The 144,179-nt window shown below is 38.5% G+C and overlaps 2 protein-coding genes across 6 annotated transcripts; both read right to left on the minus strand.

Annotated features, from left to right (window-relative positions):
* Positions 1-754: 754 nt before the first annotated feature.
* Positions 755-13,683, minus strand: SPMIP5 (sperm microtubule inner protein 5). 5 transcript variants are annotated; one of them, XM_072623562.1, is made up of 10 exons: positions 13,413-13,683; positions 10,487-10,567; positions 7,682-7,903; positions 2,903-3,089; positions 2,334-2,410; positions 2,086-2,193; positions 1,836-1,943; positions 1,586-1,693; positions 1,341-1,442; positions 755-1,193 (listed from the first exon to the last, which is right to left on the minus strand). In XM_072623562.1, exons 2-10 carry the CDS (start codon positions 10,560-10,562, stop codon positions 1,117-1,119), a joined length of 1,065 nt encoding a protein of 354 aa, XP_072479663.1. In that variant the 5' UTR covers positions 10,563-10,567; positions 13,413-13,683; the 3' UTR covers positions 755-1,116. The 5 variants fall into 5 exon arrangements, with proteins under 5 accessions (XP_072479663.1, XP_072479654.1, XP_072479679.1 ...); XM_072623553.1 differs by having other exon boundaries at positions 1,002-1,193; positions 1,335-1,442; XM_072623578.1 differs by lacking the exon at positions 2,086-2,193 and having other exon boundaries at positions 1,002-1,193; positions 1,335-1,442.
* Positions 13,684-21,107: 7,424 nt separating this feature from the next.
* On the minus strand, positions 21,108-120,728 carry HSPA12A (heat shock protein family A (Hsp70) member 12A). The gene is made up of 12 exons (XM_072623592.1): positions 119,560-120,728; positions 61,096-61,181; positions 58,482-58,609; positions 55,190-55,376; positions 53,010-53,114; positions 50,448-50,564; positions 35,579-35,750; positions 31,912-31,998; positions 31,198-31,302; positions 29,339-29,597; positions 27,627-27,730; positions 21,108-25,385 (listed from the first exon to the last, which is right to left on the minus strand). The coding sequence occupies exons 1-12, from the start codon at positions 119,597-119,599 to the stop codon at positions 24,748-24,750; spliced, it is 2,028 nt and encodes a 675-aa protein (XP_072479693.1). The 5' UTR covers positions 119,600-120,728; the 3' UTR covers positions 21,108-24,747.
* Between the last annotated feature and the right edge of the window lie 23,451 nt (positions 120,729-144,179).

A 144,179-nucleotide genomic window follows, 5' to 3' on the forward strand; every position in this document is an offset into this window, starting at 1 on the left:
ACTAACTTTGATAGACTTATCTCTCCTTAGAAATGCAAGGATCCAAGACAATTCCAAAAGACTCATGATGGAAAATGTTATCCACATCCGGAAAAAGAAATATGGAGTCTGAACGCAGATTAAAGCACATTATTTGCTCTCTCTTTTCTTTTCCTTTTTTTTGTATTTCTTCTTTCTTGTGCTTTTTCCCATTGGTTCTAATTCTTCTTTACAACATGACTAATGTGAAAATAGATTCAATATGAATGTATATGTGGAGTCTATATCAAATTATACACTGTCTTGGGGTGGAGAAGGGGAGAGATGGGGAGAAAATTTGGAACTCTAAATCTTATGTAAGTGAATGTTGAAAACTAAAAATAAATAAATTTTTTTGAAAAAGAAAGTTATTATCCCAAATAACAAATTTGAAATGAAACTAATTCAATGGCAGAACATGATATACAAAGTCAAGGCTCTAGGATACTATTCTATACTTTCCATTGGTTTATAGATTTTAGAACTACAAGGGACATAATCTGACCCAGGCCTATGTCTTCAAACTGGTAAAGTTTATTTTACAAATATATCAAGAAAGGTCCCAAGAGAAGTAATGATTTATCCAAAATCATATAGTAAATTAGTGACAGCCCTAGGACTAGGATGTAGGTCTTGTGTTTCACAGCGTAAAGCTTCTTCCACTGTACCTTGTTTTCTATGGCTTTAAACTGGTCATGACAAAGGCAAGGAACCTGAGGGAGAGGCCTGTCACTCGTTACACAGAGAAATGACATTTTTATTTCCAACACAATAAAAGATCAGAGTTAATCTATATAGTAGTCGCTCATCATAGCGTCCCCATGGAATGCTTATGGCCAATGACTTATTGTGCAGTCAGCAGGTGCTTGGATTCTTGTGGAATAGCTGGTGGACAATTGTGACTGTATCCTGGATACTTAAGTGTGGTGTGAAGTCCAGGAAGCCAGGTTTCAAGCAGACAGGGCTTTTGAGTACATGTGTGTTTCAATGGCTGAAGCTGCTTAAGCCAAGAGCAACATAGGAGTTCCATGTGTCCTATCCCCCTGCACAGCTGGTGCAGGGTAGTGGTTCAAGGTATTTCCTAGGTCTGCAGGGTCCTCAATAATGTTCTTGACAGGCAGAGAATGAAGAAGCTCCACTATCACCTCCACAAGGTCTCCTAGTGGAATCTTCATCTGTAAAATGAAGAGTTGTTAGTTTGGAGTTCAGTGATAAACACTGTGTACAGCCTCTGATGTTAGACTAGAAGCCAGCTAATCAGAATGTCAATGGAAAACAGAGGTTCAACCTCTGTAAAGCAAGAGAGGATACTTAACATTCACATTTTGTTTTAAATCCTGGAGAAAACTCAGGAGGCACATGGACAGTGTTAAATGGCTTCACTCCATTGTCACATCCACAAGGTCTTCTAGTGGAATCTTCATCTGTAAAATGAAGAGTTGTTAGTTTGGACTTCAATGGTGAACATTGTGTACAGCTCTGATGTTAGACTTAGAAGTCAGCTAATGAGAGTGTCAATGGAAAACAGAGGTTCAGCCTGGTTTGTAAAGCAAGAGAGGATACTTACATTCATATTTTGTTTTAAATCCTGGAGAAAAATCAGGAGGCACATGGACAGTGTTAAATGGCTTCACTCCACTGTCACATCCACAAGGTCTTCTAGTGGAATCTTCACCTGTAAAATGAAGAGTTGTTAGTTTGGAGTTCAATGATGAAGACTGTGTACAGCTCTGATGTTAGACTAGAAGCCAGCTAATGAGAATGTCAGTGGAAAACAGAGGTTCAACCTGGTTTGTAAAGCAAGAGTGGATACTTACGTTCATACTTTGTTTTAAATCCTGGAGAAAACTCAGGAGGCACATGGACAGTGTTAAATGGCTTCACTCCACTGTCACATTCACAAGGTCTTCTAGTGGAATCTTCATCTGTAAAATGAAGAGTTGTTAGTTTGGAGTTCAATGATGAACATTGTGTACAGCTCTGATGTTAGGCGAGAAGCCAGCTAACAAGAATGTCAGTGGAAAACAGGGGTTCAGCCTGGTTTGTAAAGCAAGAGCGGATACTTACGTTCATATTTTGTTTTAAATCCTGGAGAAAACTCAGGAGGCACATGGACAGTGTTAAATGGCTTCACTCCACTGTCACATCCACAAGGTCTTCTAGTGGAATCTTCATCTGTAAAATGAAGAGTTGTTAGTTTGGAGTTCAATGATGAACATTGTGTACAGCTCTGATGTTAGGCTAGAAGCCAGCTAATGAGAATGTCAGTGGAAAACAGGTTCAACCTGGTTTGTAAAGCAAGAGAGGATACTTACACTCATGTTTTGGTTTAAATCCTGGACAAAACTCAGGAGGTACACGGATAGTGTTAAATGGCTTATCTTCCATCAGGCTGTAGTTGAAATAAAAACCACAATATTGGTTCAGAATATGCCCAGAGAGCTTCCCTATCTTACTCATGGCCAATTTAAGATCTTCCTCCTTCTGAATTGTGGTTTTTTTGTACATCTTCTGTGGACACAACTAGAAGCCATTTCAGTCTCTCCCTGTCTCTTCTCCAGCTGAGCTAGGGCTAGAGTCCTACCCCCAGCTTGCTAGATATCCCCCTCTTTTGCCTCTAAGGACAGTTGATTCTGCAATCAATCCCTCTTCTCTTCACAAGGAACAATGAAGTCCCAGTCATACTGCCCAGGAACAAGGGGATATCTTACTACTGTCTGGAGTTATCCTCTAAGATGCTGGGTATTGACTGCAAAGAGTAAAGCATATACACCTCTGTAGCAGATTAGTATATAGACACATGTGGAATATGAGCAAATTACTTTGGATTTCAAATGTTTCCTCCTGTTGTAAACCACGGCTAACTTCTTCAGGTGAGTCTTACCTCTGATATCGTTTAAGTGAACCTTTCTTGTGCAGTTCCGTGATATTTAGGAAATCTTCATAGCTCTGTTTTGCCATCACATGATAACGCACAGCACAGCCAAGTTCTGTCACCCTGGCTCTTGGCACATAACCAGCCCAGCCAGGAATGGGGGGCTCCTGTAAAGGTTTCTTTTTATGATCAGCTTCTGCAAAGGGATTCAAAGGAATACTCATAGTTAGCCAGCACTCAAGCACCCTCTTAACTTGTTCAGGATCCAAAAGTTCAAGTTGATAGTCATGAAGGGCCTAAGCCAGAAGTGCTCCAAAAGGGCTTTTCAATTACAATAAAAATGCTTCAGAAGCTACTCAGAAAAATTTTTACATATATTCAATAGGAGTCATATAGAAGAGCAGGAAATCTGCCATATGAAAATCAACTAATCAATCAATCAGCTGGTATTTATTAGGCAGTTATTATGTGCCAGCAAATGTGCTAGGACTTACTGACAGGAAGAAAACAGTTCATGTTCTCAAGGACTTCACATTTTATCTGAGAGGCAACATTTACAACATTATAGGCAAGATGCATGTAAATAAATAGAAGCAAGTGCCATGATGGAAAAAGCCTTGACTTTGGAGGCTGATACCTGGGCTCCAGTCCTGCTTCTGTCACTTATTTCTTGTGTGATTTTGGACAAATCACTTCATCTCTCTCTAGCTTTCACTTTCAGATGACGTATGTGTGTGTTTGGGGGGGACTTACACAGTCTCTAACTCACTTGTCCTTTTTACTTATAGATCCACGATCCTAGAATTATCCAGTACAGACAGCTCTCAGACCCCATATAGGTAAGTTTCCCTAAGTATATATGTACATAGGCTTTTCCTAACCCAGAATGTCTAGTCCCCTATCAGTAACGTAAAAATGTCCCATGAATCAGGCTCCTACTTCCTTACCCACCACTCCCAAAATTTATTTAACCCATAACACCCCTGAAATAGAATAGTTAAAATATTATTTCAACTCTGTAAAATCACAATGTATAACATCATTATCATGGGAAAACATTATCTGAGAAAAATCATCCCTTCTTCTGTCCTCCTAGCAGCAACAGGGACAATGGCATCTGTGTCAGAAGGCAGTTGCTCCAATGGGAAAAGATAAAGAAAAGGGAAGAGGATGGGAGACCTTTTCAGGTATCAATGCATATTTAATTCTACACATTTATGTAAGAGTGGCCTCTCTCTCTGGGTCTAGTCATTCCTTATGTCCTGCATTGGGAAATAATAGAAGGTAGCTTTCAAGTAGCCTCTTCATGTCCAGCCTGGGTGAAATTGGAAGACAGTCTTAAAAAAAAGTTTTACATGTAGATATCCATCTCCATCTCTCTCTCTCTCTCTCTCTCTCTCTCTCTCTCTCTCTCTCTCTCTCTCTCTCTCTCTCTCTCTCCATATACATATACATGCACACATACATATACAACTATATATGTATGTACATACATATATACATATATTTTATATATACATATACATTTTATATTTTATGTGTGTGTGTGTATATATATATATGTACTACACACTATATCTACATATTTTACTGAACCTGTGATTCAACGGGAGCTCATGGTAAGCAACTTTATCTACATATTATTGCTCTACAAGCCACTATACCACACTCTCTTCTTACTACAGAAATAGAACAAAAATGTGAATGAGAATTCACTTTACTTGTACAAGTTCGTTGCTTTCAAATTGAGTAACTCGAAGCAGAAGTTGCTTGTACAAAGCCTTTCTTAAATTTTTAAGTTAGATAAACCAACAGTTACGCTCAATCTGGTTTCTTTTCATCTTCTGAAAACTAATTGTTCCCCCAAAAAGCTATTATGTGTCTGTCATGTTCAAGGCATTTTAACACATCTTGGGAGAGATAGATGAGATAGAGCTCCTGCCCTCAAGCAGTTTACAATTTAGAAAGTGAAATAAACCACTAACACAAATAACTACAATATGAAATGAAGTTACAATTCTCTTAATGCTAGTCATGGCATGCTTTTGCCATGGTCGGGCCATATCAGTATAATAAAAGTGATTATACTACCTACTTTAATTTACACATTTGATATGCCAATCAAACTAGAGATTTGACAGAGAAGAATTAAGACAAATTACAATGAAATTCATTTGGAGGAAACCAAAAGGCAAGAGTTTATGTGAAAATAAGGGAGGAGGGGATGTGAGTGTGAAAAGATCCCAAATTGTAATATAACACACCAATCCAACAGATAATTGGGCAAAGGATATGAACAATTTTTAATAAAAGAAATGCAAATTTTCAAGGACCACATAAACAAGTGGTCCAGAAGAAATGCACATTTGGCAACTTACAAATTTTACTAACCAAATTGCCAAAGATGGAAAAAGACAGAAATAAGCTAATGGTGGAGGGATTACAGCCAAACAAGCATATCCATCCAGCATTAATGGAACTATGAATAGATCCAATTATTCTGGAAATCAATTTTGGATTATGAAAAAAATCTACCAAACTGTTTGTATCCTTTGATCACATTATTAAGCATATATCCCAAAGAAATAAATTACCCCAAATTCTCATATATACCAAAGTATTCATAGAGCTTTCTTCATAGCAGCAAAAAACTGGAGACAAAGTGAGTGTGTCAATGGGAAAGGTTGAACAAATTATCGTGTATGAATGTAATAGAATTTTATTCTGCTATAAAAATTATAAAAAGCACAAAAACATGAAGACTTGTATGAACTGACTTGGGGAACGACAGAATGATGAAAATGATACACAGAAAGGCTACAATAATGGAAATGAATGCTAAAAAAAGTCAGAATTTAATCATATGCTTTCAGCTGGAAGAATCATATCAGGCTTCATTCAGGACATAGTATTAGCATTGGGCCTTGAAGAGTGGGAAAGATGTCAATAAACTAATGGAAATATTTTCCATCAATGTTCTGGGACATCTATCCCACTCTCTCTCTATACCCACCTTTGACTTTATGGTTTACAAAGCACTTTATTTATAGTAGCTCTTTGAAGAGGAAAATAGAGATAGTGTTCTCTTCATTTTGCAAATGGGACTCAGAAAAGTGGTTTATCCAAGATTCATATAGTTAGTAAATGTCTGATCTGGAGACACAAATTTGGTTTTCCCAATCAGATTCTCTTTCTGTGAGACCAGCGGTTCTCAAAGTGTGGCCTGCAAACCGCTGGGGGTCCCTGTGACTCTTTCAGCAGGTCTTTGGAGTCAAAACTATTTTCATAATAATACTAAGATATTTTAATTTCTAATACAGTTAATATTGATAGCAATAAGCTACAAATACATCAGGTGACTCCTCAATAATCTTTAAGAATGTATAGTTTTTTAAATATTTAAGAATTTTAAAATCATATTAAAAACAAAAATATTAAACGTCATATTTAATGAAAAGCCTGGGAATTGCAGAACTAGACAATGAAACCTCCCAGTGCTTGGCTATATCTCCTATTTTACCTCTTACAAGGAGTCTACACTTTTACTTCATCAAATGAGCTAATAATGCATTAAAAATCTTTGCAAACCTTAAAGTGATATAAAAAATGTGAAAAGTTTTTAACATTATTTGTCTCCCTTCAAAAGAATCCACTCTCAAGTCTCATTACTCTGCTTACTCTATCTGAGCCCTTAACTGCTGGAGAATGTGTTTCCATTCCATTTTGCAAGTTTCCAATTTTCTAAGTCCTTTAAAAGATCAGAGGTGAGATTCTAGGTAACACAGTAATTGCTCAGTCATGCCAGACTCTTCGTGACCCCATTTTGGGTTTTCTTGGCAAAGATACTGGAATGGTTTGTCACTTCCTTCTCCAGATCATCTTACAGGTGATGAAACTGAGGCAAACAGGGTTAAGTGACTTTCCTAGTCTCTGAGGTCATATTTGAACTCAGGAGGATGAGGTTATTTCCATTACAAACTTGAAGGTAGACTTTGTGTTTTACTTACCTGGTATAACCTGTAGCAACTAAAAATCTGAAATAGAAGTTGAATAAACATTGGTTGATTTGAAACATCATCACCTGTTGGAATTTAGTAGGGACTATGGGGAATCATCTAATCCTACCCCTTTATTTTACAGATGTGTTTCTGGGTCCTTATAACTTAGGCCCAGAGAAGTTAACGTAAAATGACTGGTACAAGGTCACATAGCAAGTTAGTGATAAAACTGGCCCTAGAACCCAGCTCTCCTAACTCTTGATCTAAATGCCTTCTCTTTCCCATTAAATCCCACTGCCAGAGACCTCTCTCAGTTGAAATGCATTGTCCTCCCGGTTTAAAAAACCTAGCTTTTCACACTTTATATTGACAAGTACATTTTCTGCTTTTATTCAGGAAGGTTTTCATTTAGAGAAAAGAAGGGACTAAACATTTTTATAGCACCTACTATGTGCCAAGTACTTTTACAAACATCTCATTTGATCCTCACAACAACCTTCCAAGACAGGTTCTATTACGATCCTCATTTTACGGTTAAGCAAACTGAGGTAGACAGAAGTTAAATGATTGTCCAAGGTCACACAGCTAGTAAGTGCCTGAGACTGGATTTTAACTCGTCTTCCAGACTCCAGCACCAGTTGCTTTATCCACTTCACCACCTAGCATCTGTTTACTCAGAAGTCCTTCATTTCCTCATGAACCTCCATTAACTCACTGCTCTAGTGGTTTCTTGCTGCCGATTCTGTTTCTAGGACTAAGTGATAGCAAAGTTCGTTGAAAAACTGAGTACCTATGTGAGTTGGGTGATTGCGGAGGTAGTAATCATGTATCATCCTTAAAACCGTTTCCTTGGAAGAGATTTCTTTTAGTTTGTCAGCAGTGGCCACGTGGTATCTCAATGCCTCCAACTGATTTTTGTATTTCTGAGTCGTGTCTCTGAATTTTTTGATACAGTAACTGGTGTCCCTGTTGTAGGAAGAACCCACTCTGTTGAGCCGGAGAGGGATATAACCTGCGGAAACCAAATAAATGTAATTCAGCATTTAACTTAAAAGGAGTGGACAGAAGGTCACCAATAACTCTACTTCATTCCCAACAACATCTGGAATTTTTCACATGGTCAAAAGAACTGTTAGATTTTGCACTATAAATGTTAACACCCAGCAATGTGTTTTCAGCAGCTATATACCCTCCCCCAAGGGCTAGGGAAAAAAATGACCTTGGAGGAAGGGTGGGAGGGGAAGTCCCCTTCTGACAAAGATGATGACAGTGATATTCTTTTAGAGTCCATCTCCTGATGTCAACCTTAACAGCAAATGGGGGAACATTTAATGTGACAAAATAATCATTCTGAGCAGTCACTGAAATTATTCATGTTTTTAGAGAGAATGCTTATTTTCTTTTGACACTTCCAAAACACAATGTTGGATCTTTCTTTTTGGCCTGTTTGGAAATTGCAGTCTTTTTAAAGCTAAGACCAAATACATAAAAAAGGTAAATGGGTTATATGTGAGAAACACCCCCTGACCAATTTTTTGCCATTTCCCTCAAAATAACATGTAATCATTAAAATTAGCGTGGGTAAAACAGAATTATTTATTGAGGCTTGATGAATTCTAAACACTATAATATTGTCACAGTAAAACAATATTTTTATAAAACGGTAGATGTATGTGGAAAGACACGTTAAGAATATAATTTAAAGCTAAAGAAAGATATGCTTTAGTTGAAGACACTATTTTGACCTTTTTACCTAAATAGAACTAGACTTCAGATGACCCACCCCCACAACACAAAAGACAGACATACACGCAGAAACCCTCACACACATACAATGCACAATATCTTTGAAATAATGGTGAACTTTTGGGTTATTTTATCAATGCTTATATTTGCCTCCCTTTCTCCTTTTCCAGGTAACAATTTCCTCTAATGACAGAAAGGCAGAGCAGTGTGCAAAAAAAAAGAATACTGGCTTTAGAATAAGGAGACTTAGATCCTGAATTTTGGCTCTTGCCATTTAATAAAACAGATGGCTGGAGGAAAGCCTCATCCCTTCTCTGATCCTCAATTTTCTCATGCAGAAAATGGAAATTTGCTTAATCTACTTCTCCAGACTGTTTTGAGAAAAGTATTTTGCACATTGTTGATAAAAGGAAGCTATCATTATGAGCTATCATTAGATGGCTCAGTGGATAGAGTACTGGACATGGAATCAGGAAGGCTCATCTTTCTGAGTTCAAATCTGGCCTCAGACATTTAATAGCTGAGTGACCCTGGGTAAGTCACTTTACTCTGTTTGCCTTAGCTTCCTCTTCTGTAAAATGAGCTGGAGAAGCAAATGGCAAACTACTCTAGCATCTTTGCCAAGAAAACCACAAATGTGGCCATAAAGAGTCAAACATAACCAACATGACTAAACTACACCACAAATTGTTATGTGAGGTGCTGGAGGAGTAGCAAACATTTATTAAGCATCTCCTATGTACATGCAGCAAGAAGACCCTGTGATAGACTCTGGGTACAAAGACAAATAAGACATACCAACCCCAACGCCCCCTCCCCCTGCTCCCTGGCCCTTGGAGAGTTTCCAGTTAATCTAGCTTAAGTAGTATTTTTAATGCTATACCAATGAGATAATAATTGTAAAGCAATTAGCACATGATCCCTGGGCACACAGTAAACACTATATAAATGCTAGCTATTAGCTATTATTTTTAATCACCACCAAATTCTGTCTTGATTGGTATGTAGGTGTGCACAGAACTAAAAATCTGCCAGTAGAAAAGGCATGAAATTGGATGACTACAATCTATCCTGTGTTACTGGTGGTATTTATATCGGCCTGTCCTCCACAAAATTCATTTTTTATGAATGTTGGAGCAAGTTATGAAGTAAGCTGGATAATTTTTATGATGCAGAAAGATTTGGGGCAAAGTCATCAGTTGGGAATGGAGCAACTCTCAGAAAAACCAACTTCATGTATCCAAAAAGTCTTTGTTGCTATCTGTTAGAAAAAAGATATTATCAAATTTTTGTTCTCTGTTTCTCTCATTTGGAGGCAATTATTAGCCATTGGTGAATAGAAGAAGCACCAGTAACCCAGTGATTCCAGAGTAGTGTATTCCTCCTACCTCCAGCAAGGGAGATGCCACTCATCTGTACTTTGATAAATTCTAGGGGCTTGCCTGAGGCACAATAAGGAGGTTAAATAAATTACTGAGTCACACAGCTAGTAAGTGCTAGAAGCAGAGGTAAGACTTGAACCCAAATCTTTTTCACTCCAAGCCCAGCACTGTACACTGTCATGCTGACTCTATAACTGGCAGTTACTATAAGGCAGAAAAAATATCCCAGTATATTTGTGGAATATATATACATACATATACATACATACATATATATACATACATACATATATATATATACATATATATATATACATATATATATACATATAGTGGAAAGGGACCCTGGAGGTAATGCACTCAAAATCCTGCCCAAAGATGAATATGATCAAATATCTTCCTAATTATACATTTTAAGTCCTTTCCTTATAACAAAATCATAATTGTCAAAGGAATCTATCACTTACCTCCATATCCTGGTGTAATCGGAAGTTTTCTCATAAAGACTGGTGATTGGTCCATGTTTTCTTGAAATGGCTCCATGTTTTCTTGAAATGAATTAAATCAACAATGAACATGATCACTTACTGTCTATGGGGCCCTGATAGGGTCCACAAAGATTAAACAGGCATGACTGGTACTCGTGAATCTGGCCCTCTAACAATCAAGGCTATTTATGTCCACAAAAATCAGGAAATAACAATCTTAAGGTACAGAATTAATTGTAGATTAAACTGCTGGCTTCTCTTAGGAAGCAAATTTAATGAAAACTTCACTTTAAAGTAACTTAATTAATAAACTCATTTCCTTGGCATGATTCAAAACATACATGGGAACCATAACGTACAAATTAAAATAGCCGAGCTCTACAAGGCTACAGGGAACATAAAAGTAGATTGTCATTGTGTCCTATTGGCTCACAGTACATCACCTTGGTGCCCCTTACCTTGCTTTCTTCAAGAGGGTGGGAAAACTGGGCTTTTAATAATTTTAATGCACAGCCCATCCGTTTCTTGTTAAGTTAGCAGCCCTAGAATAACCATAGTAATAATTTGCACTTTTTGTAGTGCCTTACTGTCCTCTCCCAAAGGTCTCATATATGTTATCTTATTTCAACCTCACACCACAGCTTTGAGAGATAGGTAGTAGAAATTTTGTTATCCCCATTTTACAGATGGGGAAACTTAACAGCAAAGTAGATAGTAAAGAAACATTCATAGATGGGAACCTTAACACAGAACATCTGAATAGGAGTCAGGAGATCAGGGTTCTAAGCCCTAGCTCCACCACTGAGCTCATATGTGATTTCAGATAAACTTCTTTCTCTGTTCCTCTTTTCTGCTGTACAGATTTAGAGGACTGAGCAAGCTAAAGCCCCTTTTAGTTCTAATATTCTATGATTTTATAGGGATTTATGATTGTGTGCCACTGGGGATCTAGAAATAACAGTCAGTGAGGGACATAAATCTGGGGATGGGGGGATCCTAACTGGCTGACAAGCATCTTCCCAAGTGGGGCAAATTCCCAACTACCTACATGGGTTGTTGCCTTAATATAAGATTAATCTGGTGACCTTCCCCAAAAGTAGAGTGTTATGTATATTAGTGGAGTACATCAAGATGACTGGAGCTACATACATTTCTATTTTTATCATTGTATCTACATGACGTCCAGTTAAAATGAACGTCTATAGCAGTCAGGGGGAGGGGGAGGGGAGAAAGATGATCAAAGGATAATAAAGAAATCATTCCAAATATGAGAGGAACGCCCACAATAAGACTGTGTTTATCCTTTCTTTTTCTGGTTACACCACGGATGTGAGCAACTGCCAGAGTAGCAACTCTCTTCAATGATGCAGATGAGCAACATGTATTTAATTTACAGTCTTTTAGAGATGACTGAGGGCACTGGAAAGTTAAGTGATTCTCCCGTGGTCATATAACCAGCAGAACTTGAACCCAGGCTTTCCTGATTCCAAGGCTGATCCTTTGTCCACTATCTTAGACTGTCATGAAGCTTCTCTGAGAAATTTTTTTTCTTCGTTGGTGGAGTGGAGCAGGTCCTCTATGGCCAATGAATAAAAATGTACTTGGGGTAAAATTATTCAGTTGTGCTGATTATGATACTGAAGTTTTCTGATTATAAATACTGTTTAATACTGTTTTGAGCACCATCTGATGGGCTCTACATCCACAACACAACTGAACTGCTTGTATTTCTTATCTGCATGGTCATGGCTTTCCCAAAGCTAACCCCAATTAACTTAGAGGTCTCCCTCTAAGCACATTTATTATTACAGAAAAAGTTAATGAGATCGTGAATGCAAGTGCTTTGCAAAGAGTGAAGGGGCTAAATCATCATAGGGAAATACTTGGATTCATTAGAATTATACACTATCATAATTGAAACTCAGAAGTGATCTGATTGAAAGCCCTACTGAAGGATGAATTCTCAGGAGGGTAGTAGTCATATTCAGCCTCCACCTGAAAACAGCCAGCAACTAAGCTATCTCTCCATTACGCTGCTCTTCATCTCTGAGTCTCCACTTCCTTCTCCAAGGACATCCCTGTCCCCTCCCCAAACCTTGCAAAGAAAGCATCTATTTGAACTTGAAGGGACTTAGGAATCAATTTTTTCATTTTATAGATGGAGGCAATGTTGTACAACTGTCCAGAGTCTGAGAATTTGAACCCAATCCTGATACTGCTTGAATTACGAATTTCCCACATCACTTATCCTCTACAGACTTCAGTTTCCTCATCTATAAAATGATGGGACTACTGTACCAACCAGATGGCTTCTAGGGGTCCTTCCCAGCTCTTAATCTAATATCCTATGACACCGATGTGAAAAAAGAGGAATTAGCTTGGCCAGTATCCAAGAGCATGCAGCATTCATTCAAATGCTTTCCCAAGTCCTTTCCCAAAAAAGAAAACTCCCTGGCTTCAAGGTCTGGTTCCCACACTTATCAGCTGTGTGACCTTGGGCAAAAAATCTCACCTCTCTAAGACTTTTTTTCCTCACCTGTAAAATAAGTATGCATATCATCTTTCCTACTTAACTCAAAAGAATGTTTTGAGAGTCAAACGAGTTAATGGATGTGAGAACACAAAGCCTCTATTGTTATACATCCTCTTAAGCAAGGTCAGGAATGCATGGACACTTTCCCCCACGTGTGCATTCTCTAAGACGGAAAGACTCTGGCAAACCTCTACTAGAGAGAGCGAGGCTAAGAGGATGGGGGTCGGGGGAAAGAGAGGGTGGGGTAAGGACGGAGACGGGGTATCGGAGGGCATCCTAAGGCAGCACAGACTGGGAAGGTGAAGGCTCAGAGGTCCCAGGGAAGGGAGGGAAAAGGGTGCAGGACAGGGGTGGTGGGGGAGGCTCACCCACCGGGCTCCCGGAGCTAGCAGTAACTAGCTGCCGCGCTGGAGTAGACGTGGCGCTGCTCCTCGGACCGGGCCAGGGCCCGCAGAGTGATCCTACAGACAGGCCCCGCCCCTCACTCCATGCCCCTCCCCAACATTGTGCGTTCATGCGCCCTTAGCTCCGTCACTCACTGCTGCTGGAGCTGGTGCTGGGGCAGCCCCTCCGCACTCCTGCGCTGGCTGGAGTCACCGGGTCCTGTGTCCTCCCCCAAGGTTGGAAATTCCAGTCTAGGTTCCTGGATGGGATTCGGAAAAAGGACAGTCAGTCCTCCACCATCATCACCTTGACAATCACCAGGCCAGGTGGAGCTCACTGGCTGTCTTGGGACTGGGTTGGATGCTATGCATGCTTGGTTTGTAGGGTCGAGCAACAACTGCCAGACAAAGGTAAAGTGAAGCGAGTCTGAAGCCCTGGTCCATTGGGTTTAGAATATAGAGTTCTGTTTAATACCCAGCTCTTGAACAAAGAAAAGGTTGCAATCTTTGGAATGAGTAGGGTTGGAATGGGTGCACTAAACACAGCCTTGGGCTCACAGGTTTTGGGTTCAAATGCTGCTGTTGCTGCCACTAATAATAGTTGGCTAGCATTTATCACAGCACTTTAACGTTTGCCAATCGTTTAACATATTACCTCATTACAATCCTACAAGGCATATTGTGTTGCTGTCATTATTTTACAGATGAGGAAACTGAATTTGAAAGAGGTTGACTTAGTCAACAGCTAAGGAAATGTTTAAGGAAAGATTTGAACTTAGATCTTCCTTGGACCAATCAACTAACCTAACGGTGTTTCAATATTCAAATTTGAAAAAAAAAAAGTATGAGATTTCAGTTCTAAAATTACGAACTTTTAAGAGTGAGCTGTCAGCGTGAAATGAGATGGCATAAAAGTTGGTGGAATAATCAGTCAACTAGTATTTATTAATCCTTATGTGCTAGGCGCTGGGAATGCAATGAAACAATCCAATAAAAGCAACTCATTTATGTGTTGTTTCGAAGTTTGTTTCTCCCACACGTTTTGGTTCACGCAGAAGATGCAAGGGAGAGAGAGGAGAGGCATATTCTTTGGACTACGTTTCCCAGAAGGCGGTATATCTGAAACCCTTCTCAGAGAAAAGGCCAAGTGAAGACTGATTGGTAGGGAACCTTTGATAGGCGGGAAGTTTAAAAAACAATTGAAGGATCAAAAGGAAACTTATGACTAGGTATTGATATTCTCTTGGAACTCCAAAGTCTGGGTCTAGAGAGGCTCCAGCAATTCATTAAGCCTGACTCTTGTATCACGGACCCTTTTGACCATCTGGCGAGGCTTATGAATGTAGAATAATGTCTTTAAATGTATCGCATAAAATACACAGAATTACAAAAGGAAACCAAAGATTAATGAAAATAAAGATGCATACCTGACCCCTACCCCAAACAAGTTCACAGATGACTGAAACTCCTACCCTAGGGTATTTTAAAACTGGAATGTATGAGTTCCCAAGTGACCACTAAAGTCCCTTTCCCATTATGTTGGGGTTGGAGGATTAGTGGGAATAAGAAGTAGGGAGGAAATTAGATGATAACTCCCTACAACATATAGTTAGTTGTACCCATTTATGTCTAATTTTTTTCATTATTTATATTGATTTTATGTGCACTCTGATGAATCCCAGTTCCATTTAACCACTAAGAGTTTGATTAGCTTTTACAAAGAAATATTTACTTCAAAGGTATAATCAAAATATACAAACTTACTCCCCCAACAAGTATGATTCAAGTTCATAGTTTAGTTCAGTTCTAATAGAGCACAGTCCCAAATTCCAAGTCAAAAACCCATCTCAGGGTGGAGTTCCAGGCACCTTGGTTTCTCCGGGCTTCTCTGCCAGGCTGACTGGCTGCAACATCTTGCCTGGAATCCTGGCTGCCAAGTCTTATCTGAAAGTGAAAAGAATATATGAAATAGAATAGAAACAGAAACACCCCCAAGTCAAGGGGCCTAAAAGGAGAGAGCAGGGGCAGTACCCTTCCCCTCTTTCTCCTCTACACTTTCCTTGTTCAGTTATGACCCTGCAGTGTGTGAAATCTTCAGCCTCTGGACAAAGCGGAAAGAGAAACTGTCTCAGTCTGGCAGGATTTAGAGACACAGCCTATGAGGGTGATCAAAGCAGGATACTCTACCATTGTGGTAGGAGAATGCATAGAAGCAGGGTGGTCGACTACGTGGGCATACTCCAAGGTTCCACCGTCCTATTACATTTTGATAATCAGACTGTTAGAGAGATTTAATGTAAAGTTATTTCCTCATTCAACAGCTTTCCTTCTTTTTCTACCTTCATTGATTTGGCTCCCACAAAAGCTTTTAAACTGATATGCTCAAAATTATAAGTTGCATTTTTATGATCATTTCTGTATCTTATTTGGTTAAAAATTCTCCTCGTAGCTATAACTGAAAATGGTGTTTAATCTTACTCTTCAAATTTTTTGATGTTGTGGTCTTTAATATTTATATGTTTATTTATCATTTAGTTTATTTGCTGAGTCTCAGAGTTTTCTAAGTAAATCAACGTACCAGCAAATAGAGTAGTTTTGTCTCTGATGATTTTTATGTCTTTAATTTCTTTCTCTTAATATTATTTGCAATATTTCTGGCACTGTCAGATACCAGTGAGTAAGGAGCATCCTTTATTTACTCCTGTATTTACTGGAGTTGATTTACAGTTTACTGGCATGTTGACTATAAGATTCTGATCTAAACCAAATTTCTACCAAATTGCTTGTCTATTTTCGCAGTAGTTCTAATCAAACTGGAAATCTCTTCCCCAAGTATTTTATGTTCTTAGGTTTATTAGACTCTTTGAGCTCAATTACATTTGATTCTTTCTTATTTATCCTACTGGTCTGCTTTTGTATTTTTAAATAGTAACAAATGCTTTTATTGATTACTGCTTTATAGTATAATTTGATATGAATTAACTATTCATCCTTCGTCCCTATTTAAAAATTTTTATTTCCCTGAGATTTGAAACCACTAGATTCTTAAATAGATTCTTAACCCATTCTGTGTCATGGACCCTTTTAGAAATCTGCTGAAACTTTATGGACCCTTTTTCAGGAAAAAATGTTTTTAAATGCATAAAATACATAGGATGGCAATGGAGACTAATTATGTTGAAATATAATTATAAGATATTTTTAAAAATCAAGTTCATAGACTCCATGTTAAGAATCACTGTTAAAGACCTTTTTGTTCTTCCATCTGAATTTTGTTTCACATGTTTCTTCTATATTACTTTGTTCATTTCTATAAAATAAATTGGCAAAAACACTAAATATGTAAGTTAATTTAGAAAGTATCGCCATTTTTGTTATATTGCCACAGCTCAAACATGAATAAATGTCTTTCCAATTTGCCATTCCTTATTTCTTTAAAGTGTTTTATGTGTCTTTACTGTTATAACTTCTGAATGTACTTTAGTAATTTGCCTCCAAAATATTTTATGCATCCTGAGTTAAAGTGGAATGCCTTCCTCATTTCCTCTTAAATTTTGATATTATATGAGATGCTTTGATTTTTTAAATTTGTATTCTATTACTTTGCTAAAGCTATTAATGGTATCATTTAAGCTTATTTGCTAATTCTATTTTCTAAATAAACCAACATGTTATCAACAAATAGGAATTGTTTTGTCTCTTTGATGATGTTATGCCTTTAATTTCTTTCCCTTACCTTATTATTATTTCTAGTATTCCTGGAAAAATGTCAAATAATAGTGAGTAAAGGACATCCTTGATTTGCTCCTATATTTACCAGGAAAACTTCTAGTGTTTTTCCCACAGCAAATAATGTTAACTTTTGGCTGTAGACATAAACTTTTAATTGTATCTTAAAATGACCCTTCTGTGGTTATACTTTGTAAAGATTTAGAATTAAGAAGTTTTATAATTTGTTGAAAGTTTTATTGATATGATGTTGCTGCTTTGGGTGTTTTTGTTTTTTTAATATGATTATGTTAACTGTTTTCCTAATTTTGAACCATCCCTTGTATAAATCCAACTTAGAGTAAATCATTTTTGGACATATTACTGTAGTCTTTTTGCTAGGATTTGTTTTATTTCATTAGTGATACATTGCTATATCAAAATTTAAATTGCTTACTCCAGTAGACTGAACTGAACTTTTATAGTAATAACATACAATAGAATTCATCTGTAAGACATATGGAAAGGTTTCAGGGAATTGCAGATGGGTGGATGGAAAGGCCCAGGGAGTCTTAGAAACCAATGGGATTCTGTCAATAACAGTACATATTCTCTAGGATTTCTAGAGCCTCCATCACTTTTCAAAGACTTAGGGAAAAAATAATTGGTGACATAAATGGAGTGAAGGTATTGGAGTGTCTAAATGATCTCATCACAGGATCGAAGATAACAGAGCTACAAAGGATTTTGGAGTCCATCTTTTCCAACCTCTGCATTTCACACATGAGTAAACTGAGGTTAAGTAGCTTGTTCAAGGTTACTTGGATAGTAAGTATGAGGTAGAATTTGAACTCAGTTCCTATAGCTCTGCTATACTACCCATATGGGGTTGCAACCCACAGTTTAAGAAGCTCTGAAGGGGCTATGAGTGGAAAAAGTTTAAGAAGCCCTACCAGATAACATTCTTTATACTGTAGCATGCCACTACTCATATTTGGAAAGACATTGGAAGAATATGAGGGTACTGAAAGTATTAGAGTGCCAAGAAGCCATTGGTCAGAAGCTCCCAATTACAAAGTACCAGTTCTGCTGAAAGATATCTCTGAGGACATCTAGGACAGTCTTCTCCTTTTTCAGATGAGGAAACTGAGGCCAAAAAAGTCTAAATGATTTGCCCAAGTTCATGAAGGTGGTGAGTAAAAGACCAAGGGTTAAATCCAGGTCCTCTGATCCAAATCTGATGGATTTTTTCACTATATCATCTAACCCTAATGAATATACAAAGATGGACACACAAATATGGATATACTGGAATATTATGTTCAGTAAAAAAAAAATGTGATCCATTCAAAGAAAACTGGAAAAATTGGTATGAACTGATGCAGAGTGAAATATTGGACCTTATAATGTAATGTACCTCCTATTTCCCAGCAGAGAGGTATGGGACTGAGTGCAGAAAAACCTTTGACAAACATTGTCTAACACAATCAGTAACTGTTATTTTTGCCCAGCTATTTTTCTTAGTTCCTTGGAAAAGTTCAGTTCTCCAGGGAAGAGGCATATCTACAAATGGTGTGATTTAAAAATAGACACTAATAAAACATTTTTTAAAAAGATACATACCAATTCTGAAAGACTTGGTCAAATTCACAGGTCATGGAGTTTCTCCACAGGGAGTGAGTACTAACCCTGAGAAGATAGACATCCTTTTTACCTGTTAATTGTTTTTTTGTGAACCAGACTTTCTTTCCCCTAGAGGATTTACTGGCTATTATTAGCGGAGACATGTGCCCTCATTGCTAAGTCTCTCAGTAAATTCACTTCTATGTATATTGTTGGGAAGAAATTAAAGCAGAATGTTAAAGAATGGGCAATCTGGCTTAGATTTGCACAAACCACTTAGTAATTATTGGGATGTAAAGAGGAAGTTTTGGTGGTATATATTGATACCAAGCTAAAGGTCTCAGGTACAATTTTAACACAAGAGTGATCATCACCAAGAAACTTATTGTTGACCAAGAAGAAGATTTGTTAAGAGTGAGTCTCATTACCCACCCATAAATTGGAGTCCCTGGCTTGAGTTATCATTGATAATTGATTTTTAATGATAATTAATAGGTATGGAGTTATTTGGATCATCAAAAATTCACTGACATTTTAGCAAGTACTAAATTATGTGCTACCAGTCAAAGCTGGATAGTGACATTGGTCAGTTAAATGCTCAGAGTGTATAGCTGGCCAGGAAATGCCTACATAGTCATATACTATATTCCAATAATCCTATATGTCTGAATCCATGCTAATTCCCATGTTTTGACATGTAGGGAACTGGGTGGTTAGTAATGAAGATAGTACTCTCTCTCTCTCCACACATGTATATGCATGTATATACACATATAAATATAACATAAACATGCATACATATACATATATGCATACATATACACATGCATATACATGTATGTATGTATATGTATTAAAGTGTGTGCATGTGTATATATTATATATATATGTATAATGCGTATGTATTTATTTATTTATAGTCTTACCAATAGTAGAACTTGTTCTGAGGTAGTTTGGGGGAGGAGAGTTTCACTGCCATGGTGCCATGATGCCCTCTTGAGTCTTAAGCCTGTGATCTACTAAGACTTCAGAACTTTTTCATGGGCACAGTTATCCAGCCACAATTTTTGAAGTTCAGTTTTAGAACTCAAAGTGTAGAACTTTATATTTATTTTTTAAATCAAATTACACCTTATCTGATTCAGCCCCATAATTTCCACCTATCTAGATTTTTTTGGACCCAAACTGTTGTCCGATATGTTAACTCTGTCTCCAAGCTTCGTGTCAATGGATAATTTATCAATCTTGCCATCTATGCCGTCTTTTAAGTGATTGATAAAAATGCATATTGCCAAAGCATGAGTCTCTAACACTCCACTAGACCTCTCTACCCAAGGTAATATTGATCCATTAATAATGACTCTGCTTGGGTCTGGTCATTCAACCAGTTCCAAATCCACCTGTATTTTTTGCCTAACCCACATCTCTCCATGAGAAACTTTCTTATTGGAATGTAAGTTCCACATATTCAAGGCCATGACCCCAGTCTATATTTTTTTTCTTCTCCTCTTGTATAGTAAATGAAAGGAGGACTAATTTTGTATACAAAGAAGTATCATTCTCTTTCACATCTCATTCTAAGTACTTTTTTTCCCCAGAAGGAAGATTGGACAGATGTATCCAATCTTCAACTCTTTTCTTATAAACAAGACAATCATAGAGCTAAAGCTGGAGGGGAACTTAAGAAGTCATCGAGTCAACCCTTTTCATTTTACAAATGAGGAAAGTGAGGCTGGGGGTTAAGTCATTTGTCCAGAGTCACATTACAGTAAATAACTGAGACAGAATTTGAACTCAGTTCTTGCTAACTCCAAGTCCAGCACTCCCACCCACTGTATCATCTTGCTGTTTCCTTAAATTAAGAAAAACCTTTATTGAATCGTTGTCTATCTTGAATGCGGTAGCATAAATTGTGAAGTCCATTCTGTATTGCTCTAAAAACTTAAAATCTATGATGTCAAAAAAAAACCAACCCAAACCCAGTCATATTCTAAAACTCCTGTTTTCTAGGCAATATGGTCTGGAAGGGCAAGCTCGTTGGTAACGATTTCAAACGGCTGTGTGGCACAATGGATACAGTATTGAACCTTTAATCATGAAGACCTAAGTTTGAATCCTGCCTCAGACACTTAACAGCTGTGTGACCCTGGACAGGTCACTTAACCTCAGTTTCCTCTTCTGTAAAAGGAGGACAATAATAGCACTTACCTCTCAGGGTGATTGTAAAAATAAAATATTTATAAAGCATTTTGCAAACTATATAAATGCTACTTATTATTAATGTTATTATTATTAGTTTGATTTTGGAACCCCGGGAGACCAACAATAAATACACATTTGGGGACGTACAAAATCAAGAGCTTTACTTTGCTTTATTAAACACCTGTGAAGACATAGGAGTTTGCAGATACAATCCTGACAAGTTGTGAGCTGCTGCCAAGTGAGATTCACATTTCCCTTGTGCAGAGAGGTGAAAGATCACAATGACTGATATTTTATTATATTGTTTAGTACTTCAAGCAGGTGAGTAGTCTAACATTATGCTCAACAACTCTTTCTACCAGCCGTCTGCTTGAGCCACTTTTAGCATGAATATACAGTGCATTATAGCCACTAAGTCTTTGCAGCATGAAGTCCAACGTTCCCATATAAACATCATTGACTCCAGTTTATATTGATATATACCATTCCTTGACATATTGACAATAAGCAGCCTCATCTGGACCTGGACCCTTAACAGCTAAACTTGACCTAAACAGTGAAGGGATAGGGTCTATTTTGTAGTCTTTTCTCAGTACTCTGCAAAGTTCACTTGAACATTTTATGCCAACTTCCACTCAAGTTGAAATGTATCTTATTATTTCCTATCGGTATTATTTGTTTACTCATTCAACGACATTTATTCATGCTTGATGTGTGCGGAGTGGGGAAGTTGCAAAGAAAATTCTACAGCCCCTGCCTTCAAGATACTTATGTTTTAATTACCCAGATGACAGTGGGGGGGAGGGAGACAATTCAGTAAAGTGGGTCAAGAAGACACATCTTTTTCAAAACTTTCTATAAGATCAGAGCATGTATCATTAAAGTAGAGTGATCTAGTTCTAGGAAGTTTCAATATGATTTTTTTAAAAAGCTACTAGATATATGAGACTTCTTAATGATTTTGTCTAATTGGGCTGCATTTCCAGAGTCCAGTAGAATTTCCGGCCCCATTCAATCACATTTGCCCACACTACAATTCATGGGGTTTGTGATCTAGTCTACCTGGCTTACAGAGACATATCTTGAATGCAAGGTAGGAGAATATTGACAATAGGAAAAGGAGAAAGGTCTGGATAGAGGGAAAGTTCTTTCAAAGGCAATCTTACTTTCAAATAATTTACTCACTTTAAAATGAAGAAAAGATAGAGTAATTCACCCTTCTTTCCTTTCCTTTAAATGCTGACACACTGAAAATGCCACCTGTATGGACTGAATTTTTACTTTTTCTCCCAGTGAGCCGGAGCTTCAAGAATCATCAAAGTTTCCCATGGGAAACAAGAAGTTGAAAAATCAGCCTTATTTTATATGTAAAGTCAGACTGCCAACAGACATTAGAATGTTAAACTTTCAAGTATGTGACAGAAGTAATCATCTGTGATTAGCTTTCATTTTTTAAAAGCAAATAGTGAAGGGTTTGAAAGAACGCAGACAGCTGCTGTCTCTGACCCGGGTGCTGATGGCAATTCATTCACAACAACGTTTAGCCCTAGCCATCTGCCTCCATTCCTTTGGTCAGCCTTCCTTCCATAAATATTGCATTGCTTGCTGTTTCTAAAAGCCTGTCATTAACTAGAATGATTGAAATGATATCAGTAACAATTCGGAGTGGAATGCATTCAACAAAAGGCAAAGAGCATTTTTTATACAAGAAAGAAGCCTTGTAGAAATAAAGATTCTGTACATTATTCAAATATTATATGTACATAAAATTATATTGTTTATGACTAAATTGCAAAGTCTTCCTTATTTGTAAACTCTGGTTGGTAACACCAAAGAAAAACCTGTAATATTTAGCTTTTTAAGCATAGCAGGCGGCAAGAAGTAGAATACTAAAAAGCATACCTCTGTAATTGTACAAGAAATCTGTATGCCAAGTTATGTGACTAGCATTCTTTATTAATTCCTAGTATTTAATGCTTCATATTCTATGATGGGAATCTACAAAGACATGTTAAAGTGAAAACAAGGGCAAAATGTAAAATGTCCAGTGAAATTTTGAAGTGTCAGTTAGAAGATCTATTAGCCATGATAATGCATTTGGAGTTCCAACTTGCATTTAAATAAAAGTTTCTATTCATTCATGAAACCCCCAGTAGCTTTAAAGCTTAACAAATTTCATCAGGTAGAAAATACAGCTTTGAAAAGTCAGATGAATTGTGAGCCAGGTTCATACAATCAATCATTTTGGAGGTTTGGTCTTGGATTTTGCATGAGGGTGCCTTTGGAGAAATCATGAAGGAACATGTTAACTTTTTTTAAAAATCATAAATCAGTATCTACAAGGCAGACAGGTACCAAACTGTCATGCATCTTTGTCCCTAATTCTTGTCCTTCTGTGTTCCTTACTGTGTGTACTGAGACTAAGGTAAGGTGGAAAGTCAGACAAGGCAGAGGTATGGTCCCAGCAAGTCTTCATGAGTCACAACCTTTTTATTTTTTTAAAAAATCTGCATCTAAGAGCTTTTATCCTCTGCAGAAAAAGAGACCCAGGGGCCTATTTGATAAAGCACCTTTGTTTTCAGTCCACCATTTAATCCATCATGTATTTATTTGGAAAAGCCCCTTCAGTAAAGTAGAAAAACATTTTGAACTAAAGAATTTGATGACACATTTCAAAGAAAGGCTTCAGTTTTTACACTCCACTCACTATGCACTGATTTTATTCCTTCTCTAAATGGGAAAGGAATGGCCAATGCTATTTCGTAGCGAAGTTTGACCCAAGAAATTTTTTTTTTAATCAAGTATTACAAACTTCAGATGTGCTAGGCTTAATTAATCCTGCGAAATATCATAGGCATCTTCTACTGAAATTAATTAGGGCTCTAATATGACAACATCAACATTTGACTTGCAAATGTCAAAAGTGCCAGTAGCTCATTTGTGTCATCTCTGAATTATGTTTGGGCAGATCAGCAGCTTGATTCATTTGTATAAAAGTAGCATTTTCTACTGAATTATCATAGGGCTTAACATCAGATCTCCCTCTACCTATGCTATTATTACTGGATTAGCAGAGCCCACAATATACAGATTGTTAAATTAAAGATTTTTTTGTTCACTTGAAATTTAAAATCTTGTGTTGAACCTGGAAAATCAGTGCACAGTAGACAGTCTTCTCTTACTGGATATGAAACACTCCAGGCTTCCAATTAAGCACCACTTGAAAAATATGATGACAAAGAAAGAGAATACCTACAGATTTGAAGTTCTTTTTATACTGACCTTCAAATTTTTTTTAAAAAATCACAAATATTTATGATAAAAGAAGTCAAAGAGTGTCCCTTGGGCTCTGGGATCTCGTTAAATCTAAAAATACTGTAATAAAAGTGCTTTAGTTCTGCTTAACTGAGATCTGTTAAAGACAAACCAATGCTGCAAAAAAAAAAAAATTCTTTTTCATTGTCTGAAGGAGTGTTTGACCACTTCTGTGTACTTGAGAACCAGCTGCCCTTCTCTGACTATCCCTGAATCTGTTCATTTCCATAGATCATACTTTATTTCTGACAATTTTATGGTGTCAGAATCCTTACTAAAACATATCTCTACCCACCCCTCCAAATCCCCAGTGTTTCTAGGTTCTATCTGTTCTCATCAATCCTGCTGAAATTCAAGTGGGTGTGATGGCAAGTGTGAAAAGAAAAGGAGGGAGCCCTCAAAACCAAAGCATTGCAGGGAAGTGAGTTGAGGTAGGGGAGGGACGAATGGGAGATGGGAGGGATGGAAGATGAGGGTTAGTAATTTAAGAAATCTATCCCAACTTTGACACTCTTAGAGGTGGGAATATCAATGGCCATGGCTTTGATCTCAGTGTCCCCAAACTGCATGAATGTTTGGATCTCCCTCCGAGTGGGCACTGGGGTATCATTGGTCCCAGTGAGATCCAGACGGAGGGTGCCACACTTCTTCACTCCTGGATCTGTGATGAAGTTGACGTTGTCTTGTTCAGCACTGTAGATGTTGATTATGATGAGCATCTGGGAGGGCTTGGCAGGGGTGTAGCTACGCTTCACTGTTTCTCCCAGGGCAACAGACTGGTCTGCTGAAATGAACTTATCGAAGACATCGGTGCACCACCGTGTGCCATCTTTGACCAGCAACTTGTCTGGTGGGTGCTTCCCTTCCACATACCGGTTCAGGACTCCCACCCCATAGGTCAGAGGTGAGCGTCGAACCTTAATGACAGCAGGGTCCAGCCCGAAGAGGACTGCTCCTTTAAGGATGGTGAGACCCACGTCCTGAGGAATAATGATTCGGCACTTGTTCCCAAAGGCAGATTGCACGGCCTGCTGCAGGAGAGGGGCCTCTGCAAAGCCACCCACCAGGAAGAGAAATTTGACATCTGTCACCTCTGGCTTCTCAAACAGGTCCCCTGAAAGGGAAAAACCACAGCATGTTTGTTCAAGGACAGACAACATCCTCATGGTGAAATATACCAGGTGGTCCACCTGAATATTGGGAGACTTTATCTCATAAAACAGAAGACACTTGTAGCAGTTATTAAAACACACGTACACACACACTCATTAGAGTTAGGGAAAAGTCTCGTCTACAAAATAATTTAAGAAATAAGCTCGGACTTCAGAAAAGAGATGATGAAATGTGCTATATCTTTCCGAGAGAAACGTGATGGATTCAAGGGAAAGAACGAGACATGCATTTTTGAAGATGACAAATGTGCAGGGTTTTTTTTGTTTGACTCTATGTTTGTTAACAAGGACTGTGTTTATTTTTTTTTACTTTGGAGGAAGAGGGTGCTAGTGATAGTTTTGCAAAAGAAGAAAAAAAAAGAAACAGGTTATTGAAGAGTTTTTGAAAATTCACTCAATCAATATTAAGTGCCTAATATGGGAAAGGCACAGTGCTAAGCAGTTGGGGATCCAAAAAGAGACAACAGATAGCCCCTGCCCTCTGGGAGCTTACAAACTAACAGGAGAAACAACATGCAAACAAGTATAGGGGTAGCAAGCTATCTACAGGACAAATACAAAATAATTAACAGAGAGAAGGCACTAGGATTAAGAGGGGTTGGGGAAGGCTTCCTGCAGAAGGTGAGAGTTTAGTTGGGACTTGAAGGAAGGTAGAGAGAACTGAAAGAAAGAAGACAAACCAGACAGCTCTGAAAGTAACATGTTAAAAAAAAGTAGCATAGAATTATATACTTTAAAATATATATATATATATATATACACACACACATATATATACATAATAGTTCTCTGAAGTTTCATATATAATCTTCTGCTCTACTTTGTATATGGAAATGATCTTTTTTTTTAAGTGTTTGTTACAACTGGGAATACCTCAAATTTGAAAAAAAAAAGAAATATGGTCAAAGTCTTTATTGTCTGTTGTATAAAGTTCAGACTCCTCTGTTAGGCGTTCAAGGCTCCCCCCAATCTTCACCTTTCCAGCTAGGTGGCAAAGTGGACAGAGGGCCAGGCCTCCAGGCACAAAGACCTGAGTTCAATTCCAGCTTCAGATACTTACTAACTGTGAGGCCCTAGGCAAATCACTTAAACCCTGTTTGCCTCACTTTCTTTCACTATAAAGTGGTATAATAATAGCATCTAGCTCTCAGGGTGGTTGGGAAGCTCAAATGAGATAATATTTGTAAAGCTGTCAGTACAGTGTCTGGTACACAGTAGGTGCTTAATAAATGCGTGTTCCCTTCTTCCCTCCCCCCATGCCAATAAAATTGCAAGTCTATTCCCTGTGGATGGCCAGAGGATACAAAAGAGGGGGGGAAAATGAAACCATCTTTACCCTTAAGGACTTCACAATCTAGTAAGAGAATGAGACAGGTATACAAATCTAATCTGAGTTAAAAGATCATTAACTTCCCAGGAGAGGTACGCTGAATATTGTGGTCTGAGAGATCTGAGGAAGATCTTGTGGGAATCAAGGAAGGCATGGAAGAAACTGGGGTTGGAAGAAGGGTGAAGGGAAAGAGTGCCTGTTTTTCTCTCTTTATCACGACTTCTCTTTCTAATAGATTACAGGGACCTAATAATAGATCACATGTTCCTAGTACTTCAAAGACTGCCATTTTTTTTTTTACTTAAAATAGACTTGCCTATGATCACATGTTCTGCAAGGTTCTGACGTGGGATTTGAACAAAGGTTTCCAAATTTGTTACATGCCATTCCCTTTCACACCTTCTACAATTCAGTCAAACTCACCCTTCTGCCACTCCTCACATGAATTATTGCATCTCTTGCGTCTTTGTCTTTGTATAGACTTCCCCACATGTTAAATACATACCCTCTCCTCATTTCTGCCTCTTAGAATTCCTATCCAACTTTAAATCACTTCTTTAAACCTTATTTAAAGCCCTTTAAATACCATTCTTTAAAGCTCAAGTGCCATCCCTATAAAGGCCTTTCCTTATCCATCTGCTAATAAGGTTCTTAATCCGAACTCCAGTCTTTCTCAGCTTGAGTTCAGCATTCTATCCATTGCAACATTCTGCCTCACACTACACTCTGAATCTCCCAAAGATCTTATGTGGTGCTTATCTCTAACTGGGTTGGTTGTTTTTAACGGACAGGGCAAAAACCAGTCTATTGCCAACAGGGTTGAATAACTGAGTTTCTACTATTTGTTACTTACGGAGATGATCGATGATATTGTCAATTGTTGGCTTAAAAAGGGCATTCATTGCATCTGGGCTCATCCTTAGCATTCCCTGGGACGACCATTTCACAAAGTCTACACTGTAGCAATATCATACAGAACAAGAATGAAATCAGAAATGCGTATACAATATATAATAATTTACATTGCTATAACATATTCTGTACATTATCTGGAAGTACACAACTCTACAGCACAAGGATATGTGCATACATATGTGTATATATGTAATATGTACATATATGCATGTGGGTATTTATATATATATGTGTGTGTGTGTGTGTATGTATATATATATATACATATATATATATATACACATACAAATGCATCACCCAAAAGATCTTTTTATGGAATAACTAACTCAATTTATGAAGATATTTTCCTTCATTTCCTTCTTAATCAAGGTACTATATGATAAAACAAAACTAGGCACCATACCTGTCTCATAGTTCAAAGGAATCAACTACATTGAATTCCTTGCCACACTCAAGCAAAGTATCCTTGCTAACCTATTCCTGAGTCTCATGACATTAGGAATATTCCCAGATTTCCCAAGCCTGTCTTTTCTCTTATTCTTCTTAACTAAACTTGTAATTGGGAGTTCCACACAGAAACCCAGTACAGGTCACCAACAATTACTTTGAGAAAAGAATATAAAGGTTTCTCAGACATAGCTTGGGGGAAACAGAATCAAATACAAGACATGTTCCAGTCAGTGGGAAATGTATTTACCATCACCCTGCATAAAGCTAATGAACAGACTACCTATTGATAATACCTTTCATTTCTATAACTAAGAATTGTAAAATACGTCCCTAACAACCATAACTACTCTGTGAGGTGGGTAGTCTATCTACCATTGGATCAGCAAATGAGAGCCTTGAAGAATCACAGATTTGAGAGATGGATAGGACTTCAACAGCCATCTAGGTTAACCCATACATGAAAGGAATCCTGATTTAAACATATGGCAGACTGTATGGTAATATAGCCTCTGCTTGAAGGCCCTCAAGGAAGGGGGAGCATAGCACCTCTTAAGGTAGCTTATTCTATTTTTAGACAGCTCTAATTGTTAGGACATTTTCCCTGATATCAAGCCTAAAAGGTCTTCTTGCAATTTCCACTCACTGTTTCTGATTTTGCCCTTAAGGGTCTATCAAATTTATAAATCAGAGAGCAAGTCTAGAAACAACAGAGTGAAATCTGGCTTGCCTGTTCCTTTTCAGTTAGGTTTTTAAAAATCAAGGCAAGTTCACTTTGCTTCAATGGACCCCTTCTCCTCTATCCCTCCACCTGCCCATTATTAATATACTCAGAAATCTCTAGGAAATAGAAGCTCTTGCAAACGTCTTGCAGGTTGTTGGGGGTAAAGCTGCCTGAATTTTCTTCTGGAAACAGTGGTTTCCTGCCCTTGGGGAAGCCTCGGTCCAGCAAGAACATAGTTCAGCTTAAGAAGAATAATGTAGCCAAATCAGACAGGAGATAGGAGGTAACAGCTGACCATCATTCTCCAGTACCTCTTTGCTTTTCCCATTCCCTGACTTACACATTCAAACTAAGCAGCTTATCTCCATTTCCACCATATTCTTCTGAGTCTGCAGCAGGCTATTCCCCATCTCATTTTCCTGTCTAAAGCACCAGACAACTAACTTACTCATCTGTCTAGAATGGACTGATTTACTTACTTGCTTTTTCTCAAGGCATGTTCCACGCTGTGACCTCGAAACTTCTTATAGTAGTCAATGAAGGAGAAAGGCAGATTGATATTTAGGGGATTGGTTCTGTCAGGGGCAGCAGCCCGTTTGCGGGACTCAAAAGCAATCATTAGATCTACCCAGGCCGCTGGACGTTTAATTTTAAATTGTTCGATAAAATCTTCTCCAAATATTTTACACAGAAGTTTTTCAAATTCATAATCTACTCCCAAGGAACCATAAGGTCCACCTAAGTAAAAAAATAAAATAAAATGCCCATGCAGAGATTAGTTACCAAACAGTAAGCACAGTAGACCTTTTGGCTCAGCACTTCTCAATCAGAGACAGGACCGTCAAGGTGTTGCTCTAGAGCATTATGATCAACGGGACTTTGGATGGGTAAGCAGTTCTATCTTTGCTTCATTTTTTAAACAAACAAAACTAGAAGTCGCTTTAGTAAGAAAGTTACAATAACATCTTTTAGCTCTTAAGATGGTCTCTGAGATCTCTTTCAACTCTAAAATTCTGAGACTATGATTTTTAAAAATCAGGGGTAATTTTTTAATATTCTCATTCAATGGAGAGGAAGTGCTGCAGTGCCTCTAAACTTAAAAAACATATTTTGATTAGTATATTTCAATATAATTAGTTTCCTTTGTAAAACTAGGTATTTTATTTTCTGCATTTAAAAATATTATTCTGAAAATGGCTCCAGACTTCACCAGTCTGCTCAATGAGGTTATCTCTCTCTCTGTCTCTCTGTCTCTCTCTTTCCCTTTCTCTCTCTCTCTCTCTCTCTCTCTCTCTCTCTCTCTCTCTCTCTCTCTCTCTCTCTCTCTCTCTCTCTCTCTCACACACACACACACACACACACACACACACACACACACACACACACACACAGCTAAGAACTCCTTTTTCGTGGGAATTTTTTCCCTCAAAATAATTCTCATTGACTTTAGTAATTTACTTAAATTGTAGATCCATGATGCACTGACTTAAATAAATATCAAATCAATGACATCTTAAGTTGTTAAAAAAGTAATCAGTTATAAAAGGCCATGTAATTTCAATAACACTTTCTTCTCAGAAAAAAAAAATTCTTTTTTTAAAATCTGGAAAAACCATAAGACTTCAGTTAGACCCAGAACAATATTTAAATGTACAAATTACTAAAAATCGCTCTCCACATAGAGGCAGGTTATAGAGTGGGCCCCAGATTAACTATCAATGTTTAAGCATAGTGAGGGTGTGATTAACTTTACCTTAGGCAGGTTATTTACCTGCTAGGGTCCTTCCAGTTCTATAATCCTATGATTCTATACCACTGCCATCCTAGAGTTTGGTCCTTGGTTGGCATACATGCTGAGAGATGACCATTATTTAGAGGAGAAAGCGTTGCAGTGAGAATGCTGCGATATTTGAAAGTCTAAAATGACTCCAGAGAAATCCAAATTCCAAGTTACAGAGAGGTTCCAGTATATATTTTACTCTAGCAATATCTTTAGAATAATAGATTTTATAGGACTTAAAACTAAATGAGACCTAGTAGATGATATTGCCTAACCTTTTCATTCATAAATGGTGAGACTGAGGCCCCCTGATGAGAAATGTCCAGCTCCAGTTCATGTAACTAGTAACTGACAATTACCTTTTCTAAATGGGCATTAGTAATTCCTGCTGGCAATGAGTCCAATCTCACATGTTGACACTCAAATAAATATGAATCTCCTATTAATGACACATCTGAAAATAAGCTTATTTAAAATGCTAGATGGCATTCTAATCCTAAGAGAGTCAAAACTGCAAATGGAGTTTAGAAGATCATCTGCTATGGAGTAATCACTTACCTGTTGACTTGTACAGTTCTTTAAGGTGTCCCTCAGGTAATCTGATCTGATGGACAGTGAGGTCCACTGTACCTCCTCCACTGTCCACAACCACATACCTGTCACCTGTTACAAAAAGAAATGGTCACTTTTCACATGAGTGTCCCCATCAGAACATACTTGGAAGCCCCACTGAAGGGAGATGAGCTTGGCACTCTAGCAGAAATTCACGAATATTCATGATGAGCAACAAGGGGTTGCATAGTTAGTAGCTCACACTTAAGATTATTCATGATTAGAGTGTTTTCAACAATATCTACCAAATGATAGGAGTTGAAACATGGAAAGAAAAGGATAAGAAAAATGATAAGAATGTAGCATTATTATTAGGCAGAGGCATATGCAACTTGCATACACATTGAGGAAATTTGTCACTATGTTAATGCTGCTGAAATGTTTAGTGCTCGATGACATGAAAGCCCTGTCCTGAGACTATGGTGCTCTGGATCCTATCTGAAGAAATTCAGGTCTGTTGCAAAATCCTCTTAACATCTTGGATTGTTTTGTTCTTATAGCATGCAGTCATACCCTCCTCCCTTACCTCCCCAGAAAGGACAATCTATCATCTCAAGATATTTTGATTTTTTTTTGTATAAATGCAAAACAAAGTCATGGGAATGCATTTTTTGCTAGGAGCAGCAAACCAGTAAAGTAAAGGACATTCAAGGACTCTACCTTCCTCCAATTCAGACCAGATCTCTCCTATGACATTTTCCACCAAAAAGGTCCGACTCTGCCGATTACGACGTACGTGTTCCTTAGCTAGTGGTCAACAGAAAGAAAATGACTAAGTATGAGAAGACATGAAAAAGCGGACAGAGTTCTCTACACTAAGCATAGTAGTACAAGAAAGTTTAGAGATGTAACATTTTAAGTAAATGTTTGGTCAAAATGGCTAAATAAACACAAGAGAATTATAAAATCAGTTCCTTTTAGATAAAGCATTATTCCCTTCAGTCTTATGCCATTTATCAGCTTGTAATTAAAGTCTTCATCCTTGCTAAAAAGGTTTACAGAAATTCCTTTCTGCATGTTTGGTTAGGGTTTTTTGAGACACTGAAAAATGGTTATTTTCCTGGCGTTATTGTACTAAGTAAATCCAGGATAACACTGTCTGTGAACTAGCCCTGCTGTGCCCTCAATTAGGTAACTTCACCTCAAGGGGTTATGTCTGGTGGAAGTAATAAGGGATGGTTTTCCAAGTCTAGCTCTGGAATGAAATAAAGTGCCACATTGTCTCCTGGCCGCGTTCCTGAAACTGATGAAGCCAATGCATATTCCCTTTAACCGCTAGGTGGCACATTTGATACCTGACCAGGCCTAGGATTTGCTTTTCAGTGAAAATTCAAAGGCAAGGCTCAAAGCTTAACACTAGTTTAGCTGTTGGGTTATAAATTATAATAACTCCTTATATTTTCATAGCAGTGCTTCCCTCCCTATTGTTATCTCTGGCAAACTCCAGGAAACTCATGAGGCAGGTAAGGGTAAACATGGCATTCCTCACCTTCTAGATGGAACTAGAGAGTTGGTGATTTATCAATGGCCATAGAGTTGATTAGTGACCAGGCCCAGAACAGGACCCAGGCATCCTGATTATCCATCCAGTGCTTTTTCACTTTACCAAACTGCCTTGGGATCAAGCTTAACCGTGCATTTAAATCTGAACAAGACAAGCATAATTAGATATTATCTGCTACAACTGGTTTTGTTCTGTCATTTTCAATACTATCTGACTCTTCATGACCCCATTTGGGATTTTCTTGGCAAAGATACTGGAGCAGTTGACTATTTCCTTCTTCAGCTCATTGTACAGATGAGGAAACAGAGGCAAACAGGGTTAAGTGACTTGTCCAGGGTCACACAGCTAATAAGTGCCTGAGGCCAGATTTGAACTCAAGAAGATGAGTCTTCCTGACTCCAGGTCCCCTACTCTATCCACAATGCTATTTACTGCAATATCTAAGGCTAATTTGTATTCATAGAACCTCACATTTAGAGCTGAAAGGGATCTGAAAGGTCATGAAGTCCAACTGGTTCAGTTTATAAAGAAGGAAACCAAGATTCAAATAAACCTGGTTTTAACAGGATCCTCATACACAGGGGCAGACACAAGCGGATCCTTAAGTTTCAGGTCATCTTAATCTCTGCTTACATGTTTACAATATAGTGTTGTTGTGATATAAGGCAATTTGATTTCTAGGGAAAATATTACTATGTGAAAATAAACAATAAAAAATGCCTTTCAGACTCTTAGATGTCACTTACTGGGCCATGAATGTCTCCTGTTTGAAGATGATATACATGAAAAGATACTTTGAACTAACATGGTTATTCCAAAATTTAACATACCACTAGGCATAGAAATGGAATATAATAAGTACAAAATGATACTGAAAAATAAACAGAAGACAGAGCTCTCAAAGCACACATTATCTGCTACTTTATGGATTTATTTTCAGAAGCGTTGCATCAAAATTACCTTGATGGAGAACAAATTTATGCTGGAGAAGAACCTGCTAAAATGACTATCTAATAAATCAGCAGTGTTATTTCTTTCTAAAATTTTTTAAAAATGTGATATCATGAATATCCAAGATGTTCATGTATGTTATTTTGACAATGCATTGCAGTTTGTCTAAAAGGTATTCATTCCTCCTCATATTTAAAGAAGGAGGCTTCTGGAAAGGGGGTATCCTTCCCTGTCATTACTAAACTCTAAACCAGGATCTCTCACCTAATCAGACACTTATCTTGATTCATTCTAGCTAAATTATGTTTCAACATCATATAAATCTCAAGATGCTTATATGTGTGTTGTTAAAAATCTAGAATCATCCAGCTAAAATTTGATGTTCACAATGGGGGAAAATGTTACCAATATTTAAAAATTAAATGCACTTATATGTGCTGTGACATTTTTTCATAATGTTAGACATCCGATAGAAAATGAAGATGGAGGTAGGACAGATGCAGCTACTTCTTTGAAAAAGAATAGGAATACACTAGAATAGATTATTTTAGGCCAACTTGGCTGAAGGAAAACAGATATTGCCACTTAATTCTCCACCAGAGACATCTATCTATCTATCTATCTATCTATCTATCTATCTATCTATCTGTCTGTCTGTCTGTCTGTCTGTCTGTCTGTCTCTGTCTGTCTGTCTGTCTATCTACCTATCTATATATCTCTATATCTCTATATATAAATACACACACACACACACACACACACGCACACAGACATACGCACACATTCTTTTGCTTGAAACAAAATCCAGAGTCCTTAGGGAGACTCAGTGGAGCACGGTCAGCCAAGGAAATAAGGCCCAGAGGTTGTGCATGGAAACTATTCACAAACCATCAGCTTTAACTTCTCTCCTTTCTTCCTCTGGCCTTTATGAATGCAGCCTGGGATGAAATTGTAGCTTTTAACACAGGCTTAGTTCTCTCCAATGCATGAGAGGGACTTCCAAGGTGGGCTCAGGGAGTGTCCTCCTTCACTCTATGTTTTCATTTGAAAATTAAGACTTTGTGTAGACAAAGTCATTCATTCCCCTGAATCTTTTCAAGTGGTTCTTCCATCCACACCAGCTACTCTTAGGAAAGAGACCAAAGAGGAAAGAAACTTCATCAAGCTCTGTAGTCCCCAAGAACCCTTGATGAAGGGAAAAGAGGCTTGGGGGATGCAAAACAAGCCTCTGATTGACATGAATGAAGGTAACCATTAAAAAAGAATGGTTCATTTCAAATACGGTTCCACATTCTGCATAACTGTACACCTTTCCATCTATTAAAAAGAAAACTTGTTGGATTGGGTTTTTCCTTCCAGTTTAACTAGATTTTCCAATAATGCATGTAATCAGCTAACAATACACAAAATAGTTCCAGTGAGTGAGTCAGATATAAGTAAATAGTCCTAATAGATGAATTAAAAACAAGCAAGTTATGTTAGATTATGAATCAGTTAATAGACAGGATTAATAGTCAAGTGTAATGTAGACCTAAGAACTCTCATGGCACTCTGAAGTAAGGGTTCAGAGAACATTCCTTTCCATTTGTCTGTTCTAATAAGAATCACTTTGGAAAGTGCTGAAAATGAGCCTTTTCTTGGCTCATTTTGTCCCTCCAAGGGTCTGAGTGGGGAAAAAAAGCAAAGGATCAAAGCAGATCCAGGTTGACCTCTTGAGAAATTGCTCCTTGTTCTAATGGAATATCTTGGTTTCAAGAAGCTTTTGATGGATTAACAAATAAAAACAAACAAGGGCAGAAAAAGGCAGAGAGAGAAAGGAAGAGAGCACCAGAGGAGAGAGAGAGGGAGAGGAAGAGACAGAGAGAGAGGTACCCTGTGCAAACCCAGCTCCTACAGTGTCACTGGAGGTGTAACCATTGACAGCTGACTTGCTGCCCAGGTCTATCATCTGGTGAAGGCGAAGTTTCCTGCAGTAGATAGACGCTGCCTCCGGCTCCAAGGCGATTATCAACTGTTCTGGGTTTTCCGGGGTGGCCATCCCTGCCTGGAAAAAAACAGCCAATTAAGGACATCTGTGGAAACCAACTCCACTGTTCATCTTTGGGATTGACACTGACTTTGGAGGAGAGGGGGAATACTGCATGCTTTTCCCCCAAGCTCATTTCTTTGGAAATTTCTTAAAAAGCCTCCACAGTGCAGATTCAGGATCCAGAATTCCGATGGTACTGAAGTCAGGGTCCTTTGCCAGGTTGTACTGGAAGAACATTGGACAGATATGTACTACATAGACCTTTTCTGTTCCTTCTTTCATTGGAGTTTACACAGGGAGTGCAACAAGTTTTGTGTGGGACATCCTTGTGTTCTTTTAATCTACAAATTTTAAAGAGTCCCAAGTAGGGCAAGAAGGAAATTTATAAATGCAAATGGAGTCAACAAATAGATAAATAATTTCTTTACTTTAATGATTTTTGAAAACACATACAGGATCATAACTTTGTAGCAGCAAGAGCCTTAGAGGAGATACAGTTCAATTTCCTAACCTTCCTAATAGCAAGCATTTTTATAGCACTTTAAGGTTTACAAAGTACTTTACAAATATTATTTTATCTTCACAATGGCCCTAGAAAATGTGTGCTAGTATTTTTATCACCCCCATTTTATAGATGAGGAAACTAAAGCAGAAATTAAGTGACTTGCCCAGGATCACACAGCTACTAAGTGTATGCGCTAGGATCTGAACTCAGGTTATGTGTGACCCCAGATCTGGTGCTCTATCCACTGTACCACCCAGCTGCCTGTAGGATATGAAGAAACTGAGGCCCAGGGAGGTTAATAAGCTTGCCCAAAGTAATCTAGATACTAAGCACAGTGGGGAACCAAAGGTAGACCATTCATTTCCAACAAATTCTGAAGGCACAATCTTCATTCTTTTGTTTCAATGGAATCTTATCTGTCTTGAATATTTTGCCTGGAAAAAAAGGAATGTGGGGGTTTATCAATTGAATCTTGGGGATTTTTTTTTCATTTAGATATTCTTATTGTACTGGATTTTGACCCGTCATCTCCAGAGCTTCAATGGAAGAGAGTATCCGACTTTTCCATGCCAGTCATGAGATATGACCACGAGCTCCATGGAGAAGAAGCACATCTGAAATATCACAATTATTTGAAGATCCTGATGGAGAATGACTGGATGGAAGGATGGAATAAGCATTTATAAAGTATATAACAGGCATTGTGCCAAGTTCTTTACAAATGTTACTCTCATTTGATCCTCACAACAACCCTGAACTTAAAGGGAACAGTTCATAATTACCCTGTTTGAGTAGAGGTATTTTCAATTAAAGATTTTTTTCCTCCTTGATCACATAGTCAAGCAATTAGTTCCTTTTCACATTCTGTTCTCTTTGGCACTCAGACTAAGGACCTTCTGCCTGAAATGCATTTCACTTTTTCTACTTTACTTTGTAAGAATTATTAAGAGTCATCTGTCAGTTTTAAAGCAAATGGAGGAGCTTCGAGGATCATCCATAGCCTCTCTCTCTCTCCCTCCCTCTCTCTCTCTCTCTCTCTCTCTCTCCCTCCCTCTCTCTCTCTCTCTCTCTCTCTCTCTCTCTCATTCTCTCCCTCCCTCCTCTGTGAGTGCCCAAACATAGACCAAAGCTTTCTAATTAATGCTGTTACCAGAATTAACTTGGTTGAAAGCCTGTTGGTGAGCAGAAAAATGGATTGGGTCAGTCATTTGTTTGTTTTCATTGTTGACATCATCCTAAACTGCTTCCATTCATGCCATTCCAACTTCTAAGAAAAGGACCTGAGCATGATCAAGTTCTGTATCAAGAAAGTAAAGTTTAGTGGCTCTTTTTCATAGACGACAAACAGAAGTAAAATTCCTATAAACTATTTGAAGCTCAAAAGGAGAAACTTAATTCTATGTTTTCCTTCATGTGAGTTCAAATTTCTAAGACACCTACATAAATGGAAATCAAAGAGAAAGACACTGAGAAGTCACTTCATATAAAAATACTCCTGTCCCACAAGAAAGAATGCCTAGAATTACAGATGTTAAATATGCATGTCTCTTATGTGTGTGTATATATGTCTGTGTATGTGTGTGTTTATTGTGTGGAGATCATCTGGTCCATTCTTCTGCCTTCATTTGCTATAGAAAATCAAGTTAAACAAGCGTCTCTTTAAAAATTCTATTTTATATCTCAGTAGCAAGTTCCAGGGTTTATTTGTAGAGTTTTTTGAATCTGAAGGTTCTACTTTCTGTTCAATCTATATTTTCCAATCAGTGAAGGGCTAAAATATGGTGTACCTAGAGAATTCAGGGACAAAGCCCCAAAATGTGTCAACATCCTACAGGGAATCAATTTCAGAAACATTCTCAAAGCTGTGTGAATGACCACGTGCCGAAGTAACCCACTCAAAGAGATGGTTTATAAACAGGTTGCTCTTGAGATGCTGAGCGTTGTTGATGAGTTGCTTGGTCAACTTTGAGTCTATGTGACTTTTACCCATGGCATTTCCTTGGCAAAGATACTGGAGTGGTTTGCCATTTCCTTCTCCAGTGTGCCTCCATTTCACAGATGAGGATCTGAGGCAAATAGGATTTAAGTGACTTGCCCAGGGTCACACAGCAAATAAGTGTCTGAGGCCAGATTTGAATTCAGGTCTCCCTGACTACAGGCTCAGTGCGCTATCTACTGTACCACCAAGCCACCCTAAAGAGAAAGGTTGAGACATGGCATGTTCCAAATACTAGTATGTAAGTAATGAGTGCGTGACAAGCTGTAATCCTCATAATTATAAGATACTATTATCATGATCTAAGGGTGATACAGTCTAGAAAACAGAGGCACAGAGTCAGAATTTGCCTATGTCACCTATGTCACAATTTGCCTATGCCCTCAGAGAGAGGGTATGCTCATTTTAATGTCTAGTACCAGTTGTATAGGAAAAAAAAATCCTAAAACAGAAAAGAAAACTTCATTGTCATAATTTTGGTTGATGGGAATATTCCCTAGGTACATCTAACTCCATTTGCACTAATTCTATGATCAATAAGCAATTTTTCGATTCATAATTTAATTACCTAAATGTGTCTACTAATGCAGAGAGCTTGCTATGTAAAAATGATGAGGGCTACTTACCTCGTCAGGTATATCATGCATTATAAACTAAGTACAAACCAGGCATTGTGGTTTATAAACCAGTTTCTTTGGAGTTTGTTCATGAATATGAATTGGTTCTCCAACACCTGATCATCCCTGAGTGAACTAATAAAACATAATTTCTGAATCCACAGCAACTTGTTGTTGTTTAATCATTCAGTTCTATCTGACTCTTTCTAACCTTGTACCATGGTATGCCAATACTATCCACGTGGTTTTCTTGGTATAGATACTGGAGTGGTTTGTCATTTCCTTCTCCAGTAGATTAAGGCAAATGGAAGCTAAGTGACTTGCCCAAGGTCATACAGTCAGTAAATGTCTGAGGTCAGATTTGAACTCGGGTTTTCCTGACTCCAGAACTAGCACTCTCTCTACTGAGTCACCTAGCTGCCCCCCCAAAGCTGAAGACCCACCTGAGGTACAGAAACCCCATGAGACTCAGATTAAACAGACTGCTACTATCACTCTCAGCTTCTCTTTTTTTAACTGCAGCACAGTTATTGCATTATAATTAGACCTTCTCTCTTCTGTACAGTTTTCTTCAACAGCGATGGAAACTAGTCTCCTTGTATCACAGCCCTTCTTATATTTTAGCTATCTCTTAAGATTATAGAAGGTCTATTCATGAAATCTTCCCTCTTACATCCCAAACTTTCCATCCTTTAAATGACTATTTTTCAAAATGTCTTCAAGTATCCTAGAGCACTGAAATTTTAAAAACTGATTCCACAGATCCACATGTGGATGTCTTATCTATTTTAGGACAAAAATTTTCATGCCAGAAAAGTAACGTCTCCATGATTACTGAATATTCATAGGGTATCTGGCATTACCCTTGAGTGAAAGGGCATAAAATTCAAAATCACAGAGTTAAGAGGGGGAAAAAAAATCTAGATTTTTAGATATTGGGATAAATCAGTCCACCTTAGATACCTGGGTATAATAACGCCAGGGTTGTCTCTCCCTTATGCTCAATGTTTTGTTTTTGAGTCATTTCAGTCATGCCTGACTGCTTGTGATGCCTTTTGGGGTCTTCTTGGCAAAGATAGTGGAGTGGTTTGCCACTCCAGCTCCAAGCTCATTTTACCGATGAGGAAAGTGAGGCAAACAAGGTTAAGTGACTTGCCCAGGATCACACACCTAGCAAGAGCCTGAGGCCAGATTTGAACTCAGAAAAAGGAGTCTTCCTGATTTCAAGCCCAGTGCCGCATGCTACCTAGCTGCCCACTCAACATTTTACTCCAGCCTAAATGGTTTGACTCTTACTCCCTGGGAAGACAAAAAATCTCCTGCATCCTCGTATAAATTAACTGCAATCCCGAAGTACACAAGGCCGTGAAACAGTTCAAATAAAAAACATAAAGAATGGTGTCACTATTATCCAGACAAGGATTATAGATGAGACAGGGCCCAGAAGCACATGACAGATACTTAGTAAACTGACAATGGGAACAGCTGGGTGTTGAGAAGGAGTTGATGAAACTGGAAAATCTCTGTAACCAAGGCTGGGGAGAACAGTAAAACCTAACATAAATTCTCTCTGAGGCATTATTAGCAATGATAAAGTTCTTCACTTTGAAAGTCAAGAAGATCACTAATTAGGCTTTCTCCTTCACCTTCCTCCTTCCTCCTGCTGCCCCATTCCTCCCTCCTTACCCCCTTCCTCACCACGACCAGCAGAAGAAGATCGTGGTGTGGTGAGTGGAAACAGTCTAGATTTAGAGTTCCAGGGCTTGCCTTGGAAGCCCATGCTATTTATTACTTTGGTGCCTTTGGGCAAAGTCACTTCTCTCTGGGACACAGTTTTCTCTTTTATAAAATGAAAATTTTGGACTAGCTCTAAATCCATAATCTGTTATAACTCCAAGCTCAAAGTTCTCTTTATTGATTGGATCTTATTAAGTGCTTAGCACAGTGTTTGGTATACAGCAGGCACTTAATATTTATTAACTAACTAACTAACACAACCAAATAAGCATTTCTGAAAGATAATAGCTTCTAACATACAAGTGATGGACTCAGGATACAAAATAACATGAACCTTTTCAGATAATACCAGTGCAGGAATTTGTTTTGACTATGCATATATTTTACAAAGGTTTCTTTCTTTCTTTCTTTCTTTTTGGAATTAGAGGAGGGGAGGTGGAGGGAGGAAAAAAATAAATGTTTGTTAATTTAAGAAAGAAAAATAGAAGAAAAATTACATTAAAAATTTTTTAATAAAGAGATCGGAGTAGCAGATGGGTAAGGAAAAAAAACCATTTAAGTTACTTTACAAATACAGACTATTACATTAATGTTAGATAACCAGAAGTGAACATCCATCACCTGGATTTCCTTTTAGAAAACAGAGAGCTGATAGAATAAACAGCGCTCTTCTGCTCCCTCTACAATTAATGTGAATCATGCTCTCAGTGTAAGAGTTCTGCACTAGGAAGTGATCTGCTAGTGGAATCAGAGGTCCTGGGTTTGAATCCTGGTTTGAAAGCCACGTATAACCTAAGGACTATAGTCAAGTCACTTAATTTCCTTGGTCCTCACGTTTTTTATGTGTAAAATTAAATTGAAGGGGAGGGGGAGGGGGAAGGGAGTTGTACTCAGAGGCAGCCAGATGGCCCGGTGGTTAGATAGAGCCCTGTGCCTAAAGTCAAGAAGACCTGAATTGAAATTCAGCCTCAAACACTTACTAATTGTGTAACCATAAACAAACCACTTAACCTCAGACTATCTCATTTTCCTCCACTGTAAATAGCAACTAATTCACTAGGTTGTTGTAAGGATCAAATGATGTGATATTTGTAAAGCCCTTAGCACTGTGCCCAAAATGGTGTTTACAGTTATTCATTCTGTGTGACCCCATTTGAACTTTTCTTGGCAAAAATAATGGAGTGGTTTGCCATTTCCTTCTCCAGTTCATTTTACAGATGAGGAAACTGAAGCAAACAAAATCAAATGACATGCCCAGGGTCACATAGCCAGTAAGTACCTGAGGCCAGATTTGAACTTAGGAAAATGAGTCTTCTTAACTCCAGCACTCTATCCACTGTGCCACCCAGCTGCCCCTGACTGGAATACAGTAGGTGCTTAATAAATGCTTATTCCCTTCCATTTCGCCACTCTCTTCCTTTCAGCTCTAGACTTAGGATGTATGATCTCCTTTCTGTGCTTTAAGCAGTCAGTTTTCTCTTCTCATCAGTGTTTGTTTATTACTCCAGACTGCTCCCAGCCAGCAGCCAGCATACCACCATCTCTGACATACAAACTATGATTCTTATTATTCCTTCTTTATGCTATTAAAAGACCCTCCCCCAGTATTAACTTCCTCAAAAAGACACATTAAGTCTTTGAAAATAGACGACTAACAGACACCAAGCTCAGCACAAAAGAATATGGATTACCCTTGAGACTCTACAACATCCTAGAATGATAAACCTATCAAAGAGGTTAACAGCCAACGTTTCTAGGAGAAATGGAGTAAAAACAAATCGAGGCAAAATGTGCTTGGAGAGTGACCCCCCCACTAGCAAGTTTCCTGTCTTCATTTGTTTGTTCAATTAGAGGTGCTGGAGAAGGATGGTAACGGTAACTGGCAGACCACAACCTGACAACCCTAAGTGTGAGATACAGAATAATATCATACAGTGAGATGAAAATATATCGTTGCTAGAGACCAAGATCCGCATGTGGAAAACAAAAATAACATTTAGGAAATGAGTCTCTTGGAGGGAAAAACAAAACAAAATAAGACATCAGGTCAACGAATAGCTGCAAATGAACTCAACTATGCCTTGAGTTACATGTTAACTGAAATGATAAGCAGGAAACTCAAAGTTTCGATTGGTGAAAAATTTGTGACACAAACTATCAGCCTCCTCTCCCCGCTGCAGTCTAAGTAAAACAAACAAACAAATGAAAATGAACAGAGTTCAAACCAGCCATGAAAATTCACACACCACCAGATTCAGTAGGGGGAAAAAGGATTTGCCTTAAAAGGTTGGAGCAACTCCCTAAAAAGTCTGTGTGATCAGTATATATCCCTTCTCCAACAATGCCTTCCTCCACTGAGAGAGCAGAGACTGGCAAATTTCAGTAAAAAATTCACAACAGTGGTGGATCGTTTCAGCCAGAAACAGCTACTTAGTTCCTGATGTGTGAAAGAGGGTCAAACTTTTTAAGAACCACAAACAGCCAAGATAAAAAAACACAACAAAGTATGTCCCATCACTGCCTGGCCAGTTGAAACATCTGCATATGCTCAGGGGGACAACATGGGAAATGTTTTACAAACTGAATGAAGTGTAAGAAAGGATGTTTTGTTGTCGGAGGTGGAGGGGTTGTGTGATCATAGATTTAGAGCTAGAAGGAAACAGAGACGAGAGAGACTGGATGATTTGCCAAGGTGAAATAGTAGTAAGCACATCTAGTAAGCGTCCCAGGCAGGATCGGAACTCAGGTCTTCCTGACTCCAAACCCAGCGTTCTACACCCCCTAGTAACAATGGAAGACTGCTGTCTGAGTGAGGAATGCTAACGCTTCTTCTCAAACCTTAAAATATACTAGAGGAGAAAGGAAGAGGAAAAAAAAGAAGAAAAAAGAGAAGAGTTTTCCCTTTTTAACTCTTAATTAGGTTCCTCCCTTTCCTTTCTTCCCTTTGGCATTTCCTGTTATTAGTGGGGGTTTTTTGGGGGGAGGGATAAAAGGGCTTCAGGATAGCAAAGTACATTTCTAGGGCACCTTCAGATATAACAAAGTGTTCTGCTCACCATGGCCCAGTGATTTAAAAGAAACTGAATCCCCTAAGATAAAATGAAATGCCCATGGCCACAGAGCTGGGATTTTGGAGTTGGGATTCATACCTGGAACTTCTGACTCGAGGTTTCATCTTCTTTTGACTATACCAACCTGCCTCTAGTCAGAGCTCATATTTATGTAATATTTTGAGATTCACAAAGTATTTTCTCCCTGCATTTCCACATGCATTAAGTAATCCAAGTTGTATTTTCTCCATTGTCTAAGGACTCAAAGAAAAGGAGGAAGTACAAGACCATCAATTGGTCCTAAAATACAGATTCCATTAAGTGTTCCATTGAAAAACACAATGTGAGGAAAAGTGTACTGCTTCAGGATAAACACTCATACATTTTCATCAGCTCCACAGAGGTCTTAAAATGACCATGACGTCTATGGAGCAGTATTCCAAGACCTGACGCAGAAATATCCAGTTGTCTATTTGATTCAAACTGGTGTCACTTTGGTGGATGTTACTCATTGTTGCTGTGTTGTGGTTGTTTTTATTCACTGCCACTCTGCAAATCCTAAGCCCTTTTTCTGCTGAACCTAAGAACTCCACAGAGATGACCTAGTGACTCTGCAAACAGAAGGTGTCCGAACCAAAAATGTGCTGCCACATGTTTGACTCCTTCAGAAATCTGGGGCAGCAAAAAGTGACACCTTAGTAGTTTTTTAAAGTTTTTTGCTGTTATTGTTGATATTCATGAATTCCAATTTGGGAAGGAGTAATAGTGGGGAAGTGACATTTCAAGAAAGGCAAGGGAATGTTTATAAAAACTGATCCACTCTCTTCTCTACTTTTCTGAGACCTGCAAATTGCCACAGAGTTGCCAGTAAATCAATGATGGTTAATGCGTCTATAGCAGAGGAAGAAAAACAACCCGGCCAGCCAGCCAAGGTTAAGTGTTAGGCTGGCATGTCTTCGAGCTATAAAAAAAGACTGCATTAGCACAAATTCTGTTCTCCCAGTGTGTTAATTTTTTTTCCTCTGCAGCTAATTCAAAAAAGGAAGGCTGATGTAAAACATGTCTGTATGGTAGATGAGATCACTGTACAAAGAGGAATCACTAATCCCCGTTCTCTACAACGTCACGCGTTGAAAAGGAGACAAACAGCTAGGGATTATCTGCACATTCTGCAATTGACTGGACTCACATGTAGAAAGTGTTTTAGGTCACAATGCTAATTTTTTTTTCTTTTACTGGAGATATGTCTTGAGGGCATAATGGGAGCTGCCTCCCAGTTTTAAGTCTTTAAGGGCCCTAAATGATGATTTGTTTTTCTCTTTTCCTTCTAGGTTCCTATACTACAAAAAATATACTGTAGTATATGTAAGAAGAAATATTCTTGAAGGGGCTGGAGAATCCTGATGAGTCTTTAGATTATAACAGATACAGAATTAATTCATTTCATATTTGGGCACTTCACCTCAGAGATTTTCCAAAGACTAATGGAATCTACAGCAGGTAAAGACTGAATCCATCCAACTTGATCTAGATATGGCTAGGCCTAGAACCCACATTCTGGATCAGTGACAGAGGGCGGTCTAACATTGGGTGAGCTGCTTTTCCTCTCTATATTTGGTTTTCCTTGATCTGTAAAGTAAGGGCATTAGGCTAGATGTTTCTAAGGTTTAAAGCATAAGAGTCATTTCATAAATTATTTTGCTTACATGACAGAAAAGGGCTGGGGGAATGAACAATTTCCAGATCCCACACTCAGTTTAAGGACATTTCTTTGGCACTGAAGTCAGGTAGAGGTGATGCTTTAAAGGCAGCACACTAGAAGAATCATCTGTTCCAAAGCAGAATGTTCTAGTAAGGACTTGCTGTCTTTAAAATGAAGAACTTCATTTGGCCAGTACAGAAAATAGCCTCTTATGGCCAAGTGTTCATAGTAACAGGGAATCTAAAAGCTCAGTCGACACCAAGGTCAGCCTGTACCTAACCAAGAATTCTAACAAGTGATGGGTTTTCGCCTTTTCTTGAAGACCTCCAGTGAAGGGAAACTCCTTCCTTCCCAAGGTAGCTTATACCACTTTTTGACAGCTCTAATTTTTAGAGGTTTTTCTTTCTCCTTACATCAGCCTAAATCTGCAGCTTTTGCCCAGTTGTTCTTAGAATAAGCCCTGTGAGTTTTTCATGTGTTCGTTCTTCAAAGACTTGAGTATACAGATCACATCCATCCCACACTTCCTCAGTTCCAGGCTAATAAGCCCCATACCCTTCAACTGCTGATGAAATAGCATGTTCTTCAGTACCCTTGTCCTCCTGGTCATCATCTTCTGGCCATCCTCCAGCCTTTCTAGGCCTGTTTTAAAATGTGATGTCCAGAATGGTACGCTGTACTTCTGATCTCCATTTATGCATGACCAGGGCAGAATATAGCAATTCTATTATCTGTCTTGTTCTGGATCCTATCTCTAATGCAGCCTATATTGGCTTACTATCTCATAATGTGTACAAAGAGTGACACCACGTCTCATTTCCATTTTTCTGGATTTCTGAAGTTGATTCTTGGAACCTAAGTATAGTACTATATTACTTTAAAATTTCAACTTATTCAAATCAAACCATCATTCTAGCCTGCTACTAACTTCATGGGGAAGACCCTCAGAGTTCCTAGTCAGAACAGAAATTAATGCTATTCACATTCATTCTGGGACGACAAAACCCAAATTATAACCAGGAGAGGCTTGGGCTAGGACTTATTACTGGCCAATCAGTGAGAGCCAGAATGATTTGGGTTTAAGACATACTCAAGTAGCTCCATTTGAATCCCAATGGGCCTTACCAAAGCCTGATTTTTCCAGAGCCCTATTTCAAGAAATCCACTCTCCTTTGGGCAGGGCACCCACATGTAAGTGCATGATTTCCCATGTGGACAGAGGAAGGAAGGAAGGAAGGAAGGAAGGAAGGAAGGAAGGAAGGAAGGAAGGAAGGAAGGAAGGAAGGAAGGAAGGAAAGAAGGAAGGAAGGAAGGAAGGAAGGTACAAGCACTGCCAACTGAAACTGGCCAGCTAGGTCCCCAGTGGGGCAGCTATCACTACTCACAAATTGTTATTTGTCCTTAATTTTCAGATACCCAATGACATTAGGAAGGTGATTATTTTAACTTGCAAGATAACTGGATTTAAGTGAGGCACAGCTGTGCAAAGTCACCAGCCTCACTCTCTCCTCCAGAGTCATCTGGGTCCAATGACAAGATATAGATCAGGACAACTGAAGAGCTTGGCCTTTTTAAACTAAAGTCTTTCCCAGGTCTCAGTTTATCTGAGGTAGCACCTATTCAGTAATTAAGGCTAAATAAGAAATAAGATGGCCTCTTTTACCTAGTCAAAAAAAAAAAAATCAATCTGAGAGGGGAAGACCCTCCGGGTTTCTGGACAGAACAGAAACAATTGCTATTTACATTTACTCTGAGCCAACAAAGCCCAAATAATGACCAACTGAGGGATGCTTGGGCCTCCCAGATTGATTTTTTTTTTTTGAGTAGATAAGAGTGTCTTTTGCTTCATTCTTGCCTAGCCTTAATCACCGAATGGACACTGCCTCAGACAAACTGAGACCTGGGAAGGCCCTTAGCTTAAAAAAGCCAAGGTCTCCTACTCCATCTGGGGCCACCTCCAATTTTCCTGATCTATATCTTGCCATTGGACCCAGATGGCTCCAGAGAAGATAGTGAGGCTGGTGACTTTGCACAACCCTGCCTCACTTAAATGCAATTCACTTGTTAGTCATGACATCATCTTCCCAATGACACTGATCCTTTTCAAGAACAGAAGACAAACAACTTTTGGTATCCAGACTCTCATATCCAGACTGTCAGTAATAATCCCTCACATTTTGTGTCATCTATAAACCTGACAAGCAAGTCATCTCTTACTTTTTTCAAGTCATTTACTAAAAAATATTTAACAATGCAGCGCCAGACACTTTGAGCATTTCACCAGAGGTGTCCTTCTAAGGTGACCTTGAACTACTGATGAGCACTCTTTGGGGTTTGGTCATTCAGTCACATCCAAATTCCCCCTAGCCATCTTATCATATTATCTTTGCATCTCATCCATATGCATAGCATGCAAGATGTATCACTGATTCATGATGAGCCACTCACCCTTAGAAAGGACTGGGTCCAGGTCTGTCTTTTTGCTCATTCAGTTAAATATTTCACCTATTCTTATACAATAAATGAAAGAGACACTAATTTTGCTAAGAGAGAAGTGGCATTCACTTTTATATCACTCTTGATATACTTTTCCAGAAGGCATACTGGTGGGATGTAAGTCTAATCTAATCCACAAAGAAACAAAAACAAAAACAAAACAGTTTTTTTGGAGCTTTTTCCCATTCTTGAATCAAAACAGACATTTACTTATCCGTCCATCTCCACAGAGCAGAATAACTGAATAGCACTTGCTTATGATTCTACTGTGCATACTGGCAACAATTCACACTGCTTGGAATCCAGTTGAAAAAAGACATGTTGAGGAAGCATTTTGAATCAAGGGAGTGTTTATTAAATTTGTCTATAATATTTGATTTTGTTCTTCAGAAATTATATCCCACTTGCATATAAAAGATGCAAATTGCTTTGAGCAGGAGGTCTTAATCTGGGATTTAGAATTTTAAAAAATATTTTTGATAAATGTTTTTCAATTCAATTGGTTTCCCTTGGAATCATATGTATTTTACTTCATATAGTCAAAAACAGGTCCATAGCAGTCCATAGACTTCACCAGACTGCCAAAGGTGTCCAAAATAACCAAAAAGGTTAAGAACCCCAGCCTTAGAGAGATCTTGATACCAGTTTGTTTTTCTCTCTGTCATGGCATTCTCACTAGGGCTACCACATCTGGGAGGCTCTGTCAGTTTCCTTCCAGATGCTTCCATTGTGTTTGGTTTCCTGTTTCTGTTCACTTTAGACCCCACAAAACACCCTCTGAAGCCCTCTCTGTAGGAGAGAATGTACTTTTCCAGGACAACTGTCCAGAGATAACTTAGTGGGAAAAACAGTCACTTACCCATCTGGTCTTGTCTAATTCACCAGGGCTAAAAACGGGAAACGACAATTTTTACTGGCTAAAGTGTATAGTTGCCTCATAAGCTGGAAAATGAAAGTCAGAAACATGACTTTTGTTTCCTGAGATTTCTACTCTCGCTTTCTCAGATAGCTATTTCCTGATTATCCCAGTTCCTCAACCACTGCTATTTCACATACCAGGAAAGTTTCGCTGGGCTCAAGATCTCAAATTGCTACGACAATGGGAGGACTGGAGTTAACAAAGAAGGGGCAATATCATTCATTCAAAAGCATGCCCAGAATCTAACATTCTGAGCTATATAATGAAATTTAAGAGTATTTTAAAAACCAGACATTTTTTATCCTAACCTTCAACTGACCACATTAATAATATTATGATAATAAAAGAATATTATTAATACCGAGAATACTCTCCCTTCTTACTTCTGCCTCCTAAATTCCTTCAAGTCCCGGGTGAAATTCCATCCTCTATGGGAAAGCTTTCCTGATCACCCTTTTTTCCAGGGTTTTCCTTCTGCTGATTATTTCCAATTCATCCTATATATATCTTGTTTGTGACAGATGTTTGTTTGCGTGTTGTCTCCTCCATTAAAATGTGAGTTCCTTGAGAGCAGGGACTATTTTTTACTTTTCTTTGTATCCTCAACACTTAGCATAGTTCCTGGCACATAGTAGGTGTTAATAAATGTTCACTGACTGACTGACATCCTATGCTAGATGCATTAGCATCTCCCACATCAATCTTATTTAGACTACTTTTGCCCTTTTGCTTTTGTCCTTATCCTTAGATCTCACCATCTAGATGTTACTATTTCACTAGTCTTTCTCATAACTGGAACCCATCTCATCAGCCTGATACAGAAATTCTCAAACTCTCATTGCAGAATTGTGTTCCCAAAGCATCTATGGTGAAACATGACCAAGATGATTGATATAGCTAAAAATAAAAATGAAAATAAAAATAGTCATGCACAACAAAAACATTTAACTAAGTACGATTTCTTTTCTGTTATGCCTGATGGTCCAATTGTTAACCTTCTCACATCACTGAAAGTAGCCCAGAAGACACTCAATTCTCCTTTTTCCTTAAGAAAAAAAAATGAATGTTGAGTGAAAGGAGCAGAACCAGGAGAACTTTGTGCACAGCAACTACCACAGTGTGTGAGAGTTTTTTCTGGTAGACTTGGAACTTCATTGCAATGCAAGGACTTAAAAAAATTCCCAATGGTCTTTTAAGGCAAAATGCCTTCCACATCCAGAGAAAGAACTATGGAATTCAATTGCATTTTGTAGCTGATTGTTTTCTTTTGTATTACGTTTTGGTTTGTTATATGATTTCTTCCATTCATTTTAATCCTTCTATACAACATGACTATGATAAAAATGTATTTAATAGGAAATTATGTGTAGAACCTATGTAAAATTGCATGCTGTCTCAGGCAGGGAGGGGGGAAGGAGAAGGGAGGAAGGAGAAAAAAATCTATGTTATATGATAGTGATTGTAGAACACTGAAAATAAATAAAATTAATAAAAAAGAAATATGAAGGAAAAAAGAAAAGAAAAAAAGATTCAGTGCAATGGTCTTTGAAGACTTCTAGATGTCAGAAGGTGATATATTGTGTTTTAGGGTCCTACTCTGGGAAAATGCTATAATCACTGACTATAATGACACCATTTCCCAGGTCTGACTTTTCTTTGTCCCTTCCTCCTTCTCACCCTACTATCTTACCTGGTAGGCAGCTTGTCTCATGAACTGCTTGGCAGGCTGTTTCCAAATAGCAGGCACTGTGATGACCCATCTGACATCAGAATTTTCAAACTCAGAGCCCGCTTGATCACTCAGCTCCTAAACCAAAAGGAAACAGTAATATAAAAATGAATAAAAGTCTGCTCTCAAAAATATTTTTCTTTTGACTGTTATAATCTGAGCTGTCTTGCTATGTGGATTCATGTTGGGTTTGTTTCTCAGCCTAGTCTGAATCCGTTGCACCAAAGTCTGATGGTGAGATTTCTTTTTTTTTTTTTTTTTTTTTTGCAGTATGGGACTCAGCAAGGTTAAATTTCATGCCATTCAACAATATGCCAAGAAGATTTCCTGACAGAAATGAGAAAGACAGGGCTCGGGGGCGGGAGAAGAGGGAGGAGATGGTTAAACAAAGAAAAAAAATAGACTTTTCTAGATACCTTCACAGCATGACCCAGGTGCCATCTCCCACATCAAGTCTATTCTGATCTCCATGTTAATAGCACTTTCTCCCTCTTGAAATGATCTAGTATATATTTTGTATTTTCTTCCTTGTGTATTTCCCCAATACATTGCAAACTCCATGACATTAGGAATATTTTGGTTTTATTTTTTTCTTCCCACAGTTTATCACAGTGCCTTATACATGTTTTTGCCATTGAACTGAACTTAAGGTTAAAATTAGGATAATTAAGATGGTCTGGTCATCCATTTGCGTGAATGACAGAGATCCAAAAGCATCCACCGTGTTGATAAAAATCCTCATGTTGGTCAATTCATGCTGGTCAGTTTCATCAAAAGCTATGGCCACAATGGTTCTTGGATGTGTTTTGTTGCCATTTATGTAGACAAACTAATATTAAATCTAAACACATTAACTTATCCCCAGTCAAACTTGTGGTCAGCTTCTAGTTGCTATGTAGTACATTTCAAATGATTAATGAGCTGGCAAAATATTTATTTTGCTGACAAGTATGTCATATTACACACTAGTTTGAATAGTAATCTTGTACTTGATCCACCATTCCACTGAATTAATTTACTTAAAATGCTTGGCATTCACCATTCCTTCCCCCTAAAAAAACATTTTGGATATGGCTGCATTGGGCCAACATTCATGTGTAGTTAAGTTCTTTGTTTTGCAAAATTTTTCTTTTTTAAAGCCTGTCCAGTGTTTTGAAATCAGGTGAAACATGTGACATGTTTTAGGACTGGGTCCAAGAAAAATGGTATTACCTTATGTGCTATATAAAACTCTAGTTAAACATGAAGAGTTTACAGTTGTGAAGAACTTTTTTTTCTTAAGTTTCAAGAAAAGCTGTTTAGAAATGCCTTTTGTTGGTGTTTTGTGATCATTCAGATGTTATATAATTTGGAAAAAATCTTGATTGAGCAATTATGAGGCTTATTATCAAATTATCAGTCATAATTTGGGCTATAATTTTCTACACAGAAAACATAAATCTTATATTTTCTGGGTTTTTTTTTTTAATTTTGACTTCATTTATTCCATCTGGACATTGTAAATGCTGACCCAAGCCTATGTTGGTTACTGTACAATCATCCTTTGAGCTAATGAATACCTTTGTTTCTAAATGTTTAGTCATGCCAAACATAGCCTGCCCTCTTGTTGGTCAACTAACTTCTCTGGGCTTAAAGTCCCTTAACTTTAAAATGACAGAGGTAGGCTAGATGATTCCAGATAGTCCTTTCTGCCATTTCCAATTCTAGGTCCTATGATCCTATGATTAATACGAAATTCCAGACAAACTAGACTGTTTCTTTGAATATCCCATAAGTTTTCTCACCTCCATATTTTTGTTCATACTATTCCTTCAGCCCAGCATAAGACATGCTCTCTATCCAAATCCTAGCTATCTTTGAAGGCCTAGTCCAAATATCCACAAAGTCTTCCATAATCAACCCAATGAGGAATGATACAACCCTCATGAAATATTTTTTTACATTATTGTTATTTGTGTGTGTGCCTTAACTCCTCTACTGGACTATAAGTTGCTTAAAGAAGGGACATGTCTGATTTATTTTCATATTCCTGCATAACTCTTAGCACAGGGTCTTGTATAGCAGCTACCCCAAATGTTTCTTGGATTAATGCAGTCTTTAAAGTATATTTCTCCATTCTATCTCCTGTCCTTCTCTCATCTCCTTGGTTTTCAAGCCTCCTACCACTCCTTTGTATACCACAGCAATTCTCTCTGTTAGGATAAATCATCAAAAGATCTGAAATTCATGCATCAATCACTTCCATCAATTCTTAGAGGGAAAGGAAGTAGGTTGAGGTAGTTACATTCCTCTTGGAATTTTAGCAAAATGATTCACAATGAATAAAGCCCTTAATCTTAACATAAGGGAAAACACTTCGAACTGATTGGAACATTTCAGCATTCTAAATTGGCATAGAGTTCTTACAAAAGATTACATGATTAATCTCAAGAACAGCTACTTCTAATCTTTAACTTATTTCAGGCCAGCATGTACTTTCCTCACAAATACACGGTGATAGACTGAACTAGCCGTCAGTCCTACCTTCAATGCTTGTTCCTTAAAGTACTGCAGGGCATAAGCAAAGATTTCAAGTGCTTTGATTTTCTTCCCATTTGCTGCTGTCAGATCTGTCTCCATGGTGAGATTCTAGAAAAAGAGAAGCACTATTTATTAAAAGAAGGACATAAAGGAAATATCTGCCTTTTGAGTCTTGCAAAATTTATTCTACATGATAGAAACCTCTAAATTTAAAGAAAATGAGATGAGGGAATTCAGGCTACGTTTTCTTTTTTTCTCTCTCTCCCGCCTCCCACCCCTGTCTTGAGGGAATAGATCAAAGCTCCAATATTTATCTTCATTATTTTCCAAAAAAGTGACTCTTCTTCAAACTGTGGCTTGGGAGGCTTTTGTAGCCCCCTATTTCTGGTGGCTTTTGCTGATTTGGACATGCCTCTTCTGATTATTTGTCTATTTTTTGCAGGTATGTGAAAAAGATAATATAGAGGATTCATATTTCCAATAGGGATTGGATTCTCTGACCTTTGAGTCCCCTCACCACTTTAAGATTCATAATTCTATGACCTAAGTCCATGATGGATGAGTAGGAAGAGTGTCTAAGAAAAGGCACCAAAGAAGGCAATAAAAAATGACATCTTCAAGCAGCAATAGTAACATTTTAACAACAACAAAAAATCTACACGATAGAGTTATATGCCTTCCAGTTACATGCCATTTTAAAATGTGACTGCACATGCAATCTTCACACTTAATACAACTTGATTCAGCTCTTGGGAAAATCCCAGGGAGTGAGGGGTGGAGACTGGATGGGGAGAACAATAATCCTTAATGATGCAAATATGCTAGTGTGTGCCTTCTGTATGGACATCAGATTTCCATTCAAACTGAGTGACAACTTCAGAAACTGAAAAAAAAAAAAGCAGTTATTTTAAGGCTTGAAGCTGTGTAATTTGTTGAGAACCTAGGGGTAAAAGTAGCATCACTTTCCCTGCCAGAGCACTAGAGCAACAGGAAGCATTATTAAGTCATAGGAAGCTTTGTTGGCATGTAAAAGGCTTTGTATCAAATGATGGGGGTAGATAATGGTCATGAAAAAATGATGGTGAAATTCCTTGGAGGACAGGAGTGGAGTGAAACAAAAGAAAGCAGAAATCCCACTTAACAAATGGACCTGTTATGGCTGATAAAATCAGCAGGGATTCATGATTGATTTGAGCTTTCTAATTAATGTTTGCCATTTATGTTTGAAAGAACCTTCAATGACTGGCATCCCACATGGGCTAGAGTGTTACACATTATACTCTGATGTATGTGTAGGATCATATCATCACCTCCTACGCTGACCTGAAATAGTTCACTTCCTGCTCACTTGAGTCTTTGTGTTTTTAGAACCGCCATTCTCAACTTTGTCTGGGGTGGGAGGGAATGAGACTGTGATGTCCTCTCACTGACTGAATTCCCTGACACCCAGAGAAATTCACTTTTCTGGGAAGAGCAGGATGGGGGTCTTAGAAGTTAACAAGTTCCATTCCCTCTTTTAAAAATGAAGAAACTGAGGTCCAGAGAGTTGAAAAGACTTATCCAAAGTCACACAAGTAGTTCAGCAATAGTGCTGGATTCAACTCAGGACTCTGAAACCAAACTATCCTAAATGACTTATTCCTTCGATTGCCTATTGCCACTGTTTTCACAATTCTCACCACCTTGATGTATACACCTGAAAGTGCTAATGATATTATTTAAGATCAAACAAAGACTTAGGTGTTCAAGGGTGCTTAGAGAGCATCTATCTGTCATCATTCATTACTCAGTCCAGATCCACTCAACATTAGAATTAATGACCTATGCTCACCATTTCCATTTCTGTTCAAATAATCAAACCATTGGCTCATCTCACTGAGTTTTGGGCCTTCCAATTTGCAATTTGTTGTCCTATGGAATCCAGGCACTTAGTCATATAATCCACTGCTTGTCGTCTTTTTCACATGACCCACCCAACATCTTCTCCCACAATAAATTTCCTTGGTTGAACACAATACATTTATTTGAAATTCAAGTGAATGAAGATTAAATTGGAGGTGAGCATTTTTTTCTTCTGTGTTGCTCTTTAAGAAAACAAGATTCACTATGGGTTGAGAACTACTGTTCTTCGTGTTCATTAACTATTATAAATTCTAGTGCATGGAAGAGCTACTATTACTTACACCAGTGGTATGGAGTTTCATCTTGAATTTTTCCAAGTAAAGCCACTGCTTGGCCTCATTTGGGTCGAGATCATGGTAAAAATCTCTGGCTGCATAACCAAAACTATGAAATTTCCTTTCCGGAGTCAATAAGATGGTGGTTGGTGTCTTCTGATTAGATACACCAGGATCTCCACCTTCCCACCGTCTAGGAAATAAAGGAAGATATATTTTAAGCATTTGGTTGTCACCTTAATATCTTTCATCCCATAAGTCCATAGCCTTTGCATTAGAGGAGACTTCAGAAGTCCTCTAATCCAAATCATACCTGAACAAAAATCTCTCTTCATAACACCTAAGGAAGTGTTAATCCTTCCCTTTTGCTTAAAGATCTCTACTGAGTGGAACACAACTTTCTTCTGAGGAAGTCCATACTACCTTTTGAAAGCTTAGTTCTTGGGAAATATTTACTTACATTGAGCCTAAAATTGCCATTCTGTACTTCTTATCTCTTATTACTAGTTAGGTCCTCTCACACCACATAAAACAAGTCTAATCCTTTTTTTTCTTCACTATAACTATCGAATACTTTAATATAACTATCACATTCCCTGCAAGACATCTCTCCTCCAGGCTATATACCCCCAGTTTCTTCAAGTGATTTCCACATTGCTTGACAAACATTTGTTGAAACTGAACAGATCCTTTTAGAAATGATGATAAACAGACATCATTCGTTGTAGTCTATCCAAAGCCCACAACTTATTAAAACAGCTTTCTGTGAATGACTCAAGACAAAAAATCTTTTTTAGCTTTAGAGGTTAAAATGGTAATTTGCCATTTAGCTTATGTGCTGGTATGAGTGGCAGGGTGCATTTGACTGAAGCATTGTACATCTGTGATACAATACAATGCACTGTGGTATGGGAGACTGTTGGCTTTTCTTATGCTGTTACCATAAATTATTTGGCTCTCGATATGAAAGCATATGTGTTTCCTCAAATGGAAGATAATTAGGAAACAACCCAGAGAAAATGCATGAGACCAGGTTGAAAGAGCAAAACACGGGAAAAGGTAAACTCTGTTTGGACCATCATTGCTTTTTTTTTTTTTTTTGACAAGGGCCAGCTGTAGATCAACAACAATCTGCCTCCATTTTCTCTCTGCCTTCCCATCTACAATTCTTTCCCTACCCTAATTTTCCTAAAGCACTTTGTCTGGCTCTCTTCTCCGACCCTTAACATCCTGGCTTTTATTTAACTTATCTCTGTGTGAGAGACATTCCCCACGCAATCAGCAAAGTTCACTAAGATCAGGGACTATGCCATTTTTAGAGCCTAGCACTGACTACCTAGTGAATGCTTAATAAATGCTTATTAAATAAAATGTGTGCAAATGACTTTTCTTGTTGCTCTTTTTTTGTTGTTTTTCTCCATTAACAAACATTACATCCATTCTCATCATTTTTGCATGAACTGAATACTAGCTGCCCAAAATGGTACTGAAGTCTTGCTATTAACTTTATTATTTAATGTTGATTATATAAATATTTTTTGTTGAAATTAAATTCAGTAATGGATTTGTCTCCAAGGATAATGGACCTAGAAAAATCACATTGTGGAGCCAAAAATGGCCAAGAAGATGTTTTAGAGATTTTCTTCCTAAAACAATTTATGTTGTTTCCTCTCTGCCTCTTGGTATCCTGTCCTCTGCTGTTAGTCTATCCTATGAAAATAACACTTAAAAAACCCCAATAAATGCTACCTGGAAAATGAAAAATATTTATCCCAGTTTTAATAGAAACTGACTTAAACAGAACTCCCACACATACACACCCCACCAACACACTTTCTGGTTTTCTACCCATGTTGTCAATAACAGACAGCAGAACAAAGAGAACATTTATTTCGCTGACTTGGCTGTGTTTTCTTAGTTAGCAATAGGGCATCACTTGTTATGATAAGGTTCCTCTTCCAAGCAGGATTTTCACTTTTTATTGGCAATTATATATAACTGCCATTTATTTCTTTAAAATGCCAAGCATTTTGTGTGCATTATCTCATTTGAACTTCACAATGATTGAATGATGTAGTGTGAAGAAAGGAAGAAAACAAGTGCTTATTAAGTATGGATCTCCATTTTACAGAAACTGAAGCCCAGAGAGGTTAAGGTCACTGGCTAATAAATCTCTGCTGTGGTATTAGAACCCAGGTCTTCTGGTCTCCAAATCCAATGTTCCATCCAAAATTTCACCTTGGAAAGTGCCATTTTGTAATCTAGATGACATATACTATCATACTGAATTGCATTCAATTTTATAAAGAAAAAATATGAGTCAACAGCAAAAAAATGTAGAATTTGAGATAATGTTCATTTTATTAATATTTCTAAAATTCCATTTAGGAAGACATGGGTTGAAAAGTAGTGTTGCTTATGCATAGAGATTTAAGCTTGGAGCAAGGAAGACTGTGTTTCAACACTTGCCACAGACATGTACAGGCTGCATGACCTGGGACAGATGTGGCATTTAACCTTTCAGTGTTCTAGGTAAATCTCTCAGAGTACAATGCAACACAGAGAGGCTATTGACCTACACTGACCAAGGGAATTTCCTCACCTGGGAGTTCCCTATACCAGTGTAACCACAGGGCTAGTCCCCATCCCTACAGTTAAGTGATAGAACCAGGGATCTCAAGAGGGATATAAGAAAGATATAAAAGAGTCATCTTATCCATAGCTAATGAACATATGCCTATACCTAGCACTTTATTACAGCAGCAGCGGCAGCAGCATGTACATAGTGAGATGTGTGTGTATATGTGTGTGTGTGTGTCTCCCTATCTACATCTATATCTAGATCTCTTGTATCTCCAGGGCTTAGCACAGTGTCTGACACATAGTGAACAATTAATAAATGCTTCTTTCTTTCATTCCTTTACATTAAACCAACCTGTAACTCTTGCACTTCTTTCTCCTCTCATGCAGCTGATTCTATTTTCTATTCTGACAAATCAGTCCGAGGAGGAGATGGGAGGGCAGTGATGGTTACACGCTTTAGTTTAACTAAGTTAAAACCAGAACACATTTCAATGATGATAGACTTTTTCTTTCATTTTCAATCCAAGGTCAATCTATTGTTTCTCTTACTTTCATGCATCTATTTAATATCTCAACCCATCTACCAACTGGCCACCATAAGCTGCCTTTTGTAGACACTCAGGGTCATTAGAAATGTCTTTTGAATTACGTTAAGTGACCTGTCATTATCCTGTCACTCTAGAAAGGTGTGACAAGGCTGCCCCAAAGTTCGTACCTCATGACATGAATGCATTCTGGCTCCTTTGTGAAGCTGTAGGCATAGCCACTAGATGTGGTGCCAAAATCAATAGCAACGACCACGAGAAATGACTGCTGTTCCGAGACGTCTGCGTCCGAGTCATTCTGAAAAGAAAGACAGTGAGAGGCCACTAGGCTGTGGGAGGCTGTTTGCTACATGCTCTGGCTTTCTTAAAGCCTGCCCCAAGAACACTACATACAAAGAGAGATCAAGATGGGTCAGCAAAGCATAATTCCCAATAAGTATTCTTACTAACCCCACACCACAGGTAGTGGCCCAGCCTAATGGATTGTAAGTGTGAGTCAAATATAAAGTTTAAGAGGGCCACCCAAAGAATAGTAAATGAGGATACTTTGCCAGACTTAATTAAGAGAGCTGGCTTTCTGGCTTATTGTAATTAAAAGCTCCACTTAAGTATGGCTAATTATTGAAATGCTTGAAACAAGAATTGATTCACAAAGAGTTTTTAATTTCCTCTTTTATGCATATTTTTATTTGTACAGACACTTCCTCTTTTACCTGCCAGATTCTTATTTAAATCTATAGAGGGCAGAATCCAAGGTATGGAAACTATTATATTCTATATAGTACTTCTGTACAGTACTTTATAATTCCTAGTGTATGCATGTGTGCATGTGTATGTGCACATATACATACATATAAACATACACACATATACATATATAATTCCTAGTATATATGTATATACACACAATACATATATGTGCATATATGAATGCATATACATGTGTGCTTACACACACATGCATATCTGTGAAGATATACATGTATATGTATATTACTGTATGTGTGTGCATATGCACATGTATATAAGCATGTATTATATGCATATACTTGGGGTGTGTGACATGTATGCCTTGTGTGTTATGTGTACATGTATATATGTACATACAGAATATGTATCGTGTATATACATGCTTATACTATACATATGTGTGTGCCTATATATGTGTGTATATACCCATGTGTTTATACCCATGTATCATCTCTACTATACATATTAGTTAAATGTGGACATTAATGCCAGCTTATCTGACAGGAACAATATGTAGTATGCATGCATGTACTTGTATACACACATGTATGTCTATATACATATGTAGACACATGTGTGCACACACATTCTCTATATTGATCTTGTAAGCAGGCTGGCATTAATGTCCCTATTTGACAAATTAGGAAGCTAAGGTATAGGTTGAGTTGTTAAGACACTAATACATTGAATGATAAAGCTAAGACTGAACCCCACTGTTTCCAGTCATTATCCAAAGCTTTTAAGGATAACCTATAGTTGAAAGAGGAAAAGACTGAATATGGTCAAAATAAATATGTTCTTGTCCAAGCTCTGCCACTGACTAGCTGTGCAACCCTAGTCAAAATCTTTTCACTTTTCTGCACCTCAGTTTCCTTTTTGGTAAACTTAGGGAATTGGACCACAGGTTGCTGAAAGTCCCTTCCATTTTTGTTCCTAGCATAAAAAAATCCTATCCTTTTCTTAGGTGTTTAATACCATGAATATCCATGCAAATCTTTCCTTTTTGTCTGTCTCTCACATGTCTACAAACCCTTAGAAAAAAAGGGTTTAGTTGAGACAATTTAGCTTGCCTATTACAGCAGGGAGAATTCAGAAGACACAATTTGCCATCACTCTCATGAAAAACAGACTACTGAATTTAATCCACTAGCAACATGTTTTGACTGTGATATAATCTCTCCTATTTTCCCCCAACACATTCAATTAACTGCAATTGACAAAGTCAAATAAGACAGAATGTTTAACAACCGGCTATCTGGTAGATATCTTTTGTTAATTGCCCAAGGACACTGCTGAATGTTGGACAGGGATCCTAAGAAGGCTTTGTAATACAACTGACACATTTTTGCTCACATCTTTTACTAATTTCTATTTTACTTACAGCAAACAGAGCTGACTTTGGAACCAAGAGTTCAAGCCCTGCTCCTAAAAAGTACTGTGACTCCTTAGCCCTGGGCAGGCCACTTAACTTCTTAGTGATCCAGGCAACTACCTAAGACTCTTAAATTGCAAAAAAAGGTGCCAATCTGCATTGGTAGAGGGAATTTCTTCACCTGGGAGTTTCCTCTACCAATGAAATTATAGGGCCAGTTTCTATTTTAATCCTAGCTGGCCAAATAAATGTGAGCAAGAGGAGCAAAATTGGAAAAGTCATCTTTGAGGGCTTCAGGTCAGTGGCATTTATGATTTTTTTTTTTTAAATCAGGTAGTGAGGGGTCAGGGACACCTTGTAAATACCTAAAAGACATAGGGTATTCATGTACACAAATTATTTGTAACACACCATATCCTCTCCCTCAAAAGAAGAAAAATTATTAGGTGCCAATATCTTAGAATTACAAAGTCATAATGTTTTACATTTTTGAAGGATCCTAGAATTCATTTAGTCCAATCCCTTTATATTACAAATGAGGAGACTAAATCCTAGAGAAGTGACATCCCAAGTCATCTCAGTATGGCTCCATCCACTTATCCAGTGAAGAAAGATACAGAAAAGAATAATTTAATAAGATCAAGAAAGAACACATTTCTTACCACAATATGGGAAGGAGACAGTGGTGTTATTCCTGTATCTCCCAAACTTCTTGCAGGAGATGAGTATGCTGATGTGGGGGTTGTTTCTGAAAAAGACGATTAACCCTCTTTAGAAATAGCATTTATTGATCCAGATGGCTACATGGGAGAATTGGTGGCTCACTGTGAAAGTTCATGGTTTGGTTTTCTAAATCTAACCCCTGAATCTATTATATAAAACAACTTAAAAGTGGTCAACTTCTCCATAAAGAGCTCTAGTAATGGGGAATGTACAAATACCTCCCAAGGCAGTTCATTCCATTTTTTGGACAGCCCTAATTTAAAATCTGCCTCAATGTAAAGTTGACCCATTGTTCCAAGTTCTGTTCTCTTGTATCAAGCAGAAATATAAATCTCCCCAACAAGACACTTCAGGTATTTTAAGATAGTGATCTGCCCGTAAGTGTTCTCTTATCTATACTAAACATCTTTTTCTAGATCCTTCAATTTATTCTCTTAAAGACATGGTTTTGAACCCCTTCACCACTGTGAAGTACTGCAGGTATTATCACCCTTCCTAAAATGAGATGCCTAGAATAGAACAATACTCCAGACAAGGTCAGATCAGATTAGGCTTTGGGTTGGATTTCTATTCATGATGCCCAAGATCAAATTAGCTTTTTTTTGTATGTTTGTTCTTGGCAACTGAGGGGAAATGACTCGCCCAGGGTCACACAGCTAGTAGTTCTGAGGATGGATTTGAACTCAGGTCCTCCTAACTCCAGGGCCAGTGCTCTATCCACTGCATCACCTAGCTGCTCCTCAAATGAGCTTTTAAATTGCCGTGTTTCATCACATGACTCATATTGTGTCTGCCACCTGCTAAAATTCCGAGGTCTTTTCCACATGAAAAAATGCGAAAGATATCTAAATAACATTTCTTATTCTGCACTTGTAAAGTAAAGAACATTACATTTATATTTAACTGAATTATTCCATCCTGAAAGCTTAATCAACAGCATATTAATAACAGTCCATAATATTTCTTTTTCCCATGATGTTATATTTGATATTAAAAAAAACAAACTCAACATCCCTTTCCTTAAAATAGCCACCAATCCTCTTACAAACATATGTTATAAATTAATTTTTTTGGATTTTAAATAACCGACTCTTGTCATTGTTGATGCAGAATGCGTGCCAGGATCCTTCTAATTCCACCTCAATATTCACTGAGGAGAGGAAGTTGGTTGTGAGCTGTAATTCCCAAGAGTAACTCTCTCCCATAGCGTCTTCACTAGCCCTTCTTTATAATCTTGAATTAGCCCAGAAAGGTAATTTGACCCCAAATGGTTAACTCCACCCCCTCATACATATTTTCTAATGGTTTTCTGAGATTCAAAAACCCACAGCAGACAGACCCAGCAGGAAGGAAGTATACTTATGCTAATAGTTTAAAATTAGAGTTTGGAAGTTCCCAGGGACACAGGGCCATAACAAAAGATACAAGATCAAACAACACTACTTTCAATAGCAAGGCGGCAGCTACCCTCATTTTGACAATTACACAGTAGCAAATTGCAATTTTTCTGCCGTTGGTGTTTACTCTAAAACTTTCCCAGAACTCAATTCTTTTTTGGTTTTTCTAGGACTCCATATACAAGGAGAACACACATTTCCATGAACAGGGCTGTTTTGGGTTAGATCCTGCTGGGAAGTTCAAAAAGTGTCATTTGTGTCCAAGGAAAGAATACTTTGACACCACATAATGCTGAGAATGCCCTGGAAGCAAAAGATTATGCCAGAATCTAGAAGAAAAAAGTAAAATAACAACAACAACAGAAATCCTTTCTTTTTGCTACAGGCAGCATTGAGGTAGGCTGAGAGGGGAGAACAGTACTTGGCCTCTCAGATGGGGGAAAATAGGCATTTTGCTAAAAGCAATTTAACAAAATACTTCTTGATAAAGGAAACAAAAGTGTTTGAATCACCAAAGAAACCCCACGTCTCCCTCCAGAAATGCACCCAAATTAATCAGGTTTCCAAATGGATTAGAGAACTTTACTGCCCCTTTTTAAAAGGATCTTTTAAAAATGATTCTTTAAATTAAGCCTGGAGGGTTCTACAACTTTTCCTGCAGAGTAGATGAGGAAATGAGGGAGAAGAGTGATAAAACAGAGAATGTGAAAAGCATTGATAGATACATAATGAATCATAAAGAATGTGTATTATCTCAAATGGGACATATCATATCATTGTCACTTTCCATGGCTATAGCTTTTTGCCTCCTGGAGAGGGCTCCATTCCAGTTTTAGTTTAGGGCCGGGTACAGGACCATATAATGAATAATAAGAGATAAAAATGAACTTCATTGGAGAGAAGACATTTCCAGTTCTTATTCTGAGTGGCTCTCACTGCCTTCACTCTGGAAAGCGAATGACACAAAGGGATTGATGTAGCAGCCGGGAAGAAAGTTTGCTCACTGTATCTTTCATCTCTCAAAGAGCAAACCTGATTTCCAAAGTCAGGAAGAAAATTCATTGGAAAAATGCCTTGCTGTCCAAGGTAGCTGACCAGATGGTCCTTACACCTGCTGAGGATAAGAGAGAGCAAAGCCAGGAAAACCCAAAACCTAGTGAGAAAGATGCCATCCAAATACTCAGTGTACCTCTCAATTCACCTGCTGCAAGGAAGGATGGAGGTCATTTGTCCAGATTTGCACAGAAGGGTCTAAGGGAAAACCAAGTGACTAATTGCCCAGAAAATTGGGGATTGGCAATTAGCAAACAAGCTATTATCAGGCTGCAAGCCATCCACCCTACTGTCTGCTTCCTTCTAATTATCTTTTCACTCTATCCTTCACGGAAGGTCATGGCACTGACTGATAAGCAGCATATGTTTTAAAAGATGATGCATGAATATCTTCTTTCCCTGATGAGAGGTTGTATACTTCTTGAGGGCAGGGACTATATCCAATACTTTTTTGTATTCTTGTCCCACAATGCATAACACTTTACTGAAGACTAAAGTGGTGTTGGTAAATTTCTGACTGATGGATTGACTATTCAGTCAGGACTGGAAGGACTTCGTGAAATTCCTTCAATGACAAATACAAAGGACTTGGGGAAATATCTGGAATGGGTTTTTTTTTTTTTTTTTAAAAATGTGATTGTCATAGTTTCCCTTATTACAGGGAGTTGGTACATAAAAATGTAATTTATAGATATTAAATTGGCTTCATTTGCTGATTTTTGATGGATGATTGATGGATGAAAAACAGAAAATCTATATGGTGTGTTTGTCATGTGTATGCATAGTACATAAATTATGGCTAAAATCTACAGTTGTCAATCTGTGGAGCAGAAAGGAACAAGGAGGATATTTCATAAATTATGACTCTGTACTCCTATTGTTAAACTTAATCATTTATTAATTTACTACCCTATGCTTTGATTAGAAATATCAGAATAAAAGTGTTGGTTTAGTTGGTATCCCCACTAAGAAGTGACAGATGTGTAAAAAATTCAATCAAAATATATTTTCAATTTATTCACAGTCTAGAGGCTATTAATCTCTTGCTTGAAATTTAAAACAATAATAGCTGACATTTTATATCCATACCTTATTTCATTTGGTCCTTTCTATAACTCTGTGAGTTGGATATTATTAATCAATTAATCAAAAAGCATTATTAAGTGCCTGTGCCAGGCATTATGCTAGACTCTGGGATCCAAATGTATCCAAATAGACAAACCCTACTCCCAAGAAGCTTATTACCTACATTTAACATGTGAAGGCACTGAGCCTTAGAGAGTTTAACTGGCTTGCCCATGGTGACACAGCAAGTAGATGTCAGAGGTGGATCTGAACTAGGCTTTCCTATCTTCCAGTCCAGCCCCTTTTCATCATGCCATATTAACTCTGAAAATCACTAGTAGTGGTATAGTTGAAAGAGTCTTGGAGTAAGGAAAGACATGCCTGGAGGCGATCTTGCCTTTAACACTTTTCAGCTGTGTGACCATGGACACTTGACCTCCCAGAGCATCTCTAATTGCCTTATTTGAGAAAATCAAATGAGATAATGAATAAATCAACAAGAATTTAATAAGCTTTTACTATGTTCCATGAACACTAGAAAGGAGTCTACATTCTAATGGATACATTGTGTACCCAAAAGGGCACAAGCAAGATATATGCAGAATAGATAGATGGAAGATAATCTCAATTTAGGGGATCTGAAAAGCCTTCTGCAGAAGATGATGTTTGACCTGAGTCCTAAAGAAAGCAAGGGATTCTAAAAGACAAGACCACAGCATTACAGGCATAGGGGGAGGGCAGCCAGTGGAGAGGCATGGAGATGGGAGATGAAGCACCATGTAAAAGAAATAGTAAATAAGCCAGTATGACTGAATCAGAATATGTATAGAGGAAAGGAAGGTCTAAAAATATTGGAAAGATTGAAGGAACCAGGTTGTGAAAAGTTTTTAAATGTCAAACAAAAGAATTTGTACTGGATCCTAGAAGTAATGATGAGCCATTAGAGTTTGCTGAGGGGGTGGGTATGATGTGGTCAAACCTAAAATTGAGGAAAATCATCTTATAAAGGATACAATAAAGCATAATATGCTATTTATTATTAATGACGGAAATATAAACAAAACCATAATTAATTAATTTTCTAACTGTTCTCTCCTCCCACACATGTGTACCTCATGTTGCACATGTATTATTAAAGTGTATATACAATTTTTGAAGATGAGAACAGAAGGATGTTATGATTACCTTAGATTATAATAGTATATTCTATTCCAACAATGTTGTATTTCCATACTTGTAACAATTTTTCCCCAGAAAACGGTTATACCCCCTCCCAATGCCCACTGCTATCAGCTGATATCCTATATCCATCCTTCAGGTCTGGCTAAGATGTCACCTACTCTGTGAAGCTTTCTCTAATTCTTCACGATGGAAATAATCTCTCCTTCATCTGAGCTCATAATACTTTGTTTTATGCACTGCTATTTATTTGATCCTGGAGGTAAGAGGGAGTCACTGCTGTTTATTGAATACAGGATTACTCAAATGACAATGTGGGCATAAGCAGATGGTGGCACATGACGAAAAAGGAACTATGTGGAAGCCATACAAAGAATGGGATCAAATAAGAATACAATTAGATAAAAAGAGAGGTCGGTCATGGAATGAGAGTGAGAGAAAACCAAGAGATAGACTTCATGCTACATGTGCCGGACACATCTTAAGTGAGCAACAAATGTTCTCTCTCTGTCTCTTTCTCTGTCTCTGGGTCTCTGTCTCCCTGTTTCTGTTCCTCTCTCTTTCTCTCTGTGTCTCTAAATCAAACCTGGTGGCAATCTGCCATCTACATGGTTGGAAATAATCCCTACATTTTAAAGAAAAAAAATTTGATTTTGATTTAAAATTTTTATTTTCAGTTTCAAATTCTCTCCCTCCTGTCACATCCTTCCCACCCACTGAGAAGGCAAGAAATACAATATCCATTATACATATGAAGTCGTGAAAAACACATTTTCACATCAGCCATGTTCTGGAGGTGGAGGGATGTGGAAAGAAGCAAGAAAAATAAAGGGAAAAAATATGCTTCAATCTATACTCTGAGACCATGAGTTCTCTATCTGGAGGTGGAGAGTATTTTACAGAAATTCCTTTGGAATCTTGATAGTCATTATATTGGTCACAGTTGAAGACTATCTACAGTGATGAGATCAGACTTCTTGAAGTATTGGAACATGTATAGTTCCAATTGCCCTCCACTAGAATATAACATCCTTGAGGTCAAGAATTCTTTTAAAATTATCTAACTCCTTCACCTCCTAGGATAGTGCTCTGAACATAATATCTTCTAACAGATTCTTACTTAATAAATGAGATCTATATGTTGATATGGAAGCAACCCATAATTTAGAGGGAGAATTTTAAGGCCCAGATATAATTATGATTTAATGACTACAAAACACATATTAAATTTTTTCCCCTTCTAGACATTATCTGAAAAATATCTGAAATTTCTAAAGCTAGACTACTTAAGATAGCTTATTTTCTTATGTTCCTCTTGAGTTTCTTCTTTGAAAATATATTGGATGAAGGGCATAATATGTAGGTTAGAATTAACACTTTTTTTCTAAAAGGGAAAATAAAAAATGTTTTATTATCCGGGAAGAGTATTCATATCTTATTGAACTAATTTGATCATTACCATAAGCTGAACTTGCATTTCGTTATTAATTTATAGGGTTTTAAAATCAGTCTAGTTGGAGAAGGGAGCAAATGGAAATTTTATTGGCATGAACTAAGAGAAGACTCTTCTAAATGCACAGAAGAGGGAGACTATAAAATAATTGTTCTCCAGATGTTAAACACTAATACGTGGCATGGTCATTTCTTATTCTGTAAAAGTACAGCTCCAAGAGTGAGGCCAGGGGTCAGTGACAACATTAAGCCCTTCCTTACACTGTCCATCATTCTTTGACTATTGATCGTTCTTGCTAAGAGTTCCAGTAATGGGTATCAGTGAAAATGAACCAACCACAGCCTTGTGGTTCCCAAAGGGAACAGTCGTACTGAGTCACCATGACCTCACTTAACCTCTCTAGATCTTAGTTTCATCATCTATAAAATGAGGAGTTTGCCTTAGATGGCCAGTTCTAAATCTATGATCCTATAGGGGAGAGGGGAGAATTTTTTGGAAGAATAAAATTTCTCATTAATATTTCAATGAGATGAAAATAGTTCTACTATCATCCCTTTCAGTTTCCTATCTCCAGACTTGATTAGGAGGCAAATTCTTGAGTACTGTAAGCACATGTATATTAGGCATCTATTGTCAGATAGAAGGAAAAGTGTTTCTACCTCACTAATACCCCTGGTTCTGAAAGTCACTTCTCATCAGTTTAGTTCAACTCGGCAAATATTTCCAAAGTATCCACCATGTACAGAACACTGAGCTAAGTACCGAATGACACAAGTATCTGTCTCCATTCATTGAAGAAATATTCATTTATAGCCCTACTATGTACACGGAACTGGGGTAACAAAGACAGGCGTGAAATACTTCCTGAATACAAGGAAACTTGTATTCTTCTGGAAGGGAGGGGAACATATGGAGCATATAATAAGCCATAACAGAAAATAATAAATGATGAGTACATTAAGTAAGTACAAACAAAATATTTTGTAAAACTCATAGCCAAAAAAAGGAGGCAAGGGAAGGTATTAACTATGTTACCTTGATGAGGAGAACATCTGTGTACATGATAGAGTCCAAATAGGAACTGTGCCCATTTGTAGAAAAAAAGTCTCCAACCCAAATGTGGAGAACAGTTGAAGACAAGTCTGAAAACAGTCAAAATGCCAGATCCCTTGGAGCAGTATTCATGGATTCCAACAACATTTCAAGCCTCCAAATATTCCTTGGCCAAATTAGCATAGGCTTCGTATACGTTCATGTAGGCAGCATTTTGGGTAGAGATATTTAAAAAGAAAAATAATCCTGTGACAATGATAATATTTTTATGCTCATCATAATCAGCCCAGGTCTTCTTTCATCAACAAGGAATAGAGGGGCTCTCTTGAAGTCACAAAAGAATGCCAAACCAATGTCAATGAGGGCATATGCCATTGCTTAATATCAAAGTCCATCTGCTATGCTCCTGTTCAGCTTCTTAGAGAAAAGGAATGCTTACTACGTCTATTATCATTTTAAGGATGAAAGGAATCCTGACTTTTCTCCCTTCTATGTGATTTGCCACAATTTCCAACTCTTTCAATGAAAGAGAAATATCAATTAAGCAGCATTTATAGAGGATTTTTACAATCTCCCCATACTCACTAGGAGAACACTGTACCCGGTAACAGAAATATTATAAGAATGATTAACTATGAAACAATTAACTACTCTGATTAATGATCTGAGAGTGTTCCAAAGGACTCATGATGAAAAATGCTATCCCCCTCCCAAGAGAGAATTGATGATCTCTGAGCACAGATTGGTGCATTTTTTTTTTACTTGATTTTTTTGTGTTGTGTATGTGTTTTCCTTTGCAACTTGACTAATGTGGAAACATATTTTGCATGACTTCACACATATAATAGTGCTTGCCTTCTCAATGGGTGGGTGAGGGGCAGGAAGGAGGGACATAATTTGGAAATTAAAAATTTTTTAAATGAACATGAAAATGTTTTACATGTAATTTAGAAATTTATATGTATAATATGTATATATACATACATAATACATACATACATGCACATATATATATGTATATATATTCAAACAAATCTTCTACTCCTAAATCCTCATCTCATTATTAATGTTGGGAAAATACCTAAAACCTGATGTCAGATTTCACCCTGTGACCTTTTGTTCTAGATGAGCACTTGTTCTCATCCTTCCTAAAAGCAAACAGAATGTGTTCTTGCACAAGGCCACAGGTTTCTAGCTATCAAAGTTTTTATTTTAATCACTTTGGACCAAGCTCAGCCTACTTAGTTATGGGTAACTGTTGGATGGAATGCAAATCTGACCCATCAGTGAGCTGAAGTCTCATAATAAAATATGGTAGCTGCAGTGAAACAATTTTGGAAATAAGTCCTTGCCCCTTCCCCACCCCATGACCCCATGCCTGGAATGCACTCCCTCCTTATCTGTCTCACAGGATGAATCTCTTCATTTAAGACAGAGCTCAATCACCCTCATGGTAAGAAGCCTTTCCTGATCCCCCCTAAATAATAATGCTCTCCCTTTCACATTATCTTCTATTTAACTACTTTGTATATATTTATTCCCTTTATATTTCAGCTGTATATATACATATATATGTATATATATGCTTGTATAAAATATATATATTTAAAATATATAAAATACATATATGTGTATATTTTATACATACATATAAAACATTATCTCTCCCACTGGAATGCAAGGTCCTTAAGATTGTTTCTTTTTCTTTTTTCTTTTTGTATTTGGATCCCAGCATAAAACACAGTGTCTGGTAACCAGTATGACTTTAACAAATATCTGGTGAACTAACTGATATTGTTTGCTCTTCAATAACAATTCATAGCAAAGGAGAAGACTCCTTAGAGTCATCATGAACTTCTCTTCTCACTCTTCCTCACCCCACAGAGGCAATCAGTTGTCAAGTTTGTTGATTCTCCCTCCACAATATCTTTCATATCCATTCCCTCTTCTCTACTCACAGAGCCACAACTTCAGTTCAGGATCTCCTCACTCCTTGCCTGGACTGTTGTGATAGCCTCCCATAGGACCTCCACATCTCAAGCCTATCCTCCTTCTAAGCCATCCTCCCCACAGACACTAATGTGATTGGAAGCAAGGAAATCAGCTGAAAGAAGGGCAAACCACATGTAAGAACCCAAAAGAAAATGGAGCTATGAAGCAGATGTCCAAAGGTTCATAGGATCCTAGATTTGGAGCTAGAAGTACCCTTAGAATTCACTGAGTCTAATCCCTTCCTTCCATTTGTAGTTGAGGAAACTGTGATGCAGAGACGTTAAATGATTTTTCCTAAAACTCAGGCATGATCACGCCACTCCCTGCTCAAATAAATTTCAGTGACTCCCTATGGCCTCCAGAAGCAAATACAAAATGTTCTGTTTAGCATTCAAAACCCTTCATAATATAGCCTCCTGCTACCTTTCCAGTCTCCTTATGATACCTTATTACTCGACACATGCTCTTCAATTCAATGACACTGACCTCCTGGCTGTTCCAAGAACCAGACATTCCAGATCTTGGCTCTCAGTATTCTCCCTTGTCTGGAACACTCTGCCTACTCTGCTCTGACCACTGACCTCCCTGGCTTTTTTCAAGTCCAAACTAAAATCCATCTTCCATAGCTTCTCTTGATTCCAGTGCCTTTCCTCTGTTAAATATTTCCTATTTTTCCTGTACATGGCTTGCGATAGAGGGTGGCTAGATGACTCAGGGGATAGCGTACGAGGCCCAGAGTCAGGAAGATTCATCTTCTTGAGTTCAAATCTGTATGACCCTAGACAAATCACTTAACCCTGTTTGCCTCAGTTTCTTTATCTGTAAAATGAGCTGGAGAAGGCAATGGCAAACTATTCTAGTATCTCTAACAAAAAATCCCAAGGTGGGGGGGGGGTGTCACAAAGAGTTGCACATGACTGAAAATGACTGAACACATTGCTTGCTTGTATGTTATTTGTTTGCATGTTGTCTATCCATTAGATTGTTAGTTCCTTGAGGACAGGAGCTGTCTTTGCCTCTTTCTATATTCCCATTGCTTAACAAAGTGCCTGGCACATAATAAGTGTTTAATAAATGTTTACTGATCAATTGACTGGCTTATGGTTACACAACTAGTATCTTCACAAAGGATAACTTGTCCTGTCAGACCCTTTGTGGGACACCTTTATAAAACAGGCATAAAACTGCACAGATTCTTCCTCCAGCCAAGATGTTACAAATGTTAAATGAAATAAAGCATGTGATGGCGCTCTGAAAAAGCACAGTGTTATACAAACATCAGGGATTATTTTCTTTCCCTGTTGATGGTAGACTGAGCCCATTGAAAGTGCAAAGTGAATTCTGAATGTTATATTCCTGCAGTCCACATTAGGGGAGGACATAAGAAGATGGCACTGTGATCTCTACCAATCATCAACCATTTACTAATCACCAACTACATGCCAGGCACTAGACTAGGGTACAAACACAAATAACAAGATAATGCCCCTTCTCAAGGCCTTTGTATTCTATTAGAGGAGGCAACACATAAATATCTAAGTATATACAGAATAAACACAAGAGAGGTAGGAGGTAGGCATTTGGGAGGTGGTGCAATGAGAACCGGACCTAGAGTCCAGAAGACTCCTCTTCCTGAGTTCAAATCTGGCCTCAGACTGTAGCTGTGTGACCCTGGGCAAGTCAATTAATCCTGTTTGCCTCAGCTTCCTCATCTGTAAAATGAGCCGGAGAAGGAAATGGCAAACTACTTTGCCAGGAAAACCCCAAATGGGTTCACAGAGTCAGAAATGACTGAAAATGACTGAACAAACAACACATTCAGTCCAGCTGTCTCCATCACATCAGTCTGTGTGGCCAAAAGGGTGCTGATAAGGCACCAGAGGGTGTTCTGTAGCCTGTCTCTCTGCCAGACCACCCTCAGTCACCTTCTATTTCATTTGTTTCTTCACCCCTGTCTGGCTGGAGGACTCTACCTCCATGGTATCATTTCTATCCATTCCCTTCTCTCTCTTCACCTTTGCCTGAACTATTTCAATAGCCTCCTGAGGGATCCCTCTGCCTCAAAGCTCTGCCTCTGCACAGTACAGTAAAAGGAGTGATGAACTTGGAGTCCGAGGACCTCAGACTGAATCTCTTCTCTACCGCTCACCACCCGTGTGACCTATTCATATTCACTTAATTTCTTGGCACATCAGTTTCCTTATAAAATGAGGAGGTTGGACCAGAAGGCTTCTAAAGTCCTTCAAGCTGTTGATCTATAATTTAAAGGGAAGGGAATAACCATCTATATTATGCCTACAGTATGCCAGTCACTGTGCTAATATTATCTCATTTTATTCTCATAACAACCCTGGGATGCAGATGCTGTCATTATCCTGAATTTACAGTTAAGAAAACTGAGGCAAATAGAATCAAGTGACTTGGCCAGGTTCACACAGCTAGTAAGTATCTGAAGCCAAATTTTAATTCAGGTCCTTCTGACTCTAAGTCCAGAACTGTATCTACTGAACCATTAGCTGCCTCTGTCTTAAGTCACTCTCCTGCTCAATAAACTTCAGTAGCTACTTGTGTTCATCCTTTGCTGCCAAAGACCATGCCATCAGAGAAATGATGACATGACTTGCACTTGACTTTGTTTTGAGTGAGGTAGGGCTGTGCAGGTCACCAACCTCACTTTCTCCTCCAGGGCCATCTGGATCCAGTGACCAGATATTCATCAGCATGACTGGAGATGGCCCAGGATGCAATGGGAGACCTTGGTCCCTTTAGGCCTCACTTAAGGTGAGGTAATGCCAATTCGATGAATAAGGCTGTTGCTCCTTATTATCTCTAAGACTGAATCCAAACTCCTCTGTTTGACATTTAAACACCTCTGGAACCTGGCTCCACACAATTTCACTTTCCAGCCTTCTTCTGCTTGTGTTTGTACATTCTTTGATCCAATCAAACTATACTCTTGCCATCCTTTGCACATAACTTTGCAAAGGCTGCACTCCATGGTTGAAATGCACTCCCTCCTCACCTCTGCATCTTGAAGAAGTCTTTAAAGGTCATTTGATGCAAGCCCCTATCTAATGTTGGAATCCCCTCTACAATCCTATCCAATCTCTGCTGGAGCATATCTAGTGATGGGAAGTTCTCTTGGTCACAGTACATTCCATTCTGCTATAAAAAAAATCCTGGTTTTTATTAAGTTCTTTCTTATCTTGATCTGAGAGAAGGCTTCTCTCTTCTCTACTCAAAAGGACACGTTAATCATGCTCCTTGTAACAGACTGGGCCTGACTCAGGCTGGTACCCTGGTAGTTTGAGTCCAAAACTGGGACAAAATGAGACATTTGTATTGCACCTCATAGTTAACAAAGGAGTTTAGTTAGCCCTCGCAGGGGAAGGATACTCAGCACAGGGAAGAGTTATTCACCCAAGATTAAGCAGTGACTCAGTTGAGCACAGTTTCTCAGTTTTGTTCATCCCACTGGTCTCAGCTTGAAACCTCAGAGTGGGACTCCAGTCAGTGCTGTGACTATTCTGTATACAGGTAACCAAGAAACTACATGAAGGCCCCAACTTTTATTCTCCTGAGCTAATCAAATCTCAAATGCAGGGTTAATACTTTTTAAGAAAGAAATAAACGAACTTTCATGGGATGGGGGTGAGGATAGGAATGACAATAGTTTAAACTATTTCTTTCACTCATACCCCTACAAGCCTCCAAAGGATACAACTTTCTTGTTTGAAAGTCATCACTTCATAAATCCAAGGAAAATAAATCTGACTCATGTTCTGAAAACTGGGGCACCTTTAGCAAAAGCTATGGCTCTTTTCCAAAACACACAGAAGTGGCCTCATCCATGGCCAAGGGTCAGCAAATGCATTTACTCTGAAACTTGGTTTCCTGAATTTTTAAAATTGAAAATAAAATTTCCCCCAGTCAGAAACTTGGCATACCAAGGCTTTCATGAAAAAAAAAATTTTGGAGATGGAAATCTCATCAGTAGAATGAAGTTTGAAAGTTTGCATCCTGCCTTGATTTCTTTGATGTGATGTAATTTTTTCAAAGAAAAGGAAATTTAGAAGCCATGACATTTTCCTAGGAACTCTTCTGATGGTTCGTTTCATGTTTATCTGGAGTTAGCATTCATTCTGCCTACATGGTTTTGCAAATTAAGAACCTTTTGAGAAAAAAAATACAAAATCAGCAAAATTGTTTTTTTCTAATAAAAGATTCCATGCTTATTCTAGGCTCCATAGCAAATTATTTCAATGATTCCTAATTTTTATTATGAATATTCTGTTCACATTTCCTTATTAATAGAACAACCAGTACTATTAAGGACAAAGTCAAAAGGTCAATCTCTGTACAGGCCAGTTAGCTTCACCAAAGAAAAAACATGCTATATACCGACACATGCCATCTGTTAAGAGGGAGATGGTGATGAATTTGAATGAACGTCTTCAATCTATCTCATGCTTGCTTCTAGAAAAACTCAAAACAAACAGAAAACTAAGTAAAATACAGAAGAGGCAATCAAGATAGTGAGAGAACTGGAAACCACACAATTTGGGGAATCATTTGCTGGAACTGGGTTATATGTCCTAGGGAAGAAAAGCCTTGGAAGGGGTCATAGCAGAGAGGTTTTCTAGCATTTGAAGGCTGTCGCAAACAATAAAATAAACCTGTTTTCTTGGTTTCTTGGCTTCAGAGGGTAGAAATAAGAACAATGTACAGAAAGCCAGATCATGGCTTGAAAGCACATCCAAAGAATTCCAAAGTAGGATGAGCTGCCTTGGTAGGTAGTGAGATTCTCATCAATGGAGATCTTTGGGCAAAGGCTAGGTGACCTCTAGTCATCTGGAATGACACAGAAGGACTCTCAGCCATGAGTAGGAGAACCCCCTATATTATTCTTGAGGACCCTTCCAACGCTGGAAGACTACAATTCTAAAAGTATACAAAGTCAAGGACAAATTGACAGGGAGGGTACCATTTTACTTCCTATATGGGGTCTGCCTGATCTTGAAAAACAAAATCAGCACTTGTTAGTGCAGGCCCTAAGTGCAGGGCCTGTCAAATGCCCTGGATGCAATGCTTTCCAAATACAAACACCAACAACAAAAGTGGGTTTTAGCAGCTGACTGGCAATTTGTAGCAAATAAGCAAATCCTTAGAACCAAATAATGTTCAACCTGGAAAGAACATTAGGAATCATCTAACCTGGAGACTAGTGAACTACAGCCCACAGGCCAGATCTGGCCCACTGACTTTTTTTTTAATAATCCCATGAGCTGACAATGGTTTTTGCCTTTTAAAATAGTTTAAATGGTTTTATTTTAAAAGGTAAAAGTCATTCTTAGATTGAAGGCTGTACAAAAACAAACCAGATTTGATCTATAGTCCATAGAGGGTCGACTCTTAATAATCCAACCACTTCATTTTACAGGGGGAAGTTGAGGATCCAAAATGACAGTTTTCCCAAGGATACATGGCTAGTTGGTGATACACTAGGCCAAGCTAAGAGTAGAACCCATGTACCCAGATGCTCAGGTAACTGTTCTTCTCGCAATATCTGTCAAAAAAAAATACCTCTGGAAATTTTAGTTCTTTGTGTGGGGTGGAGGGAAGGGTAAAGACCACACACATATGTCTCACTATCACATTTTCTTTAAAGAATACAACCATTTTCAATAGCTCTTCAAAAAAGTGTTTTAGCACCTCCATGTATCTAATCAGCCATAGCTAAATAACTTGGTTTCCCCTCAAGGAGGAAACCTGCCCCTCCCAATTCAGAACCAATCCTGCCCCCCAACCCCTCCAACAGCAGCTCTCTGCTTTAACTTGCCTAGAGGTGAAGTACAATGGTGAAGCCAGCTGTGGGTCACAGGGACCACAGGATCATAGGTTCAGAGCAGGGAGGGGCCTCAGAGACTATTAAGCCCCTCAATTTACATAAGGAACCTGAGCTGCAGAGAGAAAGACAGTGACTTGTCCAAGATGACATAGGTAACAGGTGACAGAGACAGTATTTGAACATGGATATTTCGATGCCAAAGCCAAGGTGTTTTCCATTGCCTCTCTCACTCGAAATACAATGGGCTTCCAAACACCTGTGTATTTAGAAACATCAAGATGTTTGGCATCATGTCAGCAAGATGCCCAATCTGCTGATGGGATTTTAATTTTCAAGTAGATGGGCTGATTCTGTATTCCCATACCTAGCCCTGCTAACCTGGTTACTGTTGAAAGGAAAGCAGCTTAATGTCAGACAAACTGGATGAGTATTTGTTGGTGTCTACAGAATTTTCCCTGCACATAATCTTTTTCCCAGCATATCCTAATGTGCTTATAAGAAAATGGCCTATAATTTTACAGCCATAAATAATGGCTCTCTGTCTGGAATAGTAGCCATTAACATTTTAATATTTTATCTGTTCCTTTTTATATTCTAGATTCAGACTGGACAGATGTTTCTGGACTGTCTGATTTTCACTCTTTGCAACAAGGCATAAACCTAAGAAATGACTACTTCTAAAAGAAAAGGTGAGAAGGCTCAAAGTATACATTCAGAGATGCAAAAATTATTCATTCATTCATCAATCATTTATTAAGCCCCTATAGTAGGTAAGCCATCGTGTTCGGTGCTCAGAGTACAAAGATAAAACCAAAACCAGTTTAGGACCTCAGGGAGCTTAGATTCTATTACAAGGAGTTCTCAACGACTATGGAGCCCTTATCTTTTCCTTCTCACCCCCACCCCCAAACATAATGAAGTCAATTCTACCATAGTTCCTGAATGGAGTGTGTCAGTTTACTCCCCTTTCCCCACCATCTGTCCAGAGCATTTCTCCCTGGTCACCATTATCTATGTGTGTTGTTTCTCCTGTTAGAATGCAAGGTTCTTCAGGGTAAGGCTATATTTTGCTTTTGTATTTGTATCCTCAACACAGTACAGTGCTTGACACATAGTAAGTACTTAACAAATACTTTTTCATTCATTCATGAGGGTAGAGGAAGTACAACCCAGGATCATAGGATCACAGAGACAGTGGTAGAAGGGGCCTTAGAGGTCAACTCTTCTTCTTACAGATGGATATGGAGAACCCAAAAGGAAAGGGGCTTGCCCAAGTCACAGGCAGTGAGCAGCAATAGAATCTGGACCCATGCCCTCTGATCCAAAATCCAGCGTTCTTTCTACTGTACTACCCTGCTTCTAGCATAACACATGTTAATAGAGAAATAAATATATGATCATTTGAGGAGGCAAACAAAGGGCGTCTACAATGCACTTGCTACCTGTATAACCTTTGGCAAATGGCTTAACTTCTTTGGGTCTCAGTTTCCTCATCTATAAAAGGGGAGAGCTAAGAACAGGTAACTCTAAGGTCCCTTTCAGCTCTAAATCTATGATCTTAGAAACTGGGAGGGCTGGAGGGAGAGAAATACAGGAAAGACTTTCCATAAATGTGGCTTCTGGGTCTTGAAGGAAGGTAAAGATTTTGAGAGCTGGAAGTGGAGGGAAGCATGCCAAAGAAGGGGGCAGGGTATGTAAAGGGAAAGAGGCCAAAAAAGGAACGTCGTGTCCTGGGAATAGCTAATGGGCCAGAATGGAGAGTACATGAAGGGAGGTAATAGAAAATAAAATTTTTAGGATAGATGGCATCCAGACAGGAGGGTAAAAGGGGACTTTAAATACTGGACTGAAGAATATGCACTTATGTTAAAATAAGGAAACACTGAACAATTGGGATGTGTGAGTAAAATATTAACAAGGTAAGACCAACACATTATAGGTGACAGTTATAATAAACCAGGCCAGAGGTGATAAGGGCTAGAACCAGGGTAGAGGCCATGTGAGTGGAGAGAAAGAAATGGATAAGAGTGATGATGGGGAGAGAGATAGACTCTGTAACATTTGGCAAATGATTATTGGATATGGGGAGTGAAGGAGAAGATAACTCCAAGACTGTGAACTTTGTTAATAGAAAGGATGTCATCACCTTCAATAGACAGAGAGAAGTCTGAAAGAGGGATGTGGTGTAAGGGTGTAGAGTCAGAGGACCTGATTCAAATGACAGCTATTCATTTACCATACTGGAATTGGACAAGTTACTTAACACCTCTGGGCCCAGGGTCCTTATTGGTAAAATGAGGGAGTTGGTCAGCATCTCCTTAAGGTTTCTTCTAGCTAAAGTCTGATCCTACAAAACAGGACATATGCAGTCAAGAGGAAATGCTACACACTGAGGGAACTGTCCAGGGTTGAACTGGTTCCACCAGAGCAATAGGAAAATCCCAGAGACTTGAAAGCAGTAGCTCTTCTTAGAAAGTCTTCTATTCCCTTTACCAGGGAGGTATAGGTGGTAGGTATTAATAGTTTTCCTTTAATTTGGAGCCTTTCATTCCCAATATGTCTCCTAATTCCATTTCCCATTCCAAAGGGATAAATACCAGACAGAAACTATGACCAAGACCACAGTGAGAGATGAGAGCTAAGGGACTGGGGCACGCCAAGTAAGAGGAAAGATAATCTTACCAATTCCTATCTGCAGATGGGAAGGCATGTGGTATCAGGGCTACAGAGCACAGCTAAGGAAGCAAGCATGCAAAATCTGTGGGTGCCACGATTTCCAGCAGGTATCTACAAAGCTCCTTAGAAACTGTAGAAAAATAGATTTTGGGTCTCTGAGGTCACTTAGTTCACTTAGTACACTGACCATACTGTGTCCCACAAATCTTCTGGGTGAGACCCAAACCAGATTAAAATGCAATTGATAAATATTAACAAAATAAATAAAAATATAATAAAAACATAATGTTAATATACAGTTTTCTAAGTCAACATGCATCTGCAGGGATCCTTACAACCAGTTTATTGGCCGTTGTTTCTACTTGAGTTTAACACCATGGCTCATTTTACAGATGAAAAAATTGAGGCCCAAAGAAATTGAATCATTTACTCAAAATCACACAGGTAGCAAATGGTAGAGCTGGGATTTAAACCCAGATTCTCTCATTTCAATGCAGCAGATAAGTAGCAAGGTGCATAGAGTGCCAGGCCTGGAGTCAGAAAGATTCATTTACCTAAGTTAAAATCTGGCCTCATATACTTACTAGCTGTGTGACTCTGGATTAGTCACTCAACTATTTTTGCCTCATTTTTCTCATCTGTAAAATTAGCTGGAGAAAGAAATGGCAAACCACTCCAGTGTCTTTGCAAGAAAATCCCAAATGGGGTCATAATGATTTAGACAATGACTGAACAACAACTCCTTGCTACAAATCCAAAAGGTTTTTCATTGTGTCCCTCTGTTGTCCAACCAACCATAGGACCAATAGTAGACTGACTCATGTAATATTTCTCAGCTCCTCACTCTCCCAAAGGATGCTGTTACCTATGTATTCGAATCCTAGAATTTTTAAGTTAGAAAGAAACACAGAAGACTTTCTAGTCCTTCCCTTTCATTTTAAAGATTAGGAAGTTAAAAATAGAAAGATCAATCAACTTGTACAAGGTCACACAGAAGCTTAGCAGTAGAGCCCAAACTGGAATCCAAGCCTTCTGACTACTAATTCAATACCCATTCTATTAAAAACAAGACTCTTTATCCAGACCATGTGAAGTTTGTATATATTCACTGGTGTTCATGACCTGCTTTTTTACTTTATCTGGGTCATGGATTGTATAAATAATGCTCCCTAAGCAAAGCAAAGAGTCCTCTCATCTACTCCTCTCTTGCACCTAACTCTCACACATCTAAGTGCTGGGTCAACTCTTCCACTGAGAAGCAAAAACATAAAAGAACAACTACAAATAGCTGCTAAAAGATCTGGTGGAAGGAAAGAAAGAAGGACTGGGTCTAGGGGCGAATTATGAACTTTCATAATCCATATTGTTACCATGCTCCTTTGTTAATCCAAGTGACTGAGGCAGATAATTGGTAGAAAAGTAGATGGAGAGTTAGATAGAGCATTTATTAAGCACTCATTATATGCTAGGCACTGTGTTAAGTGCTGGAAATACAAGTAATAGCAAAAAATAAAAAGGCAGTTTCTCCTCTCAAAGGCTTACACTCCGAAGGGAACAGGTTGAACCACAACTCTTTCATTGACGCCACCTTGACCACCCAAACCTCCTATGAGCTCTCCTTTTCTAAACTCGTGAGTCACTATCTCTACTGCTTTTCATATTATCAAGCATTTTTATCTGTTCCTCTTATTTCCCTTGCAGACTCTGAGCTACTTGATAACAAAGGTCATTAAAAATAAATATCCCAATTCATCCACTGTGATGTCTTCCAAAAATGCTACCCTCACTGAGAACATTACTGATGTCCTCTTTTTATGCATTTAGACCTAATTTATAAGTCACATAAGACTATCAGCCCCATAAATTCATAGCTGCCTCATTTTGGACCTTAAAATGGCTGTACCTAAGTTCACTTGAACTGACTTTTGGCTCTTTTCAAAACTCAAATCTACTCTCTCAGACAATGAAGACTTAACAACACTGAAGATATTTAAAAAAATAATGTTACAGGCTTTGAAAGTAATCACGAGATCATAAAGAAGTGAGCTAAGAGAACATTTAGTTCAAATCCCTGCTTTTTCAAAAGTCATCATTTTCATGGGTAGCTTCCCCCTACAATTGAGGAGGTAAAGTCACAAGTCCAGAATCCCTCTCTCTCAAATTAAAGGAAAGGTTTTTGTCTTATAGATTTTCACATCAGTTTCCCCCAGTGGATTTTTATTCCTATAGTGAGCGATGGATCTATTTAACATGTAAAGGCAATAGTTTTTCACTGGCATTCAAGGAAAGGTTTTTAACTGAATACATTGGGTACATGTCAAAGGTCATCTTTTGACATGTAGCATAGCTGATTCTGAGTAAAATTATAATAGCTGCCCAAGTCTTAATGTCCATTGCCCATCTCCTGAGCAGAGGGCTTTAAATTTTTAAAAGAAAAATAAAAACAATTTATACTTGCTCCTATGCTAATAACACTTTGTTAAGTGTCCTCTGAACCTGGACAGTTCCATTCTCCTTAGGAAGGTACAGTAAAAGAAGTTTACCTTCTCTCCTCATGAGTTGAGTTATTTGGCAGAGAATGAACACCCATGAAAGGTAAGCTACAGAAAGCTGAAGACCTAGGGTTAGAACATAATAAAAGCAGAGAGTGTAGTTTCTCCAACATTAAAACCACACTCACTCACTCTTGGTTTAGGGAGGAAATTATTAAGAATCATATCGATGTAAACTACTAATTGTTTTGTTCTGTTTTGCTTTGTTCCATGAAAATTTTCAATCCAGGAAAAAGATGAAAAAGCTTTCTACTTTAATTCCTTAAAAAAAAAAACCTAAACTACATAAAAGTTTAAAGGACCTGAAAAAAAGAACCTTGTCCCAGCCTCTGCCTGAATAAAATGTCAGCTTCTCCCCTCCATCTAACTTCTCAGAGAAAAGCCAGCAACCTCCAGGTCTCACCCATTTATTTCACAAGAAATGTATTATTTACTATAAGGGAAACTGCACAGATGGCCACAGCTTTATAAATGTTTGTGCTTATCACATTCTAGATTATATATGGGATGTGGGGGTGGTTTGGTTGTCATTGGACTTAAGGAAATAGTCTTACACAAGAACTTCTAGCCTGACCTTGAGCACCACAATCCCTACAGTGCTTTGTTGGAATATATTAAGATGATCTCAACTAAAAGGATTTCTCATCCTCACGTGGAGTGCTGACTACCCTGGATGATTGCAGCAACCAGTGAAGTATGGAGTTCTGTTGCTTAATCTTCAACAAACCACATTGGAGCTTGGCTGGGATCAACCCCTGGTCTGTGTATTCCTTCAATACCAGCTTCCTGCTTCTATAATTGTATAAGCTGTGTCTAAGCTGCTTCATTAAGCTTACCTGGAAGCAACCGAAAGTCTTCTGATTTTATTGTTATTGCTAATAGCATCAGTGAGGATTCAATTAATCAGTTTGACAGCTTCTTCAAGCCTGGGATGCAACAAAGAGACCTTGGCCTTAATGGCGTGTAGGTCCTGTCTAAACTGAACTTGAAATGTCTTACGATTGAGGGCAATATGATCTGACAGGGCTACATCTGGAAGCCTTTTGGCTTTTTCTGTGACATTTGGTGCACTTTTTTCAAAGGTGCCACATGTATATGAATAGATGCCCAGACATATTATGAGGCTCTCTCTTATACATACAAATATGAGCATGTATAATATACACATATTTATAGAACTACATGTGTGTATATGCATACTCAACATATGTACATATGCATATATCTACCTCTACCTATCTATCTATCTGTCTATCTGTCTGTCTGTCTATCTATCTATCTATCTATCTATCTATCTATCTATCTATCTATCTATCTATCTATCTATCTATCTACCTATCTATCTATCTATGGTATAGGTAGTGAATTGAGTTCCAAACTTAGAGTCTGAAATACCCAAGCCCCAATATTTCCTTGGATACACTTAGTTGTGGGTCTTTGGGCAAGTCATTCAACGTGTTTCAGTACTAGTTTCCTCATCTGTAAAATGAGAATATTCAAGGTACCTACTTCACAGAAGGGCTGTGAGGATCACATGAGACCTACAATAGATGTAAAGCTCTTTGCAAAACTTAAAGCCCTGTGTATATGAATGTGAGCTATTCAAATTATAAGTTATTTTCTGTGCCTAAGGGCAGGTAGGTGGTGCAGTGCCAGCCTGGAGTCAGGCTCATTTTCCTGAATTCAAATTTGGCCTCAGACACTTACTAGCTGTATGACCCTGGGCAGGTCACTTAAACCTGCTTGTCTCAGTTTCCTCATCTGTAAAATGAGCTGGAGGAGGAAATGGCAAACCACTCTAATATTGTTGCCAAGAAAATGGGGTCACAGAGTCAGACATGACTAAAAAACTGAGGAACAAAATTTGTACCTCCATCTATAACTATATTTTTTGAATCAGGCCTTTGATTTACAGAATTCATAGTGAGGAACCTCCCTCTACTCTTACAAGTGATTGGCATGTGCTAGCAACTTATAGTCTTTGACAACTACCTGGGCCACTATGTGTCTGTATGTGCATGTGCATATGTGATATGAGTGTATGTGTGTACTACATTCACAATGTGGTGTAGTGGAGAGAGAGCACAGGGTTTAGAGTCAGGAAGACTCAAATTATAAATTAGACACTAACTGTGTGATCTCAAGCAAATAACTTCTCTGGGCCTCAGTTTCCTCATCAGTAAAAGGAACTCAGTGACCTCTAAGATCTCTTCCAGCTCTCAATCTATGCTCCTCTGATCCTGAATCCTATTTCCATTTCATAGAAGTGAGAAGGAAATTGGATTTTTGAAGGTCATGCTAGTGGGGCACAAGTCCAGGTAGATCCTGCTACACTAGAAACACTTCACACATGGACCAGTGATGGCAAACTGCTAACTCAGGACCACACGAGCTCAGGACCACATGCATCAATAGAAATGTGGCTGCCAGGGAATCATTTTGGGGGGTGGTCATACAAACTCATGAAAACTGTCTACTGGGTGTGGGCAGTGATAGTGGTAATGAATTGTGCAGGGTGCCAATAATAACAAAAATCACAAATCTTGATGCATATATGTTTATGTATATATGTATCAAAATTTGTGACTCCATATATATAAATTTTTATATACTTGTGTGTATATATATAATTATAATAATGCCTTCCATTTATAGAGTGCATTACAGTTTAGACTGCACTTTCACATACATTAGCTCACTTGAACCTCCCCCCCCCAACCTTGTGAGGTATGCAGAGTAAGAATTATTGGTCCCTTTATATAGATAATAAAATTGAACTCAAGAGGTTAGACTACTTACCTAAGGCCACATAATTAGAAATCCAATGCTGTTGCCACAACACTGTTCTGTATAGGTGTACATTTCTAATCAAAAGATAAGTTCCCTTGGAGGTCAAAGAAGTAATTCTGATGCTATGGATTAGTGAACAGGAATTTCAGGGAGTGAAAGGAGTAAATAACCAAAAATCCACAGCCCGTGAAGTAGATAAGTCATCCATGGACAGAAAGAATCATGGCCACTTCAAGAGGAGTCATTACTTTGTGAGAAGAAAACTGATCCACCCAAAAAAGGAAGGCCAAAATCAAAATTCAGACAAATGAAGAATCCTCACCTTACATGACCGAATTGTGAGACTTTACATTTATCCCTATTGAATTTCGTCTTATTAGACTGAGCCCAGTGCTCTAACCTGCAAGGTCCTTTTCATGACTCTGACACCCACGATGTTAGTTAGCCCTTATAACTGTGTCACCTTCAGACTTGATGAGCATACTATCAATCCCTTTATCCAAATCACTGATAAAAATTCTCAAGGACACAAAGCTAAGCAGATTCCTGGACCCTAGTCTAGGTCTTCATTATCTCCAACCAAGATTCCTCAATAGCCTGTTTTCCCCCTCTCTGTTCTCCCTCCTACTCCCTTCCACTGTAAATAATACTGCCAAATTTTATGCTCCTCAAGCCTTCAGTGGAATTATTTTATTTCTATTCTCAAGAAGTTGGAACCACCCTTCAATTCTTCTCACGTTAAGTACAAGCTCCTCAATACAACCTTCAAAATCCTTTATCAACTGCCCACTCACTGCCACTACCAAGTCACTCCAACCTCATCTCTCATTAATCCCAAAACAGAGTTTTTCCAATAATTTAATATCAATTGCACTTGAGGACTACTAATCCTGTGAACTCATCTTTGTGTGTGTGTGTGTGTGTGTGTGTGTGTGTGTGTGTGTGTGTTCATCCTTCATTGCCAGAGAAGACCATGCCATCAGAGAAATGATGACATGACTTGCACTTGACTTTGTTTTGGGTGAGGGAGGGCTATGCAGGTCACCAGCCTCACTTCTTCTCCAGAGCCATCTGAATCCAGTGATCAGATATTCATCAGGATGACTGGAGATGACCCAGGATGAGGCAATTGGGGTTAAGTGACTTGCCCAAGGTCACACAGCTAGTGAGTGTCAAGTGACTGAGGTGAGAATTGAACTTGGGTCCTCTGACTCCTGCACTGATACTCTATCCACTGTACCACCTAGCTGCCCCCATCTTTGTGAATAACATTTATAAACAACTATAATGGTCAGATCTGTGTGAGAAAGTATGAGTCAATGAATGACCCCAAACACCCACTAGCTTGAGCATAACTAACCACAGCATGTCCAGTGTTGGGGTGTGTCTGTCACAGGAAGGATATGCTCTAGTGGAAGACAGTCATATTTCATAGGATGGCTTTTTAAAAAAACGGAGGAATGGGAGCAGCTTTTATCACTTGGGCTTGGCTCTACATAAACATTAGCTGTGTGGGCAGGAGCAAATCTGGCTCTCTCCATGCTCACTGCTAGCAAAACAGTTATTCATCATGCTCAGATCAATACTTTGCAAAGCCAAAAATCGCTTCTTCATGAAGAATATCTTGACAACATCCAGAACCTGGGGAAAACAGCCCAAAGTTGGTGAAGTAGCTTGACAACACCAGGAAAGTGGACAGAAACAAGAGGGTTAATGTGAGATGCTCTTATTAGGTCATCTTCCCCCCTTCCCTTCTTCCCCCCTTCCCCCCCTTCCCCCCCCCCCCCCGGGTGTATCTCTCTTGAATTGGACAGTCCCAGAAGCTTTGAATAAACTGTACTTCCTGCTGTTTGGATTAGTGTGTTCATTCCATTAAGGTATCCATGGGAACTGGAAAATGGGATGCTGTGTCTATGGGGCCTATTTGACATGGAAACATGACAATCAGTTGAGGGCTACCATCATGACTTTAAAAGCCAGAGCTCTATTGGTGGTCCTGAATCTCAGTGGTCCAGCCACAGGATATGGAGGAATTGATCTCCAATGACAAAACTAGATGGTGTGTTACAGAAAATTCTTCAACTCAATTCCGTATCACTGCTATGACTATATGCACTCAATGACCATCATTCATTCACTTATTCATTCATTCAGCAAATATTTAAATGCCTACTGTGTATAAGGTATATTCAAGTAGAGAAACAAAGATTAAGATCCAGCATATCAGCTTAAGGAGCTTATAATATGAAAGGGAAATATAAGATGGGTGTGTAGATAAATGTAGTCCAAAGTAGAAGATGCCAAATGAATAAGAAGAGATTAGATGAAGGAAAAATCACTTCCACCTTAGGGGGATCAGAGAATTATTTCTAAAAGAGGTAGCACTTGAGATAGACCTTCTCTGATTGCTTTGAAAGCTTACATTAATCTAACTTCCTCTATACTCCACTCTCACTGTATTTCCCAAATGCCACCTACAGAGCAAGCAAGCCAGCCTAACCAAAGCAGAAAGGTACCTTGAGAAAGACACAGGATACAACATGTGTCAGGTGAGGCATACTACTATCACCACCTTGACCATGACCTCCACTCGGACGCCAACAGAGATAGCCCAGGACTCTGAACCTAACTGCCCCAGGAATAGCAGTATCCTATCATCATCACCATCACTTCCAGTTCTGCCCCAACAGTCATCACTGAGAAGAGTAAGCCTTGCCAAACTAACACCAACTGCAGAACAGCTGCCACCAAGAGGAATGGGAGCCCAAGAATTCTGGGATTAGCAGTGCCTTACCTCCTCCAACCGCTGGCCCTGCTTCCAGCCCAGCCCCCATAATGTTCATCAAAGAAAATGTCTTGGGAGAAAGGACCAGCTATCTTCACCAACTGCTGACCAATAATCAGCTACAGAATAAGTAATCTAGCATAGCTGAAGCAATAAGGCACACTGACAGAGATACAGGGGGCGTCAGGTACTAAGTACATCAAATCACTACCACCACCTTGACCATCAATTGAATGCCGACTGTAATGGAGATTACCCTGAGACCAAGAACCCCAGAAAAAAGCAGGGTTCTCCAGAACACAAGGCAAGTCTCTGCAGCTATCACCAAGTTGGAAATGTGAGCTGGCAATGCTACTGACCCTGATTCCTCAGTAACTACAGCTACTAAAGACTGGGATAAGAACATTCTTGCCATCAAAGTCCTTGAAATTGTCAAATGGTTCAGCAACAGAAATGGATATGGTTTTCTTCTTGGAAATGATATTAAAGCAGATGCATTATCAAGGACCAAGGACTCACAAGGTCATGGTCAAAGTGGTGATAGTAATTTGACTCACCTGACACATGCTGTGTGGACCATTAGAATGTGAGGTCCTTGAGGGCAGGGCCTGTTTTGCCTTTCTTTATAAGCCCAGTACTTAGCACAGAGCATAGCGCATAGTAAGACTTTAATAAATACCAGTTGACTGACTTGTTGACTTACTTTCCATAGCATGTGTAGCTAAAACCCATGTGTTATATCTCCTATTCTCTCTCCTTTTTTGAGAGCAAGGACTGTCTCTACTTTTCTTAACCCAGAGCTTAACAGACGATTTTATGGGGAATCATCATAATTTGATTAACCAGAAATTTAATCCTTTTAAATTTTGTCAATCCAAGGAGGCCACAGCATACAGGAGTTGTTTTCCAGTTCTGTAAATGGAGGTTGAAAAATGAGATATGGGGCAAGAAGCAGGTGGTAGACCACAGATGTAGAGCTGGGAGAGTCTTCAGAAGCCACCATAGATTGGGAAAGTAGTGCACTAGGCCAAGTGAGAGATGATGACAGCCTAGCATAGGCAGGTTATGATGAGAGTTAAGAGACAAAAGGATAGAGGTGAGGGATGCTGAGGAGATGTAATTGACAGGACTTAGCAACAGTAGATTGGATATGGGGTGGGGGTGAAGAAGGGTGAGAAAAAAGTTCACCATAATTCCTGGATTATGAACCTGGGTGACTAGAGGAATGTGATGCCCTCAACAAAAGTTAAAAAAGTGAAAAGGGGTGGGTTCAGGGGGAAAGATAATCAGCTCTGTCTGGGAATATGTGAAGTTTAAGATGCCTGTAGGAAATCCAGGTGGTGATACCCAGTAGGCAGAGTTTGAAATGAAAGCTCAGGAGAGAGATGATGACTAGCGGGATGAGTAGATTTGGGAGTCAGCTGCACAGAGAAGCACGGATGTGTTGTGGATGAATATTGGTCTTGGCTCAAGTTTTGCCTCTGATATTACTAGCTGTGTGAGCTTGGGTAAATTATTTAACCTTTCTGAGCCTTAATTCCTCATTTGTAAAATGAGGGGATTGGAGTAGATAGCCTCTAAAAGTTCAGTTCTCTCTTTCTGTCTCTGTCTCTCTCTCCCTCTGCCTCTCTCCCTCCCTGCCCTTTTCCATTCCCTCCTCCCTGTTTCTCTGTCCTCTCCCTATCTTTCCTTCTCTCCGTCCCCTCTCTATACACACATACATACTGCACTGTATGTATGTACATATGTACATATGTATCCATGTATCTGTGTATACAGGATGTTCCAAAAGTTTTAGTGTAGGGTTTAAGATTTAATAGTTTACTGGTTAGCTTAGTGTTTTACAATTTGGTACACCATAAGGATAAATGAGATAGCAGTTGGAGTTTTATCACCCATGTGACAAGCAGACAGTTACACTATTCCTGTGTGATAGGATTTAATGAGTAAAATATTGGACTATTACACCTAGTTTTACACCCCATTATGACTCAAGGTCATAGTACAAGCTTTAGCAGCTTAAAACTGCACCAAGATTTTTGGAATATCTTTGGAAATACATATGTATGTAGAGAAAGACAAGAGAGAGATGGAGGGTAAAGACAGACAGAGGCAGAGACAGAGACAGACTGACTGACAGACAGAGGCAGAGACAGAGACAGAGACTGACTGACACACACACAGAGCTTTATAATACACCTGTACACATTTATATAATACATTTATTTAAGTACGTTTGGCAAGCTGTCTCAAGAGATTCTTTCTAATTCTCTCAACAGTGCTCCTCTCTAATGATCTGCTTTTATTTTGTATATATCCCATGTTATCCATAAATATTATGGATCCCCTTCGTTCAAGGCTGGAATGCTAGGTGGCACAGTGGATAGAGCTTGGAATCAGGAAGACTCTTCTTCATGAATTCAAATGCAACCTCAGATACTACCTATGTGACCCTGAGCAAGTCACTTAACCCTGTTTGCCTCATTTTCCTCATCTTCAAAATGAGCTGGAAAAGAAAATGGTGAATCACTTCAGTATCTTTGCCAAGAAAGCCCCAAATGAGGTCACAGAGTCAGATATGACTGAACAGTACAAGGATTCTTAATCTTTTTTGTATCCCGGCCCCATCCGACAGTCTAGTGAAGTCAAAACTCTGAATAACACTTATAAATGCATAAAATATAAAGGATTACAAAGGGAAACTACTTATACTGAAATAAGGTTATTAAAATATTGTCAAATATAAAAAAATGCTTTAAGTTCACAGACCACATGTTATTAAGATTCCCATAACCTAGAAGAATGTAAGTTCTCTGATTGTCTCACTACAAGTATCTATGTCTCCAGCACTTAAGACAGTCCTTGGCACATAGTACTTACTAGCAGTTTGCTGAAGTGAGCCAAGCTGAACCATTCTGAGGACATACCCAGAAAGCAAAGGGCACACTTTCATTTCCAATTCTCCCTCTGGGGCTTTTATAGTCTTAACACACCATAAGGAGGAATGAGATGGCAGTTGGAGCTTTATCATTTGTATTACCAGCAGATATGACAGTAGTCCTCTATGATGGGATTTGATTAGCAAATTACTGGACTATTACATCTAGTTACAGATCTCATTGTGACTCAGTGTTGTAGCTTTTTTTCCACATCTGAGAAGCTTCCTCAGTAAAACAACCACCTGTTTGCCAAAATAAGGACATCTATCCAAATACATGGAGTAATCATACTGATCTTAAGACATAGACCCAAAATATCTCAAAGAATTTTCTTTTTTTTAATTACGTAGGCAACTTTGAAATGTTCTTTTTAATATTTCCATGGCTGGTACTAGGCATGCTAGGCATAGCTCTTGGTATTTTTTCAAAGCACCACAGTCAGCCATGATTTTGTGATTCATTCACTCGTTCAACATTTATTAACACCTACTATGTGCAAGGGCAGCTAGGTTGGGCAGTGAACAGAGTGCTGGGCCTGGAGTCAAAAAGATCTGAGGTCAAATCTGGCCTCAGACACTTAATAGCTGGGTGAGCCTAGCAAAGTCACTTAACCTTTTTTGCTTCAGTTTCCTCATCCATAAAATAAGCTGGAAAAGAAAATGGCAAACCATTCCAGTATCTCTGCCACGAAAACCCCAAATAGGGTCATGAGGAGTCAGACATAACTAAACAACAACAACTATGTGCAAGGCACTGGCTGTGCCTACAAAGAAGAATCAGTCTCTATCCTTAAGGAATTTATAGTCTAGTAAGGTGATTGGGCAAATATATACGACATAGAATATAAATTCTTCCACTTAGATCTAGTGTATAGCTCTCATTAAAGCGGCTTTTTCAGCTTCAGTATCATCACACTATTGAGTTTTATCGAGCTTACACGTCACTAAAATCTTCCCTATTTCTTTTGTTTTTCCATTCAAAGCTATTGTCTTTCCACTCAACTTGTGAAATTTTAGACTTATTTTAAAAATCAACTTAGCTGTTGGTACTCCAAATTGAAGACCCTTGTCCAATGACCAACAAGTACACTTACTGAAAGAATGGAATTGTGTCAGCCTTGACGCTCTCAGCATCAGGGAAGGAACTTACAGTGAAATAACTCTCAAGTTCTATTTGGAAAAACAAATAATGACATTGGCTTTGGTTGGTTTTAAACATGCAGCCAAAAGCAAGAACAACATAAAAAACCCCATCATTTCATGGGACATTTGACTATCTCATATTGTAGGGCTCAAGGTAAATAAATACTAAAAAGACTACTAAGTACCAACAAATACTAAATACTAAGTATTTTTTAAAAAAAGATAAACTATAGGAAGAGCTCAATAAAATCCTCCTAACTGACCCAATTTAAAGCAAGGTAGAAATAGACAATTGACAATATATGTTTGGAAGAAATAGGATTCTGGACTAAGGTGTGAGAGAGGTCCAAAATTTAATGACTATATGGAAGCCTCACACCTAGAGCTCATGAATATTTTCTTTGAAAAAATAATCAGAACCCTTTGGCCCAGCAATATCACTTCTAGGACTATATCCCAAAGAGATCATATAAATAGGAAAGAGTCCCACATGTACAAAAATATTTATAGCAGCTCTCTTTGTAGTGGCCAAAAACTGGAAATTGATGGAATGCCCATCAATTGGGGAAGGGCTGAACAAGTTGTGGTATATGAATGTAATGGAAAAGGAAGACTTCAGAGACGCCTAGAAGGACTTATATGAACTGATGCTGAGTGAAAGGAGCAGAACCAGGAGAACATTGTTCACAGTAACAATCACAGTGTCAGAGGAATTTTTCTGGTAGGCTTAGCCTTTCACAACAATAAAAGGTCTTAAAACATTCCCAAAGGACTCTTGAGGCAAAATGCCATCCACATCCAGAGAAAGAACTATGGAATTGAAACACAAAATGAAGCAGAATATTTTCTCGTGTGTTATGTTTTGTTTTGGTTTGTGTTTTCTCATGGTTTCCCCTATTCACTTTAATTCCTCTATGCAACATGACTAATGCGAAAATGTGCTTAATAAGAATGTATGTACAGAAACCATATAAGATTGCATGCTGCCTTGAGGGGTGGAGAGGGAGAAAATCTAAAACTTATGGAAGTGATGGCAAAAAACTGAAAACATTAATTTTAAAAAAACAAAATTTTTAATAAAGAAAAAAGATCAGAATATTCTGAATATGGCAAATATCAAATAACTTCACAAAAACAAGTTAATTTTAATGAGGAGGTGGCATAAACTAAGTTTAGATCAATATCTCAGATGATATACTCAGGTAAGTTCTAAATGGGTACATGACTTAGACATAAAAGATGAAGTTATAAATAAATTAGAAGAACAAGGAAGATATTGTCTTTTGAATCTATGGAAAGTGGAAAATTTCATGACCAAATAGGGGATAGAGAGCATCACAGAAAATAAAAGAGACAACTTTGAGTTTACAAAATTTAAAAGTTTTCCACCATCAAAACCAATAAAGCTAAAATTTGTTTGGAAACAATTAATTGGAAAAGCATCTTTGCAACAAACTCCTCTGATGAAGTTCTTGTTCCAAGAAAAATAGCAGGCTCAAATTTATAAGACTCATTCTCCAATTGATAAATGGTCTATATATGCATACGCAGCTTTCTAAGAAGTAAATTCAAGTTATCAATATCCATGAGAAAAAAATGCCTCAAATCACTAATAACGAGAGAAATTAAAATTTAATTTGAATTAAACTGAGTTTCTACCCATCAGATTGGCTTGAGGTGACAAAAAAGAGAAATGACAAATGCTGGAGGGGCTGTGGGAAAAGTGGGTACATTGATACACTGTGGGTGGTGCTATGAATTCGTCTAGACATTCTGGAAAGTTATTTGAAACTATGCCCCCAAAGTTACTGAATAGTGAATACCCTTTGACTCAGTGATATCCCTGCTTAGGCCTACACTCCAAAGAGATCAAAGAAAGAGGAAAATGGCCCATAGCCAGCCCTTTTTTTTGGTGGTCAAAAAACATGGAAACTAAAGATGCCCACAAGTGTGAAAATTGTTGAACAAATTACGGTGTATGATTGTAATGTAATACTTCTGTGTTATAATAAGTGAAAAAGATCATTTCAGAGAAACTTGGGATGATTTGTGGAAACTAATGAAGAAAGTAATGAAAACTGGAAACTGGAGAAATTTATACAATAATGACAATACTGTAAAAACAAATAACTGAAAGATTTTCAAACTCTAAGTCAAGACAATCACTGTCTACAATTCTTCAGGGCCAATGATGAAACATGCCACCCTCCTCCTGACAGGTAACAGACTCTGGGTGCAGACTGAGACATATATTTATTGACCTAGCAAATGCAGGAATTTGTTTGACGTGAATGTGCCTATTTGTTACAATGGGTTTTTTTGTATATGTGTGTGTATATGTACATATGTGTATATATGTATGTACACATGTATATATGTATGAATTAATATATATACACACATACAAAAAGCCCATTATGTACACATATACTTACATATGTAGATGTTGTTAACTAAAAAAATTAAATTATACTTTTAAAAAGATAACAAATGATTTGTTAATGATGTGGGACTCCTTGAATCAGCTGCCTGTGTCCAGTCAGACCACTGATCTGTTAAAACAAATAAAAAATTAATACAAAGTCAGAATAAAGAATAACAATAAAAAAAATACATGGCCTGCCACTAAAAAAACTCCAATGACTTATTTAAATAAGCTATTGATGATGAAAATTAGAAATGGATGAAAGAAAAGACATCAAGAAAAATTACCATAATTTCATACAAGATCAACGACCATAATGAGGAAAGCAAAAGCGTCTCCAAACCCTCTCATTCAGCAAACACCTGGCTTATTTGCCAAGTAGAAAATTATGGCAATCAAGGGCAACACAAATTTATAATATAAACTTCTTCGTAAAATTTTATGGAGAAGTGATTATGAGCCTCCTAAAACAGAAAGAAACAGTTTGAAGAAAGTTCAGCAAGAGACTCAAGTAAGCAAAGATCTCCAGAGGACATGTACGGATGTAACTGGAAGGATAGCTGACAGATGAAAGATGGAGAAGATTTGCAAATATTTTATACAATGCTTTTCTCCATCGAAGACAGTCGAGTTTTTTCATCCTTCCTCAAATTTCCCATGGCTTTCTCTCCCCTTACCTTCTCATTTGAAAACTTTGCCTCATACTTTACATGAAAAATGAGACCTTCACTGGGAGCTCCCTCTTCTCCCCTTTTTCTCATCTCCAATTATCACTTAACTACCTTCTGCTCCTATCTCCTCCTTCATCCCTGTTTCATATGATGAAGTGTGACCTTACATCTCTACCTGCTCAAGAGATCCCATTCCAACCTGTCTCCTCCCGTTGAATACTCACTTTGTCACCCCCACTCCATCACTTACTTTCAATCTCTCCCTGTCTACTGACTTATTTCCTACTGCCTATAAACATCCATGTCTCCTCCATCTTGAAAAATACCTCACTTTATCCTTTCATCCCCATTAACCATTGTTCCACAGCATATGCTTTCTGCCCTTTGTAACTGAATCCTCAAAAACTTTTATCAACAAAAGTTCCTCTACTTTCTCTTCTCTGACTCTTTTCTTAACCCCATACAGTATGGCTTCCAACCTTATCATTCTACTGAAACTTTTCTCTCCAAAAGTATAATGATCTAATAATCATAGCAGGCATTACAATTATTATCTCACTTGATCCTCAGAACAACTCTGAGAGGTAGGTACTATCATTACCCCCATTTTATAGATGAAAAAACTGAGAGAAGCAGAGGTTAAGTGATTTGCCCAAGGTTCTAGAGTTAGTTAGTATCTGAAGCTGGATTTGAACTTAGGTCTTCCTGACTCTAGGCCCACAATCTCTTAGCTGCCAAATCTAGTGGCCTTTTCTCAGTCCTCATTCTCTTTGACCCTATTGATGATTCTTATTGATACTCTCTTCTCTCTAAGTTTTTGGGACATTACCCTCCTCATTCTCCTCTTACCTCTCTGACCACTTCTCTGTCTCCTTTGCTGGATCCTCATACAGATCATACCCTCTCAACCAGGTGGCCATCTTGGGCCCTCTTCTCTTGCTATCTATACAACATTTGGTGATCTCACTGGTTCCCATGGATTTAATTACCATCTCTATGCTGATGATTCCCAAGTCTACATGTACCCTTCATTATCTCTCACCCCCATATCCAAGCTATTGCCAAGGCCTGTTGATTTCACCTTTGAGACATCTCTTGAATATTCCCCCTTTTCTCCTCCTACACTTCCACCCCTCTCAGGTGGCATGCCTTGCTTCATGCCTTGATTATTGCCATAGCACGCTGTGGGGTGGGGATGGGGTGGGGGCTGCCTGCCTCAAGTCTGTCACCACTCCAATCCATCTTCCCTTTAGCCACTAATGTGAGTTTCCTAAAGCATAGGTCCAACTAGCCCACCCTCTTACTCAATAAACTTCAATAGCTTCCTATTGCCTCCAGGATCAATACAAAATGCTCTGGCATTCAAATCCCTTCATAACTTAGCCTCTTCCTTTCAGTCTTCTTACATCTTATGCTCTGACACATACTCTTTGATAAGCCAGTGACACTGGCCTCCTGGCTGTTCCATGAACAAGATATTCCATTCTCCTGGCTCTAGACATTTTTTTCTGGCTCTCCCCTATGCCTGATGTGTTCTCCCTCCCCATTTCTGCCTATTGGCTTTCCTGGCTTCCTTAAGTCCTAACTAAAATCCCAAATTTTATAAGACCTTCCCAATTCTTCTTAATTCTAGTACCTTGGCTCTATTAATTATTCCCTATTTATCCTACATATAGTTTGCTTTACATGTATTGGTTTGCATATTGTGTATCTCCCCCCACCCACCACCTACAGATGGTGAAATCTTTGAGGGCAGGGACTGTCTTTTGCCTCCTCTTGGATCCCTAGTGGTAAGCACCAGTAGGCACTTAATAAATGCTACTTATTGACTGATTAAAGTTTCATGTAACAGATCATATTTGGCTAATCCTTGAAGGATGAGTGAAATGTCAACAGGTAGTAGCTGGGACCAGGGTGTACCAGGTATAAAAAAGAGCTCAAGAAAAGGCCCAGAGACATTCTGCTTCAAGACTTTGCTCCAGGTGTATTCCTTAATGCAATTCAACCAACTTTTATAAGTACCTATCATGTACAGAACAAGGAATCACACACTGGTTGGGGAGATATGAAAAATACAAAAGACATGATTCTGGCCCCCTTGATGCTTACATTCTTAATTTCTCAGAATGTGTTTTTGTGATGTGGGCTATTCTTACAGTGGACATGTAGGATGCCTATAAAGGTACATAGCAGTCAACAGAGAATTAGAAGAATACAGACAATGACTACAATAATGCAAATGAAAAAAGCCCCAAAGGACAGCAGGATTCAGAGCAAATATCACCAATGTTTACTCCAGACAACTGAGGTGGATACAATTTCCTTTCTCTCAACAGATTCCATCAGGGTGACTTGGTTTTACTTAACTTGTCTCTTTTTTTTTTAAATAAGGAAGGTAATATGAGGGGCAGAGAGCACTGGTAAGCAATTAATTTTTGAAATGTGTCAATAAATATATTATATATGTTATGAAATATATAATACTTAAAATATGCATACATATGTGTGTGTATATATAGATATATATATATATTTCTTATAGCAATAATTATAGATCAGAGCCATTGTGCTAAGGCTTGAAAGCAATGAAGTTAACACTGATTCATTGTTGGTTGAGCTGTGAGCTGATCCAACCACTCTGGAGAGCAATTTGGGACTATGTTCAAAGGGCTTTAAAATATATGCACATACCCAGCAATACCACTTCTAGGGCTGTATCCCAAGGAGATCATAAAAATGGGAAAAGGACCCACATGTACAAAAATATTTATAGCAGCTCTCTTTGTGGTGGCCAAGAACTGGGAATTGAGGGGATGCCCATCAACTGGAGAATGGCTGAACAAGCTGTGGTATGTGAATGTAATGGAATACTATTGTGCTATAAGAAATGATGAACAGGAGGACTTCAGAAAATCCTGGAAAGACTTACATGAATGGATGCTGAGTGAAATGAGCAGAACCAGGAGAACATTATACACAGTAACAGCCACAGTGTGTGAGGACTATTTCTGATAGACTTTAGCCCATGAGAGCAATGCAAGGATCTAAAACATTTCCAAAGGGCTCGATGCAAAATGCCAACCACATCCAGAGAAAGAACTATAGAATTGGAACACAGATTTTCATGGTTTCTCCCATTCATTTTAATTCTTCTATGCAACATGATTAATGTGAAAATATGTTTAATAAGAATGTATATGTAGAACCCATATAAGATTGCATGCTGTCTTGGGGAGGGAGGAGGGAGGCAGGGAAAGAAAATTTAAAACATATGGAAGTGAATGTTGAAAACTAAAAATTAATTAATTAATTAATTTGGAAAAAAAAAAAGAGAAATGAAGTTAGATTTGGTCTCCCTGCCTCCACCAGGCTTTTCTGTCTTTAATCTATTGTCCCTGGGGCTCAGTTGTCTTGATTGGTGAGGGAAGGAAAGCAAACTCAGCTAGTTCATTGGATCCAGCTAGCCCTAGCTCAGACCATGATTCACTTCCTATGTGGCCAGCATACTACTTCCCAGACCCCAATTTCCACTTCTTGCTCTGAAAAAGATGTGTCAGTGGATTGCCCTCTAGACCAAATCACTATCCCTGTGATACCTCAGATGTAAACTCTTTTCATATATACATACATACACATATACAGTATATACATATATACAGTATATATACACACATATATGTGCTGAACACTTTTTCATTTATTCATTCACTCATTCATCACTTATTCATTTACCTCCAATCTACTATTTTCAAACTAATTTTTTTCTAATGCACAAATCTGTCCACATCAAAATATTTAGTGCTTCCTACATGTAGGAAAAAAATGTAAACTCTTTATTACTGCATTTAAAGTACTCCATGATCCAGTTCTAGCTGTGTGACTCTGAACAGGTCACTTAATCCTGTTTGCTTCAGTTTCCTCATCTGTAAAATGAGCTGGAGAAGAAAATGGCAAACCACTCCAGGACCTCTGTCAATAATACCCCAAATGGGGACATGAAGAGTCAGATAGAAAAACTGAACAAAATGATCCAGTTCTAGACTACTTTTCCAGACTTATTTCCTAGTCTTTATTCTATCCAAACTGGAATAACATTGTTTTAAGTCTCATCCTATCCTCTCCCAGCTCTGTTTCTCCATGCATAACATCTGCTGTCTGTGATATGCACCCCCTTCCTGAAATCTTTTCATTCTTTTAAGGTCCAACCTTAGTCTGTCCATCAGGCCAGCCCTGATCGAGAAGAGATCCTTCCCATTCTAATTTCTCACTGTGTGACTATGGACAAGTTCCTTATTGTCTCTTTGAGTCTCAGTTTCCACTTTTGCAAAATGGAAGTCGTAATACTCCTTAACCTACCTCAAAGGACTATTAGGGAAGCTCAAATGTGATAATACATGTAAAATGTTTTGTAGACCTAAAATAGCTATATAATATTAGTTAGCAATAACTATGTAACCTTGAGGAAATCTCTTTTCCTCTCAGATCTCATCTTCTTCATGCTTCAAATGACTAATTTGAACCACATGACCTCTAAAAGATCCCTTCTGGCTCTAATTCCTCTAACTGAATAAAAAGTTTTCAGATTTACACATTTCCAAAATGTGGAGTAAATGTGAAATGACATGAGCACCTCTTATTTTACGCATATTAGCAATTGTAGCCATATCTGTCAATGCTTACTGAAAATGTCCCAGTTGTGAACATAAATAGTTTCCCCAAAAAGCTAATGCTGTGAATAGTTGCTAGAGGAAACTCTTCAGGGAAAAGAGGAAGCACAAAGTGGTTGCTATTTGGGGATGCCTGTTGGAAAAATCCAGGGTGTTCTTCATAGGATGAGGTAAGTGGTCCTCCTGTTACAGGAATTTGTATTGTGTGTTTTCATCTTCAGAATTTTCCTTTTTCAACTGTATCATTCATTTTATTTGAGTAGAGGTTTTATTTTTCTTTAAAATTTTTTAAAGTTTTTCTGTACTCACAAACATCTCGTGATCGGTTTCTTGTATGGGAACACATCCCTATTTTCATAATGCAAGATAAGGGAAAAGTGGTAATTGATATGCAGATTTTTACCTAATACTTTTTTTTTTCCAGGAATGTATCCAATAAGTAAGATTAGGGGTATCTGTTCCCTTAGATTCTCAAGTATACCTGACTTCTGAGGAAGAGATTCTCTGTTCACTATCTCCTCTTGGGTTCTCATTTTTTGGAGCAATCTTAAGCTTTGTGCCTGAGCTTAAATTTTTGAATTTAATGTAAGCATTTTGAGGGTAGGCATTTTTTTCATTTTTATTTGTATCCCCAATTGCCAACTATAATTCCTGGCATCATCATCACAGTCAGCAGTAGTAGCAGTAGCATCACCGTTGGGTCACTGTCATCAACATGACTGTTGTTACCATTTACTTTTACCATTATCTTTACTGATTTCATTGGGGTAGGGAATTCCTAGTTAGGAATTTTTCAATGCATTTTACAAACTATTCTGCAACAGAGTCTCAGAGAGTCACCTGAGGGACTTAGAAGTAAAGTTAACTTGAAGTTGGACCCAGGTCTTTCTGAGACAGTGGTTAACTTTCTATTCACTAAGCACCTGCCCCACTTTCTACTAAATACATACAGTAGATACTGAATAAAAGTTAAATGAAATACTTATGGAACACCTATGTCCATGCAACTAGACAGCATGACTAAAGAGACATGTTGGCTACCCACCCTCACGGATTTTTACATTTAAATGAACAACAGAAAAGGACATGATAAAAGGCTGATGCAGTAGTTTCCAAACTTTATACAGTAATACTCTTCTCTCCCCCCCAAAAAGTCGCACATTCCCATTTATCATAAAACATTCTACAAAAATAATTTTCTTAATTTGAATTTTATTAAATAAAATTTTTAAAAATTTTACACTTCCATAAAAGCGAACAAATCTTAAGCAACAAATTAATGCATAAAATAACAACTGCTGTGCTACACCCACTGTCATAAAATCATGGGGTGATAGATTTAAAGATAGAAAAAACCTTCAAGGTCATCTAGTCACAGATCATAAATTTGAACTGGAAGAGACTTCAGAGACTCCATCCATTTTGCAGAAGAGCTCCAGATCTAGCATTCTTTCCGTTACACTAGAGTGCCCCCAATCTCCTCATTTTACATTTTAGGAAACTGAATCTCCTAGACTAAGTAGCTTGTCCAATGTCATACCTGTGACATTGACAGTAAATGGAATCAGGATTTGATTGTTAGTACTCTGATTTAAAATTCAACATATTCTTCCATTATATCACAATGCCTCTCAAAGGAGAAGAGGAAAAGATAGTGGCAGGAAAGCCCTCCCAAGTCACCTCACCAGGATACCCGAGTACCAGGGATGAAGTTAAGTGTTCCCCTGGGGCCAAGACCTTTGCATAAAACAGGAAGAAATGAGAGTGTGTATGTGCATATGTGTGTGTGTGTGTGCATATGTGTGTGCGTGTGTGTGTGTGTGTGTGTGTGTGTGTGTGTTGGGAAGAAGATGAAAGAGGAGGGCAGGATGATCAATCCTTCCCCTGCTGCCTGCTCAGGGTCCCCTGTTCCCCTTCTCCTATCTCCATCTGGTCACAGCAAACTCCCTATGTTAGTTTTGTTTTAGTTGCCTTTGATCTAAACTTTGTTTCTGCTTAAAAAAAAAAAAGTCTCTATTTATGTTGGAGCTGTACTTGGAAAAAATCCAATAATTTTGACCACTGCTTCATGCCCTCCCTGAAAGGGCCTCTCATAACTGGAGGGAAAGAGGCCACATTTTGGAAAGCTCTTACCAAATTGGGGGGGAGGGAGGAGTTACGTTCAATGATCAAAATATTATAATAGTAAATATTTTTGCGTGGGGCGGGAGGGGGGCGAGCAGCATGTAGTATAGCATGGAGAACTAGGTTGTTCACTAGCTGTGGGATTTTGAATGTCACAAACTCTCTGAGGCTTCAGATAATGCATCTATAAAACTAGGAGCTTGGGTTCGATCATCTCTAAAGTCCCTTCCAACTCGACAAACATTGTCATTTAGAAAAATGACAAACTGCTAGCTTAAACTCATACACTTGCTTGAGACTGAACATGGAACACTATCTCACCTCTTTCTGAGACATGCTGAATGTTCATTGCTGTTCAGTCGTTTCCAGTTGTATCCCACCTTTTATGACCCCTCTCTTGGGGTCTTCTTGGCAAAGATACCAGAGTGGTTTGCTATTTCCTTTTCCAACTCATTTTACAGATGAGGAAACTGAGGCAAGGAGGGTTAAATGACTTGCCCAGGGTCATACAGCTAGCAAGTGTCTTAAGGCCAGATTTGTGCTCAGGGATGAGTCTTCCTAGTTCTAGGCCCTGCCCTCAATCTTTTTGCGCTATGTAGCTGCCTAATAAGCTAAGTAGCTAACTCCACAACTATGGAATTTTGTGCCCAGGAAGAACTGCAGAGAATGAGAAGGGGATGGGGTTCACTGCTTTCTTTTTATTTTGCTAATCATTCTGGATAATTATTTGTAAAGATATGGTGAGGTAGTGGGGCCTGCCCCAGGGAAAAATGTTAAGAGACTGCACAGTACTTGGCATACAGTAGACATTTCATATATGCTAGCTAACAAAGTGATGTTCTCCCACCTCCCCTATTGTAACTCATATTTCTGACCCTGGCAGCTCAGGCTGCCCAGAGCAGCCCCCAACTCTTTGGTTCCTTACTTGTGTTTACCATTCCTGAGTAATGTCTGGTCCATCCTCCCCTCTTTCTACTAAAAATGTTCTACTCACTTAGTGCCAAGATCTCAGCTAGGAGAGCAGTCTGATAAAACTTGCACTGGAATGGGGGAACAGTAAGTCTGACTCTGCCTCAGCTTCTAATCCTGACCTTTTGGGCAAACACTTCAGCTTTTTGGTCCTAGGTTTTCTCCTCTGAAATGAGAAGGGTGGATCTCCAGTAACCTTTTCCACCCTTTGGTTCCTCTAAGACCAAGATAAGATTCTATTTCACACCCAGTCATTAATGGTTTAATGTATCTGCCCCTCCAAATATATTTGTATTTTGAAAGAGGACACCAATCAGAGCGTTTCTTAACCTTTTTCCTGGTATAGACTCCTTAGCAATCTGGTTAAACCTGGTATGGACCCCTTCTTAGAAAAATGTTTTTAAATGTATAAAATAAATTATATAGGATTATAAGGGAAACCAATGACATTGAGATAACATGTATTTTTTTTCCCCACTGAAGTTTACAGACACCAGGGTTAAGAACCTATTGTGACAGAAAGAACACTAAATCTGAAGTCGAAAGAACCAAGTTCAAACGTGGCTCTACTACTTGTTAATCTGGACCTTTCTGCTACTTGCTACTCTGAACCTTTCTGGGCTTTTATTTCTTAAATGGGGAGGTTGAAATAGATTCACAATTCTCAAACTTTTTGGTCTCAGGATCCCTTTACACTCTTAAAAATTATTCAGGCTCCAAAGAACTTTTATTTGGGGATATATAATACATATAAAATAATGATATATGATTTATATATATGTATATATAATATACATCAATGTTTTATCATATTAGAAGCTAAAACTTATACATTTTAAATAATTTAAAAATAACAAACTCAAAACATATTAACATTTATGAAATATAACAATATTTTCTGAAACAAAAAAAAGATTTAGAAAGAAAAGTGGGATTGTTACACATATTTTTGCAAATCTCTTTAATGTCTGGCTTAATTGAATACAGCTGGATTGTCATATCTACTTCTGCATTCACTCTGTTGTGTGGTATTTGTTTTGGTTGAAATACGCAAAGGAAATCCGGCTTCACACAGATATGTATTTGGGAAATTGAGGAGCGTTTTAATACGCAAATAACATTAAAGTGCTATTATGAAAAAGTTTTGACCTCACAGGTCTCCTGAATGGGTCTTGGGTCCTGGGGGCATGCAGATTACACTTTGGGAACCACAGGACTAGATGCTCTTTAAAGTCTTTTCCAGTTTTAAACATTAGGAAGAAGCAACATTTCACCCAAAGGAATGGGAACTTTCTAAAATCTTAACTAAATACCTCTCCTCTAAGGTCCTGCAGGCAAGGGAGAAATTTTTGAATGGGTAGATTTTCCCCTCCTACATCCCTACTCTCTTGATTGTCCACTCATCAAATTAGATTATGATGGCAACTACCTACCCTATTAAATCATAAGACTGGCTCTTATGCTTAATAACCTGTACAAAAGAGCACAGCAAGATCTACCAAGAAAAAGGACTTGTTTAAACCAAGGCCATTATCTAGTGAGTGGGGGGCAAAATAGCCCTTTGCCCCAGCTTTTACTCCTTCTTTCATTTATTTATTCAACAAACGTAGCAAATCCTAGAGTGTACATTGTTCCAGATCCTAAGGTTAGGTAAAATATCATCCCTGTCTTAAGGTAGCTTCCGGTCTAGTGGGGCTTAAGATACAAAGTTAGATAACTGTAACACTTAAGAAGCACGTTAGGAAAAGCTAAAAAAAAGTGCTGTCAGATCTAAGGAGAAAAGTGGAAAAGAGAAGGTCTTGTTATTGTTCAGTTGTGACTGACTCTTTGTAACCCCATTTGAGGTTTTCATGGTAGAGATTCTGGAGTGGTTTGTCATTTCTTTCTCCAGCACATTTTACAGATGAGGAAACTGAGGCAAACAGAGTTAGGTGACTTGCCCAGCTAGTAAGTGTCCAAGGTTGGATCTGAACTCAGGTCTTCCTGACTCCAGGCCCAGGGTTCTATTCACTGAGCCACCTAAAAGAGAAGTAGGAATTCAAGAGGGAAAGAGGGTGAGGGAGGAGAAAAAAGTCAGAGAAAAATGTGTTGGCTTTTTCTCCCTCAATTTCCCACTTTATGTTTGTATAGACACAGACATGATCCAAAGTGAATACAAGCCATTCTCATTTTCAAAGAAGACTTGCAAGCCCTGAGAACTGATGCAATCTCCAGCTTGGAAGAACAGGGGTTATTTCCTGTCCTGCCTAACAAAAACAAGTTACCGAAGAGCTACATAACCCAGACAACTTCACACTGACTTCCCGTCAGCCCTTGTAAAAGATAAAGTCTTCATTGGTAATCAAGTCCACTAGAACGTCAACTGCTTGAGAGCAGAGTTTCTTATTCATTACTGCATTCCTCTTCCCTCTGCCCAACTCCACTGTTCTGTACGTGGCTAGCATTTAACAAATGTTGAACTGAATTGAATTGAATTGGAATGAACTACTAGCAGACTGAAAAAACAATGGAAAAGGTTCCCTGTTGGAGGACTAGAGAGAATCTACCTATGGAAAAGGTTGTGTATGGTGGGTTGGAAGGGTAGGGAAGAGGTTATGTCCAATGATCAAAATATTATAAGAGTGATTTTTTTTTTTGGTCTAGGGAAAGCATGAAAATGGCATTTAATTCATGGTATTCACTTTGTGTGTAACACACACACACACACACACACTCACACTTACACAACCACACCAGCTGACCATGCTCTAATTAGTCACCTACTGAAATAATCTTCAGTTACTTAATTGTAGACACAATTATTTTTAAACTTTATTTTGCATTATTTTATTAGTAAAATATATATCTTTTTATATTCTGAAACTGGTGGAAATGTGACGTATTGGATAAACAAGGCTATAAACCACTCTGAGGCATCCACAGATATTCCTAACTCAGAAAGTTAAATAAAGACCTAAGAGCTGAAAGGCCAGCTTATCAAACACTCTTGCCTGATGCATGGATACCTTTTATATCATTTCTAACAAGTAGTCACCCACTTTCTGTTTGAACACTTCCAAGGACGGGAACTCACTACTTAATGAAGCATTCTATTCCATTTTAGACCACCTGTATTTGAGGGTATTTTTAAAAATCACTAAACTATGCATACTCTTTAACCCAGCAATATCATTACTAGGCTTAAATCCCAAAGACAGAAGGAAAAGACCTACACATACAAAAATAGTTAAAGCAGCTATTTGTAGTGGCCAAGACATGGAAACTAATGGGGTAGGGGGAGGCAACCCTCAACTAGGAAATGGTTAAACAAATTATTGCATATGAGTATAATGGAATATCAGCTTGAAATTAGAAACCAGGAAAGAGACTGCTTCAGAAAAACCTGCAAAGGCTTGGATGAATTGATTTAGAGTAAAGTAAGCAAAATAAGGGGAATAATTTCCAGGGTGGGGACTCCCCACCCCTGATTTATACAATAACCTCATAAAGACAAATATGAGGGTATCATCCTATTCAGGGATGGCCGGGTTCGGGCTAAATATAGTCTTCTTAAGTTACTTCCATTTGTATTTGCTCCATAACTACTTTTGAGACCCCAAGATAAAATTTGTAAAGAGCTTAGCAGTGTTTGGCCCATACTAGGTGTTTTAAAATGCTTGTTCCCCTTTCCCCTCCCCAATTAATGCAAAATTTTCCCAAGCACAACTGTGTATGTTGATGACCTAACAATCATATTCATTTCAGATGAATAAATCAGTAATTATCGGGTCACAACAGGGCAAAAGCTGTAGGAAAACTGGAAGGCCTTGCAAACAGCTGCAATCTCAGTGGAAGATCTGAAGATGCTCTGGGTCACCATGAAGTCTGAGTGCAAGAGAAACATTTTCTTTCATTAAGAATGACAGAGAAAGAACTTGCATGTGATTTTACACTTACCATATACATGTGCATAAAAGCTACTCTGGAACTATTATTGTCATTTTAAAAATAAAATTTTGCCATGTACCAGGATACAGGAAATAAGAATAACCACTGTGGCAGCCAATTCAAAGAAAAGGAAAGGAAACACAAATGCGGCTTTACAAGTGATAAAGAAGAGACAGTCTGGGGGACTCAGTGGGAAGAATGATGAACTGGGTTCTGGTCCTTGTTACACAACCTTTAAGTGTCAGCTAGTGCCGTGGATAGTGTGAAACCTGGAGTCAGGGAGACCTGTGTGCAAATACTGCCTCAGACCCTTAGGAGCTGTGTGACCCTGAGTAAGTCACTTAACCTCTCTCAGCCTCAGTTACCTCATCTGTAAATGGGGATAATAATATCTACCTCATAGGGTGTATAGTGAGGATTAAATAAACTAATATTTGTAAAGTGCTAAGCACCGTGCCTAGCATATAATGGATGTGTAATAAATCCTTTCCTCTCACCTTCCTTCCTTCTTTCCTCCCTTCCTTCCCTCTTTTCCCTCTTTCCCTCCTTTCCACACTCCTCCCTATTCCTCAAGCTTTTCCTTCATTTCTATTCTCCCTTTATTCTTCATTCCCTTCTCCCTCCCTCCCTCTCCTTTCCTTTCTTTCCCTCACTCTCTCCTTCCTCCTTTCCCTCCTTCCTCTTTTCCTCTCCTTCCTCCATTTCTTCCTTCCTTCCTATGTACAGCACTCTGCAAACTTTAAAGTGCTATTAGGTGCTAGCTTTGGCAAGTCACGTCTCTCCAGGCCTCGGCTTCTTAATTTTTAAATTGAGAGGTTAGACTAGAATGATGGCCTCTGTGCTGCCTTCATCTCTAATGTTCCATGACTCTATGTCAAGCTGCATTTTCAGACTTTTTAAATTAATTTGGAGAATGTGAATCAGGATGTCGATAAAGTGTTAACTATCTTAGGCAGGGTAAGCCTGTGGAGGAGGTGGAGGAGAAGGAGGAGGAGACTCTAAGGACACTAAGGCATGTCAATCAGTTAACATATTCAATTAAGTGCTTCTTACGTGCCATAAACCGTGCTGAGTGTAGCGGATACAAAGGAAGATACAAAAACAGTCCTAGCCATCAAGGAATTCACATTGTATCAAGGAAGATGACATGCAATTATGTGTGTATGCATGTTTGTATATGCATATTTATGTATAAATATGTATGTATGTATGAATAAAATCACACAAGTACCTTCTGAGGAGATAGATTTCTGTTTTCGTTAGTATAGAGAAATCCTAGTAAAGGATGATAAAGTAACCACCTCTCTAAAGTTCCTAATAAGACTGAAACCAGAGGAATCCTTATGAGCGAGAGATGGGTGAAGAAAATTTTGTAACTCTTGAAGAAACTGAACTTGGGGTAGCTGGATGAACTACAGCAAATATGAAGAAACATTTCCAAGTCTGAAACAAGTTAAGGGAAACTAAAGAATCTCTTTAAATGAAGGTGTGTAAGAGTGGGCTTGATACTTATCTTTCTGGGCAAAGAATGCCCAACATCATATGATCTCTGTAGTTCTCACATTTGAGGATTTTAAGACTATGAGAAAGGAAAAAAGAAGGAGACATAGGATGAAGGCTCTAGCTTCAGCTGGATTTAGAGGTTCCCTGATGAGAAACGCACAATAAACGTCTGGCAAACATTCCATGTTCTACAGCTGCACCAAGACCTCATTTCACTTTAGAGGCAGGAAGTGTAAGCAGATGTGACAGAGCTGGAAATAATATCTGACAAGGAAAAAATTCAGAGAACACTTCTGAAAGATAAAAAGCACACTATAAGCAATGTCTGATGGAGCTGGAGATGATTAGCTTGGAAAAGAAGAAACTGAGGCAGGGCTGTGATCACTGTCTTCTGCTAGTTAAGGGCTGCCCAAGTGAGGAAGAGGAATGAGACAAACTCTTTACAGCTACAGATGGAAGAAGCAAGAAGAATTAATCAAAGTTACAGCGAGGCAGAATTCAGCTCAATAGAAGACTCAGTATAATTTCTAGCAATTAGAGCTGTCCAAAGAAATAAATGACTGGTCCATTTCACTACTCAGACAAATCCTGAAAAAGCAAGATACTACCACGTGGTAGGATGCTGGTTCTAGATGACTTCTACCTCATCTATTTAGTTTATGATCCTATGGGATTTATGTTGTGGGCTAAAGCATTCCTAATCTTGCATACTAGGGGTTTAGACTTGGAATTAGCAGCAACCTGAGTTTAGTTATCATCTCACCTATATTACTTAGTAGTCTGTAACCAAGAGCAAGTCATGTAACCTTTCTGAGCCTCCATTTTCTTATCTGTCAAATGGGGATAATTATACCTGTACACAGTGCTTACTTCACAAGGTTGCTGTGATGCTCAAAGATGATGAATGTATTTGTTGTTCAGTCATGTCCGAATGGTCGTGACTCTATTTGAGATTTTCTCGGCAAAGGATACTAGAGTAATTACCCATTTCCTTCTTCAGCTCATTTTACAGATGAGGAAACTGAGGCAAACAGGGTTAATTGACTTATCCAGGGTCATACAGCTAGAAAATACATGAAGCCAAATTTGAACTCAGATCTTCCTGACTCTAGTCCCAGGGCTTCTATCTACTGGACCAGCCCACTAAGGAATGCCTAGTGCCATGCACACAGGATAGTGATATATCAATGGATATTACTATTGCTCAAAAAAAACCTTTGAAAACTTTGTGACTGACCCAGGAAGCATGATATGGTGGATAAAGGGCTAGATTTGGAATAAGTAACACCTTCATTCAAATCCTCTGAAACTAAGTGTATGAATTTAGACCACTTTAGTGGAAGGGAATTCCCACAATAGGAATTCATCCAAAGAAATGAGAGATTATTGACATATTGATTTACTATAACAAGAAATGGTGGTGTATGGTGGGCAAAAGCCAGAAGGACTTGGTTCAAGTACTACCACTGACATATATTGACTGTATGACTCTAGGCATGTCCCTTAAACTCTCAGGGTTCTAGGCAACTTTCTAATGCCAAGAAGTACCAACATGCACTAGTAGAGGCAAAGTCACAGGTCCAATCTCTCCATCCCTATTATACAGTACTGTCATAAAAACCAAGTCTTTGAAAACCCTATGACTACTTGCTGATTGAAAATAAATATTTTTGTGTGTATGCATCATATCTTCATGTATATATGATTTTATATTTTTGGTATATAAAACTATATATATATATATATATATATATATATATATATATATATATATACACACACACATATATGTTTAAAAATTTATGCTTGACCAAGTTATGAAACCCAGCTCAGAGCCTTGACAAAGTACAAACAAGTGCCCAAATACACCCAAATATCAAAATAAAGCCATCCTTCAATCAAGTTCGTAGGTGCTAAGTGATCATTTTACTATCTCTAATTCCCTTCATCTCTCTCCCCAGATATAATTATTAGGATAATAAACAAAAACCTCACCTTTTAAAAATGTTTGTAAATACATCTACATATAATCTCTCCAAACCCCCAATTATCCACAACCTCACAAACACAAGAAACATTTTCTGATTGAAACTAGATCTTCCCATTTCCCAATGTTACCTAATGGTATATTTTTTCAGGTCTTTCTCACAAAAGATCTGTGCCTGAGATCCTAGAAAAATCATTCTTAGTAAAGCACAAACAATTACCTTAGACATGATCCTTGCCTTCTAGACATATACATAAGAATATTAGCATACACAGATCTGTCTCTCCTACTCACAAAGCCCCAGTCGCTCTATATTACCTCTAATATAAACTATGTTTAGCATTTTAAGAGCCCTTCACACTCTGGCTCCAGACAACCTATTTAGGCCTTTCTGACACTACTGTCCTTCCCACACTCTCTGCCATAGCTGAAACATCAACAAGTTGATCCAACTCCCATCTGGGTGTCTTTGCACGTGCCTGAAATGTACACCCACATTTCCATTTCTTAGACTCCCTAGTTCAATGCAAAGTTCAACTCAAGTACCACTTTCTACATGAGACCTTTCCTGATTCTCTGGGTGCTCATGCCTTTATGTACTCCCAAACTATCTTTCACTTGCTTTAATTTACAGGGTTCCCAAAACTTTCCCTCCCCCCAAAAAATCTTTAACAGCATAAAACTACACTAAGACTTTTGGGACATACTGGGTATTTTTTGGGGGGGTGGTATTTATTTATTTATATATGTGCATGCTGGCTCTACTGTTGGAATGCGAGCCAGGAATTGTTTAGTATTTTGTCTTCTTATCACTAGAATTTATTAATTAAGCATTTATTGAGTATCTATTTAATGCCTGATCTGAACCAACATCGTGAATACAGTCAACTAACAATTGTTTGCACTCATAAAGCACTTCAGTGTTTTTCAAGTGTTTTATGTACACATAACTATGCCAGTAATTATGGGGGACAGAAATAGCAGGAACAAGTGAAATCTGCCAAGAATTTTTAAAAATGCATTTTAGATTCCATCATCAAATTCACCACCAACCACAGTTTAACCAAAGATATTAACAAAGATGAAAAACTAATTGATTTGTATTTCATCTCCTCACCATCCGGAAGTAGAATCAATAGGCAATGAAAGGACAAGAGCAGAGAGGGTCAAAGAGAGAAGGAAGAGTCTAAATCACTTCGTAGGAGCAGTGATCTTGGAGGCAGGAGATTTTGGTTCAAATCAGCTGTGGAAATATAAATAAGTGACTTTTCTATCTTTACTCAAGACTTCAATTTCCTCTTCTATAAAGGGAGACAGAATAGATGACCTCTAAGGTCCCTTCCAACCAATGTTTATCTAAGGCAAGGAAGACCATCTTAACACCAGACACAGTCTTCTCCAATTAGGTAACCTAAAGTTGACAGCTTTTAAGGCCAGTTTGACAACTAACAATTGTCTACTTAAAAACCAAGGGATGACAAGTGTCTTGTGTTTTTGGTGATGTGGAATCTTTTACTACATCAGCATTCCTCTTCTTTCTTCTAGGCTATTGGACAGATCCTATCAACAGACAAACCCCTTTTCTTAGGGTGGCAAAGGTCAAGAGATTCTCTTCATGGGAGGGGGGACCTTGATTCACCTGGATGAACAAACTCCCCACATCCTATAAACCCAACCCTTTCCAGTTAACATTGCAGAAGCAAACAATAAAAACAAAAACCCAACAGAACTTATAAAAAGCCTGGAAATACTTCCAGTTATCCTATGAGGTGGTACTCGTACCGGATTTGATGTCACATGTAAATTACTGATATCAGAAAAAGCATGATTGCATTATAGAAAAACCATGAATACTGTGCCTCAACCTTAAGGTCATTGCTGGAACCACTGGTGATCAGAACCCACTCCTGGATCTGAGTCAGATGTGTCTTTTGATAGGCCCTAAGCTGAATTCTTGGGCAGTATGTCTTCTGCCAACCTTTCTATACTTCTTACTACAGTGTCTTTCACTCCTGTTCCACACACTGTTCCTTGAATTCACCTACTGTTTCTAATTTTACAATGTTGATCATTCCATTATCTTTGGCTGAAATACTGTCCCCTTCCATCTCTGTTCCCTTCTGCCCTGAAAAGTGGTAGGGTGATTCTATGATATTCATCTGAAAATGATGGAGTGAGTCTTCAGCTACCATTTCCACTTTTTAGGAGTGACAAGGAATCCAAGTAAATTACCCGTACTATCTTCTGGCATCCTGAAATTAAGCAGACTCCAGATAAGAACATGAGAGAAAAGGAAAAGAAGAAATTGTCTGATACCTGCACCCTTCCAAAGAAACTAGACCAAAGCCATATATGAATGTGGACCAGTACAAATTCAGCAGAACTGGGAATTACCTAATCAATCTGAGTGGCAAAGGAAATTAATCCAGGCAATAAAAGTTATCTGAATAATTCACACAAATCCAAGCTGTTTGAATAATTATAGTTTTGAGTAATGAGTTTAAATGCATCTAAATAATATTTCTTTATTGAGTTCATCTATCTTTGAACCTGTGCTGTGTTGTTCAACATTTTTATCCATGACTTTGATGAAATCATAGATGGTGTGCTTATCAAATTTACATGTCATAAAGCTGAAAGGGGCAGCCAATGCTGGATGACAGCCAGAATCCAGAAATAAGACAACAGGCTAGAGCCCTGGGTTAAACCTTATAATATGAAGAAATAGAAGAAACAAATGGAAAGTCCTATACTTTGGGTTAAAAAAAAATCAGCTTCATAAATATAAGGAGGTAGGCATGATAAAGCAACAATTCATGTGAAAAAGACCTAGGTGTTTGGGGGGATAGTAAGCTCAATTTAAGTCAGTAATACAACATGGTAGCCAAAAAGACTGATTGGATCTCAGGCTACATTGAGGGTCAAAGTGTCCAGAACACAATAGGTGATCATAAACTTGGGGCAGACCACATCTGGAATGCCATATTTTAGTCTAGACACACATTTTAGGAGGAACAAAGACAAAATGGAGTGCACTTAAAGAGAGGTAAATAAAGTGGTGAAAGACCTCAAGACTATGTTAAATAAAGAATAATTAGAGGAACTAGGGATTTTTTAACCTAAAGAAGGAAGACTTAGGTGGGGTGAGGGAAATCTCTTCAAGTACTTGAAGGGCTGTCACAAGGAAGAGGGACTAGGCTTGTTCTGTTTGGCTCCGGAAGGCTGAACTAAGACCAAAGAGTAGAAGCTAAAGAAAAATAGATTTTGGCTAGATATAATGAAATATTTCCTAATAATTATGATCTTTTCAAAAGTGGCATGGCTATCTCAGGAGGTAATGGGTCCTTTCTCACTAGAAATCTTCAAAGGAAGGTTAGATAACCACTTGGGGATAGTATAGAGGATATTCAAACAAGAAGGTATGGGTTGGACTCATACTATATGGCCTCTGAGATCCCTTCCAACTTTGAAATTCTGTGATTTTCTAAATCAAGGAATTGAAGGAGTTTGTAGAAACAATAAGAGCCATACTCATTTCAATAAGATCCGTTTTATTTCTAAACCTTGTTCTCAACTTCCTTAATCTTTTCATCTTCCACCCTCCGAACCATGAACTGAACTACTAGCATAAACACTAGCATATTAAGATTACACTTGGAAGGAACAGCTATGACATTAATTCATTAAGACCTACTTACTCAACCCTGTGATCTTAATTATTTGCAGCTTCAGTAAACAGAAGGGTACATTTTTCCTTACTAGGTTTGAAGTTTTCGCTTAAGTATGTTTTGAATCTAAGTAGCATCTCCTGAAGGATTACTGGAACACATTGTTTTTAGCACCACAGCTATGCTTTTCCTTAAATCATGTCAATTCCTGAGTGCCTGCAGTCACAGAAATTACAGATTGGTTTGGCCACAGCCTCATTTCTTTTTTTTTTTTTTTTTTTTTTCAATTCTTAAAAATTATTTTGCTTTTAATCAATTTTACAATTCATTCAAGATTACTAGAAGTTAAGCTTTTGCTATGAACCTGAGAGGAATGGCTACCATGTTGGAAGACTGATGGCCAGGATCCCAAAAGACCCAAATTCCAGTCTGCCACTAACAAGCTAAAATCAAATAAAAGACCAACATGAAGGACTGAATTCAGGTTCCTACGCACTCAACAGCAGTTCATGGGGAAGGCTGTGAGGTCTGTGTTAGGTCAACAACTGAGATGGTGTGCTACAAAGGTAACCAAAGTCGACCATCCAGAGGACTCTGCACTGGTCTCATCAAGTTTAGACACTTCTCATAATAGAGAGGCTGAAGAAAGAAGGATGGCTGGGGGCCTGGTGAACAGTGTTCTCATACATGGAGGGCAGCCATGTGAAAGAGGGACTCAGGCTCGTTCAGCTCATCTGCAGGGGAGAGAGCTAGGACTAACAGGTCTATTACCCAGAAGCACTTTGGGGCTCAATGTAAGGGGGAAGTTCTTCACTGGATGCATTCCCAGACAGAAGTGGCCACCTCAGGGAGACTGCTCCCCACCCCTGAAGGCTTGAGGAAACCCTCCAGCTTAGATCAGAGGGTCTGAGTGTGAACCATCTCCCTATACAAGCTGGAGTCAGGCTTGTTTCATCCCTAAAATGTGGCCGTGGGCACGTTTCTCATGATGCTGGCTTGAAGAGGATTCCTTGCACTCATCTAGGTGCCTTTGTAGGTTCTGTCACAGCCTCATTTCTTGATGCCGCTAGTAGTGATGTAGCCTCAGAACATTTGAGTGACCAGGAGTTAGGCTGCAGGTCACTAATGGAGGGATGAAGAATCCTGATTGACTGAAACATGTCCCCAGATAAATGCAAGTTTCTGAAAATGTCCTGGTGGCTCCACTTATCCCTCTCATTGTAGGTATGCCAAGGTTCATTCTTCTCTCCTTTGCTATTCCATTATATATTCTCATGAAGAACTCCTACCACAACTTTATCCATCCTTACATTAATGATCCCCCATTTTGAGTCCCTATCCTGATCCAGTTCTACATCTCTGACTGCTTGCAGGACCTTTCTTGCTGGGTATCCAGAAGTTAATTCAAATTTAACGTCTGACATGGAACACATTATCTTTCCCCATAACTGGTTTTCCCTCCTGTCACCCATATTTCATTCAATAGCACCACAACTTTCTCAGTCAGGCTCACAATCTTACTAATCTTTTTATTTCCTTCACACAGTCAATATAAACAAATTTTGTCTACTCCTTAATGTCTGCCATGTTCATCTTTTTCTTTCCATTCTCACTTCCTCACTCTCATCCAAGCTCTTAATCTTACACCCAGAGAAGCCTTTAACTAGATGCTCTGACTCCTTCCCTGTACATCATCAATAAATAAGCTTTCTAAAATCTTGCTTACATCATATCACTTCTCTGCACAGAAAATTTCAATGGCTGCCCAGTGACTATAGGATAAAGTCTAGACTCCTTTTTCTGACTTTCAAGACCACCATCATTTTATATTCATCTATCTTTCTAACCTTATCTTCAACTGCCATCCTACAATGGCCCATCCATTCCACTAAGATTATTGGATCTACTTTCCCTAGACTGTTTTGTTCATCCTCAACTCCAATGATCATGTTGTTTCCACTAAGTGAAATGTCCATCTTCCCTCACTACCCCCAATTCAATTCTTCTCATGTCTTTAAATCTCAGTTCAAATTACACCTTCTCCATGAATTGGAAAGAACACTGGAACTGAATTCAGAGAACCCAAGTTTGTATCCCAGTTCTACAACTTACTACCTATGTGACTTTGGGCAAGTCCCAAGGCTCAGTTCATACATGTTAATTAATGGACTATTCTGGGGTATCTCTAAAGCCTTTTCCAGCTCTAAATCAATGATCCTAAATATACCTAACCTGGCCAGAGCAATACTTTCCTCCTCTAAAAAGTATTCAGTGGGCACTTCTCAGAGACCTCCTTGAATTATTGCTTAACTTTTCAAAGTAGGGTGTTTGGTCCTCCCCAATTCTTCTGTAGATTCCTTGATAACAAGGACTCCTGATTTATCATCGTATTGCTCAAAGTGCATACCTGAGCATACTGTAGCAGTAGTACTCAATAAAATCTGGTGATTAAATGAATATAGACAGTGGAAACAGAGGATCCAAGGAATATTGGATTTTTCTTTCCTAATAGTGTTTCCTTGGATGTTTCTAAATCTAAATGATGTAACTAAGTTACAGGTTGGCAGGAAGTGGACAGACACCTACAACCAGAGGTGTAATCTGAAATATTTGGGTGGTTTTAGTATCCCTTCTGCTTCCATTGTTGACTTGAACTGGGGTAAGGAAGAGGTGAGATCCCTCATCCAATATGCAATTGGCTTACTTTCTTTCCAACACTTAGCACAACCCTTCCCTAGGCAGTCAGTTTGCTCCCTCACTGCCATGCTTTGTCCCACCTCCCTTTCTTTCCCTCCCACCTTCAACTCACACTGAAAAACTAACCCCTTGCCTAGTAAACTCATCCTTCCGTTGCCCTCAAAATTTATAATTACCATTACACCCTTTCCATTTAACCATCTCAACCCTAGCCCTAGTTGTACAACAGCCTCTAACCTAAAAGTCATTATTAATACCAACTTGATACTTGGTTTGTAAGAGCCATCTTATAAGCCATTTTCTCTGTTCATGCCCAACTACTTTCTTTAGCACTCCGTGTTTCATCCAAACATTCATCCACTCATTCAATAAGCACTTAAGTACTTACTATGAACTCCCTGTGCTATGTACTGAAGGGGAATACAACATAAATAAGAAGGTCCTTGAGGGGCTTACAATCTAGTAGAGAAGAATCATAGACATAAGTAACTTCTACAAACCAGAATATGATAAAGTTCATACAAGGAACACAGAGTGCTAGGAAATCAGATTAGGGAATAAATTGATATCTTTGTGAAGGAGTTTCCTTGAACACCACAAGATATTAAACAATATGAAAAAAAATGCTTGAAGGGTATTATGCATATTCTGGCATGTCTATTTCCTGACTAGTACAGCAGAAAGAACACTGGCTTTGGAGACAAGAGGATCTATATTCAAATCCCATCACTGATGTTTACTACTTGTGTGATATTAGACAAGTCACTTACGTAATTCCTGGGCTTCAGTTTCCTAATCTTCAAAATGAGGAGTTTTAACTAAACAGTCTCAGAGGTGCTTTTTTGATCTATGAGTCTAAGATTTATGATTTAAAGAACTTAAAGGCAGTCAGATAAGATAACATGAGTTCTAAAATGGATGAAATTGAATACTCATTACAAAATTATAAGGAAAAACATCATTATGTATATAACTTACTTAACTTTTATGTCTTTCAATGTCTTTATAAAATTCAACTTTTGTAAAGGAAGACTACAGGCATAACAAAAATTTTTTTCACATATCAAAATTCAGGGTATATGTATGTGATCTCTCAAAAAACAGCTTATTCAGTCAAAAGGAAGTGGGAGGGCAGAATTTACAAACTAACTCTTTAGTGGGTGTTCAGACAAGTACAACTTGGTAGATCGACTCAACTATCTTACTTGCCATTTGTACCTGGGGTTGAAGAATAAATAGAGTAATAAGATTCCCAGAAGAACTCACTTTGAGTTGCCTAAATTCAATTCAACAAGTAATTAAGTCTGTGCAATGCAATTTCTTCCTGGGACCAAATTCCAGTCTGCTCTATGCAAACTGTTTCTCATCAGAGTTGGTGTCGGGATCCTCCCATTCCTACCATGTCAGCTACCGCAATGCTGTGTTACTCTTCCATCTGCAGGAACAATGGGCTGGGGTGGCAGGTGTGAGCGAGCTTGTGCCTGCCATGAGGTGTTATTTATAGATTGAAGGTGTTCTCTGCTGTTAACCAATCATTAAGTCAGGATATTAATCTATTTCCTTCAGTCTCCTATCTCTGTGACAGATTGAGTGCTCCTTGGAGAAGAGCAAAGATGACAGCATTTGGGAGTCTGACAGATTTGTCATTTCACTGGTATCATGTGTCCTTTTAAAGCATAACCACTTCCTAGTTGGATTTTCTTTAAATCACAGTCATTTAATTTCATTATTACAAGGTAACAGACTTGTAATTAACTGTATAAAAATATGCACTATCCCTTCCATGAGGCATCTGGATAGTTATGGTTTTGTTTTTTTTCTCCCCTTTAAAAAAAAAAGAAAGAAAACTGTTAGTCACTTTGCATTTTGGCAGCTCTGTCAAGTCACAGAGAATGATCTCAAGCACGCAATGAAGCTTCTTCACCTGCAAATTGTTTAAAAATTACATGTGCATAAAGGCTAGTATCCATTCCTAGTCTCTGCCCAAGTTTTCCCCAAAAGTAAAATACTTTTCACTTTGAAATAAGTAAGTTGTAAAAAAAGTTCCTAAATCCCACTAAACCCCCCCCCCCCATTTTAATTACCCTCCCCAATAAGATGAGCTGTTCTTCATTAAGAGACAGTACTGGACTTATGATTTAATTGTTACAGAGAACTCCTGAGTGAGGAAACTCCCTTTACCAACCAGGTTTGCACCTTCACTGTAATTTTTAATCCTGAGTGAGCTCTGAGAGGCTAAGTAACTTGTCCAACACAACAAAGCCAGTATATGTCAAAGAGAAGCCTAGAACCCAGTTCTTTCTGGCTTTGAGGCTAGCTCTCCATCTACTACACCAAGAGATCTCTGTCACTGTGTATCGTCCTTTCAAAATGGAAGCCATCTGTCTCTTTTGCTGAATGAGCACTGCAGTCCTGCAACCACTCTAAACCTCCAGCATTCAGCTACATACAAGTTACAGTCCTACCCCCACAGCAAGGACTCCCCTCCCCTGACCCCACACACCTAGAGCACTTATTCAGAAAAAGGTCGTCATTACAATGTTCTCTGAACCACTCAGAACAGATCAGACCCATCTGGAGATAGATCTGTGGTACATTCAAATGGTGCAGGTATATGGGGGAGGATGGAGGAAGGAGGGTAGAGTGAAGGAAGGAGAAAAGAAAGGAAGGAAAGTGTTAGAAATGAAAAAGGGTGTAGGGTAATCCACTTTTTCTTTCACTATTCAGAGCTCTAACATTTCTTGCCTCTGTCCCATGCTCCACTACCCTCCCCTTCTTTTTTTCATCTTCTGGAAAGATGAGTCTGGAGAAAAATGTGTGGCTAAGGGTAACTATTTGCTACAATCTGCTACTTATGCTCGGGAGAGACTATATTATAAGGTCTCTTCTCCAGCAAATTCTTTAGACACTTCCGTGGCTTCCAGGAAGCTAATGAGTCCAGAGGTGCGTGGGGGTGGAGGTGGGTGAAGGGTGGATAAGAGAGCTGCCTTGGACCATGGAAACCGCCTAGTAGGGGAAAGGTGGGTTACTCTCGCTAGTACAGGCAGACATAGAGCCCCAACCCAGGGAGGGCGCGTGGGAACAAAATGAACTTGGGGAGAAGGATGGGGCGCAGGATCTTCCTCCCTCATTTTTTTCCACCTAGATCACTTCGCCTGCTGCATTGCCGGCCTTTGGGAGTCGCGTGTGCTGTGTGCAATCCCGCGGCGTCAGGCAAAGCAGAGTGGAGCAGTGGGGGGCAGGGAGGAGGAGAGCCCGGCGAGGAAGCCCCCTGGGCTCTCGAATGGGAGGAGGGGGGCGGGGTGGGGGACTGCGGTCCCTGCTGCAGAGTCTCCTCCGAAGGGAAGGGAACACGTGACAGATCTGGCCTCTGCTTCCCAGTGCCGGGCTCCCAGATCCCAGCCCCAAAGCTTAGAGAGCCCAAAGACCGACCCGAGCGTCTCCCTTCCCTGCGCCTCTGGCAAGAGCCCTGGGGAACTGGTGGGATAGAGAGGGAGGATCACGGGGGACGTTTCCAAGCTAGTCAGGACTCCAGCCTGAATTAGGGCTAGACTACCCCCTCCCCATCCCCGTCCGCTCCATCTCCAAGCCTCCAACCTGGATAGAAGGATGGAGAGCCCGAGCACTAGGTGGGGGATCCAGGATGCGGAGGCAGGGGATGCTGACAATGCTCCAGCTCCACCCACTACGCCCCTGAGGGCCGGCCGGCCGCCGGCTGCTCCCTCTGTCCCTCCCTCCCTCCCACCCGCCCGCCTGTGTCCTTGCTGCGGCGCTGGCCGAGGTGAGATTCCCGGTGCCCGTCCCTGCCTGGCCAAGTAAGCGAGCGAAGGAGCGAGCTCACCTCTGGGCCCCGCATCGCTCCCGGCTTCCTTCTCCGACATGGTTGCGCCTGACCCGCACAGCCCAGAATGAAAAGCTTCCCAGCCAGCCCCGGCGTTAGTCCGCGGCTTCGCTCCTCGGCTCGCAGCTCACTCTGGGGTCCGAGCCATTGGGCAGTGCGAGGCTCTGACGCGGAGGCGGCGGCTCCTCCTCCCCGCCTCCTTCCTCCTCCTCCTCCTGCCTCCCCCCGCCTCCCGCTCCAGCTCTGGATACTGAAGCCTCTGCGTCGGTCAGAGGAGCGGTCCCCAGAAAGTCCCTGCCTCCCACCTCCCAGTTCTCGGAGCCAGAGGGAAGTCTCAGTGTCTGACCCTGGAGCTTTAGGCCCTTCTTCCCCTCCCCTTGTCCTCCTCTCTGCAGGGCCCCTCCCATTCCAGATTCTTTTTCTCTACGCAGCTCGCCCCGCACCCGGTCCCCACCCCGCGCCCGGTCCTTGATCCAGAGACCCTCTTGGCTAAGATCTGTCTCTGACTCCGGATCCCACCCAAGGCATAGAGTTCCTTAGTGGGTGCAGAGACAGCAATCTGACGGACTTCGTAATTACTGTAGCTTTCTGTTGTCAGAAGCTGAAACTCTTAAAGATAGCTACGCGCTCCGCATTCTGATTCCGGTCAGGAAACCCTGACGCTTGCTATATTAACCCTGACTGCAGTCTCAAGTTCAGTTCCTCCTCAAGCAGTCCCAATTACGTTTTCCCCTCACTTTGGGAACCACAGCCTTGTCAAGAACCAGAAGGCCCTGGCGTTTTAAACCAAACGGCACCCAAAGAGGATATGTCTAATGCAAACCTATGACTTTTGTCGCCAATGAGGGGAAAGAGAAGCATTAAATAAAGAGAAGACAAATACGTAGGAGATAAAAATGCAAAAAAGAAACGGAAATTCAAGCTGCAGATCAAGGTGGGGATAGATCTCAAAGGACCCTTCTAACTTAAGATTCTAAAATTCCGTAGAATGAAAACGTACTTTCTTGAGACCATCGATTATGCAGCTACTTTGAGCCACCCAATAGTCCAGAAATAGAAGCTCTCTCTGAATGTCAAGGCAGTGCCTGCAGTACTCAATCTGGTGCTGGGCTGCCTGAATATAGCTTCGACTGTAGGTGTTGTGAATAATCCAGAATAAAAAAACTCCATAGCAACTGTTTGCCCAAGTTTTCTTGGATGCCGCATGCTACTTTCCATATGTGGGTTCAGATTCGGTCCCTCTTAAAGCTCCAAGAATAATGATAATGGTATTGCCAGGCCTCCGTAATGAATTCATTAATCCACATGAACCATTCCCCCATCCAACTTCTTTACAAACCTAACTGTTGACCCTGTTTTGTACGGATGGACCAGTCACCTTATTAGTTCCTGACCTTTTCTATAACCATCAACCTTTCTGAGGTAAGGTCCAAATAGATGCTTTCTCAGGGTCTTGTTCTTGAATTTTGAACTTGTGGGATACTAGGAATACTTATGGGGCAAGTAAGGCCAGCTGGTGGAAGTGAGAGATCTTTAGCAAGAACCCAGCTTTACCTCTTTGAATTAATGCCTGAAGGAATAGAAGGAATGATTCCCCAAGGTTATAGCCGTAGCCGGAGTATGTGTTCGTCCTTCCTTGCCGAAGACCATGCCATCAGAGAAATAATGACATGACTTGCACTTGACTTTGTTTTGAGTGCGGAAGGTCTGTGCAGGTCACTAGTCTCACTTCTCCTCCAGAGCCATCTGAATCCAGTGGCAAGATATTCATCAGGATGACTTGGAGATGACAAGATGAGGCAATCGGGGTTAAGTGACTTGCCCAAGGTCACACAGCTAGTGAGTGTCAAGTGTCTGAGGTGAGATTTGAACTCAGGTCCTACTGACTCCTGCACTGGTGCTCTATCCACTGCACCACCTAGCTGCCCCTCTGGGGCTGGAGAAATTAAGACTAAATTGCATAGGTCTTTATGCAGTTTTTAATATGGAAAGAGTAGGTGAAGGATAGCTTTCCCGACTTTCTCTTTCTGACTGTGAATCTACTTGTTCTGATCAAGTATCCCTGGATTTGATGTCAGAAAACATTCATTCAAATCTTGCATCTCATTTAATAATTGCATGGTTTCAAACATGGGCCTCAGTTCCTCCTACTGTTAAAAGAGAAAACTGAATATCACCATTTAAGAGGTCCTTTTTGCCAGCTCTAAATCTCTGATCCATGTTTTGTGGGCAAGCCAATGTCCTCCCTTACATACAAAATGGGAACCCATTGCATCTTGTAGCTTTCAGCATCTCTCACAGGAGAAAGTCAGTGGCATCTCTTGATCACTGTTACCTACAGAGTAGTTACCAAAAATCATTCCTTATTGCTGGAGCACCCAGGGTCCTTAGAGACAAGAACTAAAAAAATGTTGAACGAGAAGAGAACAAAGTTGTGAGAATATGGTTGAATATCTGAATGTGACTTAAGGATGAGAAAATGTACAGCAAATGTTGGAGACAGAGCCCTAAAGGGGGAGAGGGATTGGAGTAGAGGAAAAAGAAAGAAAGCCCTTCACTAATGCTCTGTTTTCCCTTTGAAGAGGAAACCTGAGTTTGAAAAAAGTCATTAGATTTTTAGTTAGAGGACCCAGATTCAAATGCTGATGGTGTAGCAGCTAGGTGCATAATCAGGGGTGCTACATTTGGAGGCAGGAAGACCTAATTTCAGATTCCACCCCAGATACATACTACATATGTGACCCTGGGTAAGTTACCTAACTTCTCTCTGCCTCAGTTTCCTTATTTGTAAAATGAGAGCCTATCCTGCAAGAGTGTTGTATGATCAAATGAGATAAACTTTTAACACATATAAACGTTTTTGTTGTTTTACATACTTTAAAGCACTAAATGATGATGATGATGTTTCTTGCAGGTATTTCTGAGAAAAGGAAGCCTTGGAGATTATCTGGCTCAACTCCCTCATTTTCCAGAGGAGGAAAATGAGGCCCAGAGAATTTAAAGGACTTGCCCAAGGTGACACAGCTATTAAGTGTCAGAGCTAAGGGACTCAAACCCATATCTTCTCATTTTGAAGCTGGTACTATTTCTGTTATACCTGGATTAAGTCCTTTAATTTTTCTGAGCCTCAGTTTCCCCACCTGCAGAATCTGGGGTATGACAGACAAGAGCATCCTCACTTCATTATCGAATATTTACTGACTGCCTACTTTGTGCAGAGCCCTCACTTCACTGGACAGTGAGGCCTAGATGATCCCTAGGGTCCCTTTTAGCACTAACATTCTATTATTTTACCCCATAACCAAGCCACATCCCTGTCTGCCTAGCAAAGCCATTTTATATTTGGCAGCTTATAAACGTAGCTGAGATAGGCAGGGCTTGACTCTCAGGGACAGCACATACAAACATAAAGAAAGTCTGTTTGACAGCTGCCTAAATGATGTCCAGCTGGAAATAGTGCTGCCCATCTCCAGTGTGACTCCAGAATACCAGCGGCAGGGTTCCATCCTCACCAAGTGCCTACAACTCGCATTAATGTTAAGAAAAGTATGAGTGAATGGAGGCTGAGAGGTAGGGGATGGGAGTACAATGGATGACCTTTGGTCCTCAGGAGAGTAAGAAATTAACAGCTTCATTTACAGTAAAACAGAAAAGGCAACACCTATTCTGTGTTTGATTTGTAATATGCAGCCTCCATGAATGTCCTCATACATCAAAGCATGTAACTTAACCTTTTATTTTCTCTCTTCATCCTCAGAACTTACCATGGTGCCTTCCCTATAGCAGACAGTTAATAATTGAATTGAATCTCATTTTTTTTTTAAAGCTTCTCTTAAATTGGAGTTGACTCAATGCATTGGGCATGGGAGCAGATGACTCCACCTCACTCTCACTTTTAAACAGTTTCATCCAGAAAGCAGTTAAGGAAACAAAGTACTGAACTACTGGATTCTGTTCTCAGCTCTTCTGTCATGTGACCCTAGGCAAATCACTTCAGTTTTCTGGGTCTTGGTTTTTACTCATAGAAGGAAGATTAGGATACCTGGCCTCCCTATCACAGGGTTATTGTGAAGGTCAAATGAGATAACCCATTTGTGAAACTACCAAGTGCTATGCAGATATGCTGCACCATTATTATGTCCAACAGAACCTCTTCTGGCCAGCTGCTGAGCCACATGTTAACCACCAGGAACCTCAATAGTACCATACTTATCCTGCTGTTAAAGTTCCCTTTACTGCAGCATTAAGTGTAGATCCAATTCTGAATTTCAATAGAGGAAATTTTAGGTTGACTGATACTTCAAAGTGATTTATACTCTGAGATATACAGTACTTGGAGTTCTGCCTATGAACTAAGTATTATGGCAAGTGACCCATTTATAAGAGACCTAATAAAATGAGTTTTACTTTTAATAAAATAAGATTGATTTAACAGGAATGAGATGAGCACAACATGCAAATACAAAAAAACCTTTCAGGGGAAAAAAGCAATAGTTCGTATTTATGTAAAAGTTTAAAGTTGAGAAAGCATTCTTTTAACAACATCTGGGTAAGGTAGGTAATGCTCTTATTCCCATTTTAGAAACTCAGAAACAGGCTACATGTCTGTAAATGGCTTGCTAATTACAGATCAAAATTCTAAAAATAAAAAGAGCAGCTGATAAATTTTTGACTTGTCTGAATGATTGTTTCATTATTCAAAAGCTCGAGCAAGCCATGAAGAAAATAATTCTGAACCTGATGCTGACCACTGTGAAGGTATTGGTTGCCAAAGTATAAATAGAAGGACTCTTGGGAGAAGGAGACCACAGAATCTGACAGTACATGGAAGAGAAGGGAAGGCAATGCATAATCTCACATGTATACTAAATCTGGGGATGGCAGATTTCCAAGAGTTCAGGGAAATAACAGATGCAATCCCATGACCTAAATTTCTTCATGGGAAGTCAATTCCAAAAGATGGGATGCTCTGAAGAATGAAATTCTTGTGGCATAAACAGAAGTTGCTACGATGAGCAACGAGGAGGGGAAACTTTCTAAAGACACTTATGTAGGTAAATGTGAGCTAATCAAACCCACTTGGATTTTTAAAGGCTACATACAGAAGGGAGAAGCAAAAGGAAGGAAAATGGCCCAATATTATAATGTAAGGGATGCTAAAGACCAGCATTAACTTAGGTTGGCAATGAATAGTAAGGACAACAAAAAGGATATTTTTTTCAATTATATTAAGGACAAGAGAAAGATCAAATAAGGCACACTATTGCTGCTTAGAAGGAGTAAATTACAAACTGAAGAGAGAACTTCAATACTTGTTTTTTGCTTTTGTTATTGATGCCACAGAGAATGGTTTTCAGAATGAAAACTATGGAACAAAATTGATCAATAATTGAAACCCATAAGTTAAGAGATGGTAAGAAGGCCCCTAGTCACGCTCAAGAGGACTTCAATAGAGTGGATGAACTACAGTATCAGAACACTACGAAACGTTATTGACATGATTGCTGAGCAATTGTCAATTATCTTTGAAAAATCACAGAGGATAAGAAAATTGCCACAGAACTAGAGATGAGGAAAGAATGCCCTGATGTTCAGAAGGGAGTAGGGGAAAAGTAGATTATTAAACTATAAACTTGTGAGTAAGCTTGACTTTAATTAATAACACAATTGCATAACACACCATTAAAAATGATTAGTAAGAACTTAAAAAGGCAGGGTGAAGCAAAGATCACGAAGAGCTAGTATGGATTCAATCACAAAACATGTCAAACTAATCTTGTTACCTTTTTTTTTAAGTTACCAAACATTTAGATTAGGGGATGCCGTAAATAAATTATATAACAAGACATTTGGCATCTTTTATTGCGGTTGTTGTTCGGTCATTTCAGTCATGCCCAACTCTTTGTGACCCCATTTGGGTTTTTCTTGGCAAAGATACTATAGCGGTTTGCCATTTCCTTCTCCAGCTCATTTTACAGATGAGGAAACTGAGGCAAATAGGGTTAAGTGACTTATCCAGGGTCACTAAGTGTCTAAGGTCAGATTTGAACTTGGGTCTTCCCGACTGCAGACCCAGGCTCTGTCCACTACTATGTCACCTCGCTACCCTTACCTTTTATGGTACCCTTGAGAAAAAGACAGAGAGATATAGACTAGATGACAAGACAGTTAAACGGATGTGGTATCTAGTTGGATGACCAGACCCCCAAAATATTGATTAATAGACCGAGTTAAACCTAGGCGATTTCTAGTGAAGTAATCCAGGAGTCTGTTCTTTGTCCTGTGTTGGTTAATATTATTACCATCCTGAGTGAAAGCATAAATTGGATGTTTATCAAATATTTTGATGAAATAAAGCTGAAATTGATAGCTAACTCAAATAATAAGATTAGGCTCCCAAAATACCTCAAAAATATTATTGGACAAATCCAATAATATTAAATTTACAGGAATAATTGCAAAATTCTTATACTTAGGTTACAATCAATATACAAGTGCAGGATGGTGGAGGTGGGCCCAAACAATGGTGTATATGGAAAAGACTGCAAGGTTTTATTTAGTAGATTAGGAGCTTAATGTGAGTCAACATTGTAGTCCCAAAGTTAACACTACTTTTAAATTGTATTGATAAAAACAGAATGTACAGAATGAGAGAGTTGACACCATTATTGTTGCATTCTGTCTCAGACAAAATCTGTAATGTTGTGTTTAATTATGAGAACCACATTTTAGAGAGGACATGTCAGGTAGTATGCAGAGGATGATGACCAGGAAAATGAGGAGACCCAACACCATGATATTCAAGGGCAAAGGGCAAGGAGAAGATCTGCCCCCCTGCCTCAGCAAAGTTACTATAGTTTCAGATGATGGAGATAATTGGATTGTTGAGGAAACTTAAAAGTTAAAATTTGTTAAAGTAAGAGGCGGCAGTCCAGAAAGAATCCGACTCCTCATCCCTCTTGGAATTGGAGTTGAAAGAAAGGAATGTTTTTCTCTTCCTGGTCCCCACTGATCTGGCCATCTGAGAGGAACTTCAATCATTATAGAATTTATTAATTTAAGAAAGTATACAGCACAGTTGAGGGATAAGAAATGCACACTTCAGTCATGGATAGGCAGCAATCACTTGAAGGCAGAAGCAGCCTCAAGGATGTAATTCCTGGCATCATGTAAGAAAGTTGGCTATGTACTCATGAGACAGCTAGCTCTGACAACAACAGAGTTTGGCTGCAGAGAGGACTGCACCAGGAGAAAAATGACTTCAAGGTCCCATATTATCGAAGGAATGAAAAGTCACCTAGGCAGTAGGCAACTAAGCAGTGAAATGGATAGAGCACTAAGACTGGAGTAAGGAAAACTTGAGTTCAAATTCTTCCTCAAATACTTACTAGCTATATAACCTTGACTAAGTCACCTAACCTTTGTTTGCCTCAGTTTCCTCAACTGTAGAATAAAGATAATAATAGCACCCTCCTTCCAGAGTTGTTGTGGGGATCCAATGAGATAACATGGGTATAGTACAATGTATATAGTAGGCACTATATAAATTTTATCTATCATCCTTATTATTATTGGCCTTGGCCACATGTGTTCCATTAGCATATTAACATATAACATATTAACATATATCCTACCTCACTATCCCTATACTCTGCATTTACTCTTCTGATAGACTCTGCTTATTTATGAAAGAATGCACACCAGGTTTATGGGGGCAGTGCTTTGTAGCTACTGTTTTTACTATGCCATATCAGTAAATGCCTTTGCTAAGAGCTAATTCTATCTACTCCATGATTTTTAATAGGAAGCCTGTAGGAGGGGGCTCCTGAGTTATCAGGAATGGTTATCCAACATGAAAACCTGTGAATTCTTCATTAGGGAAGCAGCCCAAAGGGAATACTACACAAATATTGATTGAAAATATTGGACTGTTTATTCTAAAGAAAACTGAGGGAGAGGCAGGATAATTGTCTCTAAAGGATATGTGATTAGACTACTAGTATGTGACTCTAGAAGGCAAAACTAGAAGCAATGGCCAGAAATTGCAAAGTTGCAGAATTTGAATTCACGTAAGGGACTACTTACAGATAATTATAGCTGCCCAGAAGTAAAATGGACTGCCTCAGCAAGTAGTGAATTCCCCATTGCTGTAGTTCTTCAAGAGGAGAATGAATGAACATTGCTCACACATGCTCTCTGAATGATCAGTGTCCAGGTTCATCTAGGAACAGACAACCTCAAGGACCCTTGCAGTTCTAAGATTCTATGATCCTTTGATGTCCAAAAGCACACAGCTGATAAAAGGCCTTTGACCACCGCAAAGCCAATCCTCTTAACACAATGCTACAGTGCTTCTTAAAATATTTAACACTTCTCAAATTCCCTATAAAATTATGTCACATTTTAAAAATCTCATTTCCAAACCATAATCATCGGGACTAATTTTGCTTCTCCTCTTTCCCTTAATTTGTTGGCCCAAGCCGGTAGGGAGTCAATCTCCAGTTGTCCTGGTCTACATCTGGCCACTGGACTCAGATGGCTCCAAAGGAGAAAATGAGGCTGGTGACTTTGCACAGCTCTCCTTCACTTAAACCCAATTCATTTGTATGTCATGGCATCACCTTCCTGATGTCATGGTCCTCTGAGAAGAAAAGGCAAACAACTTGAAGTCACTTTATCCTTTAGCATTCCAAAATACACTTTGTATACCCATTATTTGCATAATTTTGACCTTCAGGGAAAAACAAAAACCATTCTGAGAGGGAAATTACATGCCTAAATATTACAATTACACAGTCCTGAAATGTAAACTTTACAAATATCAACTGAGTTAATGGAGAGTTAGCCAAATGTTTTTCATCAGAATCTTAAACAGTCCAGTGTTACTACCACTTCAGAGAAGTACTTGCTTAATAAATATTTGTTGAATGAATGAATGATTAAACATCCCTGATTAGGCTGCCCTACAATTGTCTAGATTTCATTTTTTTAAATACTGTATGGACAGTATTTGCTCATACAGTATTTGATGATGAACTGTTTGCCCCACCTCAAGAAAGACACAACCAAGTTAGAAACAGTTCAGAAAGAGAAAACCAAAATGCTCTAAAGGAATAGAGTGTTTCTAGCTTCATCTCTAAAATGAGGATCATAATATTTAAGCTACCTGCCTTCCTGGAATTTTTTTATGTCTGTAACATTCATTTTTATTTATGATGGTGACTCATCCTTGAAGTGTAAGACCATTGTCTCCCCTTCTTTTCTCTTTCCTCTGCTGAAACTAGTTTAATGTTACTTCAAGGCTGCAACTTTTTTAGGAGCCACCAGAAATCCAGCATCATAGGATTTAAGGTTGAGCAGTCCCTTAGAATCTATCTTGTCCCCCCCATCCCATTTTCATTTTACAGGTAAGGAAACAATCCCAAGAAGATGAGGGAATCCCTCAATAGTCACAGAGGTAGTGAGTGGCAGAGATGAGATTTGAACCTCTGACTCAAAATCTAGTAATCATTCTGTCTTTTGAGTCTCAACCTAGACTTCTATGGTGTGAAATCTAACCCCACATGAACTTTTATTTATCCATCTCACAGTCAAGGCATGCTAGGCAATCACCGTTTCCTTCTGCTTGGCTTTCAAAGCTCCTGACCTGAGTCAGGCCCATTAGCCAAATCAAACAGTCTAGCAGTTTGTGAGAGGAGACCAGTGATCCATCAGGGAAGGGAATTTATTCCAGCTGCATTTCAAAATTGGGCAATATTTACACTCATGTTCAAGTGCTCCATAGTTCCTTTTTCTAGGGACATACCAAGGATAGTAGTAATATGATCTCGGTAATAATGTGGGCTCAGAAAAAGGCCAATGTAAGATTTAAGGCTTTTAAAATGGGGGCAAAGACTGATTCTAAGCTGTCAAGAAGAAAAATGTTCCTTTCTTGATGTTATTGAGCCAAGGTCAGAATAAGAAATTCTTATATACATAAGGGCCCTTAGCAATCCTCCAAGGGTCCTTAAATCTTGTGCATGCCACAGACCTATTGGGCAATTTGAAAAAGTCTGTGGACCTCCCACAAACATGCTTTTAAAAACATAAAATACTTAGTGTGTATTTCTTATACCAGAGGTACCAAATTCAGGCAGCCAGAAAAACTCCCCAGTAGAGCCTAAATCAGATTAAAATTTTATTGGGAAATGTTTAACAAAATCAAAACAAACACAATACAATGCAGATAATACTAATTTGTGGGTTTCTGAGTGTGTATGTGACCTGCAGGGATCCATTCTATTTGTTTGATAACGCTGTCTTATACCACCATGAAACTGAGCTGCCTTGAATGGTAAGGCGAACTCAGCTAGCCCACTGTACATAGCTGGGTCTAGACCAAGAGTATTAGACCAGAATATGTTTCACATTCCATGTATCACTACATAATATTCTCCTCCAAGCCCTCCACCCCTCATCTTTTCACCTGTTACTCTGGGCTTATTAATCAAATCAGGATTATCATGCAATCACTGTTCCTAGAAAAGATGTGTCATTGGATTAACTCATCATCTTACTGTGACTCCCCCAGACTGACACCAAAAACCTGTCTACCACTGTCCAGTGTTGTCCTTCCCTATTAGAATGTGAACTCCCTAAAGACATTTACTAGGTTACTTTTGTAATTGTACTTCATATAAGTACATATGCTTAATAAATACCTTTTCATTTATTTGTTTTATTCATTCATTCATTCTATTTAATGAAAGTTCCTTATACAGTACCATGAATTGAATAATGTCCTATCCGTGAATAAGGGCTAGATTGCTAGAAAGATGGAAATCTTCCTACCTGCTGGAGACATAGGAATTCTGAATAATTATGCCATCGGTGACTCTTTGCCCATTAATTATATGATCATACTTTCCCATTTTCATTCACTTTTCTGCTTTGTCTTCTTTAGTGAACTGAGCATTGTACTTGGAGTCAAAAGAAATGGGTTCTATTCCTGAGTATTCTCACATATAAAGTGAGAAAGCTGGCTTAGCTGACCTCAGTTCCCTTCTAGCTCTCCCATTCTGTGGATTATGTGCTCCTAAGCTGGCACTGGGAAGGCCAGCTCAATCACTGATATCTGTTTTCTTTCCAGAATCCTGCTTGCTGTGATTTGATGGAAGTCAATACAAGACTGGTCTATCAAAGTCGTCTCAATCTATTCCCTTAACTTTAAACCCTTGACTACTCGATAACATAACAACGTTTATCTAAAGTATATCATGTGATCTGAGAAAAGTTTGCCCAGTTTGTCTCTGCTGATGCTTCCTGGCCATCACAAAATAAGTATAGTCTTTAGAAGCTGTCTGCTTCCCCCTGACTGGCTGTGTTTATAACATTACATTTCAGCAGGAATTTGTGGAGTAGAAAGAAGACTAAATAAGAGGGGAGATATCATTATTTTTAACAGCGAGCTGATAACTTTGCAGCACATGAAGGACATGTCACAAGATTGCTCAGGAAAGAGAGGATATTCCCAAAGCGCAGGCCCACTCCTAAGCACGACTTAGGAAAACGGAGCTTAGAGGAAACCTACAATTGTCACAGTGTTTTGATCACCAGCTATCCAAATCAGAAGTGGCTTGTGTTGGAACTAGCCAATGTAGGAGTCTCTGCTTGCCTTGGTTGACAAGCTGGTGATCTCCCACAATGTGAAACTCAGTACCTTCTTTTCTGCACAGTCAAAGGGTGGGATAAGTATCGTCAGGCTGCAAAAGGCCAGTAAATATACTTATTATTTCCTTTAGAGCCCTACTCCCAAATCCAGAAGTGAGTTTAAGGATTAAGAAACCATTCCTCCCCAAGCTGGGCTGAACATGCAGAGAGAACAATACTTCCTCTTTTTGGAAGCCAATGACAATGCAGACTTGTCTAGAAATGGCATCACTTGTAAATGAATGACCGGGCAATAAAGCTGCCAGGAATAAAGAAAAAGCCTTGCTTTCCCCACCCACTCCTAGGGCCAGGTTTTTCTCCTTAGTCTCCTTATTATGCAAATCACAGAATCCTAGCTGAAGATTTCCAAGCTAGGCCATAAAACATCTTAGATAGATGAGCATCTGGTCTATTAAATTCTCTTGGGCTGAATACCTCAGGTCTTTAGTAATATTAGAACAAAGAAAAAGCAACTTAACAGAAATGAAGAGGGAGCAAGGTATATAGAGGCACTGTAGTTTTGACTATAAAAATAAAGGGAAAAAAACTAAGCTATCCTAATAAGCATCTTTGATGTTCTGCCTTCCTTTCTCCAATTCCACTCAGGTTTTTCTCTTCCTTGGTTGGTATCAACATAATTTTAAAAAATGCAAATAATAATAATAGCTCATTTCTATAGCACTATAATTTTGTAAAGCACTTGCCTGTGGGCAGGTAGTTCAAATATTATTATCCACATTTTACAGAAGAGGATATGAAGGCCTCTTAGAAATCAAATGACTTGCTTAGATCACACATCCACAAAGAATTAGAGCCCTGGACAGTTCTTCTATTTCCAAGATTAGTATGCTTTCCACTTCATTGATTACTTCCCAGATATTGAGTGCCCAATATATTCCCTGCCTATGCGAGATATGATCTTGGACTTAGGGAGATGATAAGTATACAAACAACAAAGCAGAATATGTTAAGTGCTAAATGCTTGGCAAAGAAAAGTGCTAGTGTTCAACACACATAGTACAGGATAATATCTAACTCCATCTATGTCTAGCTAGTCAGTGATCAATAGATGGATGATGCATTTATTAAGTGCTTGCTATATGCTAGGCCTGTGCTAAGCTTGGGAGGAAAGTCCTATGAAATCACCCGAAACACAGAAATTAAGTGGCTTGCCCCAGTTTGTATACATAGAGCTTGTAAATGTCATCAGCCTAGTTGTTCCTGACTGTACATTCAGCATTTTGCAACACTGAGACACCTCTTACATATATACATTAAATTAAATTAAAACTAATTAATAGCTTACTGTGTACACGGCTCCGTGATAGATAAATGGGAGCACAATGGCAAAAATGATGTTTCATGCCCCCAAGGACTCACAGCCTTTCACTTAGAAGTGGGGAATATACTCAGATAAGTAATTACAATTTTTTGTAAGGGGGGGGGGGGGTCACCTCTCTTTAATGGAATGAGCTTCTCAATCAACCTGATAAGATTACAAGGAATAGACCTTTCTCAACAGGCATCCAAAGGCCATTTTCCATAAGAAGAAAATGGGTTCACTGCCTCCTTGCTGACAAGAAACAAAGAATCCCTTTGATTTGTCCCAGTGATGGACACTCAATGACAGACTCAGTGGCTACCCTGCTCCATGGTCTATTAAATCAAGGGACCAGCAGACACTCTTGTTTTTTGCTTTTCAAAACTCCTTCTTCCTTTTCTGTGCCTTTTAAAATAGAGGAAGGGAGAGAGGATTTTTTCCTTCTCTATGGAGCAATAATAGTGTCTTTTAGCAGAAGGATATATCAGATATATCAGTGGTAGATGTGAAATTATATATGGAGTGAGAAGAGAATTAAAGAATATTAATCCTGAACCAATATTAATCCTGAACCCTAATCTCATGTGTAAAGGGAAGGAGGATTTTGGATTCCCTAGGCAGAACTGACCTGGAAACTAGCTAATTTTCTAGCCAGAGAAGGGAAATTTCCTAGGCAGCACCAGCTTTGTGTTATCTCATGGGTGATCACAAGTTTAAGAGTTGCTGAATTAGAGTATTCAAACAATAGCCATCCATAGAAAGAATATTTTCACAACCATATGATTCTTGGAGAAGGGAGGGGATCACCCTGAAGTTGAAGAACTACAGTCATACTATGAGAAGGCAAGAAAATATGAACTTTTCCAACCCCTTCCCTTCTATTGCCATGAGTTGCTTAGAGAGTATGGATTTGAATTGATTGGGAAGAATTAATTCCGCAGCCCTCCACAGTGATTTACTTTCTGGGGGAGTTTAATGGAATGAATATTTTATGCTTCTTGATTTGTTTATGGACTTCTGTGAGTCCTTTGTGTCTTTTACATTTTGTAAAAACAGATTTTATTGATGTGTTTTGTTTTGACATTGCCTAGGTTTCCCCCTTATCTCTCCACTCCCAGGAAGCCTTCTCTCATGACAAAGATTTTATAAAAGAAGATAAAAAAATACAATAATATCAACAAATGCATTAAAAAATCTAATGTATATATATGCATATCTTATATACGTATATATGTATGTGTTTATGTATACATAAACATATATGCAGTGCTGCACACCCATGAACTGTGATCTGTGCAAAAGAGTGAGAGGCAAGGGGAGGTGCCTTCTTATATTTCTTTACTGGCACCAGGCTGTTATCATTTCAAAATATTAATTTTCAATTATTCTGTGGTGATTGTTTTTTTCTTCTTTTTAAAAAATTTATGGAATAAACAAGCATTTTCATAACATAGTATAATAAAAAAGATGATTGTACATAAAACTGCAAATCTGTTGGGTACATTTTGCTATTCTTTTAAAATATATAATAAAGCTATCATGTAAATTTATTTTTTTCCATTTTTTCTTCCCTTCCCCACTCTTGCCCTTGTCATTAGACACAAATAGGTATATGTATGTAAAATTATTCTACACGCACTCCTATTTATCAGATCTTTCTCTGGATGCAGATAGCATCTTTCTTCATATGTCCTTTATAGTTAATTTGGATATTTATAATAGTCAAACTTACTTATTTACTCAAATATATTCTTAAAACAGTATTATTTTTACTTTATATAATGTTCTCTTGGCTCTGCTCATTTCTCTCTTATTATTTCATACAAGTCTTTCCATGCTTTTCTAAGATCATTGAGCTCATCATTTCTTATGGCACAATAGTATTCCTTCGCAGTCATATACTACAGCTTGTTCAGCCATTCCTTAATTGATGGGCATCTTTGCAATTTCCAGTTCTTTGCCACCACAAAGAGACCTGCTATAAACATTTCAGAACATAAAGGTACTTTTCCTTTTTTCCTAACCACCTTTGGAAACACACCAAATAGTGGTATTGCTGAATCAAAAAGTATAGGCAGTTTAATAACTGTTTGGACATAATTTCAGATTGCTCTCAAAATAGTTGAATCAACTCACAATTCCACCAACAATGAATTAGTGTCCCAGTTTTTCCACATTCCCTCCAACACACTGCTTTTCTCTTCAATCATTTTCACCAATGTGATAGGTGTAAAATAATATCTCAAGGTTGTTTTAATTTATATTTCTCTAATCAAAAATGATTTAGAGCATTTCATCATATGACTACAAGGTGTTTTGATTTCTTTATTGGAAAGCTGTCTGTTCATATCCTTTGACCATTTATCAATTGGGGAATGATTTGTGTTCTTATAGATTTGAAAAGATTTATGTATTTTAGATGTGAAACCTTTATCTGAGAAACTGTCTATAAAATTTTTTTCCCCCAGTTTTCTGCTTTTCTTCTGATCTTGGTTACATTTTTTAAACACTTAACTTTGCTCCCTATGTCTTGTTTATTTATAAGTTGTTCACCTTTCTGTAACTCTGATAAATAATATGCTCCATGTTCTTCTAATTTTTTTGTAATATCTCTCTTTATATCCAAGTCAAATATTCATTTTGACCTTATTTTGGTAAATGGTGTAAGATATTGGTGTATGCCCAGTTTCTGCCATACTGCTTTCCAGTTTTCCCAACAATTTTTACCAAATAATGAATTCTTATCCCCAAAATCTTAAGTTTTTACACTTGTGAAACACTGAGTAACTGTATTTGTTTGCTGCTGTAGATTATATGTCTACACCGTTCCATGGATCTACCTTTCTGTTTCTTAACTAGTATCAGAAGGTTTTGATAATTACTGTCATAATATAGTTTTAGTTCCAGTACCACTAAACCTCCTTCCTTTACATTTTTTTCATTAATTCCTTTGCCATTCTTGACTTTTTGTTCTAGTGATTATTTTTTCCATTTACACCATTGTAGACATTGTATATATTTTTTTTCAGGTTTTTCATACTTTACATCAGTTGGTGTAAATCTTTCCATGTTTCTCTGTATTCATCATGTTTATCATTTCTTACAGCATGATAACACTCTACTACATTCACATACAGCAATATTTTTTAGCCATTTCCCAACTATTGGGCATCTACTTTATTTCTACTTCTTTGTTTCAGGAAGCAAAGAAAGAAGGAAGGAAGGAAGGAGGAAGAAAAGAAGGAAATTATTTATTAAGCACTTCTCAGGAACTGTGCTACATACTTTACAAATATGATCTCATTGGATGCTCAAAACAACCGTGGGAGGAAGTGCTATTATTATCACCATTTTATAATTAAGGACACTGAGGCAGATAGGGGTTGTGACTTGCCCAGGGCCACACAGCTTTAAGTGTCTCAGTTCAAATTTAAACTCAGGGCTTCATGACTCCAGGTCCAGTGTTCTGTTCACTATGATGCCCCCACGCTTTCTGAAAAAATGAAATATTTTGTGTAAGGTATTTTTCTTTTTGACAATGATCTCCTTAGTGTTTTTACCTAGCAATGAAATCTCTGGGTCTAAGAGTGTAGAAATTTTCATTACTTTATTTACATAATTTCAAATGACTTTCCAGAATAATTGTATCAATTCACAGATCCAAAAATGCATTCTTGTACCTATCTCTCTCCAACCCTTCCAACAAGGACAATTCCTATCTTTGATTATCTCCTTATCTCTGCCAATTTATTGGGTGTGAAATGAAACCTTATAATTATTTTGATTTTTTCTTATTAGTAGTAATCTGAGAATTCTTTCATGTGGTTGTTAATAGTTTGCGATTCTTTTGAGAACTGGTTATTCTCACCCTTTGATTACTTCACCATTGTAGAATGGCTTTTGGACTTACATAATTCTGTTAGTTGTCTGTGTATCTTGGATCACAAATCCTTATCAGAGATATTTTGCATAAAAATTTTCCACACTCAATTGCTTTCTTTCTTATCTTAGATGTATTTATTAAATTTGTACAGAAGCTTTTCAATTTCATCTAATCAAATTTGTCTCGTTTTATCTTTCCAAACTCTCTCCCTTGTTTGGTTAATAATTCATCTCCTACCTAGAAGTGTGAAAGTTTCCTCTACTAATTTTTTAATGGTATGATCCTTAGTGTTACACATTTTCTGTGAGGAGTAAAATAAAAGCTGTTCCATACACAAAAATTATAAATATATTGAATGCTTGTATGGGAGGTGAGGACTCTATCACCCACATTTGGGAAAATCTAGATATTAGCCTGTAAGCCTTAGTAAGGAGATTTCCTTGGAATTAAACTACATTGTGGTAGCAAAAATCAAAGACAGAAATTGACTCCTTTTTGGATTGGCCCCCAGGGTCAGATTGGATCCATTTCATGTGAGCCCAAAGCCTTGCAATGGTAGTGCTGGACCATTCATTATATCCACAAAGTTATTCAAAAAAACTTCAGTAGGAAGAGATCATTGAGAAATAGGAAGACTAGGAAAGACCTTATATTAAAGGTAGTACTTGAAATGATCTTTGAAGAAAGCTAAGGATTCTTCATGGCAAAGATGACTGAGAAAGGAGTGAATTCCAGACCCATGGGGCCACATGTAAGAGATCACAAAAGGAAGAGATGAAATTCTCTCCATAGTCTACCAAAGCAGTTCAGTTTTGTATATGATGTATATATACATGCACATATGAATACATGTGTGTATATGTAGTTATTTCTCCTTCCTTAACAAAACTTCTAAAAAGAATAAAGTAAGTTCCTCAAAGACAGAGAGATCAGATCATCTTTGCTTTTGTTGCCACTGTACAAAGCACTATGCCTTGTGTGAATAGATTTTTCATATTTGTGAACCGAATATATGTATGAGTGCACACACATATTAATATGACAATTTGGTAAAGTGCTGGGCTTGGAGTCAGGAAGGCTTGGCTTCAAATCCTGCCTCTAACTCTTAACTACCCATATGGCCCTGGGTAAGCCACAGAGAATTCCTATAACAAATTATTCTGAAGTTCTATCATATTTACATTGTATTGTAGTTACATTTATTATATATGTAACATTTTTCCCTAGTCTAAAATCTCACTGGTAGTGGAAGCTCCAGGTGAGAAAAATTCCCTCTCTTAGTGCAACTTATAGTCTTAGAAAGCTGCCTGGGATATAAAAAAGTTAAATGATTTGACCAGGGTCACACATCCAATTTATGTCAGAGGTGGGTCTTGAACACGTCCTTCCTAGAGCTTTAGAAGAAAAAGAAATTGGCATTAATGTGTATAGATACCTATAGGAATATCCATACCTAGAACTATCCATATGCACACACATAAACACATTCATTAGCACTTCCACTTGCCCCTTACATAAAATTATGCAACTTGTAAAAAGCTAGCAGTGTCCTGATAAATGCTTAATAACTGGCTCTTCAGAGGCAACTGGTGGTATAATAGACAGAATGCTGGACCTAGAATCAAGAAAACTGAAGTTCAAATCTCACCTCAGATACTTACTAGCTGTGTGACCTTGAGGAAAGTCACTTAACCTCTGTTTGCTTCAGTTTCCTCGATTGTAAAAAAAGGGATAATAACAGTACCTGCCTCACAGGGTTATTGTGAGTGTCAAATGAATAATAACGGTAAAGCATTTTGCACAGTTCCTAGCATACAGTAGGTGCCATATAAATACTTTCATATATATATATATATATATATATATATATATATATATATATATATATATATATATATATATATATATATATATATATATATATATATACATGAATAATATTAATATATAAATAAATACATATAAATTCTTCCTCTTCCAGAGGAGGAAAATGTGTACACAACATATCTTAACGTTTAATCTGCATCGTTTATTTTCTATCACTTCCTTAAATCTAAAAATCAGCAAAACAATAAAGTAAGCCCTGATTTGTGTCCTTTGCAATTTCTGAGATGTAAATGCTCGCACAGCAAATTTAACAACCAGCTTTTGAGAGGTGGTTCAAGCTTGATTACAGCACATCTCTGGGGCATGTGTCACATCTCTTGCTGTTATTCAGTTGTTTTCATTTATATCTGACTCTCTGTGACCTCATTTAGGCTTTTCTTGGCAAAAGTACTGGAGTGGTTTGCCATTTTCCTCTCCAGCTCATTTTACATATGAGGAAACAGAGACAAACAGGATGAAGTGATTTGCCCAGGTCCACACAGCTTTTAAGTGTCTGAAGTCAGATTTGAACTCATGAAGATGAGTCTTCCTGACTTCAGGTTGATACTCTATGCTCTGTACCACCTGGCTGTCCTTTGTGCCATGTTAGTGATAAATATTCAGTAATAAACAATAGTAAGTCTTATTAACATTCAGAGAGATGCGCACACATCAATCAACAAGTGTGTATTAAACTTATACAATATGCCAAGCACTGTGCTGAGCATTAAGGGTAGAGAGAATAATCACTGTTCTCACATAATTTTGCATGTTATCAGAGGACAGAAAAACTAGTTTTGTAAAAAAAGAAAAAAAATATTGCCACATACACAATAGACCATTAGAGAGGGTTCAATATAAAACAATAAATTTCCATTTCAAGAAAACCTATATAATAAATTCTACACAATGTTTTCCAAGCTACACAGCTTTTCTTTGCTTTGCTGGTTTTGTTTGGTACTCTGCTGTGCACTTTTTACTTTATTTGACTCCTCTTCCCTTCAGGTCCCAAAGAAGGTTACAATTAAGCATGGATAGATGGATAGATAGGTAGGTAGATAGATAGATAGATAGACAGACAGACAGACAGACAGACAGGTAGATAGATAGATAGATAGATAGATAGATAGATAGATAGATAGATAGATAGATAGATAGATAGATAGATAGATAGATAGATAGATGGATGGATGGATGGATGGATAGATAGATAGATAGATAGATAGATAGATAGATAGATAGATAGATAGATAGATAGATAGATAGATAGATAGATAGATAGATAGACAGACAGACAGATAGATAGACAGATAGACAGGTAGATAGATAGATAGATAGATAGATAGATAGATAGATAGATAGATAGATAGATAGATAGACAGATAGATAATCTGTAAACATACACATATATACTCAAGCACATATATGTAAGATGATACTATGCTAATTTACTCCTATCATATGTTTTCTGAAGGTGGATAGCATCTTCCTTCATAAGTCCAAGTCTTTCCATGTTTTTTCTAAATTAACCAGTTCATCATTTCCTGTACCACAACAATATTCCAACCTAAAAACATCCTCTCTGAGAGATTGTCTATGAAAGTTTTTTTTTCCCTGTGTCTATTTTGGCAGGTATACACTCAGGAATTTTATTCTGTCTAGATATTTTAAATGTTCTAAAACAATATTCAATAATATTGCTGGCAAATAGTGCACTTCCTCTATTTTTCACTTTTGATTAAATCTATTTTTAACTTTAACTTTGTCTGAGATCATGCTTACTATCCCAGCTTTTTTTACATGATAAATTCTACTCCTGCCCTTTATTTTATTTTCAGGTATATCTCTCATTTTTCTAATGTCTTCTAAAAGCAACACATTGTTGAATTAAAAATTTTAATCTGCTCTCTGTTTCCATTTTATGGGTAAATTCATCCCATTCACATTTTAAGCTACAATTACTTGTGTATTTTCCTTCTTTCTATTTTTCCTCACTATCCTTCTCACTCTATTATCTCTCCTCACTTTTCTGCTTTACTTCTACCTGCTACCTTGCCCTTAATCTACCCACCTTCTAAAAGTCCCTCCCTCATCCTCTCCCACCCACCTATTCCCTTGCCCTCTTATTTCTTTCTGAATTTAGAAGATTTTTATACCCTTCTAAATAATGTTCTTCCTTCTTTAACCCATTTCCAATAACAGTAAGGTTCCAACACTAATCAACCTCCCCCCCATTAGCTTCTTTTGTTTCAGTTTTTCCTTTCATGCCTCATTTTTATGAGGTAATTACTCCTTTTTATCTCTTCCCACACATTTTTTTTTTTTTTTAGAATCAATCCATCATACTCAACTCAGCTCAACCCTTTCTTTCAAACTACCCAAATAATGAAGACAGTCATAAGGGTACTGCTAATATTTTCATGTACGCTAAGTGACCAATTTGACCTTGTTGTTCCCTTGTAATTAATCTTTAATGTTTATCTTATATTTCTCCTGGATGTTATATGTTGAATTTTCCCTTAAGTTCTGGGGGTTTTGTCACAAAACCTGAAAAGTCAGTTTATTAAATGTCCATTTTTTTTCATTTAGGTTTATATTTAGCTTTGCTGGGTAAGTTACCATTGGTCATAATCCTAGCCCTTTTGCTCTATGGAATATAGCATTCCAAGACCTCAGGCCCTTCAACATGGTAGCTGCTAGGCCTTGTGTAATCCTTATTGTAGCACCATGATACTTAAATTATTTTTTTCTTGTTGCTTCCAACAGTTTCTCCCTAACCTGGGAGCTTAGAAACGTGGCTATGATGTTCTTGTAAATTTACCTACTGAGATCTCTTTCAGGTGGTGATTGGTGGATTTTTTTTTCTGCTTCTGCTTTACCTTCTTGTTCTAGAACTTCAGGGTAGTTTTCCTTGATAATTTCTTGTGGTATTGTGTCAAAATGTTTTCTTTTATAATAATTTTCAGGCAGTCTGACTATTCTTATATTATTTCTTCTCAATCTGTTCTCCAGATCAGTTCTTTTTCTGAAGAGGTTTCACTTTCTCTTCTATTTTTTTCCATTCTTTTGATTTTGTTTTATGATTTCTTGGTGTCTTAGAAAGTCATTAGCTTCCCCTTGCCCAATTCTAGTTTTTAAGGGATTATTTTCTTAAGTTTTTTTATTCTCTATTTCAAATTGGTTGCCTTTCTTTTCATAGGCTTCTTAATTTCCTTGGATTGTTCTTATTTTTCCCTAATTGTCCCTCAGTCTCTCTTATTTAATTTTTAAAGTCCTTTTTAAACTCTTCCAAGAAGTCTTTTTGTGCTTGGGACCGTTTGACATTTATCGTTGAAAAAGGTGTGACTTTTTTAGGTCCATTATCTTCCTCTGAATATGAAACCAGATCTTCTCTATCCTCATATGTAATGGTAAGGCTTGAGGATGGTAGTGCCCACTGACCTATGTCATGAATACAAAAGATCTTGGGCTGAATGTAATCGTAATTTAAATTCTTTAATAGACCTATGTGATCTGCCTGGTTCACATGGAAGTCTGAATCACAGGGAGCCTGTGGTGGAAGGAGTTTGCTGACCAGGTGAAGCAGGAAGAGGCGGAGCAGAAAGTGAGACAGAGAAGTCAGAGCCGGGAAGGGCAGAGAAAACAGGCAGCTGTCTGTGAGTGAGAAAAGGGCATTTTGCTTGGGGGTATTCATTTGTGGGAAGGCCTCAAAATGTGTACAGACTTCTTGGTTACTCTGATAGATTTCTTTATTACTATGATGAATTTGGTTTTCTAATGTTGAAGACTCAGCATTCCGGTGTTTGAATAAATGTTTTTCCTCTGCCTTCTATGTGGAGAGTCTGTTATACTTTATGATTCAGAACTATACTGGCATATTCATAATCACTGTTGGTGCTGTGAATTGCCTTGGTGATACACTATAGTAACAAACTATGGTTGGGTTCTTTCTCCTTTGCTTACTCATTTTTATTTATTTATTTTTTTGTTTTAGCAGCTATTGGTGTAATCAAGTTACAATCCTGAAGTATAAGGATTGACACCCCAAGTCTCAGGTCCTTCTCACTGTAATTTTCTGAGGGCCCAAACTTGGGCTCTCCTCTCCACTCCTAAGCCATGAATAGGGCCTCCAGCCACACTGTCCCACAAATGATCTTGCTCCTTGGGGTCCCTTAGGTGGCTGCAAATTACAGTTGTCCTCTCTGTCCTGACACTGAAACCAGGGATTCTGCTCTCCTGCAAGTGCCCACAACCAACAGGGTCCCTGCCTCTTCCTATTGTACTCGTCAGGTGTGTGCTAGCTCCTTCTCCCAGAAGCCACAGCCTGGTCTGCCCAGTTGTACTTGGTGTCCCTTCGACAATGGAAAGTCCTTCAGTCTTCTCACACTCAGCAGTCAGACCTTTACTGTCTGAAAAACGAAATTTTCTAAGGCTGAGGCTGTCTCACAACCCATCTTCCCCCAGGGTTTATTGTTTGTTGATTCTGCAGAGCTGGCCTAGAGACGTTTGAGGGGAATGATAACCAGTTCTAATTTAGACATTTTGAACTTGAGATTTCTCCAGAATCTCTAGTTTGAAATGTTCACAGACATTTAGTGATGCAGATCTGAACATCAGGAGAGAGACTTGGGCTGAATACATAGATTTGTGAGTTGTCTGCCAAAGGATGATAATTCAAGTCATGAGAAATGTTGGGGTCGATAAAAGAAAGAATAACAAGGAGCAAAGGAACCAGGACACAGCTTTGGGAAACACGATTAAGGTGGCATGATTTAGATGCAGCAAAGGAGACGAAGCAGGAACAGCCAGATGGCAGAAGGAGAACCAGGAGAGAGCGTATAGTGTCATGAAAACCCAGGTTGGAGAGAATACCCAAGACAAGAGGGTGGCCAATGGTATTGAATGTAGCAGAAGGATAAGGATTAAGAAAAAACTATCACATTTTGGTAATTAAGAACTTTGGTTAGAAGAATTTCAGTTGAGTAATTAGGTTGGAAGCCTGATTGCTGAGTTGAGAAGTGAGAGGAATGGAAAGCTGAGGTAAATAATGAATGTAGACAGCTTTTCCCAGGAATTCAGCGGAGAAAGGGAAGGTACTTATAGAAGAACCGCTTGAGGGACTGGTAGAATCCTGTGTAGGGTTTTTGTTTGTTTGTTTGTTTTCAATTAGGGAATATGGTCCCTTTTTAAGACAATAGAGAAGCAATCAGTAGATAAAGAAAGGTGAAAGATTAGAGAGATAGAGAGGATGATTGAGGGGACAGTCAAGGGAGAAAACAGAATTGGCTGGACTCAAGGGCACACATATAAAGACTGAGCTTGGAAAGGAGAAGGGCCTCCTTATTATGAGAGGCTACAAATATAAAAGAGAGTAAGGGAGGGTGCCAAGGGTTTATGAGATGTCATCAGCATTTGTAAGTTTGTGCTCTAGCAATTTATGTGCCATCCATTCCTGTACAAGATTAGATTGTGTTTGTTCCCTCTGTCTTTACTACTCCTGTTTCTGATCCATTAAAGACAAAGGCTTAGGAAGAAATAGGTAGGTTGTGTTTTGTGGGGTTTTTTTTTTCCAACTCTATTTAATTCCTTTCTAAAATCACTGACTGTTAGGAGCAGAAGGGACTTCCGAGACCATAATTTGATAGAAAAGGATATTTAGGCTTACACAGGGGATCTCCTGAATTCGGTTGGTCCCCCATACTCCCTTTCTCATTTAAGTAAATGAGGTAGGTGGGAATTGTTCCAGTCAATATACTCCATTCCCTGTGTATTTCCAGTAGAGGCTTTGACATACCCATGGAGAGATGTAACAAGCATTTTATGACCTCATTAAATAGGGTAGACCTTTTTTCATTTGGTTAT

This window comes from Notamacropus eugenii, chromosome 1 (genome assembly GCF_028372415.1).
Source record: "Notamacropus eugenii isolate mMacEug1 chromosome 1, mMacEug1.pri_v2, whole genome shotgun sequence".
NCBI classification, from domain to species: domain Eukaryota; kingdom Metazoa; phylum Chordata; class Mammalia; order Diprotodontia; family Macropodidae; genus Notamacropus; species Notamacropus eugenii.

Excerpts from the sequence above, each read along its gene's own strand:
- HSPA12A (XM_072623592.1), bottom strand. The coding sequence starts at position 119,599 with ATGTCGGAGAAGGAAGCCGGGAGCGATGCGGGGCCCAGAG. Across the intron at positions 55,377-58,481 it reads GAATGCATTCATGTCATGAG|ACGGTGGGAAGGTGGAGATC; the intron begins GTACGAACTTTG and ends TTTATTTCCTAG. Across the intron at positions 31,303-31,911 it reads CTGGTCTGAATTGGAGGAAG|GTGACAGGTATGTGGTTGTG; the intron begins GTAGAGTCCTTG and ends TTTTTGTAACAG.
- SPMIP5 (XM_072623553.1), bottom strand. The coding sequence starts at position 10,562 with ATGGAGCCATTTCAAGAAAACATGGACCAATCACCAGTCTTTATGAGA. Across the intron at positions 2,194-2,333 it reads ATTTAAACCAAAACATGAGT|ATGAAGATTCCACTAGAAGA; the intron begins GTAAGTATCCTC and ends TTCATTTTACAG. Across the intron at positions 1,194-1,334 it reads ATTTAAAACAAAATGTGAAT|ATGAAGATTCCACTAGGAGA; the intron begins GTTAAGTATCCT and ends TTCATTTTACAG.